Below are 144,179 nucleotides of genomic sequence, written 5' to 3'. Positions count from 1 at the left end.
CCCATATTATTGGCTAAATAATGGCGGTCTGCCTGATTTGTACTAGTCCGATTCTCAGAGCTGAATTTTTCACACTGATTTAGACACGTTTTAAGTTAAATTTTTTTAACTTTAGAGGTAAAGTGTTGAATTTAAAAAACAAATGATAGCTTTCATGTTCGTTCTTATCAAAAAAGTTACTGGCTTCAACCAGTTGCAGGTATATCAAATGGTAAAAGAAATATTGATTTCTGATTATTAAGTCTGGTCACGCATTATCTTTCACGATCAAAATAATGCGTTGCCTGATCTATCACGATCAAGCTTGATGAAAAATCAACAAAATTCAAGGTTTTCATAAACAAATGAACGATTTTAAGGGAAGAGCATACTTTTATTTTACTGTACTTTCGGACACAACAAAGATTAAATTTCAAATATATCATGATATATTGAAATATGACCATTATAGGTACAAAAAACGTGTTTTTTTAATTAATCCCATAGACATGCATTGTGCCTTTTGTGTTTTTTCATAAATTACTGCATATTTTCTTTATCTTATTGCACAGTAATGTTGAGGAAGTTGAATCATTTTGACAGACATATTTTTTGTACGGATTTGTTCCGCATTTTGAAAATTCAGCGATTTTTTCACACATTCTGAAGTAGAATTTACATTTAATTACATTCACGATCCGGTACCAGAGATTCCACTATCGTCTCGCAATACTTGACCACCGTAAAATATTCTTTCACTATCATTTCTCTCGATAAACCGAATGACACCCGTGGCTAAGAAACAGGAGAAAACCTCTTCGTTCTGTTTCTAAATCTTGAACCAAAACGTTTTATTCTTACAGGTAAATGTAATTACAGGTGACAAGATTGTCAAAGCTTTACCTGTTATAGTGCTAATATATAACAACTGCCCCCAATAAATGTTCACATAACAGGAAAAAAGTAATAAAAGTTTGTTTAAGACTGTTCAAAACAATATTTTAATTCATGCATGAAAAAGAAATTTTGAAAGATTTATATTCTTATGGTTTCTGTTCAATCTTTTTCTCAAATATTTTATTCTAATAATATCTTTTGACTCGAAAACTAGCATATATTTAAGGAAGGACTTATCTTTTTAGACAACCAGTTGGATTTTTGTCGAGCCTGCGACTTTTGTCGCAGAAAGCTCGACATAGGGGGCCGTTAGCTAACTTCTTAAAAGCTTTATATTTTAGAAGGTGGAAGACTTGGATGCTTCAAACTTTGTATATAGATGCCTCATGTTACGAAGTTTCCGTCTGTCACATGTCCATTGTCCTTTACCTCATTTTCATGGTTCAGTGACTACTTGAAAAAAAAGTTAAGATTTTTTGTAATGATAATTTCTCTCTTATTATGAGTAACATGATAACTATGTTTTGTATTTGCGTACCTTGCAAGGTCCTCATGTCCGTCAGACAGTTTTCACTTGACCTCGACCTCATTTCATGGATCAGTGAACAAGGTTAAGTTTTGGTGGTCAAGTCTATATCTCAGATACTATAAGCAATAGGTCAAGTATATTCGGTATATGGAAGGACTGTAAGGTGTACATGTCCAACTGGTAGGTGTCATGTGACCTTGACCTCATTTTCATGGTTCAGTGGTTATAGATAAGTTTTTGTGTTTTGGTCTTTTTCTTATACTGTATGCAAGATGTCTACTATATTTGGTGTATGGAATGATTGTAAGGTGTACATGTCTAGCTTGCAGGTGTCATCTAACCTTGGCCTCATTTTCATGGTTCAGTTGTCAAAATTAAGTTTCTGAGTTTTGGTCTTTTTTTTCTCATACTTTTTCTTTATTCTCAATAAACTATATACATGTACATAGGTATAGAGAAGACATTTATGTACAATATTTACAATAAGACAGAACAAACAGAACTATTGCTCAGACAATATATGAAGTACATTTTAGCCAGGAGCACATATACCTGTGTTGATAATCTTTATAAATTTACAAAGTTTAAATCAGTTCTGATTTGTGTTTTGAAGACATAATCTGCTTGTATTTAACAGTATTTGCATTTTTAAAATAATAATGTGACATACAATGTTTCCTGTTTTCTTCAAAGTATTTGCATTCTAATATGTAATGAAATTCATCACCAATGTTATTTGTATTACATAGAAGACACAATCTATTACTTCTAACTATATTATTCCATCTACCCTGTTCAATAGGGAGCTTGTGATTTGTGGTCCTAAATCTACAAAAATCAATAGACAGTTTGTTCCAAAGAATTTCAAAATAATCTTCTTTTCCAAAAAAATCTTTAAAAAGTTTATAATTAAGTGCTTTTGTCTTTGTTTTTCTCTCACCACGTTATATATCTCCACTCTGTATATCTATCACCACTCTGTATACCTATCACTACTCTGTATATCTATCACCCCTCTGTATATCTTCCACCACTCTGTATATCTACCACCACTCTGCATATCTATCACAACTTTATATATCTATCACCACTTTGTTTATCTATCACCACTCTGTATATCTACCACCACTCTGTATATCTATCACCACTCTGTATATCTATCACCACTCTATATATCTACCACTACTCTGCATATCTATCACCACTCTGTATATCTATCACTACTCTGTATATATATCACCACTGTATATCTTTCAACACTCTGTATATCTACCACCACTCTGCATATATATCACCAATTTATATATCTATCACCATTTTGTATATCTATCACCACTCTGTATATCTACCAACACTCTGTATATCTATCACCACTCTGTATATTTGTCACCACTCTGTATATCTATCACCACTCTGCATATCTATCTCCACTCTGTATATCTATCACCACTGTGTATATATATCACAACTCTGTGGATCTATCCCCATCCTGTATATCTACCACCACCCTGTATATATATATCACCACTCTGTATATCTATCACCTTTCTGTATATCTATTACCACTTCGTTTATATATCACCATTCTGTATATCTATCACCACTTTGTATAGATATCACCACTCTGTATATCTACCACCTTTCTGCATATCTATCTCCAATATGTATATCTATCACCACTATGTATATCTATCACCACTCTGTATATATACCACCACTCTTTATATCTATCAACACTCTGTATATCTACTACCACTCTGTATATCTATCACCGTTCTGTATATCTATCACCACTTCGTTTATATATCACCATTCTGTACATCTACCACCACTCTGCATATCTATCACCACTCTGTATGATCTATCAAAGTTTACTGACTTTGAACATGTTGAACTAGGTTATAAAATGCTAGTACTATCAGATCGTTCTTTTGTGTCCTATTTATTGGTATACTTTTTTTTGTCTGTATTGTGTTGATCTGGCAACCGTTTCACAAAGCCTTCTTAACTTACGATCACCGTATCATATTACGATCCGTTTACGTGTGGTTCTACGTTCCCGTTACGTGTGTTTCACAAAGGCATCGTAAAGGACTACTAAGTTGATCGCAAGTTACGCACTGTGTATCATCGTAAGTGTATCGTAAAACGGAACTCTAGCTGTAAACAGGAGGTGTGAATCGTAGTTTATTTACATCGGAATATGGCACACTCTTCTTTCACAGATGGATGAGTCGAGCATGCCGATGAGAGCGGACGTGAAAATGTTTGCAGAGAGAATCCTTCAACATCATTGAAATTGTTTTGCCAAATTGGTTTCATGGATAAATAGTGTTATCCTTACATCTTATATTTTATGTTTTGGATTATATTTTTTTGTTGAGGAAAGTTTCTGCAGATATTTTCAGGTTTGTTTGAGACATGTGGTCAGATGGAATCCATAAGAAGTTTCCATGTGGGAAACTATCAGACCAATCTATTTGATGTCTGAGGGTTTTAGCTGTTGTTCCCATAATGGATCGGTAGTTTCTTTCCGAGATGCTTTATTGTAGGATTTTCGGCTTTCCTCTACCAGGAATACAGCTGGGCATTTAGCGGTATCGGTTTGGAATCCAAGTATGTCCTTTCCGGTTTCTCGTTCGTTGCCTTGACATTTGTGCGGCATCCGGGGTGATCTTATCCTTTATTTTGTATATAATTGTTTCTTTATTTTAATTTTTTTATATTTGTGAGGACGAGCGAATCAGGTGAGTGGGTGTGTTCGTATGTTTTTCATTTGTAGACGAAACACAAGCCTTGTATCTTTGATGGGTTACTTCCTTTGATATTCAATAATACTTTTTTTCTTTGTATCGGAAATTTGAAATAATATATAGGAGAGTGACGAGACGTGTTTATGTCTGATCAAAGAATTAAACGAATTTTTTAACAATTATTTGATAATGTCTAAAGTTATTATAGTACTGCAATTTTAGAGGAGATATGATTGATTGATTGCTGTTTTCTGAACGTACAGTGGCAAATATTTCATGCAGATTTATGAGCAAGAGAAGGATTTTCAAACAAGAAATAAGAAGTTGCATGCGTTGTCGTTGAAAAGAATTAAAAGAAAGTCCAATAAAAATAAACAAAACCAGTGTATATAATGTGCGAATCCTGAAATACCATTTTCACTGTATCCGTTATGAATTTCTAATGTAGAATGATAAATAAACAGACGACAAATTCATGATTTTTGATACAATAAGAAATAAGATATAATGTGTACTGTTTTTATAAATTCATGATATAGGTATGAGATGCGGACGGGTTTTCATCGCGCCTACAGCCATCCAGGTGTAAAATTGATACACAAATATGTAAATATTAAGAATAGTTCACGAACAGAGCGTGCAAGAGATTTAAAAGCAGCAGTTAAGTTTCATTTGCAGACAAATGTACCTTTTAACATAATTATTAATGTTGTATAACTTAAAACAGGTTTAGTTATTCAGCTTGTTGATATTGAATTAAATTCCACTATGCTGTTTTCATTATGCGATTCATGTTTACTGTCGAATAATGATACTAGACTTTTATTTTCACTGTAGGGGCGATTCATTTCTATTGTACATGCGATGCATTTTCACGGAAGGAAATTAATTAATTTTCATCATATAACGTCTTAATTCAGCCGACTCTCTAACAAAATTTATGAAGTCAGAAGGATTGATTATATGTGACCCGCCACGACATGTCCAGGCTTATGGAGGTAGAACATCATTGTGAGAAACACGCTGTTAACTATATGTGACTAGCCACTTCCAGGCTTATGAGGGTACATTGTCTAAACTTTGCTTTTTGTATATTTATCTAGAACATTCTGAAGCAAAAAAAAACTCTGTCATGTTATTATGAACTATTTTTTGTAATAACAATGAAACGAGTCATTTCGAATACCGACATGATAATGAGACTGTTCGATGAAGTATTTCATTATCGAAGACACTAATTTATAAAATACAAAATTATTGTATTCTATTGGCGCTTAGTAATCTTCAACAGCGTATTTGAATAAAAATTTCAAACGAATTAAATTTACAACATTACAAACAGTTCTTGGCTCTATTTTAGAAAATGTAATTTAAACTTGTTAAAATGAAGTTAGTATAAAATTTGTCAAAGAAAGCTTTTAAAATTCCTTTTTTTCAATTTGTCTTTTAACTTAGATTTATGATGCATGTCTCTATACATAGTATGCGACGCGTAGCAGTTTATAAGTAGTTGTTCTCATATATGCATTTGATACAGTGCATTTATTATGGATATATTTTAGACTCCATTTATGAAAATCTATAGATCAGAGAATTTTGATTTTTTGTATCAATTTAAAATGTAGATTCAAATATTTATATGTCGTTATTACAGACAAAAAGATCTTATCATGTCAAAATCATGATACAACAAGAAATTTTCATATGCACGGTCTGAACACAAAAATTTACAGAATAAGCATATTTCTTACTGAATAGAGAAAAATGGCCAAAAGAATTACAGAATACAGAAATGTAAAACCCACCCACCCCCTTCCCCCCCCCCCCCCCTAATCCAGACCCTCATATATCATTGTGACGGATAGTTTTGTTTGTTCTATTTATCTGTTTTTATTTTCGAAAAGAATATTTGTACAAGGTGTTGTTAATAAATGTAACGGACAATATATACCATGCCCTCTCAGCCGACGTCGTAATTTCATTTTTAATGAAAGAAAGTATTTAAAAGCTTCTCTCCCTGTGCAATATGATTTATTAAACTCATTAGGCAGAGCATTTTTTATGACTACTTGCATAATTGTTTAATCGTATTAAATTCTGTATCAAATTTATATTAATAATAAAAGTTTCAGATCTTTAATATTGAAAACTGGTTAAAATTATTTACTTGCATTAATATTGATATAAAAACATCCAGTGCGTGTTTTGTGTGTTTTTTTGTAGATCTAAGAAAAAAGCAACTCTGTTACACTAAAACAATCGACTAATTAAAATTGTCACATGGTGTCTTCTTATGTCGTGATCTGTAATTTATATATTCGCCATCCGTAATTATTATCTAAAATGTTTATTTGGCATGCCATACTCGATAGAAGTGCGGACGTGAAAGAAAGCACTCTTCACAAAAACGTGAACGGAGATTATATTTCGATGATTTCGTCATTTATAGCCTCCCCCCCCCCCCCCCCCCCCCCCCCCATTTATAAAATATTATACGCGAATCTGAAGATCTGTATTAAAATTGAATGTTGACACCGATGTCGATCTGTTGGATGTAGAATTTATTTTCAAAAAAGGTGTTTGTTTAGGATATACCATTCCACGGAGATTACTAGTCCAAATAATTATGACGTCTTGAAAGGCTATTATATTTTTTTTCTTTGACGCCTTACATCGACGTAAGGCGTCAAAGAAAAAAAATATAATAGCCTTTCAAGACGTCATAATTATTTGGACTAGGAGATTACATGCTTAACAAATTTCTGCAGTTTTCAACTTTGTTTAGTTTTCAAGATTGATATGATTTGGAATAAATGACGATTTAACAAAATTATTTATGGTAACCTCAGTTATAAACAAAATTATTTATGGTAACCTTATAATCAAATTTAACTCATATCACACTCTAGTTGTGCTAAATATTTATTCTTGCTTGGTCTTCTATCCGTTAACGGGAATTACAGGTTTACGAAGAAAACATTATGACGGCCGGTACGATCACTATCGTTGTGCAATATGTAGATAATAAAGAAATATAAAAATCTCAGATATAATTATAACAAGCTACGGGTATATAACTCGAAGTCGTTAGTTTTGCTTTGTTACGGTGGGACAAATCAGCGTCATAAAATGGGCGCTTTACCGGAGAACCAGTGAGTAGCGCAAAGCTAACAAAACCTGCGTTTCAGGAGTAAGTACATGGGACCTATTTGTATCATGTTTTATATCTGGTTCTATATTGCCAATGTTATTTAATTGATACTGTGTCTATCCAGTCTGTATCTGGATATAATATCCATTTCATTTTCAAAATGATCAAACGAAGAAAGTGTGGTTCTAATATTGAAGATTCTTCTTCGTCTTCTAACATTTGCGGCATCTTGATCGAGAATAAAGCCATCTTAGATATGGTTCAATTCATATTCGCGGACAAACTACGATCGAGATATGACTGGGTATAGCTGTAGTAAGTTACGCCAGGATTTACGTATTATTTTCGCTCATCTTAACTTACGACGGCTTTGTGAAACGGCTGTAAAACCTACGATTTATTTACGATGAACGTACGATGACACGTAGACTTACGAAGGCTTTGTGAAACGGTACCCTGGACCTTTTTCAACACATTTTTACTTTAAGTTCTGACTTCGGTCTTATCCCATGTGTACAGTTTCAGTTTAAGGTATGGTTTGGCACTAGACCTTTTTTTAGCCCCTTCCAAATATGCATGTGCCTTCCTCCGTCATGACATATTGTGTCATTGAGTCTCTGTTCCTGTATTTCATTTTGTTTTTGTTGTAAATATAAATCAGGCTGTATGTTTGCATATTTGCTTTTTTTTTACACTCGTCGTTTTGGAACTTAAAAAGAAGATGTGGTATGATTGCCAATGAGACAACTCTCCACAAGAGACCATATGACACAGAAATTGACAACAATAGAAGAAGACGTTACTAAGTTGAAAAACTTGTGTCTAATCCATTTGTCATTTTTGAACAATAAAATATGTTTAAACTAACAACTATAGGTCACCGTACGGCCTTCGAAGCTAGAATACAGTGATGCTGTTTACTGAAGTTACTCTTAGACTAGTAGCTCTGTACTGTTTTCTTGATGTTGGAGGTCCATAATATTTTTTTGACGGTGTTGTCCATGTACCATTTTGTAGATCGTACTTCTTGGGCATATGTTTTATAGCGACACGCAACTAGAACTTTGGCTATTTTTCAGTTTAAGTTGTCGTCAGCTAGCAATTTATCTATTCTTTTTTCGGGCTGATTACAGATGTTGTTCAATAGTCAAAGTACTCGGATATGTAGTTGGGCTTCTACTGGTAGTATTCCGTTTAGGATGTTGATAGTAACATCTGCTACATAAGTTGGTAATGAGAGTATAAGCTTATTAGTAGCTTTTTCTGGAAGTTTTCGATTAATTCTGGTGAACTTGTTTTTGGTAGATTTAGCTCTTATCCATAGAGAAGTACTGGAGATACGTAACACGAATGACCGAATGACACTTGGAATGACCGTATGACACATGAAATTTTAATCTTAGTTTAAACAGTATTTATTAATGAAAAATTTTACAAGAATAAAGTATTCAAATATTACATGAAGTTTTAATCTAAGCACATATATGTGAATTTTAAACATTGATTTATAAATAATAGTACATTAAAAGTGTATGTTATAACTAAAACATGATTTATTTAAGCAGGCAAGTTCATAAAATGTTAATATAATTTCGTGGATACATCTGTTCCTGATTGCATATATACGATCGCTCAATGTGTTCAAGTTGGACTACCAAAGTGGGGCCCTCATTTGTAAAATATATTATAACTCACTGACACTCCATGAATTGAAATGTATTTCATTTAACAGTCAACAAAAATTATTTTAAGTTATAATTTTGCGGTACGTTTTAAAATCGCTCAGGGCCTCCTGAGTGCACTCAGGACATGTAATAAATATTTTAGTGGGCGTTGAGGGTATGCGTCCGATAAATTATTTATTTTTTTATCTTAATTTTTTTGTTTGAATAAAATTAATTGAATATTTCAGAAGTTATTGAAGTGTTTATTAACATGCGCCGTTATTTGGAATATGTCATGCATGACCGATGATCATATTCGATACCAATTATCATGCTGATTAGGTCTATGCAAGTACTTTTTTTTCAATTTCAATTCTTTATTACTTTAAGCACATTATGCTTATCAGTTCAATAGATACAAATACATTTCTATAACACAACATGACATAATACATCAGAGAAGCAAATAAATATCAAGTATTGACCAATAACAGTTTGGTCCTATGATTAAATGCATTAAACAAGAATTTACACAAATTACGCAAATCTTTTACATTTTCAGTGCTGAGAAGTTGCACTAATTTGAACGACGATGGACGTCTATAATAATAAGGTTTAATAAACTGTCTCCTTAAGTCTCTATAGCATTCACATTGTAAAACAAAATGGAATTCATCTTCAGTGATATTCAAAGTACAAAGAGTACACTTTCTATCTAACCTATTTACTCCATGATAACGGCCTACTTCAACAAACAAATTATGAGATGACAATCTAAGGCGAGTTAAATACACTCTAAAATTCATATGTTTGGTTAGATAATTCTGTAAACATACATTATTGACAATATATTTATATAAATAACACTTAGATGAAACGTTCAGTTGATCATTCAAAGTCTGTTTTGCTTGATCATATATCCTTGTTTTTACAAATAATAATAAATTTGTATCAATAATCAAATTGTCTTGGTTATACCAGATCTCATTTAAACCTAAGTTAAATAATAATTGTTGTAGTTGATAAATCCAACTGCTTCTAATATTACAGAAATTATACAGTTGTTCCCTGTAGCAGTTTTTAAGAATACAGTTGCTTGTGGATAACAATTTTAACCAGTATTTCACTATTTTGTACATTCTAAAATATATCAAAGGATATCTACCCAATTCAAAATAAACCATAACATTTGTTGTACATTGTTTGACACCTAATATGTTTTTGCAAAAATCAAGTTGTATTTTTTCAATATTTGGAGCTTTATGGAAGCCCCATATTTCACAACCATAACATAAAATACTGCTAATGTAAGTATCAAATAAATTCAAATATGTAAAAACATTCAAATACAATGACGAAACCCTCGACTTTAAACCAAAAACAGCTTTTCTACTTTGCTCAGCTAAATGTTTTTGAGCTTTAACAAATTTACCGTTAAAATTTAACAGTACACCAAGGTAACAAAATTCATCCACTATGTCAATAGTATTGCCATCATAATACCAAATTTCTTCGTCTTTTACAAAACCTCCGTTTCTAAATACCATAATTTTTGTTTTGGCAATATTTACAGTCAAACCCCATTTACAAGTATATAATAATAATGTGTCTAACATATCTTGCAAGCCAATAACTGAATCAGAAAATAAAATCATATCATCAGCATACATAAGTAAAAACAATGACAAGTCTTGCACTTCATATGGTATATTACTATTACGTAGAAATTCCATTTCAAAGTCATTTACATATAACGAAAATAGTATAGGAGAAAGAACTTCCCCTTGCATAAGACCAACTGAACTTGTAAACTGCTCAGAATAAAAACCATCAACTTTCACACATACTTTTACTGTAGAATACATTGATTTTAAAACAGACAGTAATTTGCCTGTTATACCAACTCTTGATAGTTTCAACCATAAGTTAAGTCTGGTTACGGAGTCAAATGCCTGTTTGTAGTCAACGAAACAGCAATACAAACGTTTTTTCTTGAAAAGTGCTTTCTGAACGAGTGTCAACAAAGAATAAATTGCATCAACAGTGCTGCTACCCGGGCGAAATCCAAATTGCGCATCTGTAATAATATCATTATTCTCAGACCATTTTATTAGTCTTGAATTTATAATAGATGTAAACAGTTTCGCTAAATTACTGACTAAACTGATTCCACGATAGTTCGCTGGATCGGACGAGTCGCCTTTTTTAAAAACAGGAATTAACACTGCGAGTGCCCAAGATTTCGGAAAATGTCCTGATGCTAATATCTTATTGAATATTTCCTCTAAGAATGGTAGCAGAATATCCTTAAATTCAATGAATAACTCGTTAAATGCACCATCAATACCATGACTTTTACCACGTTTAAGGTTAGAAATACACTTCAAAATTTCATCTTGTGTAATAGTTTGATCAAGTTCATCATATGTTGTGTCGGAAACGGTCTCTGGAGTATCGACTGTCGCATTAATACCATCATTTGTGACCAAATTTCTAAAATGTTCGAAGAATTCTGAAAGTGACACATCAGAAGTTTTGGCTCTCTTCTTTTGAAACAGTTTATAATATTTCTTTGGGTCGCTTTTACGCAATGTAGCTATCATATCACCCTCTTGACGCTTATATTTTCGTTTTAGTTTATTTTCTAAACGCTTGTATTGTCTTTTAGACATAATTAATATTTGATGATTTTCAACATTTTTGTCTCTATTAAATGTATACAAAGAACTAATATAGATAGATCGAAGTCTTTTGCACTCGTAGTTAAACCATGGTTTGTCATCTTTATATCGGGTCGTCTTACTACGAGTACGGTCACAAGTATTATTTGAATTATGTGAGTTACAAAAGAATTGTGAAATAATGCCCATCAAATTGGAAGTAAACGATTCAACATAATTGTCAATACCATTTTGGGATTTTTCAATATCAGAAAATACTATCTGGCTAAGTGAACCACTGTTTAAAGTTAAAGACTCATAACACTGATCTTTTAGCTCTTCCTTCCATCGGTAACTATTATATGAGTTGTTTGACGTATCACTATTACGCTCGGGCTCTTGTGAATCGTGCAATATGCACCGCAAGCGAACATGTAAAGGCGCGTGGTCACTAAAAGAAGTGAAGTTACAAACAATAAACTGGTCTATAATGTGTAAAAAGTCATATGGAGCCAATAAGTAGTCCACAACACTCATTCCTCGGGAACCACAAAATGTATAGTCATTAGCTAAGCCATCCTTATGCCGACCGTTCAAAATACGTAGACCAGTGCTTCTACACAGATTTAACAATTTTAACCCGAACTCATTAGTACTTTGATCTGGATTTCTTCTTACTGGTAGATTTGTGTCACTTAAATACCCAAAAATATGGTTGAAACTATCAAAAATTGGGCCACATACATTGTCATTTATTATAAAATCATTAACTATAGCAGTTCTTGCGTTCATATCACCTAGTAAAAATACTCTTGACGTTTCTGATAAATACTTTTCAACAGAATTTAACAAATCATAGAATAAATCACAATTATACATTTTATAATAATTTGAATAGGCAGGAGGCAAATATACACATCCAATGAAATAATCAAACCCACAAGTTGATATATCCTTTGACAACTTGAGCCATATAATTGTATCGTTCTGAATATCAACAACTTCAACATACTTTGCAAAACAGTTTTTTATTAACAAATATAGTCCACCGCCTTGTTTATATTTACTTTTTAGTAATGGGACTGGCTTACAAATATAACCATCTACAATATCATCAAATGACTTATCGATCCAACACTCAGACAAAATAGCAATATCATATGTTTTAATGTAAGATAAAAAATTTGGCTCATTAAGTTTATCATGTAAACCACCATTAATGTTCCAATACAAAAAGTTAATAAAGGAGATGCTTCTCGATGTGTCCTAGTCTGGACCTGTGTGCATATCTGCAAACACTTCAAAGCGGGATCCACAAGACGAGCCATCACTCACTGAAGATTTACTAGGTTTTATACCTGAAACGCTCGGTGTTTTTTCGGCCACTGAAAACCCTGGACCCGACGATGTATCCGACATTCTATCACCTGACTGATCACGACGTGTAATTTTGACTAGCTCGTTTGATTTAACCACAGTCTGCACACCATCAATAAAAAGTTTGTCTTTATTAAACGAAACTCGTTTACCTGCCTCCTTTGCTTTTTTATACACAGGAAATAATAGTTTACGTTTTTCATATATAGCTTTCGGAAAGTGTTCAGAAATTGAAATGGTTGACTCTTTTAATTTTCGAGAGTTTTGACGTACAGTGTCCCTTTGTTGACGTTTTATAAATTTGACAATTATGGGGCGCGGCTTACGCACATTCCGAGTAGACTTGCTCACGAATTTCTTTCCCATCCTAAAGGCAGATGCTATTTCGATTGGTTCTCGAATTTCCAGAGATAAAGCACATATGCTTCTAATGCTATCAATACAGTCTTCGCCCTCCTCCTCCTCGATACCAAAAAACATCAAATTGTCCCTCAAGTTTTCACATTGTAGTTGTTCAAGCTGATCAACCATACTCCTGTTAACAACACGCAATGAAGTTATATCATCGGCAATGACAGCCATGTCAGATTTATTTTGTTCGAACCCTGCAGATATAAACTGCTGGCTATTTTCAACGTCCTCAACTCGTTTCACAAAACCATCAACAATTGTTCCCATTTTTGTTAACTTAGAGTCAATGCTTATAACTGATGACTTTATTTCATCAACGGAATTCATTCTCAAATTAAGATTGTCAATTTTATTTATCAGGTCGGACATCCATGGGGGTGGACTGCTGAACGATGTAGGAGGAGGGGGGTACAAATTCATTCCGGTCATTCCGGTATGCGATGCATGCTGTGAAGGATAATGCTGAGACATAATACTAAATGGATTTGCATCCTGTGATGATGCAAAATTGACCGTTGGCATCACATTACCACCAGATGAGTTTGTTATTGTTTGTGACATATTAAAAATGGCGGAGGAATCAAACGCACCACAATCAGTTTTACTTTGAACACGTTTTCTTTTTGGTTGCGGCTTTGTTACCCTTCTTTTATGTTCCATTAGGTCTGTTAAATACGTTAACCATACACTGTTCATATTAGAGCAACCAACCACTCCTGAAGACATCTTAAATATCATTTTTTAAGAGATGCCAAACAGACATGTCCATACAGTCCAGGGGGACATAACTCAATACTTAATTAGGTCGTCTGATCTTTAGTAATTAGTGAAGGTAATCAACACATACTAGTTAACCAAGCAAGAAAGGTTTTCTTAGAACAAAAATAAAGATAAAAGTTGCAAAAAATGTTAAATAAACGTTTCGTTTTGTTTGTAATAATATTAAAGCCATTTGAGAATTTTAAGAAATCCATTCAGTTTATTTAATTTGAAAACGTTAACAAATATAGATCTAATTCATTGCAAAGTGTGGCGTCCTTCAGGGATCAAAACCCCGTTTTAACAGCGTTTGTTTAAAGGTTAATTATGCATTGGCCACGTGTCGTTAAAAAACAAAATGATTAACAATATAATAGAGTTGTAAGGTAATAAATATTTCAGGTATTGGGCATTTGTCATTGTCATGATTAGATTATCTAATAGACAACAAACACTTTATACAACTTACCAAGTAAGTACCAAAATGTAAAACTTTGCAATAAATGGATGATAAATTCCTGCACCATATTTTACTCTTTTAATAGGGAAAATTAAGGAAAGAAAAACGGCGCGTGATATTTTTTTTTTTTAAGATTATAACTTTCTAAAAGAAAACTCATTAGAACTTCGAAATGGTGTATTTCAACTTTGCTTAACTTATTTCAACATTTTAGTTATTTGTCCTAGTTAATTGTGCGGATGCCAGATTTATGTAACATATTTCACTATCTTCATAAAGACAAATACGGATATAACATTCAAATTCTCTTAAAAAAAAACCGCTCAAGACAAACTTCTAAATTCTAGATCCCTCTGATCTTCATTATTATCGATACACTTGTCATACATGTACATCCTGAATAAATCAATTGTTATTTTTATCAAATTTGGAAATTTAAAACTTCTAAAACGTTTCCCGTAAGAGCGTAATCTTTCATTCTTCTCTATCTCTATCTGTATAGATGCACCATTGTATATATATCTTATCCCTTATGACCATGAAATTTTCCTCCAATGTGTCGTGGCTTTCTATTGGCTACTTTTTTTCAGTTAATCGATTTTCTCAAAATTCTCAGATAATCCCGGATTATCTCAGAATTTTCAGATAATCCCGGATTTTCTCCAGTTAATTATTTATCTAATTTTGTGAGGAATATAATGAATTATCTCAAATATGCATTAAGCTGAGAAAATCCCGGTTTATCTTAAAATTCTGAGATAAACCGGGATTATCTGAAAAAAATCGAGATAATCCCGATTTATCTGAGCTTAATGTAAAATAGTGAGATAATGCTAGTTTATCTGAGATAATCCTAGTTTATCTGAGATAATCTAGGATTATCTATAAAAGTGGTTCAGGCGTGCCATACATATCCCACATGTCAACTTTGATACTTTGGCAGTTTTTACTGCGTTTTGTATAATCTTAGTTGTAACACTCGCTGCCTGATTTAGGCATGATTTTATCTCAATATGATTTGGAATGATAGATGATGCACGCAGCGCGCCTTTTCTGTCTGTTTTCTTTTGTTATATTATTCAGGTTATTTTTTTCTTCTGTTTAAATTGTTTTTGATAGCAGATCGTTGATAGTCTCCGTCACATGTAAACACAGCTTTATAGACGTTGGGACGATTTAGAGCTTGATATATTGAATAATAACCTTATGAAGAATATAAATTGATTTCTAAATGTCGTTTTTCTTGATTTTCTGTGTCGTTGGGTAGCTGTCAGATTGATTCTTTTGAATGATTTCTTTTATTAAAAAAAGTAATGGTTTTCCTAACTCGACGTACTGTTTTATTTTTTACTTATGCAACTTTGCGATTCCAATTGATTTCAATAAAATGTTTGCGACTGGATTTAGAATATTTGGCCATATATTGGTATCTTTCTTCGTGGTACATATAGATAGATTATTCTACATTAGAACTTTTTACGATAAAGACATAAACTTCCAAAGCCTTCCATACATAAGATGATTATTCAATTGTAGAAATGCTAATTGCGCTTAATACAAACTCTACTCCAACTACAACAACTACGACAACTACTTCAACTTCATCAGCTTCACCAACACCAGCAATTACATCGACTAAAACAACTTCATCGAGCACAACAAATTCACTGACTACAACAATTTCACCAACCACGACACCTAGACTGACTACAACAACTTCACCAACCACAACACCTACACCGACTACAACAACTTCACCAACCACAACACCTAAAACGACTACAACAACTTCACCAACCACCCAACTGCACCGACTACAACAACTTCACCAACCACAACACCTACAACGACTACAACAACTTCACCAACCACAACACCTACACCGACTACAACAACTTCACCAACCACACCGACTACAACCACTTCATCAACTACAACAACTACATCTATAACAATACCTTCGACTAAACAGTATATTACCAGTGTCACCTCTTCTTCAACTAAATTGACAAATATTCAAGGTATTGAAATATGAAAAAATTACATTATTAACAGAATGTATTCTTTTCGATATATTTCATAAATACTATAGGAAATTCTTTTTAACCTCATGTATCAAAACATGGAATGTATGGGAAGACAATTAACAGCATAATTATTAGAAAAAGTAAAACTATCTGGCACCTTGTATTAAACACATATATTGAATATGGTTAAAAAGTTTAAAAATCTTAAAGATTTTCACAAAAATAATGAACATCGCCATCTCTCATGAGATTGACAAATACTTAATACGATGTGCATATTATTTATTTCTAAAACAAAAAAAATATCAACTTGAATAACATGTTTCTTTAAGATTGAATTCATAACTTAAGTTGTTATGAGTTTTCTTATTTGACATACACCAGAAACTAAACATAGTACACAGTGTACTTTTTTCATATAAGTCTTCAGTGGTTTTTTTTTTGTATTTTAAGAAAAATCTACACAACCAATATGTATGGACTTTGATGTGAGATGTCAAACCAGTTTCTACCAACAAATTTTATGTGGATCAAAAGATCCGCCAAGTATATCACTTGCTACTTCTACGTGTCCGAAAACATGTAATCGGTGTGAGGAATTTTTTGGTAGGTATATATGAACACTTTTTGATAATTGAATGGTTCATTTTGTAGGTTTGGTTTTTGTTTGTTTTTTTTAAGGGGAAGGGGAGGAGCATTGACCAAAGCACTTCATTCTTAAAATGTGCTCTTGGTCTACGTTTTTAAAACCTTATAAAACAACAAGAGGAGGTATTAAACTCTCATGATTACATTTCAATGTTAGAAAACAAGAAATTTTGAGTTACATCAAGCTTCTTGGTATTTTTTCCCCAAATGTACCCTACGCATTGTGTTAACAATGTCACGGAGAGGGCACATGCAGTTATTGATGTAGCACATGGTTGTTGCCTGACAAAATTGTGTGATCCTTAGAAATATATATGAAATGTAATGATTTATGTCCATTCATAAACTCAACCCGACCGACTAATATTTACAATGGAATCGTCCGATACCAAAACAACGGAAAAGTCTAAAGCGGAACAGAATTAATTCTGACGAACATGATTCGTAAAACCTGGCCAATATTATCTTCAATGCGAAGTGCATAAACAGTCTATTAATGATATATCTTGAAAATTTTATTCTACGCTAGTACTATTCTGAACTTATTTCACAAATACTGAAAACCTCTTTTTCACCCGTAGTGATAAAAGGGTTGCGGTTTTTTTTTTCTTTGTCATATTTATTGACCAATTTATTATTTTGTATACTATATTATGTTGTTCTTGTTGCACACAATATGTGCCTGAGTATATTAGTAATAAACTTGTACTAAAACTTGTACAAATATTAAATGTATAAGTCAAGTATAATAACAAATATTAACATGAAGTAAGAGAAAATACAAAGAGGATAAGAAATTGTAAGATTGTCTACCTTTTCTCTAATTCTTAGCCGATTTATCCTTTTCCTGACCTGTTGATTATTTATATTTAACCAACGTGTGGATCTCAGTTATTCATTAGTCAAAATTCAAATGTGACGTTAAATTTTCTTGTTTTCCTCTGGAATTTCTATTGTGATGTCACGAAAAAGGCGACCATGCCTGATGACGTTGCATGAAAAGAACACATATTTTTGCAGATTATTGGAAAAGAAGGATTAAGTTTGTCTGCATATTGTCTAAAAGTCATTAGAGAAACTGATTCTACCACCTATACGCGTGCAATACGATAGTTCTCCACTCTCGACAGTGAAAATTAAAACATTTAAAAAGCTCGGCGAGCATCGCGTTTTAAATTATAAAATTTACCTGTCTCGAGTGGAAAAATATCGTATCACACTCGATGCAGTGGTAGAATATATATATATGTCACTGAATTATGTCTTTTACATTTACAGCAGTATTTTATATGTGTTTACGTTTTTAAAACCTTATAAAACAACAAAAGGAGGTATTAAAATCTTTCGATTACATTTTGAATGTAAAGAACAAGAAATTAGGATTTACATCAAGCTTCTTGGTGTTTTTTTTCACAAATATACGATTGTCGTAACATTGTCACGTAGAGAACACGTCATTAGATAGAGATATAAGTTTAGAATACCACATGGTTGAAGTTTGTCAAAATTGTGTAATCCGTAGAAATAGCTATGATTTAAAAATATTAAATGCACAAGTCAAGTATAATAACAATTATTAACATGAAGTAAGCGAAAATACAAAGGGAATAAGAAATTTTAAGATTGGACAACTTTATATGTCACTGAATTATGTCTTTTACCTTTAAAACATTATTTAATATGATGTGCAGTGCTTCCGTTCTGTCATGATTTCATTTGATTTCCTTTGATCTCATTTTATTATCATTTATCCTGATCAGTTTTTTGTATTGTACTCCATACCTCACCGAATTGAAATAATTAACAAATATCAAGTGTATTCTGTCCTTAAGGTTTCTTTTTGTTTTTGTTATATACATTTGTTTACTTTATTACCAATAAATTAGCAGGTTTTCGAAAATATGCATTTGAATATAAAACACTACATACATAATTAAATGTTTTTATTACTTTTTTTGCAGCGCAGCTAACTACTTTGGCTCCACAAACTGTCACCGTTATTACACCTAAAGGTAAAAATTAACATAACTTTATAATGAGTAAAATTATTTGCGACTTGTGTTCATCAGATTTAGAACCAGTATATATATATGTTTACAAAATTTGTAAACAACCAGTGCTGCTTATAGTAAAGTGTTAACATATTATGAATTCCAACTTTTATGTTAACCAAAAGAAAGAACTCTTTTCATAAACAAATGAAAATGTTTAGTAAATGTAAATCGATTCCTACTAGACTATTCAGTAAAATAACTAGAATCGAAAATTGTAGCACAAAATGCCCGGGTTTTTTGTCGAAGAATAATACTCAGCAACTATTCTGAAAATAAATTGATGATATTAGTAGCAGTAATCGCAATGGAGCTCGTGCGATTACATTAAATTCCTTATAATGTTTATTTGTTTGCGACTGGCTATGGGATATTTCACCTTACATATACTTTTTCATGGTATATACCAACAGATAATTTTACATGAAAAATATTCACGATAGAGATGAAAACATCAGAAACCTTTAGAAAATGAATAGATGGAAGTTGAATTTCAGAAATGTCAACTACGCTGACTAAACAATCTACTACGACTAAACCAACTACGCCAACGACGACATATAAAGCAACTGCGACAACTAAAACAACTACACCTACTTCAATAACTTCACCAACTACAACATCTACAGCAACTACAACAACTTTACCGACTACAACAACAACACCGATAACAACAGCTTTACCGACTAAAACAACTACAGTGACTACAATAGGTTCACAAACCATTGGTTGGATGTTGTTTTTTGGCAATCATTTTCCATCTACTTAATTCTATATAGATATATGATAGTAAAAAGCATAGTTTGTTTTCCCTTTTTTAGTAGCCACAGCACAGCTAACATGTATTGACCAAAGCACCAAATGTTATGATCATATCTTCACAAGTATTCTGTGTTCAAACTTAGAACCAATAAATTTAAACTATGCCATTGCTACATGTCCAAAGACCTGTAATCGTTGTGCTGAGTATTACGGTAAGTTCTTAGGTATGAAAATATTATTACCATTGACAAGCCTATGTAAAAATACATTTTTATTTGATTTTACTTAAATATCTTCAATATTAGAGGTGTCGAGTGATGTAGGGCTCTGGGAACAGAGGAAGCGGTGTTGACGCGATGTCACAGAAGCAAGGGTTCGAATCCCGCTGAGTTAAGAACAAATATTTTCTTACACAAAATTTGTACAAGAGAAGCGAAAGATACCAAAAGAAAACTTAAGACTGAGCAACACGAACCCCACCAAAAACTGGGGATGATCTCAGGTGCTCCGGAAGGGTAAGCAGATCCTGCTCTACATGTGGCACCCATCGTGTTGCTCATGTTAGTACAAACCCGGTAATAAGTCTAATTTGGTAGGTCACATAGATTTAAAATTGTTGGACGAATTATATATATGTCATGGTGTTAGGCCTGTATAACCACATCATGTTACCCGATTAAGATTGTCTGTCATAAAGTTGTCATATGTTTAGACGTATATGATAAAATTATTGATGTGGCGGCATGGTAAGTAACATTAGCATCCTTAACGACAGACAAAACATAGCTGATCTAAAAGGTACACCATAAACTTGGTACTATACAACATGTTCTGTGTTACAACCCTAGATAAAGCTGACCAGGAAAAGCATTACTCGACTAACGAAATCTATATTTGCATATAGCCTAGTTGGTCGAGTAGTCTTGGACGCTGGATAAAGTGCAGGCGGTTTTGCCACGATGTCACAGAAGCAAGGGTTCGAATCCCACTGAGGGAAGAAAAAAATTTGCTAACATTGTTGGGCTAAACTTGAGACGAATAGGATATAAATGTTTTATGTAGACAGTTTAAATCATATCACTCACACGTGAAATAAAATAGACAAACAAAAAGTTATTATACAAGAATAAAAGTCAAATTGTAATTTTGATTTTTATTTCCAGCTAGTTTACAAGCTTGATGTAAGTTTTATACATTTCTTTTTTATAGTTACACGTATATTGCTCCTGTGACTGCTTAGAGCGTAACATACAGTAATAAGGTGATATTTCACCCTTTGTTTTACAATTATAAATAACTAAGTAGTTAACAGCATTTATATATTTTTTTTATATTTATTAACCATAAGATAAATTGGACGGCGCTATTTTATTTTACTCTATTTATATTAAACTGATTTTATTCGTGGATGCAGGTCCTGCTGGTTAATTGGTAACGTAATAACTTGCGGTATTTTTGCATGCAACCTACATGACATACTGACAAAATATTTCCCCTTCTTTATTTGATTTAGTGGAAAAGAGTATGTTGATTCATTAAAATTGATATTTGTCCAGTGGTGTATGTTGACAGTGGTGATAGGCTAACTAACTAGAATAGGTTATGTTATAAACTCCAGATTTACTTTCATCAGCGCAATCACTAGGCAAATCTATAAAATTTATGTTGTTTTTACTAAATTAATATATATATTACGATGTTATACTTATAAACTATGTTGGAGACACAAGGGACCAGTTGAACATTTGTTTGAATAACCATCGATCATGGTACTAAACAGATAAAACCTGTTTCCTCACGTTCATTTGATAACGTAACCTTTTGAATTATAGAACGTGAAAGCTTAGTTGAGAAAACTTTGGAATAAATAACTACATATGAAAGAGCCACATGGTTTAAATGAAATAAACGAAAACGTTATGGAAAAGAGTCTGAGTCATCCTCAACATCAAGCTTGTAATATTGACTGCTGGACGCTGCAAATGAATCTTATTACCGGACGGTATCTCACTGCAGAAAATTCAAGGAACTGCAAAAACGAAGTGTTTGCTTTAATTAACGGCATCAGCAACATTTGAAATTTCATAGATCTATACGTATACGCCTGTACGCCTATTGAGTCATAGAAAAATTGGTTTGAATCAACCTCCAAACTATCCGTGATTCCGTAATGAGGAGTACCCAAATTGCATCCATACTTAAATTCACATCATTAAAAATCAAATAACAGATGTTTTGTTTTATTTTTCAAATATTTAGAACAATTTGACATTAGTACATGCTCACTATTCATTTTTTTAAAAAGGGATGCTTGTAACATATTTTTTTTTGTTCATTTTTAAAAGATGACTTTTTGTGAACGTCGCATGGCAGCGTTTTCATACATTTTTCTTTTCCAGTGAAAGCTTCATCTGTTGATATAAACTGTGAACGTTTAGTGTATATTTGAATATATTCACCTATTTTGTAAGACATGTATAATGTCAAATAACTAAAATGCAAATTGTTTAGTCTCAAAGAAAACTTTTAAGAATTTCTCAGCTGTTTATGTTGAATAGGTGCAATTTGGGTACTCGGTGCAATTTGGGTACCGTGACGTTAGGTGCTGAACATTTAACCTCAGTTGCAAATGGTACCTCTCTTAGCAATGTATAAATTATCAATTCTAAGTACTTTTCTATTCATTTATTGTATGGCACTTATTTCATTTGGACATTTTAATTCATGGAATACACTTGTGAGAAATAGAAACATTTGTTCATACATAAATGCGAAAAAAATAAGTTAGTCATTTTACAGGTAGAAATTACATGATCTGTTGGATAAAAGTCAACGAAACAGTAACATTCCAACACAATAAAGGAAACAGGACATTTAGATATACATTGTATACATCAAAGCCTACATGCAAAACTATGATATATCATAAAACCAAAACTATCCCAGTCAGCAAATTAAGAAATTATAAAAGTAAAACATGAAAATCTTCGTAATCACGTCCTTATTTTTTAAAAACTTTTGAACATATTTTTAGTTTTCTTGACTTTCTCATTTCTGCTACAACACCATGCAGTACCTGTAACAACGAGCACAGGCAATCATCCAATTATTGAACAAATTTTATTGCGTTACAAAAATTACAAAATAATGATATTGTCACAAAGACCCAATCTTGGAACTGCCGTCTATATATTTTTTTTTTCTGAACGAATACCAAAAGGGAAGTAATTGTATTATTACTATATTTAGTATATTAATGTTTGAAAGTATCATCAGTTTGTTTGTCATAAATGAAACAACAGCTACAACCGCTTTAGTAGACAATGTGAAAAGCTCTATATATCAGCACAAGCCCAAGCCGAAAGAAATTCACTGCTTTTTTCGTCAATGTATATATTTTTTCAAGATTTTTTCAGGGATGCGAATTCGGAATGGTGTATATTTTTTTTAAGGCAGGAAGAATTTATTTAAATCCGTAATGTTTTGGTATATTTCCAACAAATGTTTGGTATGTGCAAACGTATATTGCATGGCTAAATATTTGCTATAGGTTTCATTTTCATGTGAGTTAGTTCACAAAAGGATATCCCAAATTCGATTATTGTTTTCGTTATCATATATTTTCATGAAGCAAGAATCTTGAAATCTGATTGGTTAATTATCTGGATGCACCTCAGCCCTATTGAACTTTTTAAACCCGGGATTAAAAAAAAGTAATATTTAACTTCGCGCAGCTACATGACATAAATGTCCATGCTAGTAAACACTACTACGCGTATTATATTCATTTTTAAATTTAAAACTGTAAACAAAACGGAGGAAAGTATCTTTATTAATTTATGTCTGCAAAGATGGCGGCGACAAAAATTGCTCTCCATACAGAAGTTAAAATTCTGGAGAAAAGGGCTTCATAAGAAATAAATTCTTTGTCGTGGTGTATTCAAGGATGTAAGAAATTTAACTCTGGTGTTTGAAATTCTGTATCGCCCTGATTATTCAAAGATAACTAATATTATCTCCGCTTGAACATGTTGGTCCAGAATTGTAATATTGATCCTCTGTGCACATTCTCAAGTTTTGTTCTACAACTCAGTTAAATTTCATCATAATCCATTCAGCCTGTTTGAGCGAGTTTCGTTAACAAGGCGCATGTACACGACAGTCAAAACTTTGACTGCGGGGACTAGTAAAGTTAGGGACTTTATGATGTAATTATCATTCACATGACGTTGTTCATCATCTCAATGTCCGTATTATCTAGTATTAAATATGTTGATCTTCTATTTGCTACAAGTATACTTTAGAGTTTCTGTATCATGGGTTACACTGCATATCTATATATATGCATAGCTATTGTTAAGTAATGTTTTAAATATATTCATATGGTGATATCAAAGATGATATATAAAAAAAACAGTATTCAAGGAAAATTCAAAACGGAAATTCTTTATAAAATGGCAAAATCAAAAGCTCAAACACTTCAAACTAATGGAAAACAACTGTCATATTCCTGACTTTGTACAGGCATTTCCTAATATAGAAAATGGTGGATTAAACCTGCTTTTATAGCTAGCTAAACCTCTCACTTGTATGACAGTCGCGTAGAATTCTATTATATTGACACACCGCCTCGGTGGTCTCGTGGTAGCGTGTTCGCCTCGAGTGCGGGAGGTCGTGGGTTCGAACTACGGCCGGGTCAAACCAAAGACTTTACAATTGGTATTTGCTGCTTCTCTGCTAAGCACGCGGCATTATGGAGTAAGAGCAAAGACTGGTCGGCTCGGTGCCAGAATAATGTGTCCAGGTAAGGTGACATGTCTTCCTGCGGACTGTTACCTTGTGAACTAGGACGTTAAAAATTCGGCTCAGCGTATCGGTCTAGTACAAAGCAGGGTTAATATTCATATTACATTAACATGTTCTCGTTCTGAATATGCATATTAATTTGCCGCTGGACGTTAAGCAGCCATCCATCATCCTCATCATTATATTGACAACAATGTGTGAGCAACACAAACAGACATAATAGGTAAAAATTTCAAAAATTGGGGTAAAGCAGTCAACATTGTAATATAATCTTAATCACTATAAAAAAACAAATAACTATTCCAACAAAGAAAATCAAAATGGCATATTGACATTATATAGACAAAGTACATAAGCAAAAATGAAAGACAAGAATACAAAATTGACCATAGCACAATAACACAATGGCGGGATGTACAAGTACCGAGCCACGACAAAAGTATATTACCAAAAATAGCCTAGACTGTAAAGGTTAAAAATGTACAAGGACAAATAAAAAGAACACTATAATACGTAATTAAGATGATAAACAACGTCAGAACCTAGAATCTATACTTCAAGACCATCATGTATTATTTGTGAAGTTGATACGGAGTATTTATCAACAAGGTCTTGGTATCTTTCAATGATTTTTTTAGAAAAAGGACGAGACGTTCTTTGATATAACCTTGGCTCACCAACTTTCTGCTCAGACAATGGTGATGTTTTATAAAGTCTGAGTAGCAGCTGCAAGCTCGTGCATACCGAACGAGTTGGGAAATATATATCCCATATGCAGGTGAAGTTGGAATATTGCTGCTAATGTGGGGGGAATTTATAATTTCAAAATTAAAATCGTCTCGTTTGTCATAGATTATGGTACTGAGATGACCGCCTATGTCAAATTCGAGGTGTAAGTCTAAAAATGAGGCAGAGGAAGCTATGTCTGTTGTTTTTTTTTTTATATAATTTCTAGTTCTGGGGGATATATTAATGGATCCCAATCAGAAAAGCTTGAATTGTTATTGGAAAGAACATCATCAATATATCTGAATGTGAAATTAAATGATCTGGCTTCTTTGATCTTTTTGTTTTGACAAGTGTCTGAAGGAACTCCGACTCGTATGAATATAAGAAAAAGGTCGGCAATGAGAGGAGCACAGTTCGTTCCCATAGGAATGCCGACAATTTGTTGAAAAAGTCTACATCCAAATTCAACAAATATGTTGTCAATAAGAAACTCCAGCGTACTGGTCACTTGTTCCTCTGCGTAGCATGTTTTACCTTTTTGTTCACTATTAACAAAATATGCCGTATGGTATCGTCTTGTGTGTGAAAGGTTTGATTCATTTCAGGGCATAATTTGCCTTAGGTTGTCAATTTAAAAAAAATAAAAAATCATCAAAATGGCATTAAAACGTTTATGGTGGAAGGGGAAAACTATGGACATATTTTTTTTTTCGATGAAAGAAGATAATTTCTTGCTTATTTTTATTTTCCTTTTCAGGCATTAATCTAAACGGGAGAAATGATTGTATGCTTAGCGTCTGATGATTAAATGGTTTTGTGTCAGTTTTTTGTATAATTAATGACAATACATATGTAGTCGTTTCTATAGAAATTCCAACAATTATCAAACAGAAAGTGCACAATGGATTGCAATACTTAAAATTCTTTGATTAAAATCCATATTATAAAACCATAAAATAAGGTTAATGGATTATTACAGTCGCAAACTGGGGTGGAGTTCAACCAGTTTTATGTCCACCTCGATTGCTATCTAGAAAGTATGTCGCAATCAATACACAATGAAAAAAATCCCATCTGAACAGTCAAGCTAAAAAGAGAACGGAGAACGAACACAGACTTGAACGAGGAAATGAAATCGGCACATTATTTGGAATGCAAGCTGAAGAATGTTCTCGCTACTACAAGACGATATACGACAGCTGGTGAACAGGGATAATTGACCAATATACTAATTTTGTATATCAAATAACAGTCAAGTTGAGATGGAAAAACTAATTTTAACTGAGTTTCTGTAGTTCTGCTTTGATGTAAAAATGACATTTGTATCGCCTAACAATTTATTTAAAACAGAATTCTCTCTTAACCTCAATTGAGTTATCAACTTTTGCAGTTTTCACAACTTACCCTTATAATTCGTTATATACTGTCCAATGTAACATAAAATTAAGAAGATATCACGCTAAGAGTAAAACATATATTCGTCGTAGATGATATACGCACGTCATGGCAAATAGAACAATATATGAAAATGTAAAGAACATCCCGCATAATGAACCAAAGTTCAAATGAAGTGGATGTAAGCAATTATAGGCAACTGGATTGCCTTCAACAATGAGAAAACCCAAACCGTATAGTCGGCTATAAAAGGCCCCGACATGAAAAATATGAAACAAGTGAGAAAACTAACGGCCTAATTTATAACAAAAGAATTTAAGAAAAACAAATATGACAGAAATGAACCAACGACAACCACTAAACTACAGAACTGAACTATATGACTAAAATACACATGAAATGCTGATACATATCACTGAGTCCATGCATTGCTAATTGTTTATTTTAGACTTTTTGTAATTTCGATATATGTTTTGATATGTTATAAATCAAATATGAGAATTTGAGTCAAATCGGGGAACATGAACTTGACAGCTGTTGCCCCTTTAAGTTTTCAATATGAAATGTTAGAAATGTCAAATAGTTCAGTCGTTACAAAAAATATAACATGGGTATTTCAAAAGAGACAGCATATGTTCTTCTCGATGCTTTTACCCACGAATGATACAGTACCATACAAAAACGCGTAACGAAAGGTAGTTAACAATTTCATAAACTGATGACTATTTTAGAAAATCATAATGAACTAGGTATGCGCGATATCTTTTTAAGGACCAGGCCACCGTTTCACAAAAGGTCGTAGATCGTGAAATAGGTCGTACGACCATGTTGACGATATGCGACCGTTTCACAAATATTTACGATTTACGATTTACGATAAATATTGGTCGCAAATTCCCGACTGGGTATAAGCAGTCGTAAATCGGAAAGTTTGCCAAAAGTGGGGAAATATGTGTCATGTCATGTAACAATGGCTGCATTTTTACTTTTTACAGTAAATTGTTAATTGAATAAATTGATGAACGTACAGAGGGTTACGATAATGGAATTCGTAGACTTGCGAGAGGTTCAATTGTCAGTCTAACATTAAGAAGTCATGCAATTCCAGCCCTTCTGCGGTTGTTACATCCTTTTATTTTTGAATAATTTGAGCTCCTACCATTCTGTCCCAACAAACAATTTATCTCCCTTGAAAGACTTTAAGTGGTTGTCGTTTGTTTATGTGTTACATATTTGTTTTTCGTTAATTTTTTGTACATAAATTAGGCCGCTAGTTTTCTCGTTTGAATTGTTTTACATTGTCATTTCGGGGCCTTTTTAGCTGACTGTGCTGTATGTGCTTTGCTCATTGTTGAAGGCCGTACGGTGACCTATAGTTGTTACTAGTAATTTCTGTGTCATTTGGTCTCTTGTGGAGAGTTTTCTCATTAGCAATCATACGACATCTTCTTTTTTATATTCAAAAATAAGAAACAAAACGATAAACGGTCATGTATTATGAAACGTGTTATTCATCTCACGATTGAATATTTGTTGAAAGTCTTTACTCTTTAAATACATGGATTGTACTCCTTATAACAAATGCTCAGTAGTGCCGGAGAAAGGTCCAGACAATGAAATTTGAACATTGATATTTGAACAAATTAAGTTTAAAATGCACAGAGATAAGAATGTAGAGATGTGGGTGATACGTCAAAGATACAACAATCATCAAAACTAAAAAAAAAAAAAAATCTCCTGTATTTGTTTATCCCACGAGGTCAACATCTGAAAATCGTTAAATTGGAATATTTTGTATATACATTTTTCAACATTTTTCATATGTCTTGAAGACTTTAGAAACAAAATTGCGAAGAGGTAAGGACAACAATTTCCACTGAATTTATTTCACATCATGGCAATCTTGTTACAAAAAGTCTTCTTCGATCTTTTTTTTTTGGCTCATCCCGACAGTGCAGATTAAAGGATATACTCCACGGCTCCTGTGTAAGTTTTCTTGTTTAGTAAATAAAGGGGAAAATACGCTTAAAAAGTTTCGTTGTAAAAGGTTGTAGCTTTTAAAATGTTACTAGTGACTTTTTTTTTATATTTCAGGCTTTCTCTTAGATTGTTACATTATTTGGAGAATTGCATTTAATGCCGATCTTTAATTGTTTCTATTAAATTTATTCACAATTTTTATATAAATTCGTGACGATTTAGAACTTGTCTAATGTTGAATACTATATGTTGCCCTCTAAGTGTGCTTATGTGGTTTCTTCTTGTTTGATTGCTGTCTTATTGACGTTTAACCCCTATGGTATCGACTCCGTTCGGTCCCATAACACGTTGTCCCTAGGTTCGTTCGCATACAATTTTTATGTCGGTATTGCCCGGTCAGTGGCGGATTCAGGGGGGGGGGGGGGGGGGGGGGGGTGCAAACTAGGCAACGTTATGCGGGGCCATGTAAAAAGTCTATGAATTAACCATACGTGTAGCTTCATAATGGGGGCCCAGGCCCCTTGTCCCCTTGCAAATCTGCCTCTGCTTCAAATCATCACTTTTATAAGCATTGTAAAGTTTAAATCTCAACCAACTTTCGTTATCCAGTATGACGCAGACCTGAGCTTTTTTGTGGCGAAGTCCTTTATTGGAAGTTCAATGAAAAAGATGCAACTAACTAGGTAAGCCAGATAATATCATAACAGCACAATGCCACAGGTATTAGTTTAATCAGAGGCTCCAAGAATCTAGTAAAGTTTCATGTTGATAATTATGTAACAAGGCGCTCCTATGTGCATGTATTGCTCACCTGGCATTTTTGCAAATAAAACTTATACGTGGCAATGAGATTATTCAAACATTCCAACTGAAGATTTTGGTCTTGGTCATGATGACCTATAGTTGCTTAAATCTGTTTCATTTGGATTTTGTTGGATAGTTGTCTCATTGCATGGCAATCATGATCACATATCTTTATTTTACATTATTGCGTGAACCCCTGATAGAATTTGTAGTCTTTCGGAATACCGAAAATACATCAGTAGCTGGGTTCAAATTGGACCCTGATTTAGTGACCGTCAATGGATAGGGCGTTTTAAAACTGAGCCATTTTAGCGTTACAAATTAGAGGCTCTCAAGAGCCCGTGTCGCTCACCTGTATCTGCTATGGTTTTGGAAATCATGTAAAATAAGGTTAAAATCATAATAAATAGTATTAGATACCCCAATAATGATTGAGACCAAGTTTGGATTTGGCCAAGTAGTTAAATTAAAAACAGGTCATCCCATTGTAGTCTTACAATAGTTACTGACGACCCCTTATCATTATTTATTTAAATTAGTTTCAAGTTGTGACCATTTTAAATTGTTTTTTTACAATTTTCCCATAGACTTCTGTAGTAAACCCCTATGTTTTATTTTTAGCCATGGCAGCCATGTTGGTTGGAAGGCAGGGTCATCGCAGCGAGAAACTCCCGCACCCGGAGGCATCCTTCAGCTGACCCCTAAACAAATAAGTATACTAGTTCAGTGATAATGGACGTCATACTAAACTCCAAATTATACACAGGAAACTAAAATTAAAAATGATACAAGATTAACAAAGGCCAGAGGCTCCTGACTTGGGACAGGCGCAAAAATGCGGCAGGGTTAAACATGTTTTTTGAGATCTCAACCCTCCCCCTATACCTCTAGTCAATGTAGAAAAAAACAAACGCACAACAGTACGCACAGTAAAACTCAGTATAAGAGAAGTCCGAGTCCGATGTCAGAATAGGAAACACAAGAAAATAAACAAAATGACAATAATACATAATAACAACAGACTACTAGCAGTTACTGACATGCCAGCTCCAGACCTCAATTTAACTGATTGAAAGACTATGTCTTCATCATATGAATATCAGGCACAATCCCTCCTGTTAGGGGTTTAGTATTATACCGTCATAAAATATATGAGAAGAACATAACCCGTGTCATGCCAACAACTGGTTTTAGAATAAATGTGTTAATTCCGATGCAAAGACCCTATAAGTGAATCAATATTAAAGCCAAAATATGCAATCTTTAATGACCTGACAACAGTATCGTAACTATATCCCTATCTATTATAATATTCAAAATAATAACCAAAAACTGCAAACTTTCCTTAAAATTACCAATTAAGGGGCAGCATCCCAACAACGGGTTTTCTGATGCGTCTGAAAATTTCAAGGCAGATAAATCTTGACCTGATGAACATTTTTACCCCATGTCAGATTTGCTCTAAATGCTTTAGTTTCAGAGCTATAAGCCAAACTGCATTTTACCTCCCCCCGTTCTACTTTCAGCCACGGCGGCCATATTGGTTGATGGGCGGGGTCATCGGATACATTTTTAAACCAGATACCCTAAGGATGATTTATGCCAAGTTTGGTTTAATTTGGCCCAGTAGTTTCAGAGAAGATTTTTGTAAAAGATTACAAAAATTTGCAAAAAAAAATGTTAAAAATTGATTTTAAAGGACAATAGCTCATTATGGGGTCTATTGACAATTTTGGTCATGTTGACTTATTTTTAGATCTTACTTCGCTGAACAATTTTGCAAAGGGCCAAGTGAGCTTTTCTCATCACTTGGCGTCCGTCGTCCGTCGTGAACTTTTACAAAAATCTTCTCCTCTGAAACTACTGGGCCAAAGTTAATCAAACTTGGCCACAATCATCATTGGGATATCTAGTTTGAAAACTGTGTCCGATGACCCGGCCCGCCAACCAAGATGGCCACCATGGCTAAAAATAGAACATAGGGGGTAAAATGTAGATTTTGGCTTATATCTCTAAAATCAAAGCATTTAGAACAAATCTAAATGGAGTAAAATTGTTCATCAGGTCAAGATCTATCTGCCCTGAAATTTTCAGACAAATCAGACAACCTGTTGTTGGGTTGCTGCCCCTGAATCGGTAATTTTAAGAAAATTTTGCAGTTTTTGGTTATTATCTTCAATATTAATATAGATAGAGATAAACTGTAAACAGCAATAATGTACAACAAAGTAAGATCTACAAATAAGTCAACATTACCAAAATAGTCAATTGACCCCTTAAGGAGTTTTTGCCCTTTATAGTCAATTTTTAACAATTTTTCGTAAATTTTGTAATCTTTAACAAAAATCTTCTCCTCTGAAACTACGGAGATCAAACTTGGCCACAATCATCATGAGGGTATCTAGTTTTATAAATGTGTCCGCTGACCCCGCCTACCAACCAACATGGCCGACACAGCTAAAATATATCACAGGGGTAAAATGCAGATTTTGGCTTATATCTCTAAAATTAAAGCATTTAGAGCAAATCTGACAGGGAGTTAAAATGTTCAACAGGGTAAGATCTATTTGTCCTAAAATTTTCAGACAAATCATACAACCCGTAGTTGGGTTGCTGCCCCTGAATCGGTAATTTCAAGAAAATTTTGCAGTTTTTGTTTATTATCTTGAATATTATTATAGATAGAGATAAACTGTAAACAGCAATAATGTTCAGAAAAGTAAGATCTACAAATAAGTTAAATGACCAGAATGGTCAATTGACTCCTTAAGGAGTTATTGCCCTTTAAAGTCAATTTTTAACAATTTGTTTGCAAATTTTTGTAATCTTTAACAAAAATCTTCTCCTCTGAGACAAATTTAACCAAACTTGGCCACAAACATTATTCGGGTATCTAGTTTATAAAATGTGTCCGATGACCCCGCCTACCAACCAACATAGCCGACATAGCTAAAAATAGAATATAGGTGTAAAATGCAAGTTTTGTTTATTCTTTTTTGAACCGTTATAGAGAAAATCTTAAAGGAGCAAAAATGTTCAGAATAATGAGCTCTACCAATTGTCCATATACGTCAAAACTGTTAGACAAATTCTTATAGGAGTTATTGCCCATAAATGACATATTTTACCATTTATTTTTTTCATTTTTGCTTATTATCATGAAAACTATGACATTTAGAGAGAAACATTTTTTTCTTCCGTTATGCCTTATATGATTTAAATTATAATAGATAAATAGACACTTTTAATCACAAAAATGATCAGCAAGGCAAGATCTATTAAAAAGACAAATTTTGCCGATATAGTTAGTAGACTGTCACTCTTCATAGGAGTGATTGACCTTAAACAAGGATTTTGTTTACCCTCTTTTGTATTTTGAGCAAAAACTAAAGAAGATAGAAACTAAACTTGAGACTACTGTTATAGTAGTCTCAGACTAAACAGACTAAAAAATCAGTTATACAAGATCAACAAAATAGAGATTTTTGTCATGAAGTCTATTCTCGTCTACAATGTTGGAGAGTGTCCTTTGTTTGATTTGCACATAGACCAAGGTGAGCGACACAGGCTCTTTAGAGCCTCTAGTTTGAAATTATAGCAACTTTGAATGTCTGCCATGCTTCATGTGAAAAATATTTTTTTTAATCTTGAAATGTTTATATTTTCAAACTGGATACAAAAACAAATAATCATGATTCATTTCTTTAAACTTCTGAAAAAACGACTGTTTTCCCATTTAAATGTCGACTTTAGCCAGGAAGCTACCTCAAATTTCCCAAAAAAGCACCTCAGAATGGAACATACAGTGGTTGCCTTCTATCTAGCACGTTGTAATGTTGTCTATCGGAAGAGAGATAAATTATTTTTTGGAAGAAAACTATGCCTAACATTGAACAGCATTTTGCTTAGGTTCTTCTGTTACCTATTCTGACATCGGACTCGGACTTCTTTTAAACTGAGTTTAACTGTGCGTATTGCTGTGTGTTTGTTTATTCTACATTTGCTAGAGGTATAGGGGGAGGTTGAGATCTCACAAAACATGTTTAACCCCGCCGCACATTGCGCCTGTCCCAAGTCAGGAGCATCTGGTCTTTGTTAGTCTTGTATGTTTTTTTAAATTTTGGTTCATTTATATGTTTCGGAGTTTAGTGTGACGTCCATTTTTGCTGAACTGGTACACATTTTACGGGTGCGGGATTTTCTCGCTGTGTTGAAGACCCATTGGTGGCCTTGGGCTGTTTTTCTGCTCTTTGGTTGGGTTGAGGTCTCTTTGACACATTCCCCGTTTCCATTCTCAATTTTAGTCTTAAGATTTTGCCATCATTATTCAAATTGTACTTTTATCTTTTTATCAAGGTAGATTTTTTTATCGATTTAGATCAACAGATTAATATGGTGAAAACACATGCACTTGGCAGACACGATAAACAGTCATTTTGCAATACACCTTATCGCTATTTATTCAAATCCGGATAAGTTCTAAAATTACAACCTTTTAGCGATCTGGGGCCCTGTTTAAACAATATATTATGCATTAAACTTTTCAAAGAGAAATGTTTAAACAATCGTAAACATTACAAACAATGCATTTTTATTACTTTAATTTGTGTTTAAAAAAAGTGAATCATAATATAATTTATCAAAGTTTCAAAATGTTTGCTTTCTAAACTTTTTCCTCACTTAGCTCGTTACTGATGACCTTTGTTTTTGCAACACTTGACCCAAACAAGAAGTTGTCTAAGTGACTGTTTTTTTTTCGGATTGGTCTAAAGGTAGCGATAAGATGTATTGTCCCTCCGTTTGAGTCAACCTTATAAATCAAAGCGACAAATAGTTTTAATAATTAAATTATTTTTCTTTTCAAGTAAAAAATACTCAGAATATGTAAAAGTTCGGAACAAAATACCGGGCCGGTTGCAGAAGACTTTGAGAAAAAGACCATCGCCGAAAACAACTGAGCGTTTTGTTTAGACTTTTATAATGAGTAAACATGTAAAGTAAACAATTTTTGCAAGTTAGTTTGTCCCAGTCCCAGATTTCTTTTGGAAACAAATAAAAAAAGTGGAGAAATGTTACAAATCTATGAAATGCAGTAGATGTAAATACCTTTTTAACACCTTTCAGTAGGTTGTCGGAATCAGGACAACTGACCAAAGACAAATCGGACCAAGACATCTCGGACAATTTTAAGAAAACTCGGACCACTTTCAAAGACAACTCTGACCAGTTTGAAACACTGTTCAGACCAGTGTTTTGTCTAGATTTGACTGAAGTTGTTTTATACGTATACATATATAACATTGAAATTAAATCGAACATTTGAAAGTATAGACCCCTTGATAATTTTGTTTAAATATTCTTCAGATTCTTATGTTATCTTTTAAAGTACACGTATGTCTGTAAACCCAATATTAGATTTAATGCATGTCAAAACATTAAGCGATGAACATTTACATTTTTCTTTAGAAATAAAGTAGTTATATTTTATAGAAAAATATATTACATCATTCTCGATTTTAATCCTTTTTCAATTTAACATTTTGTACGCCAAACGAGTGTTTCGTTTACAAAGTAGTCATCAGTAACGCTCGAATGAACAAGGATATCAACTGGAATCGATACTACAGTTCTTCTCTACTTTTCATATTTAAACCATATTCTTTTCGGAGTCCTATATAAACGTTTCTAGGATTATTAGGTGAAAATGTTTCCAACGTTGTTAATACGCTTAACCGTTCTCTTTCAAATTTGTTACTTAACATTGCTTGTTCATAAAAATCAACCGTTTCCTTTGCAGCCTGTTCGAAAGACGTGGGCTTAAAACCAAGTTTATGCTTTGCTTTTTCACAGCATATTGGACCTCTTGTAACGGACGGAAATAAGTGAACAACATCTTCATTGTCAGACACTTGAATATCAATATCTTGCTTTTCCATATGTTTTTTCATCATTTCAAGAACTTCTGGCAGCGTTGGCGTCTCATCAAAAGCAAAGTTGTATGCTTCGTCTAAAAGGTCTTTGTCATAATTCAAACTTTGTGATACAATTTTTGCAACGTCTTCAACATAAACGAAGCTCATCGGAAAGTTAACAAGATTTTTCGGAATAGATATTTCTGTCTCTAAGTATGGTGATAATCGCAACCAAGCCTGGTATATCCACCAACGGTACGTGTTATCACGTGATCCAATAACATCCGGCAATCTGATGAAGAAGTATGGCATCCCACCTTGCTTTCTCTGTTCTACCAAAACCTCTTCCCCTGAAAATTTCCGATGTCCGTAATCATCTTTCTTGTTTAAAATCTCCTGCTCTGGAATATCACCCGGTCGTACAGAATCGGTCTCTACCGTTGGCCGAGTATGGTTTTTCGTGCAGACCTCGTATACAGAGTCAGAACTGATGTAGATATAACGCCCTACTCGTCCTGCAATTAAAAAAAATCATATTTGTGCACGCCAAAGACGCGTATTTAATAGCTATTTTTTTGTCAAATGCTTTGCATATGGCAACATTTTCTGCATTTAGTTGGTTTGCATGTATAAAAAGGGGGGTTCCTTTTTGTTTGACAACTAATGCTTTTGTATGGGGAATTAAGGTTGGACCCCCCTCCCCCCTACCTTTTAAAATGGCTGGATCCGCGCCTGAAGTTTGAAGGTTTATTGCAATTATCATAAATTTTGTTATCTATGTTTTTAATTGACTTTGATACGAGTCTTTATAACTAATATAGATATATAGATTAAAGGATAAATGTGCCATGTACATAACAAACTAAGATCTCGATGAAAGTTACCGGCGGAATGAGTCAGTGTTGCACCTCATCCTTTTATTATTTATTTTTTTATTTATTGAAATTCACTGGATATATTTATTACATTGGTTGCAATAAATTACCTTGCCTGATTTCTCAGTGAAATAAATACCGATAATTTCACATGTGAAATGATACATTATAAAAAAGATAAAATTGAGAACAGAAATGGGGAATGTGTTTATAATATGACCGAAAATAGTATTGAGGTTCTTTTCATCCGAACAGAACCTCCGTAAAAATATGAAGTCGACTTACCTTGCAGAAGTTTCAATGTATCCTTGATTATATACGGATCAAAACCACTGAAATCTACAATTGCATCATAAAAATCATACTGTTCTGCACTCCAGCAATCCATTAAACTTTTCATTCGATCACATTTCAAATGCTTTATCCGTGGCTTGATAGTATCGTCAGTGTCCCAGTACCAGTTTCCTCTGGTAACCAAAGTCAAATCGTGTCCATTTTCTAGCATTTTATTTACGCTGGCTGCACCAATAAGACCATTTCCACCAAACAGCAGCACCTTTTTAACACCACCCGCGTTAGTCCAAAGAACAAGAGAGAAGAGTATTATAAATGATATCAATAAGCCCATGATTTCTAACTGAACAATACTTTCGTGTCTCCACTTTTAAAAACAAGATAAATAAAGTAAATGGCCTTGATGTTCAGTAGTTGTTGTTTGTTGATGTGGTTCATAAATGTTTCCCGTTTCCCGTTTTTTATATAGATTTTCCTGTTTGAATGGTTTTACAGTTAGTAATTTTTGGGGCCATTTATTATAGCTTGCTGTGCGGTGTGAGCCAAGGCTCTGTGTTGAAGACCGTACTTTGACCTATAATGGTTTACTTTTATAAATTGTGACTTGGATGGGGAGTTGTCTTATTGGCACTCATACGTACCACATCTTCTTATATCTATTAAGAGATAGAATGTGTTGAGATTTTTCAATTTTAATATAAAACATGATCATATTACAGGTGTAAATGTTAACATTAATATTTGCATTGATCCCTGGTTTGCAGTAATACTAGATTACAAGGATCATCACCATCTTAAGGGACAACCAATTGATTTTCTTGGGTGGGAAAAAAGGGGGGGTAGGAGGATTTTGAAAGTGAATATCCCAGTCTGGAACGACCTGATAAAATATTGCCCAAAACCGGATAAAAATGAATTATCTGCAACACAAAAATGCAGGAATTTTTTTATGTGTACAAAACTTTTTGTATGTTGATTTGTACCAAAGTCAAGTCGAAAAAAAAACCAACTTGCATAGCATTAGATAAAACTGCAAAAAAATCATCCTGTCCACCACTGTCATATCCCATGCAGTATCTTTTCTGTGTCTTATATATATAATATTGGTAAGAGATTGGCAAATGATAGGGTTTCCATTTCATAAAAATGTTTAAAGTTTGAATGTTTTCTGTAACTTAATCAGTAAAACCAGTATCATGAGTATGTCTATTCCTTATCGAGACAAAAGACTGACCTTTCGTATGGGAGGGGTGGGCATGGAAATGAAGGAACGGGAAGCGGGAGAAGAAAAGGGGGGTAAAAATGGGATATGTTGGAAAAAATATTCTGTCCGATTTTCGTCTGGGAGCAAGGGAAGGGAAGAGGGACTTGGGTTATGGAGAAGTGGGAATAAAGGACCCCCTAAACCCCCCTCCTATGGCCTTTTCAGCTACCGGTTTAGTGTGTCGTCTGCTTGAAATCTACGAAAGTTACCCGGGATTGTTTTACCAGATGATTAAAGCAGCAATAAAAAGGAGACATAACACATATTTACCCGTGAGGCTATCATTTCAACCTTTTCTCGTACAACCAGCACGTCCTACTTTTATTAACTGTACAATCGAGAATCCAAAAATCTTTTATTTACGAACTGACAGGTGCGTGTTGACGCCATTTTCAGACCTTCACATAAAAGAGCTTTGGGACAGAGGTCGGTAATCGGATGTCGGTGCGGAGAGATTCCGAAACGTTTGTGAAACACTCGTTAACTTGGTCGGTAAATTATTCTACGACCAGTCGTAAATCGTACGATTTACGATCTTTTGTGAAACGATAACCAGGTCGTACTTTGACCTATAATGGTTTACTTTTACAAATTGTGACTTGGATGGAGAGTAGTCTCATTTCCAGAACTCAAACCACATCTTCTTATATCTATAGGCTCACTATTGCACATATAAAGTTATTCAATGTTTACACTTATTAAGCATTTAAAGGGAGTTTTTGTAACCAAGATTCGTAAACATTCATGCGTTTGTCATTCAGTAAGTACAGTTCGAGTTAAAATTGAAATTCTCAAGTTCATCTATATTGATGACTTGGCATGAATTCAACATGTACACTACGTTTTTGTATACAAATTGTGTACATACCTCAGCATATTTTTAATATTATATATCGGCTTCTCTCAGCTTGATGTTGGTTATCGCTTAAGGACGCACAAAGTCCGGAATCAACTGTACGGTGGTTAAACCCAGTGTATATTCAATTAAGCATGTACGATAAGTTTGGATTTTAAATTGTTAATATCATCAATATCAAAATTTTCAAATGAGTATTGTCAGTTTTTTGCATGGCCATTATCACATAAAACCACAATGAAAATAAATCGCACCTCCAAATATCACACATCAGAAATGATCGCACCTACAGTGATAATACATTACACTAATAGTTAAAATGAATCGCTTTCAATAATCGATGTTCTAGATTCTGTTGCTTTGATAATACATTTTTGGACTTTAATCCTGTTAGTGTACATTGAAGGTCCAAGTTGACATGGATCCATTGACACAGATGGACTACTTTAACATAGAATCTATGACAAACTTCCCAACTTCCCCATTTCTCAGCAGTAAAAAATAGGATGAAAAATTTTGTCCTGCTTTTTTTTTTAGTTGTAATCTCTGTCCTGCCTTTTTATTTTTCACTCTATTCGATCCTGCATTTTTTTATTAGTTTATTCTACCTTTTTTTACCTGAATTGTCATCCTGCCTTTTTTTCTGCCAAGTTGCTCATTCTGCCTTTTTTTCACTCCAAATTCCTGTCCTGCTTTTTTTTCAAATTTCATCCTACCCCCCTTTAACTTTAATCTAGTTCTTATAGTATTCTAAACATTACCCAAGAACTGGCAAAAATTAATTGTACACATGCTATACATGCAGCAGACATAATTTGGTATAAACCCATCATTCGATTCCACGGGCATGGTGAGCAAAAAATTGATCCGTGAGACAAGATTTTGCCCCACACAGATTCCATTCAATACTAGAACATAGATTCTTTTTGTATTATAATAATTCCATGCAATAAATTGCTTCCCCGAGCGCAGCTGGATACGACCGCAGAGGTCCAACCCTGAACAGTTGGGGCAAAAATGGACACAATATTCGCGCATAAACAGGTCTGAATTTGGATTGTAATTAAATATTTGACACATAATAGGTTTCTGACACAGAATAACTGTAGTCAAAGAACTTAGAATTGGTTATATGATTGAATTTATATTCAATTTTTTGCTTTTGTGCAATACGCTTTTCTGTTGCGAATTGACCACCTCCAACCACAAAAAAAAAAAAAAAAAAAATTACCCCCCCCCCCCCCTTTTTTTTTGCTTTTGTGCAATGCACTTTGCTGTTGCTTATTGACCCCCCCCTAAAAAAAATTTTTTTTCACCTCCCCGCCCCCCCCCCCCCCCCCCCCCTTTTTCCCAAAAAAATTCTTTCCCTCAAGATATGGTCATAATATCAATTCAAACTTTCAGTGGAGTTTGCGACCATAATTACCCATTTAAATACATCATAAAAGTCTTAAAATAGAAAATGACATACATAAATAATCATGGCTAAAATTAATATTCCTTAATAGTAACTTCTAAAAATAAATTGACAGCTAATCATCTCAAGACAATACAGCATTTCTTTATACAAAATTTATAAGCAGTGTAAGGGAGTTAATCAAAACGTTGTGTTAAATTGTCTTAAGTAATTGTCCATTAACCAGGAAAACCTTGTTTTCCCCCTTTTTTGCCCCTATTTCCTAAACGGTTTGAGCCATAACCCCCCAAAGCAAATCCTAACCATCACTTTGTGGTATAATTTCAGAGAGATCCATACACCATTCCACAAGTTATTATCTGGAAACTAGAAAAATGCTTATTTGGGCCCCTTTTTGGCCCCTAATTCCTAAACTGTTAGGACCATAACCCCCAAAATCAATCCCAACCTTCCTTTTGTGGTTATAAACCTTGTGTTTAAATTTCATAGATTTCTATTTAATTTTACTAAAGTTATTGTCCGGAAACCAACTGTCTTTGGAAGACGCAGACGATGACACGACATGATACCAATATACGACCGCAAAATTTTTTTGCGGTCGTATAAAAATGCCAGGTGATCTATACAAGGGTCCTACGAGCCTCCAGTTTGTAAATTTTCTTAAAATGATCAGTATAACCATACTTAATGTTCCTTCCATTTTTATAGGATTTGAAAATTAAACATCATGTTAAAGCTTTTCTATACTGTTACTTATATTAGCAAAGTGATTATAATAAGTTCAGCAAATATCGGTTTTTTAACCATTTCCTTTAGCAATTTAGGGGACTGCTTATGTTACCAATGAAAATAATAAATTCAAATAAATTGAAATACAGTTTAAAATTTATTGCACAAAGTATGAGTCATAAAAAAATACAAATATTATTCATTACTGACATATGTATATGAGTATCACAACTGTTCCCCTTGTTTTTTAAGGGCTGATGTCTTCTTTGAAATTGATCCGTCATTAGATTATGCTAGAAGAATTCAATTTTCCCTCTCAATGCTCATCTGAATCTAAAGTATTTCTTTACTAAATTCCATAGTATAAATAAGATAAAGCTGTAATATAGATTTGGTTGCTCGCAGTTACTTGTTCTTTTCCCTTGCAAACAATGTTTAATAACATAATAATCTAATATAATTTAATTACAATATTCATATTGACATTTTCATGCAACAAATTGTCCAACACATTACTATATCTAAATGAACATAAACTCTATATGATCCATGTTCATAAATATGACAATAAACATCAAACTGTTCGCTGTAGTTACTGATTGCACTTTCGATGAACTGACAGCTCAACCATTCCTTTAAATAATATAATGGAACCCCACCCATTAAACCACCAAAGGATTTGACATGCATATATATTACCCATATATCTAAATCTATAACAACAAGAACCCGTTTTACAACTGCTCTAACCAGTTTTGAACATATATAAATAATATAACTATATTAAACAGAGAAATCCCTAAATTCAAACGAAAAAGAAAAATATTTGTTTGTTGCTAAAATACCCCATAATGCATGAATGCAAGATAAATTTTAAATTCTGGCAAGTGATTACAATTTTGTCACAAGTTCATTAATTCTATGAAGTACATCAACAGATATTAAATTTAGGATGGCATGATTTCTTATCATAAACTTTGACCTTGAGCATTCTTGATTTTTAGTTTTTATTGATTGTTATTCTATTTATGTTTTGTAAATCTACTGATTGAGTTTAAAAAGAGGTTGCTGTCTTGATGTCTTTTGGCTATTTTTTTGTTGTTGAGTTTCTGTTTCTTTGATGTCTAACCAAAATATCCTTTTTATTGAAATAAATTGCTGTCTCAGAGAAAAACAATTTCATTAAGTTGAAATAACACAAAAGTAGTTTTGTTGACATAAGTAAGCTAAAACACTATACATCATATTACAGATCTGTCAAATGTCCAAGCATTGTGTGTAAAGATGTATACAACCTACCATTTATCATTGGCAATTTTGCTGTTAAACGGTATATATATATATATTGATTAAATAGCTTTCTACTGCTAGTACATGCTTAGTTCCCCAATAACAGTGTCTTTTTCATGCTTGTGAACTTCCACTGCTCCATGTATAAACACTTCAGATTGAAGGTTAGAATTGTAAAACTCAGGCTTAAATATGGTTACAAGCTGGCTTTATTACTACAGGAAAATAAACAAAAAAGGTTTACCCCATGCATGCTTTATCCCAGTTGCACAGTTGTTCAAAAAATTAAACCTGATAAATATAACTAATGCAGACAATGTATATCTCTGTAACTTTAAAATTTGAGTACTTTTAAATATTTAGGAAATATTTTGAGTACTAAATATTTAGAGTAACAGAAAACAATTTTACTACATTCATACTTTTTCCATATTGTTTATATATAGCACATGTATAAATCAAATAATCATAAGAAACTATGTTTACATCTGTAATATGTATATAAACATATTGTCTACTCTATGGTCGGGTTGTTGTCTCTTTGACACATTCCCTATTTCCATTCTCAATTTTATATTACATTTTCAACAATTTTATACATAGTGTGAACATATTCAAACATATTTTAAAACTTCTATATACATTTCCAACAAATCATTTATTACAAGGTTAGGACATGAGTATTTTAATATGTGTCAATACAATTGAGATAGTACATTGGCTATGACTATAAAATGATTTACATTTTAAAATATCATCACAAGAAGAAAAATCTCATAACGGATTGTCAACATAGTAGTGAACAGTCAAAATGTCAATGTAAATATCACTTGTTTTAATTAGATGTGTCTATATCAATGGTCTTAAACTGGTAAATGTAAACAGCAAACTATATCATTGTATATACCATAACCACAACATTACAGATCAAATGTAAACCATGCAGTTTTACATTATGAAAAAAATAGTAGGAAAATCCATATTGAGGGTTCCCTTCTCCATGGAAAGTCAAGCTAGGTAGTTAACTGAAGGTAAAGGTTGCTATGCAGTTGTGTCGGGGAGAATTGTGTAAGCACCTGAAAAAAAAAAAAAACATTATATGAGTTTCTATTTAAATGGATGAAATAAAGTTTACAGTATTAATACTGTTTTTAAAACAATATAGATCCAAGAATTTTATCTTAATGTAAAACAATTAAACAATTCAAAAACAACATGAATTGTTAACTTGATTGATCATAACAACTGATGGCTTAAAAGTAGAGCAATCTAAAATACACATCTGGTCCTAAATTATAGGGAATGTTCTAAATGTATAAAAAATATTTAGAAAATAGAGAAAAATATTGGAGTTTACAGAAAGATTGCACTTTATGAATAGTAGTTGTCACATACTGTCAGCATAAACTTTGTAATAATTTTTGTGTTTGCAAATATTTGTATTTAATGGCCATAGCTTTCAAGATTTATGGTCATCCAGAAACTAATTGCAAATAAACAGTAGTCAATATAAAATATGCATTTTGTTATATTCTATTTGAAAAAAAAAACAAGTAAACAAACTAATCATAGATATAAGGCTTAAAATTGTGTATGCCAGACGTGCGTTGCGTCTACAAAAGATTTTTCAGCGACGCTCGAATCAAAGATGTTGTATTAAAATAAATTGATTGAAATTCACAGGATGAACACAAATTAACTTATTTAGATTTCAAAGAAAACTGCAGTAAATGATGACAATATCATCATACTTTTGAGAGATAGCAACGAGACTGTATATATTTATGTAAGTATAGTTTACTCTAGACTGCCAACGACATACATTCATAGGCTAGCTTAGTTCTATTTTTACAAAGATGTCTCCTTATTTTTTATTTGAATACACTGCATGCAATCAATTTCTATCCAATGATCCTTATACATACAAATATAGCTGTAACTTACATATTTTTCAAATAATTACCGTCTAAACTTGTGTCCTTAGGGTTCTTTAAGACAAAGAGTATCTGTTAAGCTACTTGTCAGAATATTTAATATTTGCACAATGAAAAAATTCCGAAATCATGTAAGAGTGACTTAAGTAGCAGGGCCTCATGTTTACTATCAATGAAATCAAATTGGATGCTAATCCAATGACATATCAGATATCGCTGGTTTATTATAATCTACAATTGACCCGATTTATTCTTAAAATATAACATTTGACATTGTTGTTGTTAATGTTCAAGGTGAGGCGAAAGTCTCATCTACTAAGAAATTCAACAAAGACAAGAAAACTGGTGAGGTCTCCTTATAACCCTTTATTATTCCGTTCACTTTTAGTGATTCATTTGAAGATACAAATAACAACCAAAAGAAAAAAATATTAGTATATATTTAATCTGATTAATATTTCATTACTAAAATTATCCCTGAGGAAATTAAGGATGTATAATTGTCAACAAAAAATGTATGCATCTTCATTGATGATAAATGGCTGGTAAAGAATGTAAATGAAAGTGTAAATTGCAAGTCACAATCCATGCACAAATAGTTTGTTCATAACAGTTAGTAGTATTAGTATCTGAAGTAGTATTAGTATCTGAAGTAGTATTAGTAGCTGAAGTAGTATTAGTATCTGAAGTAGTATTAGTAGCTGAAGTAGTATTAGTAGTTGTAGTAGTAAAAATGGATGGTAGTGGTGGTATATAATGGTGAAAATAAAGGTGGTCATAGTGACGGCTGATGGTGGTGGTAGTGGTGGTGGCTGATGGCAAAGCTAGATTGATCCAGTGGCAAATATGTCATGCAGGAAGATGTAGAACTCATGCTGTTTGAGATGGTAGAGGTGACTGGTGAGATTGTTGTTAGTGATGGTAGTTAGTTATGTAAGTAGTAGTGGTGGTTGGTTATAGGATAAGTAGTGTTGCTGGTTTTTGGTTAGTTCTCATGGCAGTTGGTGATGGTGGTACAGTACTAGTCCACCCATGCCCCACGGCACCAAATAAATATATTGATGATCTATTCTGTAAAACAAAAAACATGGCAACTCACACTCCAAAACTGTTTAAGACCTAATATCCACTTATGCAACAAATACGCAATGCAAATGTTTCAAATAAACCTAACTTACAAGTTGTCAATAGTGTTCCATTGACATACATACATTAAGCCAGTACTGACCACAACAAGAAGTTAAATGACTGATTTAGACCTGCATACCACTGTAAACCAATTTTACAAAAATTCTCAAGACAGTCATTTTCAAAGTTATTTAATCAATCTTCATGAATATTTTGGCTAGAAAAAAAAAATAATTGGAGTATCAAAATCTCTTTAATAGAGTTTTGGCATTTTTGGTTTTATTTTCAGTTGATTTTTCCTGAAAACAATTAGGTAGGGAAACACTAATGTGCATTAGAATACAGCATCTATTTTCTTGAAAACAGTTTGGAAATAAGTGTCAAATGATGATTTGTATCAATAGCACAACTTTATATTAAGAATTTCCTATTTCTGTTGTTGAAAAAAATATCTTAAAATTGAAACAAAACATTTTGCATCAAAAACCTCTGAATTTCATGTGCTTGCACATGGTTTAAGACAACATTATGGATACACACAACACTGAATGTTCACCTCTTACTCAATGATTGATTTAAAATAGATTATGACGTGGTAGCACTACGCTCAAAATAACATAATGTTCAATTTGTAAATCAATGACTTGCTCGACAAAATCCTTTATGACATTGAATCCACAATATCTATGACACCAATCTACAAGTTTGTTCACAACTATTGTATTCAAATATTACACACCATAGGAAGAAGAAGAAAAACACTCTTCCGAACTGCTGCCTTCAAAAAATATAAAGAATGAATTTTTTCTTGTATTTTGCTGAACACATCAATTCTTGGATTACCCAGATACTCATTAAATCCACAAAAAATTATTATTCCACAAAAAATTAAAAAATCCACAGTATTAAGAAAGGAGACATGATTCTTACAGAGAATTTCAATGAGGAAATAATCTAACAGTTCTTAAATAAATTAAATATGTGAATGGAATAATTTACATAGCTTATACATGTAAACATATATCTAATTTTGTACAGAATCTTTCATTGGTACATAATTACTTTGTTCAGCTTTTCTTTGATCTCTTTTCATCAATAGCATCACAAATACAAATATAAATGCTGCATACAGATATGGCCCTGGGTACAGTATGTATAAAGCAGCTGCAAAAAACAAAATTATTTTCAAACCAACTTCATTGCTTCTAACATCTCTACAGCCATCTAATTACTAGGTATATATTTCATAATTTTAAAAGACAATAGTTTTCTTTTTCAGTTTTATCTTTTTTTTTGTCATAATTTCATTTTTGTTTATATAGTTTTTTATGTTTCTTTCTTTTCACTTGTTTATTTGATTGTTTTTTTTTCATTTCTATGAGGGGAGTATTTTTATTTTTAAGTGAAGAAAAGAAAATATTATCAATGTGAAAAAATTACAATTCAAACCAGCAGTGAAAAATGAAAATTATAAGCAAAATGTTTCTTGAATGCCGAGTGGTCAAGATAAATGATAAATTATAAAGAAACTAAGGTCCCAACTCCTTCAGGCAAAGCTGACCATTAAATTAATCTAGCTATTCTGTTTTGGCCCTTATTGATTATAAAGGTCCTAAAATTTTGACGTATCTATACATCTCTACAATGTTTAGGTTTGAGCGTTCCTGATGAACGTAAATCCAGAAAAGTGCTTCAGATACATGAAATTATTCTAGTGTTATTTTCATTCACAATTCTAAAAACAGAAAGTGCTTCAGGAGCTTAAAATGCATTTTATCAATTACTATGCCATATAAAAAAAAAACAAATGTAACAGTAATGGGATGAATATCAGAGAACACTCAGGTTGACGCTATGAGGTTGTTATGTCCTTTAGTCGTGTAGTACGGTGTGTGTTCTTTAGCTCATCCCTTAAGACCAACAACGTCAACATGACAAATTGCAATTAAAGCAATGTAACTGGTATTTATATATTTCCTAGTAATTCATGGCTTTGCTGCTCATGTACATACAATGGCTCAAGTAGGATATAGGGACAAATAGTTCCGGTTAAAAATATATTCATACGCTCAAAAAATAGAAAATCATACGTGCAAAGATATTTTGCAATCTTACTAAATTCAAATAACGTTGAAGTTGTTTCTAATAGTGAGGTCGGCAGTTAGCAGTCGGCACTTAAATGTATACTTAATAATAAGGTAGGCAGTCAGCAGTCTGCACTTATTAGTTAGTAAATGTTCCCTAAAAAGTAAGGTCGGCAGGTCTGCAATTATTAGTGAGTATATGTTTACTAAAAATTAAGGTCGGCAGTCAGCACTTATTAGTAAATGTTTACTAAAATACTAAGGTCAGCAGGCCAGAACTTATTGGTAAATGTTTTCTATAAAATAGTAAGGTCGGCAGGTCGGCAGTCGGCACTTATTTATCTATGTATGCTTAAAAGTAAGGTCGGCAGGTCGGCATTCAGCACTTATTCGTCTACGTATGCTTAAAAGTAAGGTTGGCAGGTCGGCAGTCGGCACTTATTCATCTATGTTTTCTTAAAAGTAAGGTTGGCAGTAGGAACTTATTAATCTATGTTTGCTAACAAGAAAGGTTGGCAGGTTGACAGTCGTCACTTATTCATCTATGTATGCTTAAAAGTAAGGTCGGTTGGTCGGCAGTTGGCACTTATTCATCTATGTATATGTATAATGTAGTACACTACTATTTTATAAATGCCGACTTCATTAGTAGACAATACATATCTTCTAAATTTTTAATAAGTGCCGACCTGCCGACCACTAAATATAAAGGTATTACTACGTCATAAAAACATATTTTCCAAATTTTTAATAAGTGCCGACCTGCCGACCATTAAATATAAATACTAATAAAATTGAGAATGGAAATGGGGAATGTGTCAAAGAGACAACAACCCGACCATAGAACAGGCAACAGCAGAAGGTCACCAACAGGTTTTCAATGCAGCGAGAAATTCCCGCACCCGGAGGCGTCCTTCAGCTGGCCCCTAAACAAATATATATACTAGTTCAGTGATAATGAACGCCATACTAAACTCCAAATTGTACACAAGAAACTAAAATTAAAAAAAGATTAACAAAGGCCAGAGGCTCCTGACTTGGGACAGGCGCAAAAATGCGGCAGGGTTAAACATGTTTTTTGAGATCTCAACCCTCCCCCTATACCTCTAGTCAATGTAGAAAAAAACAAACGCACAACAGTACGCACAGTAAAACTCAGTATAAGAGAAGTCCGAGTCCGATGTCAGAATAGGAAACACAAGAAAATAAACAAAATGACAATAATACATAATAACAACAGACTACTAGCAGTTACTGACATGCCAGCTCCAGACCTCAATTTAACTGATTGAAAGATTATGTCTTCATCATATGAATATCAGGCACAATCCCTCCTGTTAGGGGTTTAGTATCATACCATCATAACATATATGAGAAGAACATCACCCGTGTCATGCCAACAACTGGTTTTTAAATAATTGTGTTTAGTGCCAATGCAAAGACCATATAAGTGAATCAATATTAACGCCAAAATATGCAATCTTTAATGACCTGACAACAGTATCGTAACTATATCCCTTCTTAATAAGTCTATTTAAAGGTTTTGTTAGCTTCAGAGGTGAATACTGACATTTTTGTGCTTTATAAAGAATATTTCCATAAAAAATTGGATGTGAAATACCTGAACGTATAAGAAGTCTGCATGTTGAGCTATATTTACGAATGATGTCCTTATACCGATGATAAAATTTAGTAAATGTTTTGACTAGTTTGTGATATCGAAAACCCTGGTGTAATAATTTTTCAGTAATACATAAATTTCTCTCGTTAAAATCTAAAACATTGTTACATACACGAGCGAATCGTACAAGTTGAGATATATAAACACCGTAAGATGGTGACAAGGGAACGTCACCATCTAAAAATGGATAATTAACGATAGGAAATGAAAAATCATCTCTTTTATCATATATTTTAGTATTAAGCTTTCCATTAATTACTGTATACTAATATTTAATAAGTGCTGACCTGCCGACCAATATATATAACACTAAGTTTTACAGTCATAAAAAAGATCCAACATGTCCAATTTTAATGAACTATTTAATCATAATTCATACCGATTTACTCAGTAATACCGATTTACTCATTAAATATTCCTTCTGCTGGAACTATGTACCCTTATACACTACTTAAACCCATACAATACTTTAAATTCAGAAATTTATGCAAAGTTTTTATTATTGCATAAATAGAGAAAAATAGGTTTCACAAAAAAACCTTTCATTTAAAATGTTGATAGAATTATTGTGTGCAACATTTCCTAAATCTTGCATTCTTGGCCATTGTTTAATAATGGCAATAATAAAAGTTTGCAAAAATTTCTAAATTTTCAGTATTCCTACTGAGGCCCCTCATGGGGGTGTCCAAGTATTAATCACATAATCACAAATTTTTTGCCAATATAATCACATAATCACTAATTATTTTTTTAAACAAGATAATCAAATAATCAATAATACAGTCCTAGATTATCAAATAATCAAATAATCATGAAATATTTGGTCTGGTAATTAAATAATCACTATAAAAACGGCCAAGTAATCACATAATCAAAAACCCCATGAGGAGGCTCCCTACTAAATCGCAATAATTAATCTCTTTTTCTTGTCCATTGTTGAACCATCCCAATAATAAATGCATGCAAAAATATCAGAATTTACAATATTTCTACTTAAAAAAACTGATGATAAAACTTACTTCTTAGTGCATTTACATCTGGATATTTTGGAATGTCATGCTTATGCATTTCTTTTATATGGTTCTTAATAACTGGTACAAGTAGCTGTATATTTCCACCAATGTTTGTAATTATAAATAAATAAACTGCTATTCCTGTCGTTCTGATATCAGACGGTACCAATTCCACTAACACTGCTATGGTGATGCCTATCCACATCTCACCTGTAAATATATAAATAAATATACTCAACTATATATGTCTATAATTCTCTCAGTGCTATCCATTTTTATAAGGATCAAGATATAAAAGGGTATTGTTGAACACCTTCCTGAATAACCCTTGCCCCATGTAAAAGTGTATATCACTAATCAGTTATGTTATCAGTGATTGTTGTTCCTTGCACTTTTGTTTGGCTTCTAGAAAAAAAAATATCTTCATATTATTGTGATATGGGGTAGCTGTTATTTAGATATACCATGTATGAGGGGCGGAAGGACCTTTTTTAGACATCAGGATTGGGACTTTATTTTTGCAGAAATTGGGGATTTACACTTTTTAGGACTCAGGAATTAATGATTAATTTTTTCTTGATCTGGGAAAAAATGCTTTTTCAGGAATTCAGGATTCATTGTTTTTCAATTTTGAGATTTAAGAATCAAAGAAATAAATAAAACTGATCAATATCATCAGGAACATATATACTGTTCCCAGATATTATGTTGAACTCAAAACAAACTTCACATCAGAGAAAAGTTCTACCACATCTGTCTAATCTACAGGTGTCTGACTATACTTACCAAATAGATATGTTGGTATTTGGCATAAGTAAGCACCAGGTGGCATAAAAAATAAAGTTCCAGCAGCAAATGGTGCAGCTAATACCTGGAAAATATGTACAATAAAATCAGGTTTTATATCTATATACAAATAAAAAGATGATGTATGATTGTTAATTAGACAACTATCATATTTCTTATCAATGGCCACCTTGTCCAAAGGTGTATAATTCCACAGATTAGCAACTAGACAATATTTAAGTACAAATGAAAATCTCAAAAATCACAAAACTCAACAAATCTATATCATGAATCAACTTTTAATTGCATCAAAACTTTACTATCATCATTTTAATTGAATCATTAAAGTACTATCAAAAACAAAAATATGCTTCATGTTGCCTTATTTTGTAAAGATCTTGCCTTTTAAAGGATTTTTTGAAATATTTGTTTTACTGCATTTCATGTCAAATTGTACAAGGTTAGTTACAATCACATCCATTTTTGAGGGATTCATGTCAAATTGTACAAGGTTAGTTACAATGACATCCATTTTTGAGGGGTGTTCATAAGATCAAGAACCACAATTATTCCATACGTAATGATTACATATGTAAGAATTACACAAAGTTTGGTAATGATTGATTTTATCTAAAGGTCAGGATTGTCAGAACTTTTTTAACTGTTTTTTTCTTGTCAAATCTTACATTCAAATAAATAGTGGCAGTCATCCTTGATAGAGATCAACCTTCATTCTCTTTTTGTCTTAGTAGTATTAACATTCTAGACATTTATAAACCAGCTTATTTTAATGTAAAGTTCTATCTAACTGACTTTGTGAAAATTAATTTTCACAATTTTCTAATTTTATTGATGTATCCTAATAAGAGAAGATCTAAGTTTGACATAGTTGTGTCAATTTATATTTTTCTACATGCATATACAGTCAAACAGGTATTTAGCATTGTTTTAGTGTTTTCAATCGGTAGAGTTATCGTACTTGCGAGCAATGAAATAAAAAATGGCGGATCTCTGCGCTGTAAGAGCGAAGAAAATGTTGATATATGATAATATTTGTGGGGAAATAAGTCACTGATACTGTTTTCAATGGAAACTGAAAAGAGTGGAACAAGGTGAGTTCAAAATTCACCTTCTATTGCGTGATCTCGGTTGCAAACGGTTTAGATTTTCATTTTGACTTCAACATTGACAACATATATTTTTCGTCATGAAGATTTTTGGTAGTTAAAAACATTAAAATGACGATTTCGTTCAAAAATAAAATGCTTCGCTGGGCGCAGCTTGATACGACCGCAGAGGTCGAACCCTGAACAGTTGGGGCAAGTATGGACACAACATTCAAGCTTGATACAGCTCTGAATTTTGATTGTGATTAAATATTTGACACAGCATAGGTTTCTGACACAGAAAGAATGTGGTCTAAGAACTTCAATTTTTTTAATTTACCTATTATGGTCCAATGTCCAAAATCAAAATACATGGTTAGATTCAGCATATCAAGGAACCCCATATATTCAATTTTTGTTGAAATCAAACAAAGTTTAATTTTGGACCCCAACTTGGACAAACTTGAAAACTGTTCCCATAATCAAAAATCTAAACACATGTTTAGATTCAGCATATCAAAGTACCCCAAGAATTCAATTTTTGTTAAAATCAAACTAAGTTTAATTTTGGACCCTTTGGACCTTAATGTAGACCAATTTAAAAAACGGGACCCAAAATTAAAAATCTAAAAACATGGTTAGATTTGGCATATCAAAGAACCCCAATAATTCAATTTTTGATGAAATCAAACAAAGTTTAATTTTGGACCCTTTTAACCTCAATATGAACCAATTTGATAGCAAATAAAAAATCTAAATACATGGTAAGATTCAGCATATCAAAGAACCCCATATATTCAATTTTTGTTGAAATCAAACAAAGTTTAATTTTGGACCCCAATTTGAACCAACTTGAAAACTGGGCCAAAAATCAAAAATATAAACACATGTTTAGATTCAGCATATCAAAGAACCCCATATATTCAATTTTTGTTGAAATCAAACAAAGTTTAATTTTGGACCCCAACTTGGACCAACTTGAAAACTGGGCCCATAATCAAAAATCTAAACACATGTTTAGATTCAGCATATCAAAGAACCCCAAGTATTCAATTTTTGTTAAAATCAAACTAAGTTTAATTTTGGACCCTTTGGACCTTAATGTAGACCAATTTAAAAACGGGACCCAAAATTAAAAATCTAAATACACGGTTAGATTTGGCATATCAAAGAACCCCAATAATTCAATTTTTGATGAAATCAAACAAAGTTTAATTTTGGACCCTTTTGACCTCAATATGAACCAATTTGATAGCGGGGTCCACAAATAAAAAATCTAAATACATGGTTAGATTCAGCATATCAAAGAACCCCATATATTCAATTTTTGTTGAAATCAAACAAAGTTTAATTTTGGACCCCAATTTGGACCAACTTGAAAACTGGGCCAAAAATCAAAAATCTAAATACATGTTTAGATTCAGCATATCAAAGAACCCCATATATTCAATTTTTGTTGAAATCAAACAAAGTTTAATTTTGGACCCTTTGGACCTTAATGTAGACCAATTTGAAAACTGGACCCAAAATTAAAAATCTAAATACACGGTTAGATTCGTCATAACAAATAAATAAATGTGGTCAAAGATTTTACAAATCTAATGCGCCATACTGGTCTTCCTTTATAAATATGCATTTCTTTAAACATAATTTAAAAGCAGTGTAAGGGAAGTAACCAAAACGTTGTATTTGGATTACCTCCCTTACACTGTTTTAAATTATCTTAATTGTTCATTAACCATTACTTTATACATAATTTAAAAGCAGTGTAAGGGAGATAATTTCAATGATGTATTTGATTTATCTCCCTTACACAGCTTTAAATTATGTTTTGTACTAAAGTGTTTGTCCATTAATGAGGACAACCTTGTTTTTCCCCCTTTTTTGCCCCTAATTCTTAAACGGTTTGAGCAATAACCCCCCAAAGCAAATCCTAACCATCCCTTTGTGGTATGGAAACTTGTAGTATAATTTCAGAGAGATCCATACACCGTTCCACAGTTATTGTCTGGAAACTAGAAAATGCTTATTTTTTGCCCCTTTTTGGCCCCTAATTCCTTAACTGTTGGTACCATAACCCCCAAAATCAATCCCCACCTTCCTTTTGTGGTATTGAACCTTATGGTAAAATTTCATAGAGATCCATTCACTTCAACTAAAGTTAGAGTGCAAAAACTAATGCGTCTTCGGACGACGACGCCGGACTACGCCGACAACGACGACGCCAACGTCATACCAATATACGACCACAAAAAATTTTTTGCGGTCGTATAATAAGGTGACTGCTGAGCACGTTAGACAGATGACCGCTGAAATGAGTTAAATTATATAGAAAAAAGTTTGGGAGGGTCTGAAAGTGACCGTTAGAGGCTAGTGACTGCTGAAACGAGATGACCCTTAAGGCAGGTTTGACTGTACATGTTAATAAGTCACTTGCAAAAACAACTTTGCTACAGGTATAACTGCTATATTAATACCCCAAAATACTTCTGAATACTTACCAAACTAACAAATATAACAATAACTCGAGAATATAGTCCTAATCGTTTGACAATAACATCGGACAGAAGACCGCCAACAGTAACACTGAGTATACCTCCTACAATAGGTATCCATGACATGTAGTCACCTATCTGTTCTTTTGTTTGGTGTAAGTCTGTAAAGTACTGTTGTGTGTTGTAGGATATTACATAGCCAGCTGAAATACAAAAGATTAATGTTAATATATGACAGTAATTGGGTACTGTAAGTTCAGAAGAAATATAAGAGTAAATTTTCGAAGGAGAAGGAATGATAAGGCACCTTTTTTGGTCCTTTTAGCTCAAATTTGAAAAAAAACAACAAAAACATATAATATATCTATCAAATACTATTCTTCAGATGTACATAAAGCATTAGTCAGTCAGTTATCAGTATTTTTATTTTTAAACTGAGTCTTGCATATTTGCTTAAGAGCTTCAAACTTCTTGCTTTTAATGCAAAACTGTGAAAACTGCTTAAAAACTCCATTTTGAGATCTTATCATTATTGTTTGGATATGAGCCAAAGGCCTAACCCAGAAGACCATTTTGAAAGATGTCTTTTAAGAAGATATCAAAATATTTTTTTTAGTACAGCCTAAATTCATATATATTTTTTTCTAAAATATATTTCTGGCATTTCAGGTCAAAAATTTATTTGTGTGGCCTCAAATGTACACAATAAAGCAGAGATTCAAATTTACATAACAATTTACTTCATCATATTTAATTTTTAAGGTAAAACATTATGCATGCATTATTTTCTGAATATTGGAGAACATTTCCATACAGTGGATTCATTAATATTTGTGGGGTACCAATTTTGTGGATTTTGTGGGTAAACCTATAAAGTTTAAAAAAGTATAAATTTTCTATTGGGTTGTATGCAGACTTAGGTAAATCCACAAAATCAAAGATCCACAATTTTTCCTCAATCCATGAAACTGATATTAAACCACGAAAAATAAATGAATCCACATTATATGAATAAACTGCAAAAATTATGCTTTCTATGTGGTTTGTATCATGAAACACAACAAATTTGCTGAATTTTTTATCTTCTTTTAAGAAGAGTTAATATATAACATACAAAAGTCACATGTCACTGAACATTAAACAGTCATCCATCAACATCATCAAAAGTCACATGTTGAATACTAATGTCAACCCAAGGTCTGATTTCAGATTATTTATTAAACTGAATGTTTAGAACAAACCTGCATTCCTGATTGATGAGGCTAGCAATAACAACATCACAGATGGGTTAAAAAATCTGGTAAAAACTCTCTTAGCTTTGTATCCAACACTCATTGTGTTCTGTTCTTTGTCTGCATCCTTATCTGGTTCGCTTTGTTGTCTAGGTGGATCTTTAACTGTTAGGAACAACAAGACTGCAACAACTATACCTGGAATGGCTGCTAAAAAATAACTCCATCTCCATCCCTAAAACAACAAATATTATATATACATGGCCTAAGATACCATGAATAACCCTAAATACAATGAATATTACGCAATGTATATAAATGTCCTAGTCTACCATAAACATATTAAATCTTTAGATAGTTATGTTTTAGGAAACTATTTTTCACAGTATATTTGTGATTTGTGATTTTTTATTTTGTTTATATGAAACCTGTACATGTATTCTATTATGTTTATTATGTATACAGTTTCTAAGATTTCTTCAAAAGCTGCAAATTCATGAATGAGGAGAAATCATATTTTCATGAATATTTGATTTTGTGGTTTTGCCAAAGACTGCATTCAGACCAATAGAAAATGTGTACATTGTTGAACATTTATATTCGTGGTTTACCTATCAAAATAATATATAACTGACTTGTACACATGAATCAAGTAATTAGTGAATACATGCATATATAACTGACTTGTACACATGAGTCAAGTAATTTAGTGTATACATGAATATATAACTGACTTGTATACACGAAATCTTGTAATAACTGTATACATGATTATATAACTGACTTGTACACATGAATCTAGTAATTAGTGTATACATGAATATATGACTGACTTGTACACATGAATCTAGTAATTAGTGTATACTTGAATCTATAACTGACTTGTACACATGAATCTAGTAATTAGTGTATACATGAATATATAGCAATACTCAAGAATAATATTCATGTATCCACAGTATCTTAATAAACCTAGACAAAACAACCATTTTCTTGTAAGAGTCAGAACATAAATGGGTGAAAAACGAAATCTGAAACAGGACAGAATTAACAGCTATTCTCTACAGAACTTTGGACAAAATTATATATCTGAATAAAATGCTCCGCTGGGCGCAGCTTGATACGACCGCAGAGGTCGAACCCTGAACAGTTGGGGCAAGTATGGACACAACATTCAAGCTTGATACAGCACTGAATTTGGATTGTGATTAAATATTTGACACAGCATAGGTTTCTGACACAGAATGAATGTGGTCTAAGAACTTAAAAAATTTTAATTTACCTATTCAAACCATATCATTATTATTTGCTTTTATATATAAATCAGAAATAACCAATTTAAAATGGAATATTTTAAAGAAAAAAAAAGGAAAAAAAGAGAAAAAAAATCCCTCCCCCAAATTTTTTGAACCCCCTTATGATTCATCACCCCAAAACTCAATCCCAGCCTTCTCTTTGTGGTATGGTACCTTGCAATACAATTTCAGAGAGATCCATACACTTGAACACAAGTTATTGTCTGGAAACTAGAAAAATGCTTGTTTTTAGGCCCCTTTTTGGCCCCAAATTCCTAAACATTTAGGGCAATTACCCCCAAACTCAAACCCAGCTTTCCCTTTGTGATATGGAACCTTGTAGTACAATTTCATAAAGATCCATATACTTACACACAAGATATTGTCCTGAAACTAGAATCGTCATATAAAAATGCTTGTTTTTTGCCCCATTTTGGCCCCTTATTCTTTAAATTTTAAGGCAATTACCCCCAAAATCCATCCCAGCCTTCCCTTTGAGGTATGGTACCTTGCAGTACAATTTCAGAGAGATCCATACACTTGAACACAAGTTATTGTCTGGAAACTAGAAAAATGCTTATTTTTGGCCCCTTTTTGGCCCCTTATTCCTAACTGTTATACGCAACTACCCCCAAACTCAATTCCAGCTTTCCCTTTGTGATATGGAACCTTGTAGTACAATTTCAGAAAGATTCATACACTGACATACAAGTTATTGTAATGAAACTAGAAAAATGCCCCTTTTTTGCCCATAATTCCTAAAATTTTGAGGCAATTAACCCCAAAATCAATCCCAGCATTCCCTTTGTGATATGGAACCTTGTGGTACAATGTCAGAGAGATCCATACACTAACACACAAGTTATGTCAGGAAGTTACAAAAATGCTTATTTTTGGCCCCTAACTCCTTAACTGTTGGTACCATAACCCCCAAAATCAATCCCAACCTTCCTTTTGTGGTATTGAACCTTATGGTAAAATTTCATAGAGATCCATTCACTTAAACTAAAGTTAAAGTGTGAAAACCAATGTGTCTTCGGACGACGACGACGCCAACGTCATACCGATATACGACCGCAAAATTTTTTTGCGGTTGTATAAAATTTGATTAAAATTGAATGTGTAACCTTTGACCTTGAATGATTTAGGTAATAAAGGAACTGAATCACTAAACATAATTTTGAAAGGACACCTAACAAAAATGTTACAGATGAAACAAACTCCAAGCAACAGTGGTGAAACCATGTTATTCAAATAATTATAACCACTTTCATCTATTCAATTGTTACTTACTTGATTGTTTATATTTGCCTTGCTGATAAAATTCCCAAAAGCATATGACATACTGTAGCCAATGTAGATACCCCAATTATATACACCTAATGCTAATCCACGACTCTGCTTAGGGAAGTAATCTGCTATCATGGAAGCTGCAAAGGGTGTACATCCAGCCTCCCTGAAATAAAACAGAATCAAGATTCATACAAAGTTATTCAAACTGACCTTTGATCTAATATGAAGTCAACTAATTACTTGTTTCTTCTGTCATTCAGTTAGATTGAAATATTTGTAAAATCTATCTTTAACTATTATGACAATTCAAAGTAAAATTTGATTGATTGACTGTAATTTGCTCATGATTAATAGGCAAAAATTTTATGTAAACAGACAAGATAAAATTAAACAATAAATCAGCAAGGCTATGAATAAAAAGTTTACCAGGAATGATGGTGTTAAATTTAGATTGTCACTGAAAGGTAAGTTTAGGAAAATGCCTGTACCAAGTCAGGAATATGACGGTTGTTTTTTCATTCGTTCCTTTGGTTGACAACGTTTGAAATTGTGATTTTTATGGACTTCCCCTTTTTTTGAATTTACCTTGAAGTTTGTTAATTTTATTATACTTTTTAAGGCAACCAATATTTTGCCATACAACAGGTCTAGGTCACTTACTGATTTGTTTCATTAATATTTATTTAATATCAGGGAATTTAACCCATCCTTCTCCCAACAAAAAAAAACATTGAATGACATCTACAATTAACTGTCCATATACTGTAAACCAACTAATTTTCGCGATCGATTTATTTTCGTGACTTTTGCAAGAAGGAAAATAACACTAATATATATATCGTAGCAAAAATTTAAAACAAGGATCTTACCTTGTCTAACTACATCAAGTAAATTTGAAAATCGCGAAATTAAATCACCGCGAATTGGGGTAGAAAAGGCTACAAGCGAAATAAAGTATCCACAAAAATAAGTTGGTTTACAGTATGTCAATACCTTATACATGTACCTAGTCAAAATCTCATACTACTATCTACCAATACATTTCAATAGCTGTTCACAAATTAATTACCCTATACCTAGTCAAAATCTCATACTACTATCTACCAATACATTTCAATAGCTGTTCACAAATTACTTACCCTATACCTAGTCCAAATCTCATACTACTATCTACCAATACATTTCAATAGCTGTTCACAAATTACTTACCCTATACCTAGTCCAAATCTCAGGATGACTATCTGCCAATAACTGTTCACAAATCCTGTCAATAATGTCATGGTTGACCAGATAACCAAACAAGAGGCTAACATAACCTTACGATTATATTTGTCAGCAGCAAAACTGATGAAGATTCCAGAAAATGTGTAAATGACTATAAAAACGGGACCAGCTACCAACTGGTACTCTAATCCCTGACCATTATAGTCCCATTTACATACATAGCTGCCATTGTCATTTACTAAACTAGAACATCTAAAATATAACATTATCAAATTTTTATTGATGTCTGTGTTTTGTGTGTACTATTTCAGACTATCAATTGTGGCAACTCTAACAAATCAAAAGACTTAAAACAATCATATCTTTAGAATGATTGACATTAACTGTAGCTTCAAAACTTTTTTTAACTTCATCATTACATAAACTTTTTTGCATAAATTAATTCATGTTTATAAAAGAATAATACAGTTACTTTTTCTGTTTTATAGGTACATTCTTTATTTATGCTAAATGATAAAACTTTTGAAAAAAAAGTATTATTCTTTCAATTATTCTTTCAAGATTCCATGTTATTGACGAGAGTACATGTATTATTTATTTTAATTATTATATTTTACACTAGACTTACATATTTTCAGTACTAGCTTCACATTTAATCTTGGTGTTGTTTAAGCCTTTCAGATCATTGTCTGTGAAATAAGTACTGTTGATCATACAAGCCTGGTCCCCAAAGTGAACCTCCTGGGCCATTGACTTTGCAGTGATGCCAAACAGGAACCGGTCTAACTGATTCAACAGATATGTCAACAGGAACAAAAACAAAGCCCAAACATTTGTCTTATTAAATGTTTGAAAAAAGCCCAACTCTGCAAAGACAATAGACAGTTGTCGTTGGTTCATGTCTGTCATATTTGTTTTTCGTAAATTGTTTTGTTATAAATTAGACTGTTAGTTTTTTCAATTGATTTGTTTCATATTTTTCAAGTCGAGGCCTTTTATAGCCCATTATAGGGTATGGGGCTTTTCTCATTGTTGAAGGCTGTACTGTTGCCTATAAATTGCTTACATCCACTTCATTTGAACTTTGGTGGATAGTTGTCTCATTGGCAGTCTTACCACATCTAATTTTTATATAAAACATTGAAAAAAATGCATTCTTTAAATAATGTAAATTTAAGGTTACGTTGAACATCTACTCTTATCCTCTGCATGTATACCTTGTAAATGTATTAAACATTTTCAATAAAAATCTGTCTTATCTTTGTAACCCAATTAACATGTTAAATGCTGTGAAAAATGCAAAAAAAGTAACCATTGGTTCTGTCCAAGGACTGTCAAATAATAAAGTGATTCAATTTGGGTCCTGATGTGGTGGTTGATGGGTCAAATTATGATAAAAATCAATATCTGACCTATCGACTGTTATTGAAATATACTAAAAAATATGTCTGACTAAAATATCAGAATTGGTGTTTTTAATATTAAATAAATCTAAAGTATTTTCTATGGAAAAGCACATTATACATAAAGGTGGTCTATCTAAAATAAATGGGTCCTTAAGTGTTTGGAATAGTAAATAAATGAAACATACCAACAGTTTCCTGTTTCTCCATTTTTCTTTGATCTGTTTTTTCTGGAGAATCTGTAATGAATTGTAGCACGTGAAAATGTGAGAGACATATAAAAAACTTATACTTTTTATATAATGTACAAACTCAATAACGTACTACATATGTTCTTGATGCCTATGTTGAATTACCTTACTCCAAAGCAAAATAAACCCCCAAAAAACGTATGATTTTATTGTTTTGTCAAGCAATTTATTTACATCACTTTTGCAAGTAGGAAAATAAGGCTAATGTAAATTGAATATGTCTTACTTGGATGATCTTGTCCTATATGAATAAGGCTAATGTAAATTGAATATGTCTTACTTGGAAGAGCTTGTCCTATATGAATTCATCAACGAAGTTAGAATATATATATGACAAAAATAAATAGCTACCAATTTGCCAATAGCATAAAAACACACAAAAAAGTATTGAGGAAAATAAGTTGGTTTACAGAATTATATGACAGCAAAATCATAAAAATAAAGTATTAACTATAAAATGGCTGCATGCATTACAGGTTATTTTCAGTCTTCCAGTCCATCAACAATTCAAATCAGACAATTTTAAATTCTCAAAAAAATTATCTGAAAAAACACTGCAGAACTAAGCTTGGACTTTTGATGTTATTTTAGTCCACAGTTAACAGTTATGACAGTGATAGTACTTTAAATCTGTCTTGTACCTCTACTACTAAATATAGGTTAGTAAGAGTTAAGAAAATAGTGACTTATCTCCCCTTCTGTGTGGTTAAACCTAACACTGCAATTTATATTTCAAATTTAACCATATCTTGGCTTTTTCATTCATACCTTAAAATTTAGACTGTCAGAAAATACAAAATCTATTGTAACCATATGAAATCACAAACACTGATGAAAACAGGCTGACAGATGCACGAACAACATACAAAGGAACATACCAACAAATAAATGTACATACAAATATTCAACACTGAAATATGAAACTTGAAATAATATAAAATCCCCAAAAAACTTGGAATGATATCTGATTCTATATAAGGGCTAACCTATAGTGAATCACAGTGACAAGTCAAATAGATAATTGAAAATGTCTTTAAAATGATTTACACCTTACTATCAAATTACCAAAAGCTAGAGATGTTTCAAAACTGAATGCATCAGATTTTACATGACACTTCTTCTCCTAACCCACAATGCATATATCTAATATCATTTTGAAAATAATTTTAAACTTCACTACAAATCTACAGGATTATAGCTACTAACTTCACTACAAATCTACAGGATTATAGCTACTAACTTCACTACAAATCTACAGGATTATAGCTACTAACTTCACTACAAATCTACAGGATTATAGCTACTAACTTCACTACAAATCTACAGGATTATAGCTACTAACTTCACTACAAATCTACAGGATTATAGCTACTAACTTCACTACAAATCTACAGGATTATAGCTACTAACTTCACTATAAATCTACAGGATTATAGCTACTAACTTCACTATAAATCTACAGGATTATAGCTACTAACTTCACTACAAATCTACAGGATCATAGCTACTAACTTCACTACAAATCTACAGGATCATAGCTACTAACTTCACAATAAGAACAAAAAATTGCACAAAAACATTGTCTTATTCCTTTAATATAACATATCTATTAAAATTTCTGATCATTAATTCTCAGTTTTGCAACTGCTAAAGTCACTTGCCTCTTATATATATATATATAATCTTATAATAATGGCAATACATATAACACAATAAAAGTTTCAAAATCAATTGCCATGACTGAGGGCCGGGGATGGACCAAATAATCATGGTGGAAAATTATCTGAAGCTGTTGGGTGAACCCGGATCCTAAACCTCCAATCTTAGCCTTTTCTAAAGAATGTGTTAAACCAGCACACAAAACCCCTGGTACAGACTATTTCAAATGAAAGTTGTGGGTTGAACCCAGACCCCAAAACCTCAGATCCAGGCCCTTTCTAATGAAAGTTGTGGGTTACTTTAGGCAAACACACCAATCCTCTGTTACAGACCCTTTCTAATGAAAGTTGTGGGTTGAACCAGGACACTAAAGGTATAGAACAGGTCCTTTCTACTGAATGTTGTGGTTTGAACTAGGACACTAAATTTCTGGTACAAGCCCTTTTTAATGAACGTTTTGGGCCCAAACCTCTGATCCAGGCCCTTTCTAATGAAAGTTGTGGGTTACTTCGGGCAAACACATCAATCCTCTGTCACAGGCCCTTTCTAATGAAAGTTGGGGGTTATTTCAGGCAAACACACCAATCCTCTGTTACAGGCCATTTCTAATGAAAGTTGTGGGTTGAACCAGGACACTAAACCTATGGAATAGGTCCTTTCTACTGAATGTTGTGGTTTGAACTAGGACACTAAATTTCTGGTACAAGCCCTTTTTAATGAATGTTTTGGGCCCCAAACCTCTGATTCAGGCCCTTTCTAATGAAAGTTGTGGGTTACTTCGGGCAAACACATCAATCCTCTGTCACAGGCCATTTCTTATGAAGTTATGGGTTGAACCAGGACACTAAACCTATGGAACAGGTCCTTTCTACTGAATATGTTGTGGTTTAAACTAGGACACTTAATTTCTGGTACAAGCCCTTTTTAATTAACGTTTTGGGCTGAATGAATTTTTTGGATTAAATCAGGAAGAACCTCGGATCCAGGCCTTACAATGAATGTTTTTGGTTGAACAAGGCACTAAACTTCTGGCGCAGATCATTTCTACTGAATGTTGTGAGTTGAATCAGGAAGAGGAACCTTGGATCGAGGCCTTTTCTAATGAATGTTGTGGATTGAACTAGGACATCAAATCTCCACTTTTTATAATGACAGTTATAATGTCATTTATATATAAATATTTATTACTGCAAATTCAGAAATTATTGCGATGTTTTTATTATTTCGAAAAATGCGACAGGGTTATAATCACAATATTTTGGACTCGCATTTTGATTATTTTTATATGAATGAAGCAGAAATTTTCTCAATATCGCAAAAATTAAAATCGCATTTTAGTCCAAAATGACAAAATCGCAATAATAAATGCACGCAATAATTTCTGAATTTACAGTATATCAGTCAGTATACAACTAAAATAAAATTCAGCAATAAGAAATAAACACGCAAATCAGAAAACCAAGCAACAAACTGTTAGTAAACACAAGCATAAAATAGAAATGAAATAAGAGGTTGAATTAGTAAAATTCACAACACCTGGTGTTAACCAACCTTCATTCCTGATAGATTCATATCCCCTGTGTCTTACAGCTTCTTTAATAGATGCCATTCTGTGTCAGAAAATATACAGTCAACTTACAACTCATTTATTTTTTCTTTTCTCCGAATTAAAACAGACTGTGCATGAGTGAATATTATTCTTCTAAAATTTAAAGGGCCTGAATTCTTTAAATTCAAATTTTCTATACAAATTGTCACAAGACAGTCAAGTTGTTTTTAAAGCAAAATAATTTGTTCGTTGAACCTTTTCTTAGAATATATCATACATAATATATTAAAACCCGAACTTTATTATTTCGTAATTAATTGGTCTACTGTAACATTAAATATTTGTATTTTAAAATGCAATAGACATGCTTTTCTTACAAGATACATTATACAGCTGATTTATAAAGAATTTTAAAAATTTTGAATTTCATCTTTCTACCTTTTATTTGGTCACCTCTTTCATTTTGCACTGATCAAAATTATAAATATGTCAAAGTAATATGGCATTATTAAAGAGTCCCAACCATTGAAAATCTGTTAGCAAGCATATTATCAAAAATTAATCAAAAAGCACAATTAGTCCAGTTTAATAAAGCATTGACTGATGAAGAATTAGAGAAAAATACATTACGTCATCAACAATTATCTAAGGCTTCACTCCAAGAAATCCTTACCACACAATTTTCCGAGATGAACATGCATTACCTTAAATTATTGAGATGAAATTCTTCAGAATATCAGGATTATCTAACTGTTGTTTTCTAAATGTTCCAGTATGATCTCTGAAACATACATCACTGTACATGTACATTATAATACATACTTTAATATTATTTTCATCAAATTACTCAAATACAATTATATATCACCTTACATAATAATCTGCAGCCCAAAAAGAATGGTTACTGCTTCTCAAAAATGTATTCACATGATTCATGACATTTTGATACATGTACATGTATAGTCAATCTTAGTTATGGAGACATATATATTAGATTTGCTCTGGTCAAAGTTGGCAAAGTTATCCACATTTGGCTTTAGTTCCACAATTTTAGACTTCAGTGAACCTGTTAGTCTAAAACCTATAGCTAGCAATTAAAATATCAGTGTAACACCTCATGCAAGGACTCCTAGATTTACAGACATTTGGAAGTTAGGGGGTCTGTTGTTGTGGTTTCATTAAAAATAAAAGACATGTTCTGTGAAATTTGTATAAAGTTCACAAGCTATTAAATCATTCACTAGTAGGCATAATGTTAGAAAGAAAGAGTGTAACATAACATGAATCAAGAATGGGTAAGTTGGAGTTATTTTTTTCCTCATTATGTGTTCTTTGTTGAATTCATGTCTCTAGATAAAAATTGTTTTTATTCAAGGCAAGGAATATCTATTCTGATTGCTTGATTGTTTTTGAAGCCACTTACAGCACCATTGGCTACATTGTGGTGGTCAGTTTTTATTGGTGGAGAAAGCCAGAGAACCACCAACATTCAGCAGGAAAATCCTAGTCAATAAAGATTGGAGTTAAATGCTGTCACATGCAAGGTTCTAACTCACAACCTCGTGTTGACAAGCAAGTGATACAGTAGATGAACTACTTAAACTACTTGGCGATCATGGCCATTGAGGCCCCAAATATCTATTCTAAATAATGATGCAGAAAATTTTGATACTTTGAAACTTAATATGGTAAGAGAGTAGTTTTCAAAGGTAAAAATTAAAGAAATCACACTTTGTGCTGTAATGATTAAAAAAAAAAATTTAAGAAGTGACTGGTGTACATGGTGTCAAAGATATTTAAAAAAAATGGCAGTTAAAACATTGATATATATTTCAGTGTTCACATTTACAAACAGAATTGCACAAAATCATATTGAACAGTTCAGACAGAACTTGCTGTTTTATGATTTTGCTGTAGTGTCTTACATGTAATTTCAACAACTATGAGCTTTAATTAATCCATTTTTACATATTTCATGTGTGTATCTTCTCCTCTTTTCCTGAATTTTATTTTAACCATCCTGATATTGTTCCATTTTTTAAATACTTTTTAGGCTTACACCCTAATTTTTCATACATACCGATTTAAGTGTTGTTTACTTTCTAGACATATTTTTATCATATTCATTGTGTGTTTTTAATTGGATCATTTGTTCCACAGATTGAATAGTTATCATGGCTACAGTGTTGTTATTTGATTGATGTACAAACATGTATCCCCAACATATCCTTTTCATTGATCTAAGGGTCAGCATAAGGTTATTTATGAAAGTGAAGTGTCAATACCATATGCCAAGCTCTAAATCCCCTTGTGTATAGACAATTTGTGAATGATTCAAAGAGAAATTAATAAAGATGTGCAATAATTACAATCTGATGCCCTCATGGGTGTATCTAATTCTTATAAAAAAAAACGTGTGCATAATACAGTACCTTTAAATATATGGATATACTACATCTATCATGCTTTTTAATAAATAACAAGCATTCTTTGAGTATTGCATGGCAATACATAGTCCCCTACCGGTTAAAAATTGATTAAATTGTAATGGAATGAAATTCTAACTTGATCATCTACAACTTGTCAAGGTGTAAACTACATAAAATAACAAACAAACCTACCACTAAATTCTTCAAACAATTTACTAAAAAAAAAGGGAAAAAAATCCAAAATGTCATTTATCTTAATATTATGTCTTTTACAATTCTTTTAAAAAATGAGTCATTTCCTTTTGAACAGAAATCTTGTAATTAATAAGTATTTCATAATAAAATTAATTCTAGGGAAAGTTAAAAAAACGAGTTATTTCCCTTTGAACAGAAATCAAGTAATAAATAAGTATTTCATCAAAAATTTAATTCTAGGGAAAGGGCTTAAACTGAACAAGGAGAAAAGCTTAAATCGTGAAAATCGAACTTGACCTGTAACTTGTCATGATAAAACAATACACCAAATATCAAATCAATATCTTGAAGCATGAAGAAAAAGTCTGGATAACTGATTTGACCGACTGAGGGATGGACAGACGGACGGACAGACAGACGGATAGAGTGCAAACTTAAGTCCCCTTTGACTTCGTCGGTATGGGACTAAAAATACAACCAAAATGCTGAAAGCAACTTGGGAAAGACCCATTCCTTAATCAGTGAAAGCTATCATTTTCCATTAACCATAATATCATGATGTACAAAATGTCGACTAAATCATGTAAATATACCCCATGGGGCTAACACCCACAGCCATGTCAGTGGTATATATGTAATACAATGCACATGTACATACAATTTTCAATTGTCTTCTTTGATGTTTAGCTCATCATGCTAAAATTGACATTCTAAATGATATCTGTACATATTCAAAAGTACATACATGTACGTTTGCAGCACAGGCACTTGTCTCAGAAAATAATTTCCTATATACCTTAATATAACATACAACATGTTAGGATTTTTTTTAATCTTTATCAATATATATGTTCCTGTATCAATATATATGTTCCTGATGGACGTCAACTCCACCTTTCGATAAGTTTCAATAATTTTTTTTTATTATTTCAAAGAGAAGGACACATCTCTCTCAGTCTTTCGACTTCTAAGTCCATCCATCCAATCTGTTGCTGCTGACCAAAATATAAGATGCTGCTAAACTCTTCGTGCAAATTTAATAGCTTTAGTTAAGTTTTTGTTTACACGTCTACAATTAAAAGTGCGAACTTTGTATAAGTACAATATATTATAAATTTGACACTTACCAACTCATCGGATATACGTTCGTACTAGCTTGTGATTAAGAACACCGAGTTGAGGGTTCATGGCAAACAATTTAGTAAATGTCGCACTGTACTGAATAGGACATCGATAGATAGTCCACCGTTCCTTAACAACGTTTGCCACTTTGTTGTGACAGGATAAAAATTAGAACTTGGTTAACGTTATCTCTGGTTTATATGTATAATGACATGGTTAAATACTTTTAACTCTGTGGTACCTTTACCTTTCTTAAAACTAAAAATTAAGTGAGTTATGAAAATCTCAAAAAAACTAAGATACATCAACACCGCTAAATACTTTTTTCAGATTGAGAAAACAAATTCGCTTCTATTACTAAGGAACCCTAATCTGTAAAGAAGCTGTTCCACAAAAGATGGCAAAACACCCCTTTAAAAACACAAATTAAAATCGATGGCTTAAACACGAGTTGATAACTTTATTTGCTTAATCTGCTTACATTAACAAGGTGCCAACATAAATATTGTTTTCATGTTGTTTTTTTTTTTATCAAATATTCAGTCTAATTAAAATATAGAACTCAAATCAGAGTTCTATATTTTAATTAGACTGTCAAATATTTCTAATACCTCCGATTTTAATATTGAAAACAAGGCTCCTAGTTTTTGAAATTTAAAATTTAATGTTAAGACAGCTTAGGATACTTGTGGTCAAGTGTTACTGGAAACCTTAATATTATCCGTAAACCCTTTTTGTTAATTTCATTTGAAAGTGTCCTTGATATCATTCACTCTCTGAAATTAACTGGAAAGAATGGTAAGTCATTGACAACGCATTCCTACTGCAATATTGCCACAAAAGAGAAATTCGAAACAAATTTATAAAGTCTCTCTTTAGAAAAAGATACAGAGGGAATCTGACTGTGATTCATTGGAACCAACTGGAAGAAGACATAGTGTGCGCCAAGTCAGTTGAGAGCTTCAAAACAGTTCTCCGACGCCGTCAATATGTGCTCTCTCTCCCGTCGAGTTAAAGCCAGAATTGGTACCTTCGACGTGACGATACAGATACAGATTCAGAATTGCTTCAATCAATTTGAAGTTAACTTTATATAAATCATTCCAGTAAACAAATATATCTCCTTCATAACAAGCCAAATACTCTCGAATGTGATCTAAGTTTATACCTACTGACAATAAAGAACCATCATAGCTGTAGCCTGGGGTTCTATTTTAAAATAAAGAGATGTGGTATGATTGCCAATGAGACAATTACCCAGAATGGTTCAAATGAAGTGGATATAAACAATTATATGCAACCGTACGGCCTTCAACAATGAGAAAAGCCCAAACCGTATGGTCGGCTATAAAAGGCTCCGACATGAAAAATATGAAACGATTCAACTGAGAAAACTAACGGCCTAATTTATAACAAAACAATTTACGAAAAACAAATATGACAGACATGAACCAACGACAACCACTGAACTACATGCTCCTGACTTGGGACAGGCACATAAAGAATGTGGCGGGTATAAACATGTTTGCGAGCGCTTAATCCTTCCCCTAACCTGGGACAGTGGCGTAACAGTACAACATAAGAACAAACTTTAAAAATCAGTTGAAAAAGGTTTAACTCATCAGATGGATACAAATAAAAATACATCTAACAAAAACACATACTGGACGTGGACGGGTACTTATACACCCCACAACAAAAAGACACTAAGTACATATCTGAGAGTACTCGCAGTTACTGACAGCTAGTTCAAAGCCAATAACAACAAATAAAAAAAATCATGTATCTAAGACTAAAATATCAATCAGTACACTAGTTCACTGCTCGACAATAGACGCTAACATCAACATCCATGGATGGATGGCTTATTAACGTCCAGTGGCAAATTAAACGCATACTAGTATTCAGTTCGAGAACATGTTAGTGCGATATGTCTGAATGATAATCATGCTTTGTACTAGACCGACACCCTAATCGAGCCGGATTTAAATGTGCTAGTTCATCAGGTAACAGGCCGCAAGAAGACATGTAACCGTACTCGGTCTTTGCTCTTACTCCTTAATGCACAGTGCTTAGTGGAGAAGCAGCCAATACCAATTTTACAGTTTTTGGTTTGACCCGACCTGGGTTCGAACCCACGACCTCCCGCACTTGAGGCAATCACGCTACCATGAGACAACCGAAGCGATTCTAACATTAACAACCTGTTTAGAAATTCGTATATCATAGTAAAAACTTACGATAAAATGAATAATGAATTCTGCCAATCTACCCTCGCTGAAATTTTATCGCATGTTTTTAGTATGTATATATACGAGTTTCCTAGTAGGTGTAAAAACCGAGTCAGGTTTCAGTTTTCTCAGCTAGTCAAAGCTAGTTGTTCTGTATAGTCCCTTATGATTTTGATGCTCCAGCTTTTTGTTTATGTTTTTAGTGCTCCAAACTTTTCGTCTTGAATATCTGACTTTAAAGCTGATATTTGCGGTTTCTTTGCCACACACACGGCATATATCAGTAAGATCAAAGAGTGGTTCGCTCGGAGTCAGACTTATGAAAGTTTCTGAGTAAGGTGATATGTCTTCCTGCTTTACTTTTATATTATGTTTATAAATTATATTGTAATTATTCATTTTGGGAGCCGTGATTGGCAAATAAAATATTTGTTTATTTGTTTGCTTACTGTTACTTTGAAGTCTTATTCGGCGTATCGGTCTAGTCCAAAGTATACTCAAATAGCATATCTTTGCCAATAAATTGGCGATTCGCAGCAATCCACCAATAAATCAACCAATCGCTAGCACAACTAATTACAAACGTATACTGTCTTTTACAGCAGAATGCATTGAGTGTGTAGGTAAAAGTAATATCTTTGGTTAGCTTGCTTGTTAGCTGAACCGTGAAGTCATTGTTAGGTTAGGTAAACTACCCTCCTTTAAGAGTAGACTAGTCCGAATGATAACCAATCTATCTGTCTGTAGGACTATACTACTCCAAAAGGAGGGTAGTATACCTAACCTAATAATGACTTCACGGTTCAGCTAACAAGCAAGCTAACCAAAGATTCTACCTTTACCTACACACTCAATGCATTCTGCTGTAACTGTTGTGACTGACCTCATGGACCTGGATCTCCCAACAACAGTGTTTAGCATTGAATAAAATTTAGATGAAAATGTATATACAGGTACGAAAATCATAATTATACAAAAATCTTTCACGTATTACTAGTAAGTATCTTTCATATCCAAATTGGAAACAAGGACAAATGATAGACAAGTTTGTCGAAAAATAAAATATCAGTCACAAAATATAACAACGAAAACCGAAGCGATCTAAAACCCGGTTAAAAGTTATGAGTGAACTTAGGTTCTCCGGAAGGGCGAACAATTCTTGCTACACTAGTGGCACTCAGCATATTGGTCACGACTCCATCACGAGTAAAAATCCGCATGCATTGACAGCTCATAAAAGAGGAAAGGAGAACAGAAATGTGATCAAGAAAAATATACTGGGCCCATTGCCATCTGTGACAAGATAACCCGTAGGTCAATAAGACAATCAAAACAGATGACTCCAACTTTACTATCATTTATTTACTGGCTTTCTTGTAAGGACAAATCTCTATCCAACTAAAGCCTGATGGAAAACGCATGCTGTGGAATAACTTATCAAGTTGGAGACACATACTCATTTATGCAAGATATACTCAGTGTTGCTGCATTAAAATGAAAGATTGAAGTCGCCTCTTTTTGTCCTGAAGTTCTGATTTTACCCTCATTATCAGTTTCTAAATTATACAGGTCAATATATGCAGTAGATCTAGTTGTTGCTGTGGTATCCTTTATTTCATATGCAATCAATATATGCAGTAGATCTAGTTGTAGCTGTTTTATCATTTATTTCGTATTCAATGTGATCGATGAGATCAACATAGCCACAAAACTTTCAAATTAATTTAGTTGAAATGAAATGCTCCGCTGGGCGCAGCTTGATACGACCGCAGAAGACGAACCCTGAACAGTTGGGGCAAGTATGGACACAACATTCAAGCTTGATACACACTGAATTTGGATTGTGATTAAGTATTTGACACAGCATAGGTTTCTGACACAGAATGAATGTGGTCTAAGAACTTAAAATTTTTTAATTTACCTATTCAAACCATATCATTATTTTTTGCTTTTATATATAAATCAGAAATATCCAATGTAAAATGGAAAATTTTAATGAAAAAAAAAGGGAAAAAAAAATCCCTCCCCCCAAATATTTTGAACCCCCTTATGATTCATCACCCCCAAACTCAATCCCAGCCTTCCCTTTGTGGTATGGTACCTTGCAGTACAATTTCAGAGAGATCCATACACTTGAACACAAGTTATTGTCAGGAAACTAGAAATATGCTTGTTTTTTTGCCCCTTTTTGACCCCTAATTTCTAATATTTTGAGGCAATTACCCCCAAAATCAATCCCAGCCTTCCCTTTGTGCTATGTTACCTTGCAGTACAATTTCAGAGAGATCCATACACTTGAACACAAGTTATTGTCAGGAAACTAGAAAAATGCTTATTTTTGGCCCCTTTTTGGCCCCTTATTCCTAAACCTTTTGGGCAATTACCCCCAAACTCAATTCCAGCTTTCCCTTCGTGATATGGAACCATGTAGTACAATTTCAGAAAGATCCATACACTTACACACAAGTTATTGTCATGAAACTAGAAAAATGCTTGTTTTTGGCCCCTTTTTTGGCCCCTAATTCCGAAAATTTTGAGGCAATTACCCCCAAAATCAATCCCAGCATTCCCTTTGTGATAGGGAACATTGTGGTACAATGTCAGAGAGATCCATACACTAACACACAAGTTATGTCTGGAAGTTACAAAAATGCTTATTTTTGGCCCCTTTTTGGCCCCCAATTCCTTAACTGTTGGTAACATAACCCCCAAAATCAATCCCAATCTTCCTTTTGTGGTATTGAACCTTATGGTAAAATTTCATAGAGTTCCATTCACTAAAACTAAAGTTAGAGTGCGAAAACCAATGTGTCTTCGGACAACGACGCCAACGTCATACCAATATACGACCGCAAATTTTTTTTGCAGTCGTATGAAAACACATCATCTACATTTTAATGAGTAATGTCAGCTTCTTTTCATCATTCTCAGAATTACTTATAGACAGTCTGACACAAATGAATAAAGGAACAATCCAGGGATAATTGTAGTTGGTTCTCATAGGATTCTTATCCTCAAATGGATCACCAAGACCAGTCATATAAGTGTTTTCTGCATTTTATCACTGGCAATAACGGTGATAAGGCAATGTTCAAGGTTGTACTGGAAACAGTGTGCATCACAATTTGTTACACATCAATAACATACATATTGTGTTGCTAATGCTTCCCAAAGGCCAGTGTACTGCTCTAGTAGATATTACCAAATAGCATTCAATGCTTTTATAAATTTTGACTTGGATGGAGAGTTGTCTCATTGGCACTCATACCACATCTTCTTATATCTATTTACTCATACAAAATATGCCACAGTTTACCATAGCAATTACACAGGATATTTTTTAATGTGTCTTGTACAATATATACTGATATTGACCTCACTCCTTGTTCCCATTAACACATGATTAGTTATTAATGACTATGCTGTTATATTGAATCCCAGAATCATGTTGCTTGGTAAACATGATTCCTCACATTCTAACCATTTTGGTGATCCTGGTTTACTTTAGTTAGGGAGGCATTACTTACAAGTTAAGGGTATAGGAACCATAGATGGAGAGTGAATGGTGAAAAGGAAGCACAGTGGTAGTGAATATGGGAGATACAAAAGTGCGAGAAAGAGTGAAGGAATGTCACTCAGAGTGGTGAAAACGAGGGAGTGAAATTTGAATCTTGGCACTTCTTGTTATAAAGGTTGTGTTCAGAAAATAAGGTTTTCTTATACTTCAGGATGCCTAAGTATGAAAAAGAGGTATTGTCAGCAAATTCACCACATTCCCTTTTCCCAGTCATATACTGAACATGATTCATTGTCAGATGGTCTTACCCAAAATTTTCATGAGATATAATACTACCATTGTATTAAGTTTCATTTAAATCCTTATCCTATGTAAGAGTACTTTTCTTTATAAGGTACCTCAACCCAATCACTACATTTTAAGGACATTAAAATTGTGTAGACCAGAAACATTTTCCATCATTCACATCTTCATATTATATATAACTATTGTGCAAAGTTTTATCATAACTACTCATGCAATAATAATGAAGTTGCACAATTTCTGGTAGAATGGGACAAGACGATTCCTAGATACTTTAATTTGCCATTGGGTAATCCCCCAAAAAATAGTATTTTGCCAAGTGGTAATAATAAAAATAAACTGAAGTGAATAAGCACGATTTATTTGAAATATATACAATATAAAGATAGATTATCTTAACAAAAAATGAGTTTGTTATGTATAAATTATAAGAAAAATTGAAAATTAATTAAAAGACAATCACAGAATACAAACAAAAAATGTATTTTTTGGTACTTCTTGAGAAAAATATATATTTAATGGAATCAAAGCTGTTAACAATGTAAATACAGTAAAAATTTGGAAAACTATAAGCATTTCCATATAATATTTCTCCCTATTTAACTCTCATTCAATAAAGGAAAATTTTTGAAACAAAATAGAAAATATAACTATACTTCTAGCAGTTAAACCTTAAAACAGATTAACATAGTACATAGTTATAAACCTTTTAATAATAAACTTTTTCACATTATTTGCATTCCAGCATTTCTAGGCAGCAATAAATATACCATCCTGGTAAAAGATGTTCAACAATAAAGACTTGTAATTATGATTTAACAAATTTAGCAAAGATGTGCATAATTCCGTCATCAAAATTGCAGGAATGCAGATGATTTTAAAAAGAGTTTAAAACAAGTTACATTGTATATATTAACCTTGTACAACAAATCTTATATCGGGTAAAAATGACTGAAAATGAACATAATTTTACAATTTATTTACCTTGAATAATATCAAGATCAAGGCATCATGGAATGAATATAAGCTGACTTTAAACGCAAGTGTAAGCTGTAAAAATACTCACAATATATCATTGTCTACTGAACTGGCCAAAACAACTTCAATTAAAAACATTATAATGTCAACCCATATATAAAAATAGATAAGTTTTACTACATATATATTTGGAATGCAATGCAAATAATTTCATCATCATGGTTCTTTAAAATATGCTTGAAAGAGAAGAAATGCTGAAATCTTTCTTTTTATTCAGTCTTTTACCAATGGCCAAACAGCAGTGTGAAAGGCATGACTACATTGTTGAATTTAACTAATAACCTACAAAAATGTATATCTATTTTCATATTAATTTACCGATAGGTTTTTCATTCATATCGGCAACAAACCTAGCTGTCGCATTGAGAACATTTTTTTAAAGTGAGTTCTATCTTTTCACCACAACAATGATCTCTCAACTGCACCTTTTGGAATGAGAGATAAACCTGTCCGAATTGAAAAACCATCTACATTTGAACAATGAAAGAAATAGAATATGATCAAATTATATATACTCCATAATACAAGTCTACTATTCTCCAGAAAATAGAATAAATTACTGTAAGTTAACAATTCCTAACATAAATCAGTCTTCTTTTGAGACAGTTGGTTATCTAAGAGGATTTCTATATTCTTTTTAATACTTAAAAATCAATACCTACAAATGCATTGTTTCTCTCCATGAATCACATCTTGATTTTTCATATTTTACAATATTGTCATTTGAGAATCTTAATATAGTAAATTCTAAGAAATGTTTCTCAATTGTACATCAAATTCTGATTTAATAATATATTAAAGTTATTCTGGTCAATAATGTGTCATAGTAAACAATAATGAACATAATTTATTTAACAAAATTTTTGCACTAAATTAATAGTAACTACTACAGGTATTCAGTGTCAGTCTTGCAGGCAATTTGATAACCTTATCAAGATTTGGCAAAATATTAAACAATAAAACTTGTACTGAGTGTAGACAAAGGTTAATGACTAATGAGTACCAGTGTTCTAATGAAGTATTTTAATAAATTTAAATAAATTTATCATTTTGGGGAATGGAAAATGAAAATCACAATTATGTAAAGTTAAGTTACAAAATGTTTACACTTGGTATGTCAAAGGCATAAAACAATATGGTGCTACTGAATTAATCACTTATATACACTGTAATTAACTGATAAAGAATGTACTACACACATATTTTCAATGTCCTGCAATTACAATGATAGAAATGTTATAAACTGTTACACATGTATTACAACAATACACATTGTAATACACTTATAAACAATGTAATAAATTGAGGCACAATGTAATACACTAATACACAGTGTAGCACACTGATACACAATTGAATGTTATATTACACTAGATTTCCATTATTGCATACTAGTAATTAAGTATTGATTGCATATATACCCTGTGTTAAATCAAATTAAATTTTCAATCATTAGTGTTTTATACTACAAATTTATTCAAATAACATGATGGAAAAAAGTAAAAAATCTTGTGACAATTTTAACATTTATGCAGGAAGACTAGACTAATACAAATTAGTACAACTTTAGTACTGATTTCACAGCTATACAACATAATTTTAAATATTGTTTTAAAAATAATGTTTTAATTTTTAAATTTGGAACTTTGACTCAAAATGTTCACACAAATTGTGATTCATTAGAAACCTAAATAATGATGATCCTATTAAAGTTTAATTCCTGCTGGATTGCAATCTTTATTTTGGTTAAATATTGCTGAATCAGAAAATTTTAACCATTAAATCCTAAATCTAATTCCTGAGAGATTATATGGCCCCCTTAACATATGATTTCTAATTTACTAACAACTTCATCCAGGCATGATCATCCGATCAGAAACCCTATTCCAGCATTATATAATACATCTGGAATACCTTACATCAAAACATTACAGATCTTTATTAATTCTCTTAGATCAGACATCTAGTTCATATGGAATTATTCTGCTTGATAGTTCAGAAAACATTTGACAAATGGATAAGACACAATAGGCATATATCTTCAAGGAGTGTATGGCTCTTTTTACACAAATTCTTATGACTAAAATTGCTAGTAAATTATACTAAACCGCAAATGACTTATAATTATTTTTTTCACATAACCTGAACCCAATAGCTTCCGGTAATAATAGCTAAGGCTATCTGAAACTTATTGGAATCTGTGTCTGAAGTTAGTCTGACATTACTGTTGTACTTAATCCTGTTCCATGTAGAAGTCAATTACGATACAGAGGTCTTATTTAGAGCAAGTGGGTCTTGTACATATTCATTTTATGGCTTTTTTATGTTTAGAGCTCAAAATCAATGCATATGCTACCAGTTATGCACTCAACAAGTACAATTTAAATGAGACCAAAAGTAAAATCATAATACTATGATAAATGTATAAGTCTCCCTGCATACCTTCAAAATCAAACAAGCAATTCTGAAATTGAATGATATTATACATATGAATGAAAAAAAATTATGCTAATTAAAATATGAATGTTTTAAACTTTTACAAGTTGAATGAAAAAAACTTGTACAGTATTTTTCATCAACCAACTAAATGTGTTCATTCTAAATTTTTCTCACTCTATGTCTCAAATCTAAATTGATAATTTCCTGATATTACATTAATAGTTTGAAATTAAAGTCCAGCATGCAAGCTTTTAACCATATTTATGTGAAAAAAAGAATATAATATTGGGATATGAATTTGAAACTGCTTTGCACCTGACCTACATGCAAAGCCAAAATATAAGCATGATAATATCTTCTATTCATATCAAAGTAAATCAGCAAAAATTTCCTTTTGATCCATGAAAGTTATAATGATGTGTAATTTACTTGTTGTATAATGTTCAAATTTTTTGAGACAGTTCAAAATAGATAAGATAAACATAGTTTTGATATAAATAACATAGTAATTATAGATAAAATTCTAACACTCTTTTTATGAAAATTAACAAACTAACGCCTCCGGGTGCGGGAGTTTCTCGCTGCATTGAAGACCCATTGGTGGCCTTCAGCTGTTGTCTGCTCTATGGTCGGGTTGTTGTCTCTTTGACACATTCCCCATTTCCATTCTCAATTTTATAATAAGTGTAAAAAGTTATTATAAGATGTTAACAGGAATCAAAATCATATATGCAGTCATTATTTTCAAAATAAACCAAAAACAATGGAATACATTATAATATAAAATGAGCACAGATGGTATTTAATAAATAGGTATACAAAGTAATAGTTTTTGCCATTTTACATCTTCCATGGAATGAAAAAAAGTAGTTTCCAAAGCATACATTTTTACAATATTAATAAATCTTATTACCTTACAATTCACATTAAGCTTACATTCTGAATGTAAAAACATTAATGTAACATTTCTAGAGTCATGGATTTTTAACAATGGAATGTAAAAGTTACAAATTATTTAGAGTTATTTCCCTTTGATAACTAACTTGGAGGCCAGCTCCAAACAAACTAGTTAATTCTAAGATTGGACAAAATTCAATAGCAACAACATAAATATTACTAAAATGAGCTTTGAATCAAGATTCTTGTTTTAGGTAATACTAAGTTTTGCTTTTAAAACAATTAAAGAAAATGCTGATGAGTTTGAATTAAGGAACACTACAATTTTATTTACAGGAAATACAACATTAAAGAATTTGTGGTGTTCATGGAATTTTAGTTGTATTATAATTAAATAAAATTCTAACAGTATTATGACATGATTATACACATAAATGTGCCTTTGGTTGTCTTTGATTTTCTCTCTGTCAAATAGTAAACAAGTAAAGCTTAGAAACAGTTCATCTAAATGAACACATGTGACCTTTCAAAAATATAATAATTCTGTTAAAAATGAGAATATCTGGAATATTATTCAGAGAGATCAATAAAGGCCATTTTAAGATTTTTGCCAGATCCTTTGGTAAGATCAAATGAGTCATATTCAAATAACAGTCGCTATCAAATAAGATGTCAATTTCCTGTATGTCAGTTTCTGTACATCACCCTCTTTCACTACACTCCACCCCACTCTAAGAAAGAGAAAGTTGTTTCGATAAACCAGATTTTTCAGACTGACTATCCAAATAAAACCCCCATTAATTTCCTGCTTACCTTTTTTGATGATTTCACTATCCTATACTTTGGATATTTCTTATTGAGACATTATAAATCAAACTTAACTTTGCTAACCACTGCAGATTATAATTCTATATATACTTATATTCTCTTAAAATAGTGATACCGTAACAATGCTTTTTTTTATCAAAATAAAACAATATATTAGATTTACAAACATTTATAAACACAACAAATCTACATCTATAAAAAATATAACAAATACCATTACAACAAGCAGCCATTTTAACAATTACCATGACAACCATCTATCATGACAACTGATACCATGACAGCAAGGAGTCATATTAAAAATTATGCTTCAAAACTATCATTCATCAGAAAAAGGGATCTTGAACAAAATAAAAATTAAAATATTAGCATTTCCATGTTATTTGGAAACATTTTTATTGATCCAGAATTCTTAGTTCATGTTCTTAGTGGAGAAGTGTGATTTTGTTTGAGAAAGACTTATAACTCATACAATATACTTAATACTTTCAACACTATCAACTTTAGTAAGTTTTTAAAAGGGCCTCAAAAATATATTTGTGTCATTTTAATATTCATATAATGAGGTAATTGTAAAAGTTGAAAATTTTCCTATACATTATCAAGCTCACCGTAGCACTTTTTCTGAGCAAACAAAAAAATAAAATATATTCAAATCAATCATTGACAACAGGTTCTGAACAGTATTATTAAATGCAATATCAATATACTAAAGGAGTTTTCTGGTTGGTTTACACATAAATATCAAGAAAATCATAAGAAGGTCCTGATGTGGGGTGAGCATCTTCATTTCTGTATTCTTTAATTTGCTAGACCATTTTTCTCTATTCTTTTTTCCTATTATTCTCCATTCCTTATATTTTAGCACCCCATCATTCTCTAGTCTTAATTTTTGGCCTATTTTCTCTATTCTTTATTATTATTGATCTTTATTCTCATTTTTTTGCCCATAATACTCTGTTCTGTAAACCCCATCCAGACCCTCATATAAGATTTTAAAGTCATCAAATCACTAATGTCACTGTTTCATACAAATTTTTAGTCATTGCGATGAATACATTTTTAAGGACCAAATTTTCATGTGAACTTGACAAAATTCAACAAAAATGGCTGCATCAATTTACGCTCATACAATATAAAAAAAAAAAAGGTGTAAAACAAAAGAAAAGTTAATCAAACAACAGCAGAATGAACTGATTATCTGTTTTATACTTCACACATCACACAGAGACATTTCAGAAAGACGTTTAGCAATGACAATGGTAAGACCGCATGAGCTGATGAAAACAATGTTGAAGTAAATAAATAAATAAATAACAAAATGTTAAAATAACATGTCTGATATACTAGAATCTGTATAGTTAATTGTACTGTCCTCATCCGCTGGTTGTAAATCCATGTTCTCGTATTCCTCAAGATCAAGGTCTTCTTTCTTTGGTTCAGGCTCAGGTTCACTGAATGACATTCCGAACTGGAAATCTTCTGTTTGGTATTTAGATCTGTAATTTGTCAGTTCGCCTGCAAATTACAATGATAAAAAAGTTAAGGATGTATTCACACAGTCAGTAAAATAACTTTAGTTTGACCATTACCTGTCTTCACAGAATATAATTAATTGCTACAAAATCAATGATAATGAAGAAAATGCCATTCAAACCCTTAAGCCTGTTCATAAGTCAGGGTTATGTTTCTTTGCTAGCAAAATACCCTGCAAAACATAATTTAAAAGCATACTTTGGACTATTATTTTTGTGGGTACCAAATTTTGTAGATTGAGGAAACATTGTACTTTGGTAGACATTTGATTTAGTGATTTTGCCTAAGTCTGCATACAAGCATTTAGAAAATTTTTGGTTCAACTATACCCATGAAATCAACAAAAAATGGTATCCCACAAGTTATAATGAATCCACAGTACTTGTATTGATAAGATAAGATAAGATAAGATATTTTATTGGTTAAAAAAAAATTAAAGGATTGTTACAAAGACATATACATAAACATACAAACATATATCTGACCACATTTATAAACATTGTATATATATATTTGTATATCCCCTCCATTGTTAAAAAAAAATATTGTTAAAATAATAAATGTATATAATCTCTGCTGAGGAGGTGGTACCACAAATTTATTTAGTACTCAATAAAGCATTTCTAGAATTGTACATGTCGCTTATGAATTTTACAATAATTCTAATTATATCAGTCTCACCGCACGTATACAAAAATTTAAATCTTGCTTCATTAGTCATATCTAAAAAAGAGGGAACTATTTCACTAATTTTGGAAAATATTTGTTCTCTAATTGTATTTAGTTTTGTACATTTTATAGTGAAATGAAATTCATCTTCTACTTCTAAAAGACACAAGGGAAAAATTCTTTCTTCTACAGGAGTTTTAATGTGTCGACCTTGTTCAATTTTAAGAACACTATTACATATTGATGAGACTTCATAGTATTTATTTACATTACTGCTACTTTTTCCATTAATACATAACGACTTTCCCTCTTTCATCGCTAGAATTTAACATGTTTTTCTTTCATATAAAAGGTGTGTCAAAGGATTGCTGTCCACTGACGTATACCAAAACTCCTTCTTGTCATGCTAATTTGAAAAATCAGAAACTTTGTATCTTAAAAATATGTTTTTAATTAAGTTTGTTATTTGATAAACCATAGTCATATTGATTGATTTATAATTGTTGTATTCAATCAAACAGTTCATAAATGTCATTAAATTAAATAATTACTTTATAAAACAGAACTTTAAGATGAATGTTTGCGATCCTATTATATAATCAGAAATGCTTATGAGCATGCAATAAAAATAGATTTCAAGTCATTTCATAAACTTAAATACATGTATTTCTAGGAAAAGAGTGATATAAATAGTTATTGCACTGTAGATCAATATTGGTATGGCACAAATATTAGTAGATCTAAATCGATCAAGATAACAAGTCTGGAAAAAAGAAATGAGAAATTTAAGGAATGAAGAGGGAATGATAAGTCACACATTAATGTATAAATAAGTTTAAAAATTTATTGGTCCTGAATATTCTAGTCAATATGGAATAAGATCCCAGTTGACAGAATTCCTGTCCTGAATATCCCCCCCCCCAAATGAAAATTATGTAAAGGTGCTTAAATTTGTAGTATATTCATGGTTATTCATCAAACTTTAAACTTCTCAGAAATTTTGTATGACTCTGAAATATATAGGTAGATGATTGCCTAGATGGTCCAAATTTGATTTTTGATTTTTACCAGGAAGTGATTAAAACTAGCCTATTAATACTCAAACAGTATTCCTCTTTTAAATGCCAGTCACGAACCTTCAAAAAGTCTCCCATAAACCATGTAGGGGGCTACAAGTATGAGCATGTAACTGAAATATGGCATTCAAATATAGGGAATACAAATAATGATAAAAATACATCGAACTAATGGGGGAAATAACTGGGTCTCGTTCCATATCATTAAAATGATATGTCAATGAGACAGCAACCCAATAAGACAAATTATCAAAAGACAAAAGGTCAACACGCATTCTTCAACAAAATAAAAATGTCATACCAATAAGTCAAGTCCTTTGAATCGACTACACTTCAGTCTACAAAATTAGGAATATATTGAACAGAGACAATAAAAGACCTGCCGTCAGCACCAATGTTTTGACCTTAGACCAAAATAGCCTTACACAAATTTTAATTTAGTATTCACATGCAGATATAAAATTCTGAAAGGTATAAGCTGTGGACTTTTGCTATGAAAGACCAAACAAGGAGAAATAAGAAGAGCTGTAAACTAGAGGCTCTAAAGAGCCTGTGTCGCTCACCTTGGTCTATGTGAATATTAAACAAAGGACGCAGATGGATTCATGACAAAATTGTGTTTTGGTGATGGTGATGTGTTTGTACATCTTAATTTACTGAACATTTTTCCTGCTTACAATTATCTCTATCTATAATTAACTTGGCCCAGTAGTTTCAGAGGAGAAGATATTTGTAAAAGATTACTAAGATTTACGAAAAAATGGTTAAAAATTGACTATAAAGGGCAATAACTCCTAAAGGGGTCAACTGACAATTTCAGTCTATTGACTTATTTGTAGATCTTACTTTGCCGACATTTATTGTTTTTTACAGTTTATCTCTATCTATAATAATATTCAAGATAATAACCAAAAACAGCAAAATCACCTTAAAATTACCAATTCAGGGGCAGCAACCCAACAATGGGTTGTCCGATTCATCTGAAAATTTCAGGGCAGATAGATTTTGACCTGATAAACAATTTTACTTCACTTCAGATTTGCTTTAAATGATTTGGTTTTTGAGTTAAAAGCCAAAAACTGAATTTTACCCCTATGTTCTATTTTTAGCCGTGGCGGCCATCTTGGTTGGTTGACCAGGTCACGCCACACATTTTCAAAACTAGATAACCAAATGATGATTGTGGCCAAGTTTGGTTTAATTTGGCCCAGTTGTTTCAGAGGAGAAGATTTTTGTAAAAGATTACTAAGATTTACGAAAAATGGTTAAAAATTGACTATAAAGGGCAATTACTCCTAAAGGGGTCAACTGACCATTTCGGTTATATTGACTTATTTGTAAATCTTACTTTGCTGAACATTATTACTGTTTACAGTTTATCTCTATCTATAATAATATGCAAGATAACCAAAAACAGCAAAATTTCCTTAAAATTACCAATTCAGGGGCAGCAACCCAATAACAGGTTGTCCGATTCATCTGAAAATTTCAGGGCAGATAGATCTTGACCTGATAAACAATTTTACTTCATGTCAGATTTGCTTTAAATGCTTTGGTTTTTGAGTTAAAAGCCAAAAACTGAATTTTACCCCTATGTTCTATTTTAGCCGTGGCGGCCATCTTGGTTGGTTGACCAGGTCACGCCACACATTTTTAAAACTAGATAACCAAATGATGATTGTGGCCAAGTTTGGTTTAATTTGGCCACGGAGTTTCAGAGGAGAAGATTTTTGTAAAAGATTACTAAGATTTACGAAAAATTGTTAAAAATTGACTATAAAGGGCAATAACTCCTAAAGGGGTCAACTGACCATTTCAGTCATGTTGACTTATTTGTTAATCTTACTTTGCTGAACATTATTGCTGTTTACAGTTTATCTCTATCTATAATAATATTCAAGATAATAACCAAAAACAGCAAAATTTCCTTAAAATTACCAATTCAGGGGCAGCAACCCAACAACAGGTTGTTCAATTCATCTGAAAATTTCAGGGCAGATAGATCTTGACCTGATAAACAATTTTACTTCATGTCAGATTTGCTCTAAATGCTTTGGTTTTTGAGTTATAAGCCAAAAACTGCATTTTACCCCTATGTTTTATTTTTAGCTGTGGCGGCCATCTTGGTTGGTTGGCCGGGTCACGCCACACATTTTTTAAACAAGATACCCCAATGATGATTGTGGCCAAGTTTGGTTTAATTTTGCCCAGTTGTTTCAGAGGAGAAGATTTTTGTAAAAGATTACTAAGATTTACGGAAAATGGTTAAAAATTGACTATAAAGGGCAATTACTCCTAAAGGGGTCAACTGACCATTTCGGTTATATTGACTTATTTGTAAATCTTACTTTGCTGAACATTATTGCTGTTTACAGTTTATCTCTATCTATAATAATATTCAAGATAATAACCAAAAACAGCAAAATTTCCTTAAAATTACCAATTCAGGGGCAGCAACCCAATAACGGGTTGTCCGATTCATCTGAAAATTTCAGGGCAGATAGATCTTGACCTGATGAACAATTTTACCCCATGTCAGATTTGCTCTTAATGCTTTGGTTTTTGAGTTATAAGCTAAAAACTGCATTTTACCCCTATGTTCTATTTTTAGCCGTGGCGGCCATCTTGGTTGGTTGGTTGACCGGGTCACGCCACACATTTTTAAAACTAGATACCCCAATGATGATTGTGGCCAAGTTTGGTTAAATTTGGCCCAGTAGTTTCAGAGGAGAAGATTTTTGTAAAAGTTTACGGACGACGGACGACGGACGCAAAGTGATGAGAAAAGCTCACTTGACCTTTCAGGTCAGGTGAGCTAAAAAGAACTAAATATTTATCATCATTCTAGTATAATCTGACAGATGAATAGCAAATGTAATATGCATTTACAATATGAAATGTATCAGTCATCAACATGCATATTCAATAGCCTTGTAACTTTGACATAGTCCTATATATGTATTTTCAATACCTAAAAAGTCGGGTATGATAAAGGTGAGCTACATACATGTATTAGAGTAAGTTTTTTTACATGATAAAGAATATAAAATTAATTTACCATCTTCATCCTTCTTGATCCCTCAACTTGCAAGACAAAATTCAAATACTTGATTATTCTTTTGGTAGACAAAAAATCAATATACGTTGAAACCAGTCAAGACAAAATCCTAAGTAAACCAGGCGACCATTCAAACTGAACCATGAATTTACTAGGAAACCTGTTTCAACTGAACTCTATAATCCAGGAGACGTGTCTACTTAAATCCTGAATAAACCTGAGGCAACCTGTCTAAATTGAACACTGAATAAACCAGGAAACGTGTCTTTACTGAACACTGAATAAACCAAGTGACCTGTCTACTTGAACCCTGAATTATCAAGGCAAACTGTCCAAGCTGAACCCTTGTATAATCCAGGAGACCTGTCTAAAACGAACCCTAACTAAACCAAAAGACATGTCTAAACTGAACCCTAAATAAACTAAAAGACATGTCTAAACTGAACCCTGAATAAACCAGGAAATCTGTCAAAACTGAACCCTCAATCAGGAGACCTTTTAAACTGAACCTCAAATAAACCAGGAGACCTATCTACTTGAATTCTGAATAAACCAGGAGATCTGTCTAAACTGAACCCTGAATAAACCAAGAGACCTGTCTAAGCTAAACCCTGAATAAACCAAGAGACCTGTCTAAGCTAAACCCTGAATAAACTGAACACTGAATAAACCAGGAGACCTGTCTAAACTGAACCCTGAATACACCATGAGACCTGCCTAAGCTAAATCCAGAATAAACCAAGAGATCTGTCTAAGCTAAACCCTGAATAAGCTGGAAACTGAATAAACCAGGAGACCTGTCTAAACTGAACCCTGAATAAACCAGGAGTTCTGTCTAAACTGAACCCTGAATACACCATGAGACCTGCCTAAGCTAAATCCTGAATAAACCAAGAGATCTGTCTAAGCTAAACCCTGAATAAGCTGAAAACTGAATAAACCAGGAGACCTGTCTAAACTGAACCCTGAATAAACCAGGAGTTCTGTCTAAACTGAACCCTGAATACACCATGAGACCTGTCTAAGCTAAACCCTGAATACACCACTAACCTGTCTAAACTGAACCCTAAATATACCAGGAGACCTGTCTAAACAGAACCCTAAATAAAACAGGAGATATAACTAAACTGAAATCTAAATAAACCAGGAGACTTGTCTAAACTGAACCCTAAATAAACCAAGAGACCTGTCTAAGCTAAACCCTGAATAAACTGAACACTGAATAAACCAGGAGATCTGTCTAAACTGAACCCTGAAAAACCAAGAGACCTGTCTAAACTGAACCATGAATAAACCAGGAAACCTGTCTAAACTGAACCCTGAACAAACCAGGGGACCTGTCTAAACTGAACCCTGAATACACCAGGAAACCTGTCTACACTGAACCCGAAATACACCAGGCGACCTGTCTAAACTGAACCCTAAATAAACCAGGAGATACGTCTAAACTGAACCCTAAATAAACCAAGAGACCTGTCTAAACTGAACCCTAAATAGACCAGGAGACCTGTCTAAACAGAACCCTGAATAAACTAAGAGACCTGTCTGAACTGAACTCTTGTATAAGGAAATAAAATAATAATCTTAAGTTAATCATAGATGTATAAACCCATATATATATAGATGGGTTTATACATCTATGAGTTAATTATCTGTATAAACATAGATGTATAAACCCATACATCTATGGTATAAATGAGCACTGGTGTCTAATTTGGAAAAAACTTCAGTCCCAAAGGGATTTAAATCTAAACTGTTCCCAGACGCAGATCCAAGATTTGGAAAATGGTAGGGCCTCCAAACTCTGCATAGTTCAAAGGTTAATACAGATGAATTATATTTAGTAATAAAAGCTGGAGCATTAAAATCTGCTGTCACTGAGGTGTAGATAATTGGTATTTATAGTATTGAGTATAGGTTCATAAACTAGCTAATTAAGGATGTTCTTGCTCCAGGCTAAAACCTATTAAATAAAACATAATTATGATCACCTAAAGATGACAAGTACATGTAACCAGACATTGTAAACAATTAATTTCTCATCTATGAATTAATAATTAATGGTGGTAATTCATCTTCATTAAAACCCTGATTTTGTTGGATAATACAATTTTTTTAATTACACATCAACATGTGTGACGTTGTCCTGATGTAAGATGATATCACCACAATTTCCGAAAGGCTATCAATTTTGGTAACTTTACTTACAACATTCCTCCCATTCATTTAAACAAAATAAATTATGTGAATTACTAATGTTTAGTTGAAATGTACTGAAACACCATTGTTTAAAGGATTATTTTTGAGGAAACAGACAATCCTTCATAAGGCAAGCTACAAAACTTCACAATGAGTCTCCATAAATATAGAACCCCTTTGAAGAAATTCTCTTGAAGGAATCTTTTTTTTAGAAATTGGAAATAGACAGTCATACAGTACAGGCACTTTTCAATGAATAAAATTGGTTGAACCAGGTTTTTCAGCACAGATGCGTCCAACTATCTAGAACAATAAGCCATCAACTGGTGATTAAGGTCAATAATGATTCAAACTACATGATTTATTTCATTGAGTCATGACTAATAAGTTTGTCCCATCTCATTTTAAACAATCTTATCAATGATCATTGTTAAAATTAACTGTCAAGTTTCAACATACTTCAATCAAAACATTCAACTTCTTTAGACATGTTGTGTTAAATTTCAATGGAAAAATAAGAGAGTAAAAAATTAGACATCACATAAAATGCATATATTTATGATAATCATGGTTCAAAAACTACTAAAAAAAACATATATTTAGACTTTTCATGACAACATATCATTTAGTGCATGCCAAAAAATCTCTAACTTTATAAATAAGAAGATGGTCAATTGAGTTTAAAGTATTTAAGTTTCATCATAACACCATAATAGTATGTTGTCATTAGAAATGTTCTTGACTTTAAGCCGGTAACAGATGCTGTGTACATCAGAAATCACCTGTTTTATAATCATTAAAACTTATTTTCTTACACTGTTCACATACTGTATTCTTTTTAGGTTGAATTTTGATCATTTTTGAAACTATGTCCAATTTTCTTACTCTGTTCACATACTGTATTCTTTTTAGGTTGAATTTTGATCATTTTTGAAACTATGTCTATATTTGTAAAATTATCTATAAATTTTATAATTCTTTTAGTTTCAAGTGATTGGTCATTCTTACTCATACTGGTAATTTTTTTATATGTTATTAGTATTATCAAATACATCAAATATTACATGCATTTTACTTTTTGAAAACTTACTTTTTCATGAAGTACTAATGGTAGTATCACTTGCAATTAACAATTGACTATGCTACAGGATTTTAAATATTTATATATATATATGGAGTTTCTATATACATGTTCAAACTGTTTGTACTTAGTATTCTATTGTTATTGTCTAAAATAATGTATTTACATTGTACTATGCCCTTTGTGAGTTCATGATGTAAATGGAACATAAATATCTTTTTCTTCTTCATAGTACAAAGGTAAGGATTTAATCCAACAACTTCTTAGAATAAAGTATTTCAATTTATATGAGTAGCAGGAATTTGACAAGACAGCAGTAAAGCATATTTATCAAGGACCAAACTAATAAACATTTTTAGAATACCAAAAGAGTTTCTTATCGATGTACAATGTACATGTCTTAATCTGATCAATTACCTTACTTATTTGTAATACATGTATCACTAACTTATGTTTACCCAGAAAGATTTAAAACATCACAACATAAAGTGTTTCCTAAATTTTGTTTTGCTTAATCATACTGTGGAATATTTCATGTAACACCTTTACATTCCATGAACATAAAAAAACATTGTATACATCAAATGAAAGGCCCCATAATGAGTATATTCCTGTGTATTAGATTTAAAACCAAATGAGTTCTTTAGAGACATATACATTGTTGTTAATTAGATGAGCATGCTAGAAGTTGATCAGACTTAATCCAGAATTAGAACTAACCAGACTAAAGTGCTAGCTGTGTATCAGATTTTTTTACCGTAGATACCATTTTTTGAGGATTTTGTGGGGATAGGTGAACCATGAATTTAAATGTTCAACAAATAACAAATTGGCTAGAGGTATAGGGGGAGGGTTGAGATCTCATAAACATGTTTAACCCAAGTCAGGAGCCTCTAGCCTTTGTCAGTCTTGTATTATTTTTAATTTTAGTTTCTTGTGTACAATTTGGAGTTTAGTATTGCATTCATTATCACTGAACTAGTATATATGTTTGTTTAGGGGCCAGTTGAAGGACGCCTTCGGGTGCGGGAATTTCTCGCTGCATTGAAGACCTGTTGGTGACCTTCTGCTGTTGTCTGTTCTGTGGTCTGGTTGTTGTCTCTTTGACACATTCCCCATTTCCATTCTCAATTTTATTCTATTGGGTTGTATGCAGACTTTGGAAAAACCACAAAATCAAATGTCCACGAAACTGCAAGAATTCCTCAATCCACGAAAATAAATTAAATTCACAGTAACAAGTTTAAATAAGAGGGGAGGGTTTTGTACCAGCAAATATGTTTAATTCCGCACATTTTATATGTACCTGTCCCAAGTCAGAAGCCTGTTATTCAGACTATCATTTGTTGCTGTATATCATATTTGTTTTTTTGTTTATTTTTTTGTACATGAATCAGGGCCGTTAGTTTTCTCATTTGAATTGTTTAACATTGGTCATTTTGTGGCCTTTTATAGCTGACTATGAGGTATGGGTTTTGCTTATTGTTGAAGGCCATACGGTGACCTCTAGTTGTTAACTTCTATTTCATTTGGTCTCTGGTGGATAGTTGTCATATTGGAAATCATGCCACATCTTCTTATTATTATATATAGCTAAGCCCTATTCAACTGATTTTTATAGTTTGTTCTTATGTTGTGCTGTTACACTACTGTCTCAGGTTAGGGGGAGGGCTGAATTGGGTGCCTGCAAACATGTTTAAACCCCCCACAATCTGTTTGTGCCTGTCAAGTCTTATTTTTTTTATATCAGTTTTAATTCTGAATTAATATGTACACTAGTTATGTAAAAATGTGCTGCACTTAGTGTAACAAATTTAGGTTTAGAATTAATACTAACCAGCTGAGAGTCCTAAGGGTGTATTAGATTTAATAGTACCATCCTCTCTTGGAGTAGTAGGTTCATCCACATCATCAGAGGACTCATCCCCTAATGAGCCTCCGAGGGACATGACAGTTGTTTCCTCCTGTTGTTTATGGACTTCCACCTCCTCATGGGGATTCTGTTGAAGGTAATCGTGCAGGGCAGCACCCTCGGACTGATATTCATGCATTTTAGGATCTTCATGGAATTTTATCTTTCCCTACAAAACAAATCAGATATTGTATATGAAATATCGGTAGATGACAATAACCTTACTTACAACATGATGTCATTAAATGTAATTGGATATCCTGCATTTATTAAGCTTTATTCTACAATAAGGGCAAATTCCTGCAAGAACCATGGAAAGCTATTATTTAGTATTAACCATAATATCCAATGTAAATTGGATATACCCCTTCAGGATTATACGCCCTAATCTATTCCTTATAATTTTAGGTTTCTCTAATATTATTTACAAAACACTGTTTTGAACACATTAAATCATTTTGCTCATTACACATACATTGTGTGAATCACAGCATGTTCATATTTTACAATTTATATAATGTAGGATTGCAATTCAAGTACTCTTATTTTTGTTCTTTTTCAAATATTTGTGTAACTAATTTACTTGTAGTCCTGTCAGTTTAACCAATACTTCCACTTTTCTATTGTTATTTATAAGCCTAAACAGGGCACCCCCACATGACTTATGATCAATTTTTCTCTCTCAGTTCTCTTAACCACCATTTAATATTTTTCTGGATCTATACTTTAAACATGCACTTCCATGAATGCAATGCAGCAAACATAAATGCAATCTTGTGTATACATCTATAAAGTGATATGCAAGTACAATATATAGCTTATATAAAACAATTTTGTGACCTTGAGTTGTAAATATAAGCCTGTATGGGATATACAATATCTGAACTATTCAGTGAATAAATAAACTAAGTATTAAAAAGAAATCAAATATTCACAAGTGAGAATTTACAATCCTTCAATATCCAAGGGCAAACATTTTAAACATATTTATGGCTTGGACCTTAGTTTCCCTATCACCATCCATGTAAAAATTACTTCGCTTATCTTGATGTTTGCTGTTTCCTGTGTTTATATATCAATTTGCCCATAGCATAAAAAATATTTAAATTTGTACACAAGTTCATGTGAATGAGTAACTTTAATTATAGTTTTTATAATTTCAAACTTCCCATTTATATTCTATGAAATCCTTTGATGACATGCCATATTACATAATTCTCTCACTTCCTATATATTGAATTTCAAAGTTTTTTCTCTCAAATATTTTCCCTATACATTTGTTTGGTGAACAAAAACTAAACTTAGAGAACGGAAACTAAATATTCAGCAACTTTTCCATTTGTAATGGGGTATAACTCTAGAACGGTAAAAGTGACGCCACCAAAATTCACACTTGATCTGTGTTTTGTGGTAATTAGCATTGTGTATAAGTTTCATATCATTTGGTTGAGGAAAACTAAAGTTAGAGAACGGAAACTTCAGCAATATTTCTATTTGTAAAAGGGCATAACTCTAGAACAGTATAAGTGACGCCACCAAAATTCAAACTTGATCTGTGTTTTGTGGTAATAAGCATTGTGTATAAGTTTCATAACATTTGGTTGAGGCAAACTAAAGTTAGAGAACAGAAACCAATTTTGGGATGTACAGACGGATAAAAAAGGATAAAACTAAATGCCCCCTCCGCTACAGTTGGGGCATAAAAATATAGTGTATTAAGCATTGAACACAATCACATATCTTCATATTATACCAAACTTTGATATGACACTATCATTAGTTCTTCTATAAATCTTCTAATTTCAAACTTTGGCAATTTATGTCTATGAAAACAGATTTATCCTTTTTTTTTTTATAATTTTCAATTGTGAGCAAACATTATGCATACCCATACAACCAGAAATGGCCATTGTAACATCATGTGTTGCAGTAAGCAAATTCAAAATGATGACAGTCACCATGTAAGACTGAGGCATCCCCATTTCCCCCTCCTCCTCCCTCTCCCCAAATCCACCAAGAAAAAGACAGACTAGAAGAACATAATTTGATTTAAAGACACATGCCTGTGTAGATAACAAATACATAAAAAGCTTGGGTACACAATGAATCAAATAAATTGGAGTCCAAACTTTTGTCAACTATTCTAATTGTTTTATAAAATGCCTATTGATTATGGACATGTGGACTTTCAGACTTGTGGTTTTACAGTCCAATGATTTCCAGTTTTTACAACATTTAAAGTGATCAGTTTACACTGAAAGACCATCACACTGAATTACATATAAGGTAAACATATGTCCACCTTTTTTAAATGTTTTTCCTTGATTTATAATCCTTAAAACTATCTTCCCACATTATTTGCTGTGTCACCATTTTAGTCCGAAAATAGCTTTAGATTTGGTCTTTTAAAGGTACAGTTTCTGAACTTTCACCCTTTTAATCCATACTTCAAATGTTCATTCACTATTTTAAGTAGTAGCATCTTCCTTACAGCAACCCAAAATTAAGTATAAAACAAGATATGGCTTCAAAAACATTACCATAATTATTCAAAACACAGCTTAGAGCTAAATAATTTTGATTCAACATTTTTAAGATTTCCAGATCATTTGATACTATATAATTTGTAAAACCAATCGTGTATCCTTGTATATTCCGCATATATTTCTATAATTTGGTGTTGGCAAAACTTTCTACACTTTCCTTTATATTGATATCTCAAGTTTATCTACATTGGTTATTTTATAAAACATACTTTGCAAAGAGAAACTAGAAAATATTACTAGTAATAATCCACCAATAGATTGAACAGATATATCCCACATATATCAAACATAGTTGTAATTTGAATCTTATAACTTGGCCACTGATCTCATTGTATACATCCTACACAAATATAACAATTCCTTACACGAAACTGATTATTTGCTAACAGTCCATTGTCAAATATTTCATGTATGTTCATGGTAACATAAAGCTGAACATGCTGAGGCAGTCTTTGAATTGTGATTCCAGGAAACCCTCATTATTATTTATAAAAAAAAAGTATAATACATGAGCTTGAATAAAAGATTGGAAAATATTTGTTTGTTTGATTGGAATATTTGCTACTTTTAATAACTTCTAACCTCACAATTATCAGTCATCACACTTGGAAAAAGTGGTACGGTTTTTCAGGATTATGAATGCTGAATTTTCCATAATTTCAATAAGGGGAGTCTAAAAAGTGGTAGTCAGCAGCAACAGAACCAGGTGTTCCAGGTGCTAAGCCAATGTAATATAGCCTAGCTTTAAATGCTATGGTGGTGTTGAGAAGCCACCAACCAATCAAATTGAACACCTAACATAGTGATGATTGATTAAACAGTTCAGTGGTATGTGCAGCTAGACAAATCTCTAATCAGATTACTAGAACATTTAATCAAGATTATCTACATATTTCCCTTTTGTCTCCCCATATAACAATACCACCCCATCTGTTACCCCTCTTATAACACTCTTATAAACAATCACATGCAACACACTAAAATCATAAAAAATATATACCCCACTCTTCAGACTATATGTATATAGAGACGGAGGTATTCTGATCAAGTATGAGGAAGAATTTTATTATGCAATTCTGTTGTCATATACACATTAGATCTCTGATATTGATTTAACCATCAAACTTAGCCACAAAAAATATCTATCGTTCAATCACTTAACAATAATGCACAACAAAAAACCTAGTTCAACGTTTATTTATGAAAAATACCTTGTGATTCATGTCAAAGGCAAGATTATGCAGACCTTGTAACAAAATCAATACTATATACAACTGTAATAAAACTATAACTAGTGCAATACATCCCAGGAAGGCAAATATCGTGACTAAGTCAAAGTAATATAAAAAAAAAGTTTCCTTAAATGACCTTAGATTCAATTGCCAAATTTTGCAAGTTCTTCCCTTCTGCGATAACATTTAACTAAACTTCTTTGATCATTGTGAGAATCACATGAATCCATACATATATATAAAGCCTACACCCTACCAAGGAAATAACATGTTCAACTCAACTGAAAGTCTGCCATTCAGGATGTGGTTAAAAAAAACCAGTTTTAAGTTACAATCATAGCTTCATAAACAATTTGATTGGTCTTTAGAGTAATTTCTACAGAAAAAATAATATTTTGTCCTCAAAATTATTGAACCACTGTTTAATACATTTCGTTACCAAACCCCCATTACCCCTCCTTCATGTATGTTTAAGCTTATTCCATCAATAGAGGGGGGTTCAAAAGGAAGTCTTGCCGAAAGGGTTAGTATGTCCTGGTAGATAGAAATGTTAGTTAAAATACCATGCATAGGTATACATGGTATCAATTCATCAACACAAATCTGAAGTTTGTGCAATTTTGTCCAATTCATATTCAAAACATATAGTTTTACTAATTTAAGTGACGATATATAATCATGAATAAACGTACACATGAATATCAATCTGTCACTATGCCCATTATTCAGCCAGAGAGTTTATTTACCTTCTTTTTCACAGCACATGTGTAATGTTCATAGAATGAAATCCTTTTTGTGATAGTCTTTTGTGTAAATTCAACAAAATAAGTCCTATTTTCAACGGGTCCCATAGATTCAGACTTCCAAATTAAGTGACATTTTGGCTTCCAATACTCCATACCATCCGACTGAACACCCATACCAAACGGACGTTAAAACTCCCAAGATACTTCCGACAGGTGACAAAGAAAACTTTTAAAATTGGAGCTATCAACAGTAAGGTAGCACTTATCTCTTCAGAAAACTGATAATTTGCAGTTTCACCTGTCTGTCCCCAAACTATTTGTCACATGAATGCTAAAAACTCTTACCACTAGTTTACATAATCAATCGTTTTATCTTGTTTCTACAAATTTTGTTTGGCTGGAAGGGGAAGTGATGGGCTGACTTTGTCTCGTACTCAAAAGTAAGATATTAGATAATTTTTCTTATGTCCAGCAGACATAGACAGTCCAGTAATGGTCAGTTAATTCGGTTAATAGGTAATCTCAACTATTTTAATGTATGTAATTTGAATACTAATCATGCATGCTATGTTTAAAACTTCATAATATAAATGTTTTACCAATTTTCTAGAAAGTGGTCATTTCTATTTAAAATATATACAAAGCTTTTTTTAGACAAAACATTGATTACCTGAGAAATATTGATATCATTAACAAACATCAGTAATTATTGTTTAAATAGTGCTAATATTAATTGAAATGGTCATTTGCAGACAAAAAATGATGAACACATCTATAGTTTTAGCTGTCACTTGTAATAGATATATATATATATATATGCAAGAATCTGACAATTTCTTCTAAAAAAAATTAACCATGCATATATAAATATTCCCATTAGGACAATGAAACTTGAATTAAATGGAGATATTTGCCAAAAATGAGATTACATTTTATTCTATAGAGTTTTCTTCAAGGACCACCAGGGAATAAAATATTTTTGAGAACTGTGCCAGAAATTCTGTAATTCTTTACATTTTTTCCCCTGTCATGCCTGTAGAATGGAAGTACAGTGCATGAGTTATCTGTCTTGATTAAACTGTTTTAACTGAGTGCATTAAATAAAAAATCTGTATAAGAGCAGACTTGTAAAACATAAACTGTTAACACAGAGATATGTCTTGCCTATTTGTTATTTTGATAATGCAAATGTTGAAATTAAAATAGCAATACTTTAACATGTAAGTTATGCAAATATTCAAAGTCAATGAACCATGACTGAAGGTACAGGGCTAAACAATCTCCATGGAAATGAGATGTGCCAATGCTAGTACAAATGCAAACCAAATACCATTGACTTTTTCATAAGTCGTTCCCTTTAAACAAACCTAAACACAAACATTAACTTGTAAACTATGTAAAAGTTTCAAAGTCAATGAACCATAATTAGGGGGTGGGGTTATATAATCTCCATGGAAATGAAACTTGCAAATGCCAATACCTTTGTATAACGAATAGCATTGACTTAACAATTTAGTGGTTCATCTTAAACTGAACTAATCGCAAACTAATACATGTAAACTAAGCAAAAGTTTCAAAGTCAATAGACCATGACTGAGGGGTAGGGACCAAATATTCTCCATGGAAATGAGATGTGCTAATGCTTTTACAACTGCATACCAATTATCATTGACCTACCACTAACGGTTCACCTTAAACTGACCTAATCACAAACTAATACATGAAAACTAAGCAAAAGTTTCAAAGTCAATAGACCATGAATGAGGAGGCGGGCCAAATAATCTCCATGGAAATGGGTATGCCAATGCTTATACAACTGCATACCAAATATCATTGACCTACCACTAGTGGTTCCCCATAAACTGACCTAATCCCAAACTAATACATTGTTGACGCTGCCACCGCCGTCGTCACCGACACCGGAAACAGCATACCTATGTCTCTCTTTTTTACTCTGTCAAGCCGAGACAAAAAATGGTAATTGTATCTTGTTATTTAGCATCTCCATATCATTTTACACTTTTTTTTAACCAGTATATCATGTATATGGATGATTCATCCTCATGACTGGCTACCCTATAGATAGAAATACAATATCTACCTTACTTATAATTTGTCTGGTTTTTAATAATTATGGACACAATTAAAAACATATCAATATTTTCATAATTAACATGATTATGGACAGAAACTTTGACTCTTCTTTGAAAATGTATAAAACTGAATTCAATAATGCTGATCTTTCAGATAGAGAAAAACAAATTATTCCTGAAACCAACTAGCTCTTACTCATATCCCCTGTCAAGGTAACCAATCAAATTGCAGGATTATTCAGGATATTTCACTCCAGTTATACATGTAATTACACCACATCTTTTCTTAACAATGATCCATTCCTTACATGTACAAGTATTTGCAAAATGAAAGAACTTGTATAACCTTAACATTTTTCATTGAATTCAAAGAAAAGAAAACTTTTAACCTCAAAGTAAAAATAATTATTATGAAGTGAATATTTAAGAGGCATTTTGTTTATAAGCTTAATAATCAAAAATTGTGTTTCATTCAATTCCTGACACTGATATTTTTTTATTAAAACATTGAATAAGGCGTATATTATGTTAATAAAATATGCATCATGCCTAATGGAGAACTTTTTCTGGAAACAGTTTAAAAACTATGTTTTGACAAAAAAAAACATTTACATATGCCTTTAAAAGATACTGTAAGTTTCACCTAAACCCAGATTCTACAGATAATTTGCTTATGCCAAGGTTACAAACTGGAACTACCTAGTTTCCAGACATAGAATTTCCATAAATAGTAAGAAAATGTCTAAAATTATTACCACTGTCCAGAAATTTTTATTTCCCCAAGATGTCACCTCTTCTAATTTATGTACATATAATAACAGTCTAATAGGGCTCATTAAAATAACAATATATACACCTATAGGTATACATATATAACATGGATCAACACACCTGTTCTCACCTGTCAGGTACAGGACATTTCAATCAATAGACAAGACCATCAAACTTGTAGAACATAGATATCAGATGTGTACCATACTGATATCATACAGAATGCACTGTGTAAACTATGGATGGTCATGTCTTACAATCTAGATGCATTAGACAACAGTACTAAGTTCTTTTGACATGGAACATTTTGTTACTAATAAGACTTATATGGAAGGACTCATCAAGATAAACATATATCTATAAGCTGTAAAACTATACTTGTAGCAACAATCATGATTTGAAAAGTACATCAGACATGTGACCACATAAAAGATCAAATATAAAATTAATTTGTACAATTGTTAACCTTTATCTTTTTAGTAGCTAACCTGTGCAGGTTTTTTGTGGCAAGTTTTACTTTTATGGCAAATGGTCTGATTAGGTACATAAGGCAAGCAGGTTTTTAAGCAGGTACAACTAGTTTAACCCACCACATTGTACCATTAGTCAGGCTATCTGGAAGATATGTTGTTTCTTGTTTATGTCTTTCTTTGAACATCTATTTTCTTGTAGTTGGTGTGGTCTGTTGTGCTGTCTCACCCACACTGTCTTATATTTTGATAACTCCTGCTATATTTTTATGTACTGTTACTACTTGCAGTTTATCAAATGCTACATTATATTTCTATGTTAAGCATTTCAAATTAGGCTAGTTTCTTCTTTAAATTCAATATCTAGTCCACCAGATCCTCCCTTTCACCAACTAGCTCTTCAGTTTAAGTAGCTATAATATCCTTTAGAAAGATAGAGCACAGTTATTGCTGAGACCAGTGTGGCCCATTCCTATAGTAACTTAGATACAGGTCTATAGAAAACTGTCCACATTGCTGAGACCAGTGTGGCCCGTTCCTAGAGTAACTTAGATATAGGTCTATAGAAAACTGTTCACATTGCTGAGACCAGTGTGGACTGTTCCTCGAGTAACTTAGATACAGGTCTACAGAAAATTGTCTACATTGCTGAGACCAGTGTGGCCCGTTCCTAGAGTAACTTCGATACAGGTCTATAGAAAACTGTTCACATTAATGAGACCAGTGTGGCCTGTTCCTAGAGTAACTAAGATACAGGTCTATAGAAAACTGTCCACATTGCTGAGACCAGTGTGGCCCGTTCCTAGAGTAACTTAGATATAGGTCTATAGAAAACTGTTCACATTGCTGAGACCAGTGTGGCCCGTTCCTAGAGTAACTTAGATACAGGTCTACAGAAAACTGTCCACATTGCTGAGACCAGTGTGGCCTGTTCCTAGAGTAACTTAGATACAGGTCTACAGAAAACTGTCCACATTGCTGAGACCAGTGTGGCCCGTTCCTAGAGTAACTTAGATACAGGTCTACAGAAAATTGTCTACATTGCTGAGACCAGTGTGGCCCGTTCCTAGAGTAACTTAGATACAGGTCTATAGAAAACTGTTCACATTAATGAGACCAGTGTGGCCTGTTTCTAGAGTAACTAAGATACAGGTCTATAGAAAACTGTCCACATGGCTGAGACAGTGAGTGTGGCCTGTTCCCACAGTAACTTAATTACAGGTCTTTGGCAAACTGTTGACATTGTTGAGACCAGTGTGTCCCGTTTCCAGAATAACTTTTTTACAGGTCTTTGGCAAACTGTTGACATTGCTGAGACCAGTGTGGCCCGTTCCTAGACTAACTTATTTACAGGTCTATAGCAAACTGTTGACATTGCTGAGACCAGTGTGGCCCGTTCCTAGAGTAACACTGATGCAAGTCTATAGCAAACTTTTAGACAGTTATTTTGAACCCTGTGTACCATGATGTTTAATATCTTATCTGTGACCATGACCTTCATCCAAACGTCTTTCATGGATTATTCAAATTTTCCACAATGACATTAGAAATCCCTCAAGTTTGACAATTACTATTCACTAACTTCTTTGGAAAACTCATAAAATGTATAAAGATGTAAATTTCACTTTAATATAAATTCATTTAAATTCAATCACTGGACTGAGTCAACTATGATTTGACTTTTGATAGTTGACAACAAATGTATGCAACTGCAATAAATTTTGCTCATTGTTGGAAGCTGTTTACATCCTTGTCCTGTGGTCTCTGATAGATTATGCTGTCTTAATGACAATCATATTATACCTCTTTATAATCATATTATGAGTAATATTATACAGATATACTTTTATAATTGGAATAAATCGTACATGTGTATATATAAAATGTCTTGATACAAATTTCTTACAGGGCGCTTGATCATTATGAAAAATTATGCTGCACAAACAGAAAAAAAAGAATAGGCGTATATATATAAATACATATATGTTCTGACATATTGGAAGTGTAACAGTACAATTAGAAAGTGACATTGTAAAACAGTCAAGTAATTAAAGTTTGGTCTCAGATCATGTGTACTCAATATTATCATTAAACCACTAGCGATGACTTCTGATGACCAAATTTCCTTCAGAGCCTTTATCCTGTCAAACTAATTAATATGATTTAGCCTTTACCATACCCCAATACATTTGTATTTAAAATTATGTCTCAATTATGTTTATCCAAGGATTTGTATAGTTATACAAATTCTTGGTTTTTTTTGATGAATTTTCTTATTGTTCCCCAATAATTACTAATTTTTATAAGTCTTTATTTTGTCCGAACAAATCAATTTTTTTTTAAGAATCTTTATTATATGCCAATAAAATGAATAATTTTTTCAGCATAGCCTCAATAATTGATATATATATATATATATATTGATCTTATAGTGATCCAATGATTAATCTTTTTTCTTGAAAGTCTGTATAAAGTCAAAATAACGAATATTTTTGTTGAAACATGTTTCTTAATCATATTATCCCAATATTTTTTATGAATTTTTTATGATACTAACCCTTAAATATTACATTTAAAAACTAAATCTTTATATTGTTCTCACTAAATGCTAATGTCTGACAAAAGATGCAGAAGAATTATTCATATTATCAATAATTGGGAAAAAATAAGACAGGGAGTGAGGTTGGAATAAATAAGGGGAAATAACCATGTAACAAGAAACCACATTTTATTTCAGTGCTCAGTTTTACAAAAAACAAATGACTGATCTCCTATGTGTTGCAATCATCTAGTATAAAGGTAAATGGTCTCTTTGAATCACATAAAAGTCACATCTCATGATCCATTCATATTGATAGTGGTAAGGAAAACTAAAAGTTGTCCAAATATTGAAATTTCAGTTATTATTAAATGACTTAAATGACAAGTATTATTTCAAATCATTGATTTTAATACCATGAACAAATATACAAGTCATAAATTGGGATAAAAATATTTAAAATCCAGACATGCTTTGTGAGTCACTTGCAAGAAAAATGTTGCAATTGTGTTAAAAATAACAATCCTATAAGAATAGGTGTAAGAATGCGTGTATAGGTCTGAATATCCTAAGGGGTGTCTTATACAAGGGTAGGAATGTCCAGTCGAATACACAATGTGATCATTTAAAGTCAATTTAAGACCTTTAAACACACATGTTTATGTGTACTGGGTAGTTACTAACTTATGTGCAATAGAAAAGACAAACATACAAATTATAAAGTGATAGTTTCTTTCACTTAAGTAAAGATCAGTCACAAGACCTCTGTCAAAATAAAATTATTTTGGGCTGTTTAATGAAAACATACTCAGATTTGTACTAGGAAGAACACTGACTCCGGATAGGAAGAACAAACTCTTTAACGTAATTAATTATGTAAATAAAATAAATTCAATTAAAAGTTGATACACAAATACAACCTAATACCATCAACAAAACTTTTAAGAAAAAAATCGGTAAAAAATACATACTAACCAATAAATAAAAAACTTCATTCAAAAATTTTTAAACCTGAATTTAAATTCATAATGTATATTTCTGTGTTTTTTATTTCATAAATCAATTCCTTTATCTTGCCCACTGATGTTTATCATAGAACAACATATGGTCATGTAAACTTGACAAAACATAAATTATATATAATTGTTGCTAATATTTACTGATTTTAAATGAACATTGTATTGACTGACATGACTGAATACAAAAAATCAATTACTTATTTATGTAAATCAGTTTCTACTGTGTATTTTAACAGCATGGATTACATATTTAACTTCAATCTTAATTAATTTTTTTTAAAATCATATTAATTTTTAGAAGGAAATAGTGTTTTAAAAATACCTCTTCAAAATTGAATAATATCAATATAGTGATTAAAAGGACTAACAAACAGTGCAGGAATAATTACAAACAAACAGTTCCGTAAAACAAATATAAAGTAAATAAAATGCTCTGCTGGGGCGCAGCTTGATATGACCGCAGAGGTCGAACCCTGAACAGTTGGGGCAAGTATGGACACAACATTCAAGCTTGATACAGCACTGAATTTGGATTGTGATTAAATATTTGACACAGCATAGGTTTCTGACACAGAATGAATGTGGTCTAAGAACTTAAAATTTTTTAATTTACCTATTCAAACCATATCATTATAATTTGCTTTTATATATAAATCAGAAATAACCACTTTAAAATGGAAAATTTTAAAGAAAAAAAAATCCCTTCACTAAATTTTTTGAACCCCCTTATAATTCATCACCCCCAAACTCAATCCCAGCCTTCCCTTTGTGGTATGGTACCTTGCAGTACAATTTCAGAGAGATCCATACACTTGAACACAAGTTATTATGTCTGGAAACTAGAAAAATGCTTGTTTTTAGGCCCCTTTTTGGCCCAAAATTCCTAAACGTTTAGGGCAATTACCCCCAAACTCAAACCCAGCTTTCCTTTTGTGATATGGAACCTTGTAGTACAATTTCATAAAGATCCATACACTTACACACAAGTTATTGTCCTGAAACTAGAAAAATGCTTGTTTTTTGCCCCTTTTTGGCCCCTAATTCCTAAAATTTTGAGGCAATTACCCCCAAAATCAATCCCAGCCTTCCCTTTGTGGTATGGTACCTTGCAGTACAATTTCAGAGAGATCCATACACTTGAACACAAGTTATTGTCTGGAAACTAGAAAAATGCTATTTTTGGTCCCTTTTTGGCCCCTTATTCCTAAACGTTTTGAGCAATTACCCCCAAACTCAATTCCAGCTTTCCCTTTGTGATATGGAACCTTGTAGTTCAATTTCAGAAAAATCCATATACTTACACACAAGTTATTATCATGAAACTAGAAAAATGCTTGTTTTTTGCCCCTTTTTTGGCCCCTAATTCCTAAAAGTTTGCGGCAATTACCCCCAAAATCAATCCCAGCATTCCCTTTGTGATATGGAACCTTGTGGTACAATGTCAGAGAGATCCATACACTAACACACAAGTTATGTCTGGAAGTTATAAAAATGCTTATTTTTGGCCCCTTTTTGGCCCCTTTTTCCTTAACTGTTGGTACCATAACCCCCAAAATCAATCCCAACCTTCCTTTTGTGGTATTGAACCTTATGGTAAAATTTCATGGAGATCAATTCACTTAAACTAAAGTTAGAGTGCAAAAACCAATGTGTCTTCGGCCGACGTCATACCAATATAGACCAAAAATTTTTTAATTTTTGCGGTCGTATAAAAATATCAACTTTTCAATAAAAAATTTTTTGACAATCCTATTTCAGTAACTGTTTGTTAATAAATCAGACAATTAAAAAAAATATGTTATAAATTTAAACGATTGAAAAAGAAAACATATATTGATAAAGAATAAAACTACCAATTTTTCATTACAAGTCATGTTGCCTAATTTAAAAATTTGCACATTTTAATGATAATCATTGAGTTATTTCCCTTCTTCAATTTCAGATTTATCTACATAACTTATGTACATACACATTTTTTTGTATTCCTGAACATAACATTAAATCTACTATCTCTCTTCATTCGAGTGATTCTACAGAAAGGAAACGCAAATATATGTCCTGAATTTGTTTTACTCACAGTGCCAAAAAAAAAAGATTATTTCTTAGTAGTAGAACTTAAAATTGAGAATGGAAATGGAGAATATGTCAAAGAGACAACAACCTGACCAAAGAGCAGATAACAGCCGAAGGCCACTAATGGGTCTTCTACGCAGCGAGAAAATACTGCACCTGGAGGTACATTTTAGAGGCTGGATAACATACTTTTAGAATTAATTTGTTTCTGAAAGACAACATATTGACACCTATCCTATCTTAATTTACAATATATACATAATCTTAATTTACAACAAATAGAAATTTGATCAGTTAAAAATATTGGGATAGTCCTTCTCATTCATGTTTATTTTTAACAAGTACTCCAAAGAAGTAGGGCCACCAATGCCTTAATTTGGCCTTAAAAACTGAACTTTGTGTAATATCATATACAATAAAATGCTCCGCTGGGCGCAGCTTGATACGACCGCAGAGGTCAAACCCTGAACAGTTGGGGCAAGTATGGACACAACATTGAAGCTTGATACAGCTCTGAATTTGGATTGTGATTAAATATTTGACACAGCATAGGTTTCTGACACAGAATGAATGTAGTTTACCGTCTAAGAACTTAAAATTTTTTAATTTACCTATTGATTTGCTTTGATTTGATTTTTGGTGTTTTAACGCCACTTTTAAGCACCGCTTTTGGGCTATTTCGTGGCGGCCAGTTTTTACTGGTGGAGGAAGCCGGTGTGCCCGGAGAAAACCACCAACCTTCGATAGGAAAACTGACAATCCTAGTCAATTAAGATTGGAGTCGAGTGCACCTGCACGAGCGGGGTTCGAACTCACAACCTCAGTGTTGACTGGCTAGTGATTACAGTAGTAACTACTTAGACCACTCGGCCACCAAGGCCCCCAATTTACCTATTGAAACCATATCATTATTATTTGCTTTTATATATAAATCAGAAATAACCAATTTAAAATGGAAAATTTTAAAGAAAAAAAGGAAACCCCCCCCCCCCCCCCCAGTTTTTTGAACCCCCTTATGATTCATCACCCCCAAACTCAATCCCAGCCTTCCCTTTGTGGTATGGTATCTTGCAGTACAATTTCAGAGAGATCCATACACTTGAACACAAGTTATTGTCTGGAAACTAGAAAAATGCTTGTTTTTTTGGCCCCTTTTTGGCCCCAAATTCCTACAATTTTGAGGCAATTACCCCCTTAATCAATCTTAGCATTCCCTTTGTGATATGGAACCTTGTGGTACAATGTCAGAGAGATCCATACACTAACACACAAGTTCTGTCTGGAAGTTACAAAAATGCTTATTTTTGGCCCCCAATTCCTTTACTGTTGGTACCATAACCTCCAAAATCAATCCCCACCTTCCTTTTGTGGTATTGAACCTTATGGTAAAATTTCATAGAGATCCATTCACTCAAACTAAAGTTAAAGTGCGAAAACCAATGTGTCTTCGGACGACGACGCCAACATTGTACCAATATACGACTGTATAAAAACCTATCATTATGATCTTAAATATATATGCAAGTTTAGTAAAGACCATTTTTCTGTCTGCTGTTCCTTTTAACAATTTTGGCAGCTTCAACAGTATGATATTTTACAGGATTTTAGACAGTTTTTATGCTCTTGTAAGGTCTATTTCCTTCTGAAAAACATTAGCTACACCCTTTGACCAATATAAATTTGATATACAAAGATGTATATGGACAAGATACACATTCCAACAAAAATGATGATGGTCCATGCAATGTGGCCAATGTCATTTCAAGCAAAAACTGTTCAAATTTAGCCTAAAAATTAGAAAATAAGTATGATTTTCTTCATAATAGTGCACAATTATGATGACATAATGTCATCATAAGTGTTCTAATGCTGAGCTCAGAACTTGTTGGTTATGTATATGTCAGATATCTTTACAGATTCTGTCATTAGATGTTTACTATTACCACTTAATAAAAATTTCACAAAATGAAAGGGCCTATATTGATCCTTTGTGAACCTACTCCTGTGCTGATTTCTTTCAAAAATACAGTGCAGAGCAATATTATAATTTTGGTATTTATACAAATTGTTTAAGAAGGCTACATGTTTACAAATACAGCTACATGTTATTGCTATTTCAAAGTATGCAATAATAAAGAGCTGCTCCATGAGCGCATGATAAGCCTGTCACTTTTTCAACGAATAAAGTTTCATAACTCCTTAATGTCATATCAGAAATTTATGAAAATGCAAAGGGAGCTTACGTCAATATATATAAACAATTCACAAAAGTTTCATGCAAATTGGTTTAAGAGTTTTTGAGTTATTGTCCAACATGTTGACGACAGACAGACAGACAACCATATACCAAAATACATCCTGTAAACGGGCGTATAATAAACAGGCGTATGATAAAAACTGCAAATTCTAGTAAAAATTACTAGTAAGAACTTTTTGAAAATGGCTGTTGCCTGAAAAAAATTAATGATCAAATTGGTGCTAACACTCTTTATTTAGTTTGATATCAGCAACATCTGTGTTTTAAAGATTTGGAGGACAATGAAAATGTCAAATGGCAACCAACTAGGTTTTTTTCCTACCTTTTATAAATTATGGCCCTAGCCCATTGAAATGAGAATTTTATACACGAAGATGACCAAATAGGGAAATGTTTATCAGACTGATTAATTTTAATAAAAGCTTAAAATTTGAACATCAAAATTTCTTTCAGATCAGATCATAGTAAATTACTTGGTATTCAGTCATACCTATTGGCCCCCTTAACTTTTTTGAGTAACAGTGTTCAAAGCAGTGCATGGGTCATTCATTAGACAAATTCCTCTCTTAGGCATCTCAAAGGATCAACTCAAAAGATCAACAAATAAATAAATTTTAATTTTAGGACAAAAAGGTATTACACCTCATTTATAATTATGCCCACCTTCCCTTTTTTTCTTTCTTTTAATTTCTTAATTTTATATATATTTTCTTGGGAAGACATCTCGATCTTACAAGCTATCCTACATGTACACAGTATCCCTTACTGTCACCCTCATTTAACTTTGTGTAAGTTATATATTTAAAATATATCTGTGTATATAACTGGTAAATTTTTGACATATGAAATTATTGAATTTCATAGCAATCAATGTATGGCCTTAAAAATTTGCCAACTACAGTTACAAATCAAAGGGGTTTTATCAATATTAAGTAAATATGGTAATCATGTGTATATTGAGTTAATAACTAACAGTAAAATAGGTATTATCATGGTAAGATACCCCTGTACAAAGTGGACTACTTGTAAAGTCCTTCCTGTTAATTCATACATGTACATGTATATTGAGGGTGTAACCTTACTTTGATAATGTATCGGATATAACATGACCTCTATTACTTAACTTTAAAAAAAACATTACTGTTTTGTTTTTACAATGAAACCTGTAATTTTTTACTGAACAATAACTTTTAAATTTCTGAACAAACATTACAACTTCCAAACCTAATTTTTAGAAAACAAATACACTAATAAAGATTAATTTGGGTACAGCGATAACATTATGTCATATCACAATGTTTTGGCAAAATTCAAATTACATCTATGTAAGCACATGAATATAAAAGGAGATATGGGCACTGGGGTATTTATCTAACCTTTAACAAGTTCCAGTTTCAATATAAATATATTCCTTCATTACAATGTTCTCATTAGATTATTTCTATTTACTTTTTTATAATTCAGATTTGGGGAAGTTCACAACTTATTTTTATCATGTTTATCATCAATCATGTTTATAATGTTTATATGAAATGACTGTCTTCAATATATTCAATATTTTTAATAATTGAAATTTAAGCTCAACCTACTGATACATCTATGTGAAACATAAGACATGTTGTTCAACATGTTTCCATGTGTTTGAAAAGGTCATACAGATAGGGCATTCTTGATTCAAAGTCTGCACCCTTACAATTTAGAGAAATAGATGCAAATCATGTGAACACAAAATATAGGTCATGGTGACCCTATTGTTTAAAATTCCTTAACTTTGTTGTGAGGTGTACAAATGTAATGGGTTGTACATCCTCATTCTTTGATCTCTGGTTATGACACAAGTTCAATTCTTATTTGCACATGGACATCTTTATAGTATTACATGTACATGATGTACATGATGTAGTACCCTCTTATTGGGCTAATCCAGGAATAAGATGATTTTCTAAAAATACAATTTATATTTATCACATTGATGTTTCAAAGTCTTAACTGACAATCTCAGTAATTATCAGATAAGTGGACTTTTATCAAGGTCAACAAACCTTATATTTACCTAAGAAAAGCATATGAAACTAAACATGCTAAAGATGACCTTATTTTTGTACATATTATATAATTTATACCAGACTACTTTGTAAGACACAGTGTATATTCCAGATCACATCCTTTCTAAATGGGCACCATATTTATATAGGGTGTACAACCATTGATATTGGCAAAATTGATTAATATTGCAATTTGTTCAGCGCATTATGTTCCATGATTAAATATTTAGTAAATCAGTTATTATTGAATACCATCATAAATCTTATAAAAATACCACTATTTACTTAGCCCTGCTAGATATGATTACAAATTACATGTGTACCTTAGTACAGGAAGTAAGTGGAGAACTGCATATTACGGGATGTATTTTTTTATACAAATTCCCAAACGTCCAAATGGCTATCAGCTCTGTCCTCCCTTTCAAACCTTTCTTATCTTATAAAAACTACACAAGAATGTTTGCCACTGGACATTAGTGGGAAAACTGCTTGCAATGAAGGTGTATTTTGACAATCTTACCCAAACTCATATGCAATAGAGATTTTGATTAGTTGGTTTATTTAGAGAAGCAATAAATTACCATCCAAATTGGGACTGTAACTGATTCTAAATAATGTTGAAAAATAAAACATAAACCTGACTGAAATATTAATTACTAAACTACATGTACATGATAATGACATACATTGAAACCACGGTCAATCGTCTCTCCCTAACAAACACAACCATCATAATCATATATATCAAATCTTGGTTTTTTCTCTCATTTCTACAGATGATCAATAATTTCACAAATACATATGACTCATTTCTCTTTCCCTTCTTTTTTTTTTATACTTCTTTAAAATTTGAAATCTACATAATGCACATCTGTACATTATTTGGAAATATGATTACCTTAGTACATGTGGAAAAATGTTTTTATGCAAACAATACATTGTACTACATGTACATGTAACTATAGTACATGTATATAAATTGTACACATGTACTCCTAGCCATTGAATGTATTGTAATTTGTGTAAATGATTTCTGTATACATAATAAAATAATAAGCCTTTTACAACACAAAAGGAGACACTTTATAGAATCTAGACATGAATAATTAAAAGCCCACTAACAAGAGGGATTAAATTACTTTGTGATGTCAATATACTATTGATGGTCAAAGCATGTTGATAAATACTACAGTCTCATGATAAAGTATGTAATATACACAATCGAGTACAGTTCATAATTAAATAATGGCTAAGGACATTAAAAAAGAAATAGGAATGTTACACCTTTGTAAATGAAGACCTTTATTCAATATTGCCTATTTTGGCATTTTAAGCAAATTTAGTCCCATCATGATGAAAAGTATTGGTCCTATTGGTTTCAAAACATTTTTTCTTCTAATAGTAATATTATAAAGAAGTTGGACGAGTACTGGAATCAGAATTGAGAACCTTGGATTATTCAGTGTTTGTGATTTGCTGTTGTATGTTATATAAATTTGTTTTTCGTTTTTTAATATTATTTTAGCATAAATAAGGACTTTTTATTTTAAATTGTTTCACATTTTGTCATCATGGTCATGCTGGGGTCTCTTATTGCTGTATAGCTTACTATACATAATACCATGCACATACAGCATGTGTTTGCTCATTATTGAAGGCAGTATGTTATACTGTGATCTATACCTGTTTACAATATACATCCTAATCTTTTAATCTCTGGTTGATAGTTGTCTTAATTGGCAATCATAACACATCTCCCAGAGTTTTCACTAAATTTTTTTGAAGGCTAGTTCAGGAACTCATCATTTGAGGCCGTGGCAAGTCCAAAAGAGAGGAGAAGTACTGTTATTGCTAAAACATTCACCACTTTAATATACCACTTTATACAGCTAATAATATTGGTCACAACTATTCATTCACCTTTACATAGCTCATATTTAGTCATGTAGCTTCTAACCATTCTACGTAACTATCACACTCCTGGCTTACAAATGTTTGGGTTTTAGTGTTATAATACGTACATGTACTGATCTAAGAGTCTATTTTGTTGGTTAAGGTCTCAAATTAAGACAATTGCGTTTACTTTTCTACATTGGCTAGAGGTATAGGGGGAGGGTTGAGATCTCATAAACATGTTTAACCCCACCGCATTTTTGCGCCTGTCCCATGTCAGGAGCCTCTAGCCTTTGTTAGTCTTGTATTATTTTTAATTTTAGTTTCTTGTGTACAATTTGGAGTTTAGTATGGCGTTCATTATCACTGAACTAGTATATACATTTGTTTAGGGGCCAGCTGAAGGACGCCTCCGGGTGCGGGAATTTCTCGCTGCATTGAAGACCTGTTGGTGGCCTTCTGCTGTTGTCTGTTCTGTGGTCGGGTTGTTGTCTCTTTGACACATTCCCCATTTCCATTCTCAATTTTAATTGTCACTTATCTAATAATCTTTTACCTGTATTAACATTAACAATCTATATCACTCACCTTATCCTTTCTTCTTTTCATCAATGGAGTGGTCTTTAACTTAACACCAGCTCCCTCAAACACATAATTACAAGGTGCAATCTTAGTTGCAATGTATCCCTCTTGATATGGGTGACCTAATGGTTTATCATTGACTAAATCTGACAGATTTAATGGAGGAACACCATTGGTGGCCGGTGATACTGCTATATTGCTAGAGTCGAACACAGCTGCTGGCTTTTTATTCTTTCTTCCACCTATTAAATCATCTATGTTTGTTCGTGGCACTTGATTGTTTTTAGATGATTTAAGAACATTTTTAAAATTCAAAGTTTCTGAGCTGTTTTCTTCATTGTTTTTATTTGGCACATTAGGTGAAGATGATTTTGTTGAACGCAGATGACTTGGTTTTACAAGTCTTGGTTCCTCTTCTTCTTCAGAACTTTCGTCTTTAGCACTAGAAAGTGGAATAATTCCTTTTCCTAAATTAACATTGTTGTCTGTTTTGTTAAGTCTCTTTGCTATTACTGATGGCAATCCCCTTGTTGGAGTATCATTATTTTTGTTGTCTTCATCTTTTGGTATATTTGAAATCTGTCTGTTATTTTCAACTCTGACTGAATTCTGTGAAATTTTCTGCAAATGTTTTTCAGCTTCCAGCTGTTTTTGTTTATTTCGTTCATTAATTTCTTCAACAGACATGACATTTCTTGGTGTGAAAGGCTTTTCTTGTTCATTTCTGTCTTTCAGCTTTATACTGTCTGTATTTGTTTGTGATTGTGATGAAATTGTTTTAATTTTTTCGGCATCCTCTATACTGGGTGCTTGTTTCTTTGGTTTCTGACTTTTGACTCTTGGTGGTGCTACAGGTGTATAGACAGTTTCTGTGATGAAAGATGAATCAAATATTTGTTTTCTTTTGGGGAATAACGTTGTAGAATCTTCAGGTTTTTTGTCATCAGCAGTCAGGTTTACCTCCTTAATTGATTTCTTGACATTCACTTCTTCTAATGAAGTCTGAGATGATACAAAAGGCTTATTAATTTGATATGACTTCTCTTCCACAGATGATTGGGGTGATATTTTTGGCCTATTTACTCTCTCTGGTTTCTTTCTTTGATGAGCAGGCTTATCAATGGTACCCAATCTTGGAGATAAATCTTTCTTATCTTCTTTTGATATTATTATATCATCTTGTTTGACTTCATTTCTAACTGGAGTAATAATACTTGAATCAAATATTGCTTTCTTTTCTGGAGACCTTCTTTTTGTTTTAGGAGACTCAAATGGGCGATCTGGCTTTTGTTTAAACAACTGAGATAAGTCTTTCACAGTTTGTGCAGGAGTTGGCTCAATCATGTCTGAAGATTTTTTGGTAGAAATATCTTTTTCTCTTTCACTTTCTATTTTTTCATTAGGAATGGATTCATTTTCTTCTTTTGATGCTGTTTCAATTGCTGATTGAGAGATCCTTCGTGGAGGGACAGCTGGTTTAGGTGGCAGTTTTCCTTTTGGTAAATTAAATTTTGATGCATAAAAATCTGGCAGTTTTGGAGTATTCAACACTCTTTTCTCAAACAGAGACCTGAATGTAATCACAGTATTAGGTTTGGGCAAGTCAGTTTTTGCTTTCCCGTCTTTGAGGGAATGTACACTACCAGCTTCCGGAATCTCTTTACTTTTTTTTACCGTTGTAGGTTTATCTTGCACTTCATGCTCAATAATAACAATATCATCCCTTCCTTTCATAAAATCTGATGACACATGTTGATCATTTTTTGAACTTGCAACATCATTTGTTGATGACCCTGTACTTGATACCCGTGGCCGATTCACTGGAGGTTGAGGAGCACTCCTCAGTTTAGTTTTAATATTATAGTCGGTTGTTTTTTGAACTCTTTCATACTGCCTTTGATTTTTATCACCAGTTTTATCAAATGCTGATTTTACATCATGTTTCGATTTTCCAACATCAACCAAACTCTCTAAACTGGCAAACCGTCGCGATGATTTGAAACCCTTCTCAGACTTCTCTCTTAATTTGGAAAATTTTAAACGCAATTTATCAACAAAACCTGAATTTGGAGCATATTCTTCATTCATATCATTGTCATCACCTGTAATTCCATTTGTCATGTCACTTTGAAAACTGTCATTATATATATGGCCATGAGGATGATCAACTCCGAGTCTCTCAAAAAATGGATTACTATGAACGTGTTTCAGATGTGATATTTCAATACTATTTCTTATTGGTTCATCCTTATAATCCTTTTCCTCATAAGATTTAGTGTTTGTGCTCATTTTAGAGTTGGAGGAAATCACACTACTAGTACTTGTATCCGATTTTACAGGATAGACATTATTAACCTTTTCCTCAGGCTTTGAAGGTTCGTATGGGGATTTAATACCATTACTATTTGTGTCAATAAGCGGCGAGATGGAAGAAGAATCAAAAACACAAGTTTTCTTACTTTCGTGTATCACATTTTTAGTTTTCTTTGACATCAATTCTCGTTTCCAGGTTGGAATGTCAAGCATTTCGTTCATGTGAGTGTTGCTGTCGGAATGGTTTTTATCTATTTCATTAAACTCCTCAAAATCTCCATTTAAATTTGATAGACCGAGCTTCCATGGCGGAACGGAAGCCATTTCGACGAGGCCTGTCATTAATATTTTTCATCTGGGGACATAATTTAGTCATGAAGCTCTAGTGGATCACCTTTTCCGGGTACCTCCTTTGATGAACAAGTGCCCCTACGTCACTTTCACTGCGGAACTTTTATTTAGGAATCCAAGGTGAAGGTCATTTTCAAAAACGTTCAAACATTTGTTTTATTATTTTCTTCTGTTCAACTGGTGACAAATTTCCAGATTGTAAATAAAAAAGCAAGAAGTTACCGAAATAGACATTGAGGAAAAAATATACATTTATTTTTTCTTAGCTTTCAGTTACCCTCTACTGTTCCCCTTTTGGTATAAATAAGAAAACTTTGATTATTTCTTGTCTATGTTTCTGAAAGACCTTAAAATTATTGTATGATGTATTTATCAAATTTAAGTCTAATATATGAGTTTTATAATCTAATTTTAACGAATCAAAAGCAAAATGGTTTATCCGGAAGTTACGGACAACCGGAAGTTGCCTTGAAGTTTGTTTCCAAGAGCAACCTTTCAAAGTGGACGACGCCATAGGATTTACAACTTCACACTTTCAATCTTTTGCACTGCCTGTGGCAATATTTTGTCGTCCATAAAGTTAGCGTATGCAACAGTCACAGATTTAACTACATAAAAATGTTAGGAACAAAAGCTGCCACAACAATTGGACCAGAATCCTGGAGAAATTCCACATTGAAAGGAATAAAACTTTCTAACACTATTGTCAACAAAAGTGATAAATCATGTGATGTTGGAAGGTCCCTTGACCCTTTGCCTCATCTGCGAGACACAGTTTCTCAGTTGAGTAACGATGAAATTCACAGGTACACTCGTGAGGTTAGAGCCGTTGTTGCTAAGCTCAGGGAAAGTCTTCTAGAGACAAATGAGGAAATCAAGTCACTAACAAGGGGGAAAGAGGCTATCGAAAAAGCGCTTGAACATACCAGAAAAGATATCAGACTTAATAAAGACAGTCAGGAGGTCAGGATGTCAAGACCTCCAAGAGAAAAGGTAACACAAACCAGAACAGGAAAGTAATTGCCCTTCTTTTATATTACTTTATTAGGGGTCATGGTACTTTAATGTAGCTAGAGTTTATTCTACAAATGTAGCTTAGGGTAAGTGATAGGGATAGTTAAGTCAAGTTAGTTTAGCTCTTGAACTTTAAACTTGTTTACAAGACATGCTTCCAAGGTCAGTTTTGATATCTTTGCAGATATCTACATCGTACGACGATTCATCAACACATTGATGACTATATATACGTTGGCGCACCACAGACAGACACTTATTAAAGTACAACAATTTTATGAGTGCTATTATCAAAAATAATTGTGTGCAAAAATAAACACATTTACATGTACATATTTACAAACAGGGTATACATAGATATCTAAATGTACTGATTTTGGATCACTATTTTAAACTGATCCAAAGAGTTGATGCTGATGCTGTTTTGTGGAAGTGAATTCCACAGTACAACTGTGAATGGAAAAAAGCTGTACTTGAAGTAATCTGTTATGGTGCTGAATGATTGGCATTGTAGTGAATTGGTGAATCTGGTGTTTTTGACTGGCTGTGGTGAAAGGTAAAGGTTTGGAGCAACTGCTATAAGTTTGTGTGTGATTTTGTACATCATTGTTCCTCGATTGATGTTTATGCCAGTTTCAAGTGACTTCTATTTAAGATGGTCAATCATGGAAGGGACACTACTGGTGTTATGGTACCTGTTGGTTATGTAGCGTGCTGCCCTTCTTTGTACTTTTTCAATGTTGTTTTTTTGTTTTTGGGTGTGAGGAGACCAAACTGAAGAACAGTATTCTAGGTTTGATCGTACCATATAGATTTGTAAGCCAAACTTTTTGTTTCTTTCTGATAATTATTTTTAAGTTTCTTTTTAAAAAGCCAGAGATCTTATTTGCCTTAGCAGTGATGTTGTTATTATGGGTATCCAATGACATGTTGTTAGATAAGGTGATACCAAGATATTTTATATCTATTCAACATAGTTCCTGTATTTTTTTAAGATAAGATATTACAGAGATCCTCATGGATGAAAACTTAACCATGTACATGTAATTGATCGAGGAACTTTCACCCAGACATTTATATACCAAGTGTTTCGTGATCAAGATTATTTCATTCATCAATTTCATTGTAAGGGATTTTGAATAGACTGATATAGTGCTTAACTAACACGAGAGGATTGTACTTGATTTTCATATGATGAAGACATAATCTTTCAATCAGTTTAATTGAGGTCTGGAGCTGGCATGTCAGTAACTGCTAGTAGTCCTTTGTTCATTTATGTATCATTGTCATTTTGCTTAGTTTCTTTTGTTACCTTTTCTGACATCGGACTCAGACTTCTTTTAAACTGAGTTTTGCTGTGCGTATTGCTATGTGTTTCTTTATTCTATATTGGCTAGAGGTATAGGGGAGGGTTAAGATCTCACAAAACATGTTTAACCCCGCCACATTTTTGCGCCTGTCCCAAGTAAGGAGCCTCTGGCCTTTGTTAGTCTAGTATGTTTTTTAATTTGAGTTCATTTATATGTTTTGGAGTTTAGTGTGACGTCCATTTTCACTGAACTAGTTCACAATTTTATTTAGGGGCCAGCTGTGGACAACCTCGGGGTGAGGGATTTTCTCGCTGCATTGAAGACCCATTGGTGGCCTCGGCTGTTGTCTGCTCTTTGGTCGGGTTGTTGTCTCTTTGACATATTCCCCATTTCCATTCTCAATTTTATTTATTACATGATTTTAACCATAGCTGCTCTAAGTGTCCTTTTTATATGAATGTGCCCCTCTTTGGCATGAAATTATTCTCCGTTTTATCATTAAGGGTTAAATTTTGTACTTGTTATAAAAATGGGATGCAGATTACGTAGGTCAATTCAACCATGTGTTCTGACTTGTTAAACCTTTTTATTGTAATAATTTTTTAATCTAATTTCATTAGCATTTGCTGAAAATTAATTAAATAAAGCAGTTATTAAATCATCTAAACTTGATCAAACTTTTCTCCTGTCAGGTATGTCTACCTGTACAAGTGATAAATAACAACCATTAGCCTGCAGATATCCCTCAGGGCTTGAAAACAATAAAGTTTATAAGGAGGATCCCTTTTGGTTATAATACAATAATTAAGGTTAATATACATGTACAGATAGTAAAACAATTTGTAAGGGGTTCTGCCAAACCCTGTGTCTTGCCTACGATTGCTGCTGTCAGTGTAAAAGTGTAATGTTGATTTAAAAAGTGAGTCCATTTATCAGTAAAATACAATATGTTAAAAAAGATTCAAACTTTCTCTTTAGATGCTATTTCTTGGTCTTGAAGATTAGCTTCTGTCCAAGTTTCATAACAATCCATGAAGGTTTACAAACTTATCATGTAAAAAAAATTAAATCCCAGACTGTCAGTAAATGTTAACTGTAAAAAAGTTAATCTTTCAGAAAAATACTGAAAATGAAAATATACTTTCAAAAGTGTGCTTCAGACATTCTCTCTTTATCATAAAAAAGTTTCTTAAAATTCTATGACGGTTTGACAAAGTATTTGATGTGTAACAAACTTTAACCCCAGACTAGTATCTATTTGTTAAATGTAAAAAAAACTAAGTCCATGTATCAGTAAAATACAGAAAAATCAAAATAAATATTTTCAAAATTTTGCTCTGGATACTGTATTTTGGTCATAAACAAGCTTCTGTCCATATTTCATCAAATTCCATGTAGGTTTGACAAAGTTATTGATGTCCAAAAAACTTTAACCACAGACTGAACCTAAATGATGACACCACCACCGCTGCCAATGGAATCTAGGATCGCTTTGTCTTGCTTTCGCGATATTAATTTCGCAGGTTCGACAATTAGATATTAGATTGTACAGGAGAATAACTATACAACATTCACATACGTTTTGAAAACAATTTGACAAGATCAAAGCAATTTATGTATTTTGAAGATTTAAAGCTAGAATTTCCCTACTGTTAATATCTTTACTAATAAGTTATTGTTTTAATACAATATTATATGTAGAAGTAAGATTGAATAAACCTTGTAATATTTTAATACGACCGCAAAAAAATTTTGGGGTCGTATATTGCTATCATGAATCCCGCACATGGCAGATGCATTCAACTCCAGTCCTTATTGACTAGGATTGTCTGTTTTACCATCGAAGATTGATGATTCTCTCCAGGCACATCCATCTTCCTCCACCAATAAAAACTGACAGCCACGGAATAGCACAGTTGTGCTGAAAACGACATTTAACACCAATCGATCAATCAAATGGTGTGAATGTCAGCAATTTTAGGTCACTGCACAACTTTTAACAATAGAAACAACATATACTCATACTGTATTGTCAGCTATTAAAGCACAGACATGAAAAGCGTGAAACAATTCAAACATAAATACTAATGGCCTCATTTATAACAATTCAATTTACAAAAAAACAAATATAACAGACATGAAAAATTGAACTCTTTTTTTCAACACTTTTTATATTTTTTATTTGCTTTATCTTTTATTAAGAAAAAAAGGAATCTTATAAATTGATCAATACCTTACTACTTCATTAATTATTGAATTATACAATTATGGAATCCTTAGCTTTCTAGTTAGGACATATGTTGTCTTATTGACTGTCTACTTGATGCATGAAATTAACCATTCTAGATAATGGTTATGATTCCCTTGTTAGTATATATGTAGGACTCAAATCTATGGTGGGTTCCAGATCTATGGCAGATTCCTTATCTATGGTAAATATGACGTCATGCCATTCCCAATCTATGGCTGTTTTTTTAGAACCCTAATCTATGGCAGTGTTTTTTTATTTTCCTAACCTAAGGCAACTTTTTTTCAGTATCCTAATCTATTGCGGATTTCTAGATTTCAAATCAATGACAGATTTTCTGCAAAGGTCGGACCAGTCAGTATATATCTGACCAATGATCAATGATTTCGAGGTCGAAATGTCCAAAGGTAGCGAAAGAGCTGCTTTTAAGTAAAAACCAGTACATTGTAAAAGAAAAATAAAATATGACTATTACTAGGAAGCATATCCATAACCGTTTGTAAAATGAACACAGACTTTAGGGTTGAAATCATGTGCCCCGGAAGGATAAGTATTTTCTACTCTGTGCATGGTACCTGCATGCTTGACCCATTATTTAACCAACACAAAATGTAGTTTGAATTTTTAACAAATATCTATTTGACTTTGAGCGTTAGATAATTTAAATTGTGTTTGACTGATGACGATGTAAGTCCTGTCATGAACATTGACTCGCCTCCAACCCCTGACATTATAAAATAAAATCCTTATTTCTCCAACAGTACAGTTATTCGCATATTTATAGCGGGGAAAACATTAATATTATTAATATCTATAAGAAATCTATGACATATTTTTTTCTCTCCACTGAATCTCAAGAAAGATTATTTGCTATAACAGTCCAGGTAGTCACTGTTATATAGATGTCAAAATAATTTACGTTTTGTTACTTCTAATAGAAAATTTAAGAGATCATAGGGATACAAAACATTACATAAAACAGCAAAAAGCAAACCAAAATGCACAATAAAAGCTCGTACAATTAAGGGTGAGGGCAACACCAGCAACACGAGAAGAAGGCATCAAGGATAGAAACAACAACAATTCTGAATTAAGGTTGATTTAGATCCTTGCAAACTTACTTTTTGATCTTTTCCTTTTCCTTTTGTATAACAAAACCGTCGCTGTCAGCGGCAGCTTCAACGTTACATGACGTTATTTAATTGTGACGGAAAATTACGTACTATCCAAATCTGCCATAGATTTGGAGAAAACAAAAACCTGCCATAGATTTGTGATTTATTTGGCGTTTGTGACATCATTTTTACCATAGATTAGGAATTTGCCATAGATCTGGAACCCACCATAGATTTGAGTCCTACATATATACGCTTTATGAAAGTGTTTTTATATTTTTTATGTCTTATCTTGTAATATTAAGGTAAAGGGCAATACCTGATTATACCAGGGTAAAATTTATAATTTAAGATTTTTTCTGAATGAAAACTCAATCAAATAAACAAGTTTGAAGACCACATTTCAGGTTATGAATTGTTACTGGGAGATACGGTATGCCATAACCAGGGGTAATAACATATACATTGGTCACCTGGCCATGGTCTTCTGTCTTGTAGTACAACTATTGCTAAGGGAGTTATTTTTTGGCTGTTTGGAATGTATAAATATACCGACATTCCAGTTGGATTCAGAACATTTAATCCAATGCCATGTGTTTGAAGGGTGCAGATTTCTTTGCACAAGAAAGAACACTTGCTGCAACTTTTTGATGGGTCTTTGAGTTGATTGTCAAAAATTCTTGACCCCTTTTAACATATCCTCTTTTTCCTCAGTCAGTGCAAAATAACAGCCCGCCATCCTGGTTGAGTGATTTTACAGAACTTACTTGTTAAAAGTTTTGTTCTTCTAGACATACATGACATAAAGCAATTACAATCAATCAAACAATTTATACCCCTGTTTGTAAGAAAGAAAGTTGATAAAATTGGATGTGCATTAAATATTTAAATGGAAGAGTTCTAGTAAAGTTATTTCTCATTAAATTTGAATAACATTCACATTTTCCAGGGGTAATAGTTTGAAAAGCGTACACCTGTCCAAAATGGTGTGATTGTTTAAAAACATTTTAATAATGGACATGATGGAAATTCAATGATCTGTTTTTATTTTCATTTTCCATTACAAACGGTAATTACCGGCAGTCAAATTTCTCCTTTTGATTTCTAAACAATGAATTATGACATATATGTACATGTATGTTTCAGTTCAATGATGATTCCTGTATATTTTGGTCAAGCTAAACGCTTGATTACTTATGAATTAGAAAATGATCTTAATTATTAACAAGAGTTCTACCAATTTTATCCTAATTTGGATTTACTCAATGGAGATTAAAAATTAAACATGATCATGAACAATTATGCCCCTTGTCAGAGATGTCTCATCCCAGGACCATAGTTAAACAATTTTGAATGTAAAAAAGTCAATATTTGTGGTACAGGGAAAAGATAACACAATTTTCTTTATAATTCGTGAATCTGAAGAAAACCTTTAAATTTTATGGAAATTATTATAAATTCTGAGTTTCTATAAATTTAATTTTGAAATGTCTATCAGTTGGTATTTTGATCTCAAGAAAAAAAAATCCAATTATATAGATAACAATTTGTATAATGTTAGATTTTGAAAATCTCCAATTTAAAGAAATCATTGAACTTCTGTATTACTCTAAGCCTTATTAAATTAATACACGAGCAATATTATTGACAGAAATCATTTCAATATGGGCAAAAGTATTCAGTTCCATTAATTGATTTGGAAAATATAAAAGTAAATATTGGTAACATTAGAAATTGAATTTAGGTTAGAAAAAAGAGGATCTATTTAAGATTATTAATCTGTCAAATATTGTAGGATTCACAATTATGACCTCCATAATGTATGCTTATGTAAAATTATTTTTTTGGATGCAGTTAAAAATTAAGTTAAAGTTTAAATCTTTTTGATGTGTCTGAGCAGCATTGTTATATAATTTTTTTCCAAAGTTTCTAATCATTTCTTAAAAATAAAAAAAAGGTGTCTGCTTTTTTCTGACTGCCTGCATATATATTTTACTGAATTTTTGCTATGTTATTGCGAATAATGAATGACACACTTTTGAAAATTTTATGAATAAGTTAGTCAACCAGCATATATATCCTACATGGTACTTCAGGACACTCAAACTTAGGGACAACAGAATGTATCTGTGCTCCAGGTATTTGAATAATATCAAATTGGTCATTAGATTTTTATATGTTTTTTATTAGCTACATGTAACAATGTGTGTTCAGTAATTTGATATGAAAAAGTTAAAGGAGTTGTGTATTGAATACGGGTGTGACTATTTAAAAATTGACAAATTAAAATTTTTAATAGGAAGATGTGTTACATACAATGTAGCTCTGTTTCAGCCTGTGAATGACCAACACAGATATTTTTTATCAGATAACAGTTTGTTTCAACTAGCTACTGTGTGATAGAGATTTAATAGGCTTTAAATGGAACATATATATTTTGACTGGGTTCCAAAAAGTTAAAGTTGAGAAGGGTTCTTGTTGCTATTATTTTTGTTATTCTTTTTATGTGTTTATTGATAGTAGTTGGGTAATATTAAATATCTTATGTCATTTTTGTATGTAAGGGGAGATGTCAGAGTATTTTATTGCATTCATATGAGTTGTTGAACTTAGCAGGGGAATACTTATATGTTTGTAAACATTGAATCAAAACACTTGTTGAATAATTTTATTAAATTAGCAGTTTTATTTATTTGAACAAACTGTTTAAGTTGAGAAGAAAAATTCTTGACATAGGTTGTCATTGGAGTTAAGTCTTCCTGTATTTTTAGTATTTCTTGATTATTTATATATTATTATGTGAGTTTTGTAACCATATAATGTAAGTCAGAAATTATGTAAATGTTGTGCATTATCCCATCTCTAGACGTGTAGGCTTTGCCATATACAGTGTAACCTGCCTAATCCGACTCCTGAGTATTCAAACATCCTGCATTAACCCACACATTTATCTGGTCCCAAAATATGCATATTCTCGCAGAAAAACCTGAGTATTCCGACACCCTGCTTAATCCAACATTTTTTTCTGGTCCCCCAGTGTGTCGGATAACACAGGTTACACTGTATATAACAAATAGAGAGAAGTTTTGAGAAATGTGTGAAATATTCTATTCCAACAGTTTTAGCATATATACTGAAGGGTTAATTTTTATATTTTTATAATTTATTATTATACTAAAGTTTCTACAGACTATACATTGCAAACCTGGGTTGGGAGGGGGAATTAGTTCACATTTAATTTGGTTTTTTTTGCACTTTATTAGAAATTAAAAACCCAATGTTCACGGCACCCTTAAAGCTGAATATTTCATGTCAGTTGTTTTGTGGAAAAGCTGCAGTGGAAGATTAAAATAATACAATATTAGTAAGAAGTAGAATAAATGGACACAATAGCATAGCTTATTGCTATATATTACATGAAGAATATGGATTTTCAGTAACACTTGCACCCAATTATAAAACCAATACCGGTATATTATTTTATTGAACTTGTCTTTAAATCATTTCACAAGTATAACTGGTATTATGTAGAATGTTATATAGGACTTTTCTCCATTAATTAAAGAAATATTGAATTTTGACACCAAATATTTACTACCATTTTACCCCTAATTTAAATGGCTATACAACAAAGGTTTGGTTTCCTATTGATGAATGTACAAAGTTATTTTTATACATTACACTCTTTGCCTATTAAAGAGAAATTTTAAGTTACTTTAATTCAATACACATTCCATTCAAGTTCATCTGTAACTTTATACAAATGTACATTTAATATGATTCTGACATATATATTTTATAGTTGTATGTCAATTCAGATGTTTATTGCATTATAATACTGTGAACTTCTGATATATTTGCTGTCTCTAGGTGTAATACTGATGATATTTTAAACTTTACAAAAAACATAGAGGTTTTGTAAACTATCACTTAGTCAATTCTGAACCTTTTAGTTCTGTGCTTGCCAGAAAATTGTCTCGTCATCACACTGCAAATGCAATAGTCTGGTCACTGAGTTGTTATGTCCTGTCTTACAGCTGAAATGAAGTAGCTTGACAATGATTATTTTAACAGCTTTAAATGAACATCTTTAACCTGAAAATGAGGTTTAATTTTGAAGCATCATTTATTATTGACACATATCTATAACCACATCATTTCTGGTTTTTTTTCAGGGACATGATGGTGCAGATGATTTATTAAATGCAGAAAAAGCACATTTGATCAACTGTAAAAAGGCATTAGAAGCTCAGCTCAGATCTGTTCAGCAACAATTATTAGTAAGTAAACAAATACAGTCAAAGTAAACCTTATAAAGGTCACCTCTATAAAGCATTCACCTGTGGTGTCAGGTCAATCTCTTGTCTCCCTGTAATACCTATGCATTTTGAACCTAAATTCAAAGGTCACCTTTTCTTACAAGGTCAGCTTTACTTGGCCTTTATGTACAGGTTTTAATTTACCTAAATTTTTAGGTAAATTATTTCTCCAGTTGAAAAAAAGTTACAAACTTTGTTTTCAATTTTTTGGAAAGGAAAACTACTGCTACTAAGGACAAACAGCTGTCCCTGTCTAAAAAAAGAAAGTGGCATGAACATGGTATCTTAAATGTATGCAAATGACAGTTGTGCAGGATCTGAAAATAATTTTGACTTCTTAAATTTTTTGTCGCACATTCATGGTAAAAAGGGAATTGCAAAATATGCCATTATGGAATGAAAATTCTTAACAGACTCATTTAAAGTACATTAGAACATGCTTCTTCCATAATGTTTGCACAGACAGGGATACAGTCTGCCTTACTTAAGAGTTGTTCCCTTTTGGCAAAAAATTGGAAAGTTGAAAATAAAAAAATGGAGTATTGTTGCAAAGTTTTATATACCATATTGATTCTAATAAAATAAATAAGCTATACAAAACTTCCTACTCATGGCTTATCTTTATCATACCTTTTTGTTGTCTCTTGACAATCTTACCAAAATAGTTATTCTAATGAGCTATACTTCGTCTTACAGATTACTAATTTAATGGCATTCAGTTTTCACACAATTGGCTAAATCATAGTTTTAATACAAATTGCATAGCAAAATGTAGTGAAATGAGAGAATAACTTGATGTCCAACATGTTCTTTCATGTAACAATGACCATCTTAATGTGAAGTTTCTGTAAGCTGTTTGGAAGTTAAACATGACAGTCTGTAGGATCAACGAAGATAACAGTAACAATACTCTTATCTTTATGCCATACCTCTCTAGAAATAAGGTGACTAGATTTGATCAGATGTAAAGCACTTATTAATGTAACTCTCATCATGATACCTCTTTTTGGATTTAATAGTAAGCTATACAGATCTTCTTAATTACTCTCATCATATAAGACCTCTCTTTAAAACTTTCATGAGCTGTTTGTGGATTTAATACACAGTAAGCTATACAGATCTTCTTAATTACTCTCATTGTATAAGACCTCTTTTTAAACCTTTTATGAGCTATTTGTGGATTTTTAAAATACACAGTAAGCTTTACAGATCTTCTTAATTACACTCATCGTATAAGACCTTTCTTTTGACCTTTCATGAGCTGTTTGTGGATTTGATAAGCTATACAGATTTTCTTATTTACTCTCCTCATTTAATACCTGTCTCTTGACCTTTCATTAGGTTTCAATTAGAGGATTTGATTTTTGTGTGGCCTGCGACGAAAGTCGCAGAATGCGAGACATAGGTACATGTATTACTATACGGTGGCAGCTTAAACTATTTGTATAAAGCTTTATATTTCAGAAGGTCGAACACTTGGATGCTTCATATCTTGTATGCAGATACCTTATGTTATGAAGTTTCTGTCTGTCATATGTCCAATGTCCTTGACCTCATTTTCATGGTTCAGTGACTGCTTAAAAAAATAGTTTTTTTGTCATGTGAATTTCTCACTTATTATGAGTAATTGGATAACTATATTTGATAAATGGGTTCCTTGCAATGTCTACATGTCCGTCAGACAGGGTTCACCTGACCTCGACCTCATTTCATGGATCAGTGATCAAGATTAAAGTTACATGATAAGGTCCATTTCTCAAATACTAAAAGCAGTAGGTCAACTATATGTGATGTATGGAATGACTGTAATGGGTACATGTCAGCCTGACAGGTTTCATCTGACCTTGACCTCATTTTCATGGTTCATTGGTCAGTGTTAAGTTTTTCTTGGGTTTTGGTCTGTTTTTCAAGTACTATAAGCAATAGGTCAACTATAATTTGGTGTATGGAATGATTGTAAGGTGTATATGTCTATCTGGCAGGTATCATCTGACCTTGACCTCATTTTCATGGTTCATTGGTCAATGTTCAGTTTATTTTGTGTATAAAAAATTGTAAGGTGTATATTTCTGTCTGACAGCATTTATCTGACCTGAGTTTCTGTGATGCTTTTATCTTTAAGACTTTAACATAAAATCAATGGTCAGTAAAGCAGGTGAGACATTTCAGCATGTGCACTCTTGTTAAAAACATACAAAACTTCTTATTTACTCTCATCACATAATACCTTTCTTTTGACATGTAACTAATAGATTATTACAGGAAATGTTTATCTAAGGTAAGTCACTATTTCATGGTAGAAAAGAGTTACAAAACGAAACAAGGAAAGTGAGAGTTATCTCCCATCCCTATATCATAATGCTATCTTAGTGTCAATAAAGGATATTGTTGATATGATTATTCTGTCAATACTATAAGTTTAGTAAACATGATCTATTCAGTAGAAAATAAGTGTATCTCTGGACCAGTGATTTCATTATACAGTAAAATGTCAAAGTATATGGAACCAAAATAAATGGTACACTCAGAAATAATCACCTTCAATGTCTCTTAGATTTAATTTTTTTTTAAAGATGATAACGCCATATGACATCCATATTAGGATTATTTCACATTTCTAAGGAAGTAATAAAATTAAATATTTTGTGTGGGAAGAAAAATAAGAAAGAAATAAGATTGTGTATTAAACTTTGTGTACCTGTATCTGCTTGTTGTTCAATCATTATTAAAATTTCAATTTTATTTTTTAGGTATTAGATGCTGCCAGAAAACGTTTATTTGCTGTCTTACAAGAAAGATCCCGTGTTCTTGACCTCCTTAACCACTCATTGTCCTCCATCACAAATGTCAACAGTGCGATGTCCAACATGTCCAGCTCAGGTATGCGTCGTAGTAAGAGTGTCCAAGATGGCAGATATTCACGCATGAATTATTCAAATTTACCTGATCCTTTGGGTCCATTCACTCCTGAAGCAGATCAGGCATTGGCTGATGCTGACGATGCAAGGGCTAGATCTGCATACCTTAGACGGGAACTGAGGGAAGCCATTGATAGAACTGATAAATTACAGAAAGCTGCACACAAGTCTGTAAACGATGGATTGACACAGAAGTTATCAGAGACTGTTACACTCAAGGTACATCACTATTAAACATGCTAAACTATTAGGTAATTTTGTCAAATGAAGTGATAGGTTAACAATTAACATATCATATTTTGCAGCATATATTATGACATACATGCTTTCTGAAGATTGTATGTTGCCCTCTTCATGTTTTTTATGTCAGAGCTTATTTGTTTGGTTGCTGTTACATTGATGAATTGTATTCCTTTTATTCATATTTGATATTGTATCAAAGTTGGCAACGGTAAAAAGGATCACATGAGTTAATTGGCTGGTTTTGATAGGAAGAGTTTTTCGTAGCCAAGTAATTGTTTCATAGTAAAAAACCCTCATGACTGCAATTGTTCTCATAAATGTACATGTAGTAATTTTGTAGTGAATTATATTCATTATAAATCCTTCAACAAAGTACTTTAAAAACTTGATTATCCAAAATAAATAACCACCAGCCGAATATTACATCATAACTTTGATAACCATTATAAGTGTTATTTATGATAAGGTGCTTTTCCATCACAAATAATAACTGCACAATATTATATAACTGCAATTGAGACATAATTATGACACATAAAATTAATGAGATGTGTAATGATTTCCAATGAAACAACTCTCCATAAAGACCAAAGGACAAAGTTGTGAACAATAAAAGGTCAACAGTACAGCCTTCAACATTAGTAAAACCAATACCTTACAGTAAGCTATAAAAGGCCCTGGTATGATAAAATGTGAAATAATTCAAAGGAGAATATATCCATTTTGTTAATTTTATATATTAAATGGTTGTTTATATACAAAACATGCATTTTCATCGCGTTGATCAGTCATTAAATCATTAAAAAAAAATTTAAAAGGCTATGGCTGAGTGAAAAAGATTTAGTTTTTCATTTGAAATTACTCGTAATTATCAGTAAATTTAATTTTGGATAAAGATATAAAATACTGCAATTATGTTTATATATGCCTTGAATAATGGTTTTTAACAAGTCTGTATGTTCTCATTTTAATTTCACCATGGCAGCTCCTTCCTTTTTTGTTTGATCTTCTTATTTATGGATAAGTTTGATAGTCAAAAAAATTAAAATGGGATAACTTTTTTTTGCAAGAGGACTTGTTGAAATAGCTTGTGTAATTTCTTGTCCCCATGTTAGCACCTACATTTTATGTCAGATCCACTTCAAATTTATATAGAAAGGTTCAAACTCATTTAAACCACACAAGATTTCAGTAATAAGAAAAATCATAAATGGGGAACCTTTTTTGGTGAGGGGAACTTACAAAAGTAACCCCATTTTATTATCTGTGTGATCTGTTTATCGTTTGATTTAAAAGTTTTGCTGTACAATTAAAAAGTTATTGCATGAATTTAAATACACATATATAATTTTTCACTTGCATTTTTATGCAAAATGATATACTACTCAGGACATTATTGTCCAGTATTCTTTACAATCATATAAGATAAATATTGGTAATGAATAATTAGAAGTCTTGAAGTTTTATGACAGAAATCAGAGATTTAAATTTAAATCAAATTTATTGAATAAATTGTAAAATTTTAAATATCTGTTTCCTATTAATGCTATATTAATATTGCAGCAACATCTTGGTGTGAGCTTTGGAGAGAACCGTCATGGTATGCACAGAGCACAGAGATGGTATGATGCCACAGATAAGGCCAGGAGTTATACACTGGTAGGTGTTATAATAAACTTCAGTCATATTTTTTGTACCAAACCAACTGTTTTTGGAAAATTGAAATTTCCTTAAAAAGGAAAATAGCATTATATAAAATTGGTGTATTAGAAGCACTTTTCTGGATTAACCTTCATCACTTGGAACATTCAAATCCAAAAATGTGAAAGCTGAGGATGATTAAATACTTGAAAGTTTAAGGATCTATACATGCTATATGACCAAAAGGGGTCTAATAAGAATAGTCAAATCCACCTTAGTTCAACTGTGATTGTTTCTTATCTCAATAGTTTCAAATTTTTTTTTATTGAGAATTTTTTAAAGAAAGGCATTTTATTTCATGTCAGTACCTAGGCATTTTGCAATTGACCCTATGGACAAAAAAGTATAAAGATTTGAAGAAAACATCACGAGGAAAGACATGTCTGCTTGATTGTAGGTTTACTGACCTTTTCAACTTGTCTACTTTTTGTTAATTTAATTCAAAATGAAAAATGATTCATAATGAGGTGATTGATACTTTGGAATCTAAATTCATTATTGTTGGGCATGGACTGTTTGAAAACCTGCAGTCCTAAACATTATTCTCATTTTTTGAAAGCTGTAATAAAAATTAAACAGCAAATATATTTCCCAATATTTTACATATATTTTGAGTTTCAAACTAAGGCTTTGATCATAAAAATATAATTTTGAAACAATTGCACTTAATACAATATTCTTTAATTTGCTGAATCTATATGTAACAAGGAATGTTTTTTTTTTAATCAACAGGAAAATAAACTCTTGATGAATATAATAAAGGTTCTTACATTATAACTATATTCTAATTTGTTAATTGTTCTGTTTTATTTATATGTTGTTAATGTTTGTAAGAATCAGGTGGTATTTGCTATAATGTTGAAAGAATGATAAAGTTTATTGAATTGAATTAAATAATGTTTTGTTTTGTATTTTATTTAAGTAGTATTTAAACAATATATAAAACAATATTTACTACTTTTGAATGTGATTTTTTTTTTGTTTAAAGTTTTGTCCACTATGTTTCAGTAACTTCCTGATTCTTACAAATATATTTCATGCTGTTTATGTTACATCATTTTTTTTTTCATTTGTAATATTAGCTGTTATAACATCATTAATATACTGTTTCGAAAATATGAACATTCATAGGTTGTCAAATTTTTTGAGCATTGTCTGTCTGATCAATTTTCCATTGATTTGATCAGTTCTTACTTTGATAGCAGAATCTCAAAACATATTATTATACGCCCGTCAATTTTTGACGGGACGTATTATGGTATACAAATGTCCGGTGTCCCTCTGTCTGTCCAGCGTAAACATGTCGCACCGTAACTTGAGAATGACTTATCCAAATTTCATGAAACTTAACATAGTTGTTTCTTATGATGGTCAAACGATCTGTATACTTTTTGGTGAAAATAAGATTAAAACTTTTTGAGTTACGGGACTTAGTAACTAAAACAGGTGTGTGTTTTTTTTCACATGTCGCGCCGTATCTCAAAAAAAATTTATGATTATTGCTTAAAACTTTACACACTTCTTAGTTATATTAATCTTAAAATCTGTATACTTTTTGGTGATGATTCAAAATTTTATTTTAGAGATATTGAGTATTTTGTTAAAAAAGGGGGAGGAGTTTTTCACATGTCGCGCCGTATCTCAAAAACAGTTTATGATTATTGCTTAAAACTTTACACACTTCTTAGTTATATTAACCTTAAGATCTGTATACTTTTTGGTGATTATTCAAAATTTTATTTTTGAGATATTGATTTTTTTTTGTAAAAGGGGGGTTTTCACATGTCGCGCCGTATCTCAAAAACGATTTATGATTATTGCTTAAAATTTTACACACTTCTTAGTTATATTAATCTAAAGATCTGTATACTTTTTGGTTTTGATTCAAAATTTAATTTTGAGATATTGAGTTTTTTGTAAAAAAAAAGAGGGTTTTCGTATGTCAGAAACTATTTATGCTTATTGCATAAAAATTCACACACAAGAAGACGGGCGTATCATGCGCTCATGGCACAGCTGTTTATTTACATCTGGAAAATTTGCAGCTGTGGAAAAAAATAATTCATCAATAACTATGTTAATGTTATACTGTTATAAAACTTTTTCTAGTAAGTATGCAATGTCTGATTGATAAATGATCATGTTTAAGGCCTACATTGTAGTGGTTTACATTAACAATATCTGACCACCAGGTATTATCATAGATTTTTGTGAAACAGACAAAACATTTTCCCGCAGATGTTTTATGTTTCCATCTAGTTGCTGTTATCATTATCATTTTGTTGTGCTTACTATATCATGAGACTGTTTAAAAAGTTTTCACAATTATATCATTCTATTATATAGGGTCCAGTTGCTAGTTCAGACTTATCAACAAGAGAGAGATTAGACCGTCCAATGGTCAGAGTATTCCAGAGACATCCTGGCACACAGCTACCAGAAGCACAGGAAATAATAAGGGTAAGCGTGCATGTGTAAATTTATCATCCTGGTACACAGCTACCGATTGGTATAAGTAGTTCATATACAGTGATGATACTAGACTGTCAACACTCAGGTTGTGAGTTTGAACCCTGCTTGTGGCAAGGTGCGTTTTGACTCAAATCTTGAATGCCTATGATTGCCAGTTTTCCTGTTGAATGTTGTGGTTCTGCTAGGGTACTCTGGCTTCCTATACCAATAAAAATTGGTGACCATGATATAGCCAAGCGTACTGAAAGTGGCAAATAAACACCAACAATCAATTCCTACAGGTACAGTTACTTTTGTTCAAAATGCTGGTTCTTTGTTATAAGACTTGCATCTCCTTTATTAGCTTGTCATAGTTATTTACAGCTACTATTGTGCCAGTTCTATGATTTAGTCAGTAATTTTTACACAGATTGCATTTACTTATTTACTTATTATATGCCATGAACAAGTATGTCAGTACTTTTGTTTATGTTTTCAGGGAGGTGATGGATTGCTACAGTCACTCACAGCTACCAGTAGAAATATTGGTCTCCTTAGACTAACACAGCTGAAATTGCGTAACGATATAAAGAGTAAGAGTGCAGCTGCTGGAATTGACGGAAGTATTATTAGAATGCGACGAAGCAAAAGTAACCATAGATGGACACTTGGAGAGGCATTCTAGTGCAACAACTGTTACATTTTGTTATAGAATTTTTTTAAATGCTAAATATTTGCTTCAAATATTATAAACACTATTTTTTATGCATGATGCGTTTGTTGTTATGAAATCAAAATTTTAGTAATTGTTATTTTTTAAATGATTCCGTCCAAGTCCTATTTATGATATACTGTAAGTTTATTATTATTCGGAGTCTATTAAATTTCATGGATAATATTGGTATGGTTAAACCATGAATCTAATTGTTCAACAAAATACAAAAACCTTATAAGGCTTTTATGTTGAGTGTATATTTCAAAGCCACCTAATGTAATATCCATGAAAATACAATTTTTTCACCATTCACTAAAATTGGTACCCAGAAAATAAAATGAATTCACAGTATAGGGACAGGTATTTTAGTTTATAAATGTGTATTTGAAGACATTTAATATTTAAAGAGTTTTGTTAAATGTTTGTTAATAAGAGCACAGTTTGAATTTTTTACCACAATATTTCATTAAAACTTACAATGTTCATTTTTTTTTTTAATCTCTTAAAGTATGTGTAATGAAAATGCTAAATACACACAATATGATAACTGTTTGTTTGTTTCAAAAAGGGTGAAGATTATGTTGACATGAATTTTAACACAGGGATCAGGGACTTTAGTATGAAGTATTATTTTTCTATCATTTGAAGCATGATAACATATAGCACTTCATCACATCAATATTTTTCATCTTATAAAACCATTTTGCTCAAAAGTTCACGCTGTTAGTCTTAAAGTAAAGTTTTTGTCACATGTTGGAATTTTTTTGCTTATATTAGATTTTATTATCTGTATTATGTATTTTGTATGATAAAGTTGTATTATAATGAACATTATAAATTATTGATAAGTGTTTGCAGTATACCATTCCAGTCTTTAGAGAAGAAATTGTGGTAAATTTTACAGTTTTAGTGTAAAATGTTGGATTAATGAAAAATGTGAGACAATAATACAAATACATGTATGGTTAATCCAATATTCCAAAATGTGACAGAAAAAATATAGTTTGTTGTTTATTGTTGCTGTGATAATATGTATATTTGTTACAGTATTTTATTTGTTTTGTTATTTGTTAGTATTTTACATGTTTTACGTAGATAAACTGCTGATTATTTTTTGTAATTAGCTCACTTAAGAACAGTATTCCTGCAAGAAAATAAAACCATCTGAGTGTCAGCTGTGGTCTGTTTTACATTCTTTATTGTAATATTTTTTGGCTGTCTGTGATATTTTTTCTTTTTTAAATCTGTTGTGCAGTCATTTTGTGTCATGGTTTATATCAGCACACCTTAGAACAGTATTTTTTTACTGTTGAGCAGTCATAGTGTGTCATGGTTTAAACAACACACTAGAACAGTATCGATATTCTGTTAAGCAGTCAGATTGTGTCATGGTTTATATTAGCCACCTTAGAACAGTATTTATCTTTTGTTTTCAATTGTATTGTGTCATGGTTTTTATCAGCACACCTTAAAACAGTATTTATCTTTTGTTTTCAATTGTATTGGGTCATGGTTTATATCAGCACACCTTAGAACAGAAATTATCTTCTTTTGAGCAATCATGTTGTGTCATGGTTTAAAACAACACACCTTAGAACAGTATTATTCAAATGACTCTACCGGTACATTAAAAATTCCACTTCAGCATTAGTTATAGATTTCCAATTTTTTCTACAAACCTAACAAATTATTAAAGCTTTTTTAAATATTTACAGGCATTATATATATATGTTCATATTGAAACAAACATTGCTTTAGTACATATGATCAGCTTTATACACGCTTTGAATACATAATATTATAAATATGCACCTTTTACATTTAATTGTTATTTATTTATAACAAAACAAACTATTTTGAATTACAAGATTCATATTGTTTTGACACCTTATTATCAGTAAAAATTAAAACCATGAAAAATCAAATATGTCCCCAAAATTAAATATTGTTCAAACCACAAATTTTAAAATAATCTGAAATTTAACCTATTAATATCTCATATTACTTTTTTATATCAAAGTTTTTTACTTGTTTATTTTTTTTCGAATAAAGGAGAGAGATAATAACAGCTTAAGTTTTATAAGTAACTGGAGTAGATTAAGAGGGAATTTTGGGACAGTTGTTAGTAACTGGTGTAGATTTAAAGGGGATTTGAGAGACAGTTGTAAGGTACTGAGGAAGATTTATAGGGGATTTGAGGGATATACCCTCAAAATGAGTTTGAATTAAAACATTGTTTTCAATAAAATATGCAAATTCTGAATTGGTTCCCATAAATTGATGTGCTGTATACATCTTTCAAATGCATCAATGAACTTTGATATTGACCGTTTGTTATAAGATAACAGATTTGTGATCTGCTCAAATCCTCTTATTGAACAAAATGTTGGTTATGAATGTTATAACATCGAGGATCAGTTTTGGGAAGTTATAAGGACTTTATATCTCTCCTCATTGATAAGCAAAAGTTAAATTGTAACATGAAGATTTAAACAGGGTAGATTAATTAATAACTGCAGCCTTTCGTCTTGCCTAATTGGAATGCTTGATTTTAACAAATGGTTCCATAATGATCAATATTAATCTAGTTACCTATAAAGTATATCAGATATTTATATACCAATCACATTGATTTTAATATTGGAAAAAAATTATTGAGAAGTTTGAAAATATATATTTTATTATTCTTGTATTTCCCCCAGTGAACCCACTTAGAATCTCAGAAATAATCAAAAGAAATACATATTTACATGTAGATTAAAGAAACAGTATTTTTGTCAGTATATGAAAAGTTATACTGGGCATTGTTTATTTAGTAGCGAAGACATGTACAGTTTTTAAGGCTCAGTATATAATGTTCAACTGTAGGTTCTGAAACAAGTCTGTTTTTATGTTTCATTTTATATTACATATCCAGTCTATAGAAATATGTCTTCATACAAAGATTGGTGGTGAAGGAAAAGATTCAAATTGTAAAAAATGCAAAAAACAACTGAAATTGCAAAACAAACATATTGTTGACAAGTAAGATAATTTTATGCATAGATGTTGGCAAACTCATAAAAGTGTCTGGATTTGAAGAATTAGCATCAAGTTTCAATTTATTTCAATCTTATGCAGAATACTTTGAATTAGTAATTAGGTGACATGTATAAAACAGAAGAAGTCAACTATTAGTTCTTTACCAAATTAGACCTGAACTGTTGAGTATTTTGATAGCCTAATCCTGAACATTATACCATTGTTTCAGAACCTACAGTCCATTGCTAGATGTTGATCAGTATTAGTTTGTCTTTCATTGTCTTGTATGTTCACCAGATCTGTTGTTTGAGATAGATATTTTATGCACACAAATATTGTTATCATGAGTGCTAATAAAAAATAAAGCATCAACCACTGTTTTAATAGTGTTATAGTTTTTTTATACCCCACGCAACGAGTTGCGGAGGGTATAATGTTTTTGACCCGTCCGTTTGTCCGTCCGTCTGTCCGTCCATCTGTCTGTCCGTCTGTCTGTCTGTCCGTCCGTCAGTCCGTCAGTCCTGTTTCTTGTCATCGCAACTCCTCTCAAACCACACAACAGAATTTCACGAAACCTTTTTAGATAATAAGGACATACTATGTAGTTGTGCATATCGACAGGAAATTACGATTCAATTTTTTTTCCAAGAGTTACTCCCCTTTGAACTTATTTGCCCAATATACTACTGCAACCTTTTGTCATCGAAACTCCTTTCAAAGCACACAATAGAATTTCATGAAACCTTTTCAGATAATAAGGACATACTACGTAGATGTGCATATCGACAGGAAATTACGATTCAATTTTTTTTCTAGGAGTTACGCCCCTTTGAACTTATTTGCTTCAATATACCTCTGCAACAGTTTGTCATCGCAACTCCTCTCAAAGCACACAATAGAATTTCATGAAACTTTGTAGATAATAAGGACATACAAGGTAGATGTGCATATCGACAGGAAATTATGATTCAATTTTTTTTCTAGGAGTTACGCCCCTTTGAACTTATTTACTTTAATGTACTACTGCAACAGTTTGTCATCTCAACTCCTCTGAAACCACACAACAAAATTTCATGAAACTTTGTAGATAATAAGGACATACTACGTAGATGTACATATCGACAGGAAATTACGATTCAATTTTTTTTTCAGGAGTTACGCCCCTTTGAACTTATTTGCCCAATATAGTACTGCAACCTTTTGTCATCCCAACTCCTCTCAAAGCACACAATAGAATTTCATGAAACCTTTTCAGATAATAAGGACATACTACGTAGATGTGCATATCGACAGGAATTTACGATTCAATTTTTTTTTCTAAGAGTTACGCCCCTTTGAACTTATTTGCTTCAATATACCTCTGCAACAGTTTGTCATCGCAACTCCTCTGAAACCACACAACAGAATTTCATGAAACTTTGTAGATAATAAGGACATACTAGGTAGATGTGCATATCGACAGGAAATTATGATTCAATTTTTTTTCTAAGAGTTACGCCCCTTTGAACTTATTTGCTTCAATATAACTCTGCAACAGTTTGTCATCTCAACTCCTCTGAAACCACACAACAGAATTTCATGAAACTTTGTAGATAATAAGGACATACTATGTAGATGTGCATATGGACAGGAAATTATGATTCAATTTTTTTTTCTTACAGTTATTTTATTTCTCCAGTGACAATGTGGGGACGTGGGGTATGTGAGCGCGCTCACTAAGGTTCTTTAATTTTGCCTGTTTTCACACAGCCGATAGATATTTTGCTCTTGGCTTCAATATTGTACATCTGCAGGCACTTTTGAAAAATGCTTTATTTTCATTGCAACTAAATCTGCAGAACCTTAATTTTATTTTTGTAGCACTTTCAGATCTTGTTTATTAATCTTATGAAATTTCATCAAAATGTTCTTTGGTACTAAGGTTTAAAACACAGAATTTCTAGTCCATTTTGTTTGTGATAAAAGAAAAACCCAAAATATCATTACATTTATTTTGTCTCGCCTATAACGAAAGTTGCAGAATGAGAGACAGGGATTTCAATCCAGCGGCAACGGTGTAAACTGTTTGTTTAAAGCTTTATATTTTCAGAAGGTAGAAGACCTGGATGCTTCATACCTTGTATGCAGATGCCTTATGCTATTGAGTTTCATTCGGTCATATGCCCATTATCCTTGACATTATTTTCATGGTTCAGTGACTTTTTGAAAAATGATTAAAGACTAAAATTATGTTTTTTTGTCATGTGAATTTCTCACTTATTATGAGTAATGTGATATCTATATCTGGTATATGGGTTCCTTTCAAGGTCTACATGTCCATCAGACAGGGTTGACCTGACCTTGACCCAAATTCATGGATCAGTGATCAAGGTGGTCAAGTATGTATCTCAAATACTATACGCAATAGATCAACTATATTTGGTGTATAGACTGAGTGTAACTTGTATATGTCAGTCTCGCAGAATTCATCTGATCTTGACCTCATTTTTCATGGTTCATTAGTTAATGTAAAGTTTTCATGGTTATGTTTGTTTTTCAGAAACAAGCAAAAGGTCAACTATATTTGGTGTATGGAATGATTGCATGGTATACATGTCAGGCATGGTTCATCTGACCTTGACCTCATTTTATGGATACCATGAGTAAAAGGCTAACTAAATTTGGTGTATGGTATGGTTGTAAAATGTACATGTCTTATCTGACCATGACCTCATTTAAAACTTATAGATAAATCTTTATATTACACACTTTCAACATAAATTCAATAATGATATATAAAGGCAGGTACTACATTTTAGCGTGTGCAGTTTTGTCATAATTATATTTATTTTCCGCCGTAGTATGACAAGTTTATTAAGTCTCCCAAACGAAGTTTGGGAAGACTTATTGTTTTTGCTCAGTTCTTATTATTATTATTATTCTTCTTCCTCTTCCTCTTCCTCTTCCTCTTCCGCCGCTTTTAAATTTGAACTTGTCCGCACCCGTTCTCCAAAACCGCTTTTCAGATTAACTTGGGGTTTCACAATATGTTAGACTAACATGTCTAGTGGTGCAATCAGGGTTTTGTTTGTGCAATGGGGTTTATAAAGGGGTACTTTGAGGGGCAAAAAGAAAAGAGGGTTTTACTATAGAACCCTATGGGATTTTATTTTTTTTAATTTTCAAATGATTATAAATTGAAAACCGTTTGTAATAGACACAATCTTTTTAATTGAAAATGTTCTAAATGATAAAACCCATTAAATGAAATACAGGGTTAGTCCCCAGGGGTCATCCCCACTCCCTGCCATTTAAGAAAGTTCTAATACCTTGTAAGTGGTAAAGATCCCCACCCCTAAACCATATATATTCTGGTTTGTCATGCTAAGATGGTTTGAATGACTTACAGGGTTAGTCCCCAGGGGTCATCCCGACCCCCTGCCATTTGAGAAAGTTCTAATATCTTGTAAATGGTCGAGATCCCCACCCCTAAACCATATATATTCTGGTTTGTCATGCTAAGATGGTTTGAATGATATACAGGGTTAGTCCCCAGGGGTCATCCCGACCCCCTGCCATTTGAGAAAGTTCTAATATCTTGTAAATGGTCGAGATCCCCACCCCTAAACCATATATATTCTGGTTTGTCATGCTAAGATGGTTTGAATGATATACAGGGTTAGTCCCCAGGGGTCATCCCGACCCCCTGCCATTTGAGAAAGTTCTAATATCTTGTAAGTGGTCAAGATCCCCACCCCTAAACCATATATATTCTGGTTTGTCATGCTAAGATGGTTTGGATAATATACAGGGTTAGTCCCCAGGGGTCATCCCGACCCTCTGCCATTTGAGAAAGTTCTCATATCTTGTAAATGGTCGAGATCCCAACCCCTCAACCATATATATTCTGGTTTGTCATGACAAAGCACATGAAATGAAATACAGGGTTAGTCCCCAGGGGTCACCCCCACCCCATGCCATTTAAGAAAGTTCTAATATCCTGTAAGTGGTCAAGATCCCCACCCCTAAACCATATATATTCTGGTTTGTCATGCTAAGATGATTTGAATGATATACAGGGTTAGTCCCCAGGGGTCATCCTGACCCCCTGCCATTTGAGAAAGTTCTAATATCTTGTAAATGGTCGAGATCCCCACCCCTAAACCATATATATTTTGGTTTGTCATGATAAAGCAAATCAAATGAAATACAGGGTTAGTCCCCAGGGGTCATCCCCACCCTATGCCATTTAAGAAAGTTCTAATATCTTGTAAGTGGTCAAGATCCCCACCCCTAAACCATATATATTTTGGTTTGTCATGCTAAGATGGTTTGAATGATATACAGGGTTAGTCCCCAGGGGTCATCCTGACCCCCTGCCATTTGAAAAAGTTCTAATATCTTGTAAATGGTCGAGATCCCCACCCCTAAACCATATATATTCTGGTTTGTCATGCCAAGATGATTTGAATGATATACAGGGTTAGTCCCCAGGCATCACTAATGCATATAACTTTACTGGACCAAACTAATTTTCACTGGACTATGCCCAATGTCAGGCGACCCTGGGAATTACGAATTATGGGAGCTTCGTTTGGGAGACTTCGTAACAGCATCCTGTTACAATCATTTCTTGTTACAACCTGTAATTCTTGTTGATTCTGTGTTATTCCTGTTTCTTATAAACTTGATCATATGAAATATTACAACTATAAAGTGTTATGAAACTCACTTGTAGAAACAGTCGACCACATTTTTTTTTATCGAACACAGTTATATAAATACAAATCTCCTTTATATTCAAGGACTTCATTTTTCAGGATTATATTATTAATCCATAATAGATGGCTGTAAATAATCCTTTAATCTCGGTTAAATTCAAAGTTATATGCTGTTTTAAATTAGTTTAAGTAAAGTCAGATTTGATAGTCAATAAAGAAGATGACTTGATTTACACAAAGCAGTAAATGTCTTGCAAATCTGGAACTAATTAAACTTTTATGTACAAAATAGAGCTAAAAACATTGTGCGAAGTACTGATTTATGAATTCTGACATTTGACCATGTACTGTAAATTTGCAAATTCAGGAATTATTCAGAAATTGTTTTGGATTTGGTATGTTTCTTAGTAAACTAACTAACAACTTTTTCAATTTCACAGAGAAGAATTACTTTTTCTTTTTTTTTTTTTTTTGACTCACTGGTTATTCGACGTTTCCCTATGCTGACTGGTAAAAATATAAATAAAATTGAGAATGGAAATGGGGAATGTGTCAAAGAGACAACAAAACATGTTTGTAAAGAACTATCGAACCAACTGAAAACAAATTTGGAAGTTATGTCCAATATTGAAATATACAAAATGTTACTTTGGTATGAATGATACATCAATATCAATGGGGAATTATATATGAACATAAAAACAGATTAGTTTGTGGAAATTCGACAATGTGTTGATTTTGCTGCCAGTCAGACAACCAACTTAGCCTTAGGCAGTCAACTTACGATCTTTGAAATATAAAATTTCCTCACTGAAATGACTGAATGTAGTTGACATATTTACTAGATGAGTCTACAAGTTTTCATTCCTAAAAAACTAAAAACAGGGTTGGCAACCTTGTAAATTTAAAAATACATAGATACATGTAATTTCAACCTTCAGGTATCTTTCTCCTCTTCATTATACACTAAATTATAGTATGTCAAGTGAACTGTTTGGACTTTATGAGCAGTGGTTAACTGTCTTGGCAGTCCTAAATACTATAAACTGTGATACAAATCATTATTTTGGAAGAAATATAATGCTTCTTATAACCTTTTGTTCAAGGTTGTATGTTGCCCTCAGAGATTTTTCATCGGATTGTTGTCTCATTGAAGTTTCCTTTGCCTGAACGTACCCAACATCTCCTTTTATTCACTTATATATACATACTAAACAACTACTAATGCAATAATGACTTCCATGGAATCTATATAACCTTGCTGCAATGATATATGGAAATCATTCAAATCATAGACATCTATATTGATTGAAATCACCTAAACTCACAAAGACCTCTCCTTCCAAGTTTTTCAATTACCCCATACCTTGATTGAACACACTCATTTACTGATGATCTATATCTGAAATAAGGGACTTATGAAACACATTGGTGTGCAACAGAGGTATGGTATGCTGAACATTAGTATTCAAAATATGTAGCCTTTCCTCGACATATAATATTATGGATTTGGATTGTGATTAAATATTTGACAAAGCATACTTTCTGACACAGAATGGATGTGGTCTAAGAACTTAAAAATTTGAAATTGGAATTTTACCTATTATGGTCCAATATCCAAAATCTAAATACATGGTTAGAATCAGCATATCAAAGAACCCCAAGAATTCAATTTTTTGATGAAATCAAACAAAGTTTAATTTAGGACCCTTTGGACCTCAATGTGGACCTATTCAAAAACAGTGTCCAAAATTTAAAATTTAAATACAAGATTAGATTCAGCCTATTAAAGAATTCAAGACTTTAAATTACACTAAGAAAAGTATTTTTTTTGGCCCCTTATTCCTCAACAGTTAGTGCCATAACCCCCAAAATCAATCCCAACCTTCCTTTTGAGGTATGGAACCTTGTGGTGCAATATCATAGAGATCCATACTCAATTTATTGTCTGGAAAGCAATCGTCTTGGGACAACGCTGAAAACTTCATAACATTATACAACAACAAATTTGCACTCATATTAAAATTGAAGTGCACAATGCAATAAGGTACTGTATATTTTCCCAATGTAATAGAAGAACAGAGTTCCATACACTCATACACAAGTTATTGTCCTGAAACAAGAAAAATGCTTGTCTTTAGCGCTTAATCCTAAACAGTTAAGACAATAACCCCCAAACTCAACCACAACCTTCCTTTTGTGGTATGGAACCTTGTGGTACAATTTCATAGAGATCCATACTCAATTTATTGTCTGGAAAGCAATCGTCTTGGGACGACGCTGAAAACTTCATAACATTATACAACAACAAATTTGCACTCATATTAAAATTGAAGTGCACAATGCAATAAGGTACTGTATATTTTCCCAATGTAATAGAAGAACAGAGTTCCAATGTCTCCCACGTTGCACATATTTTATCTATCCAAGGTACAAGGGCAATAGCTAAAAAATACACTTTTTTTTTTAAATTGTTCATAAATATCTTGGAGAAATGAATGCTTCAGAGCAAATTCAATGTGATTTTCGATATAATATTTCCAAGGGGCATAACTCATTTAAAAATAAAATGCTTCGCTGGGGCGCAGCTTGATACGACCGCAGAGGTCGAACCCTGAACAGTTGGGGCAAGTATGGACACAACATTCAAGCTTGATACAGCTCTGAATTTGGATTGTTATTAAATATTTGACACAGCATAGGTTTCTGACACAGAAAGAATGTGGTCTAAGAACTTGAATTTTTTTAATTTACCTATTATGGTCCAATGTCCAAAATCAAAATACATGGTTAGATTCAGCATATCAAAGAACCCCATATATTCAATTTTTGTTAAAATCAAACAAAGTTTAATTTTGGACCCCAACTTGGACAAACTTGAAAACTTGGCCCATAATCAAAAATCTAAACACATGTTTAGATTCAGCATATCAAAGAACCCCAAGAATTCAATTTTTGCTAAAATCAAACTAAGTTTAATTTTGGACCCTTTGGACCTTAATGTAGACCAATTTAAAAAACGGGACTTAATTATTAAAAATCTAAATACACGGTTAGATTTGGAATATCAAAAAACCCCAATAATTCAATTTTTGATGAAATCAAACAAAGTTTAATTTTGGACCCTTTTGACCTCAATATGAACCAATTTGATAGCGGGGCCCACAAATAAAAAATCTAAATTCATGGTTAGATTCAGCATATCAAAGAACCCCATATATTCAATTTTTGTTGAAATCAAAAAAAGTTTAATTTTGGACCCCAACTTGAACCAACTTGAAAACTGGGCCCATAATCAAAAATCTAAACACATGTTTAGATTCAGCATATCAAAGAACCCCAAGAATTCAATTTTTGTTAAAATCAAACTAAGTTTAATTTTGGACCCTTTGGACCTCAATGAAGACGAATTTCAAAAAAACGGGACCCAAATTAAAAATCTAAAAACACGGTTAGATTTGGCATATCAAAGAACCCCAATAATTCAATTTTTGATGAAATCAAACAAAGTTTAATTTTGGACCCCAATTTGGACCAACTTGAAAACTGGGCCCATAATCAAAAATCTAACTACATGTTTAGATTCAGCATATCAAAGAACCCCATATATTCAATTTTTGTTGAAATCAAACAAAGTTTAAATACTGGACCCTATCTTGGACCAACTTGAAAACTGGGCCCATAATCAAAAATCTAAACACATGTTTAGATTCAGCATATCAAAGAACCCCAAGAATTCAATTTTTGATGAAATCAAACAAAGTTTAATTTTGGACCCTTTGGACCTTAATGTAGACCAATTTAAAAAACAGGACCCAAAATTAAAAATCTAAATACACGGTTAGATTTGGAATATCAAAGAACCCTAATAATTCAATTTTAGATGAAATCAAACAAAGTTTAATTTTGGACCCTTTTGACCTCAATATGAACCAATTTGATAACGGGGTCCACAATTAAAAAATCTAAATACATGGTTAGATTCAGCATATCAAAGAACCCCATATATTCAATTTTTGTTGAAATCAAACAAAGTTTAATTTTGGACCCCAATTTGGACCAACTTGAAAACTGGGCCAAAAATCAAAAATCTAAATACATGTTTAGATTCAGCATATCAAAGAACCTCATATATTCAATTTTTGCTAAAATCAAACAAAGTTTAATTTTGGACCCTTTGGACCTTAATGTAGACCAATTTGAAAACTGGACCCAAAATTAAAAATCTAAATACACTGTTAGATTCGGCATAACAAATAAATAAATGTGATCAAAGATTTTACAAATCTAATGCGCCATACTGTGCAATTAAAGATTACTTCTTGAAATTTTTCAATATTTGAAATTTGAAA

General features: G+C 32.4%; 5 protein-coding genes and 1 long non-coding RNA gene across 9 annotated transcripts; 3 read left to right on the top strand and 3 right to left on the bottom strand.

Annotated features, from left to right (window-relative positions):
- Nucleotides 1-16,178: 16,178 nt before the first annotated feature.
- Nucleotides 16,179-16,592, top strand: LOC127728881 (integumentary mucin C.1-like). Its single transcript, XM_052236469.1, has one exon. The coding sequence runs from the start codon at nucleotides 16,179-16,181 to the stop codon at nucleotides 16,590-16,592; it is 414 nt and encodes a 137-aa protein (XP_052092429.1).
- An 18,084-nt stretch (nucleotides 16,593-34,676) lies between these two features.
- On the bottom strand, nucleotides 34,677-37,898 carry LOC127729236 (uncharacterized). Its single transcript, XM_052236978.1, has 2 exons — nucleotides 36,915-37,898; nucleotides 34,677-36,269 (listed from the first exon to the last, which is right to left on the bottom strand). The coding sequence occupies exons 1-2, from the start codon at nucleotides 37,255-37,257 to the stop codon at nucleotides 35,464-35,466; spliced, it is 1,149 nt and encodes a 382-aa protein (XP_052092938.1). The 5' UTR covers nucleotides 37,258-37,898; the 3' UTR covers nucleotides 34,677-35,463.
- A 3,435-nt stretch (nucleotides 37,899-41,333) lies between these two features.
- Nucleotides 41,334-65,465, bottom strand: LOC127729229 (MFS-type efflux pump MSMEG_3705-like). Of its 3 annotated transcripts, XM_052236960.1 has the most exons (12): nucleotides 65,317-65,465; nucleotides 64,615-64,673; nucleotides 61,342-61,392; nucleotides 60,379-60,616; nucleotides 59,736-60,002; nucleotides 58,527-58,689; nucleotides 55,948-56,173; nucleotides 54,713-54,909; nucleotides 51,106-51,190; nucleotides 50,326-50,529; nucleotides 46,604-46,705; nucleotides 41,334-43,555 (listed from the first exon to the last, which is right to left on the bottom strand). In XM_052236960.1, exons 2-12 carry the CDS (start codon nucleotides 64,670-64,672, stop codon nucleotides 43,521-43,523), a joined length of 1,626 nt encoding a protein of 541 aa, XP_052092920.1. In that variant the 5' UTR covers nucleotide 64,673; nucleotides 65,317-65,465; the 3' UTR covers nucleotides 41,334-43,520. The 3 variants fall into 3 exon arrangements, with proteins under 3 accessions (XP_052092920.1, XP_052092922.1, XP_052092921.1); XM_052236962.1 differs by lacking the exon at nucleotides 64,615-64,673 and having other exon boundaries at nucleotides 65,317-65,409; XM_052236961.1 differs by lacking the exons at nucleotides 41,334-43,555; nucleotides 65,317-65,465 and adding an exon at nucleotides 44,765-45,484 and having other exon boundaries at nucleotides 64,615-64,753.
- A 9,284-nt stretch (nucleotides 65,466-74,749) lies between these two features.
- On the bottom strand, nucleotides 74,750-114,179 carry LOC127729224 (uncharacterized). 2 transcript variants are annotated; one of them, XM_052236951.1, is made up of 4 exons: nucleotides 111,415-114,179; nucleotides 91,068-91,311; nucleotides 85,951-85,976; nucleotides 80,982-81,129 (listed from the first exon to the last, which is right to left on the bottom strand). In XM_052236951.1, the coding sequence occupies exons 1-4, from the start codon at nucleotides 114,061-114,063 to the stop codon at nucleotides 81,121-81,123; spliced, it is 2,928 nt and encodes a 975-aa protein (XP_052092911.1). In that variant the 5' UTR covers nucleotides 114,064-114,179; the 3' UTR covers nucleotides 80,982-81,120. The 2 variants fall into 2 exon arrangements, with proteins under 2 accessions (XP_052092910.1, XP_052092911.1); XM_052236950.1 differs by lacking the exon at nucleotides 85,951-85,976 and having other exon boundaries at nucleotides 74,750-81,129; nucleotides 111,415-114,177.
- On the top strand, nucleotides 83,909-85,722 carry LOC127729249 (uncharacterized). The gene is made up of 2 exons (XR_007994561.1): nucleotides 83,909-84,031; nucleotides 84,530-85,722. It is a non-coding gene; the product is annotated as an uncharacterized LOC127729249 (long non-coding RNA).
- Nucleotides 114,180-114,532: 353 nt separating the features above from the next.
- Nucleotides 114,533-135,507, top strand: LOC127729235 (coiled-coil domain-containing protein 105-like). Its single transcript, XM_052236977.1, has 6 exons — nucleotides 114,533-115,065; nucleotides 123,935-124,039; nucleotides 126,829-127,215; nucleotides 128,803-128,898; nucleotides 131,287-131,400; nucleotides 131,891-135,507. The coding sequence occupies exons 1-6, from the start codon at nucleotides 114,691-114,693 to the stop codon at nucleotides 132,074-132,076; spliced, it is 1,263 nt and encodes a 420-aa protein (XP_052092937.1). The 5' UTR covers nucleotides 114,533-114,690; the 3' UTR covers nucleotides 132,077-135,507.
- Nucleotides 135,508-144,179: the final 8,672 nt, after the last annotated feature.

Source organism: Mytilus californianus, unplaced genomic scaffold (genome assembly GCF_021869535.1).
Source record: "Mytilus californianus isolate M0D057914Y unplaced genomic scaffold, xbMytCali1.0.p SCAF_2, whole genome shotgun sequence".
Taxonomy (NCBI): Eukaryota; Metazoa; Mollusca; class Bivalvia; order Mytilida; family Mytilidae; genus Mytilus; species Mytilus californianus.
The sequence above is the reverse complement of the archived record's forward strand: the minus strand, read 5'-3'. Positions and strand labels throughout refer to the sequence as shown.

Coding starts and splice junctions, on each gene's coding strand:
- LOC127728881 (XM_052236469.1), top strand. CDS start 16,179: ATGCTAATTGCGCTTAATACAAACTCTACTCCAACTACAACAACTACG.
- LOC127729236 (XM_052236978.1), bottom strand. CDS start 37,257: ATGGGCTTATTGATATCATTTATAATACTCTTCTCTCTTGTTCTTTGG. Junction 36,270..36,914: donor TACATTGAAACTTCTGCAAG/GTAAGTCGACTT, acceptor TTTTAATTGCAG/GACGAGTAGGGCGTTATATC.
- LOC127729229 (XM_052236960.1), bottom strand. CDS start 64,672: ATGGCATCTATTAAAGAAGCTGTAAGACACAGGGGATATGAATCTATC. Junction 60,617..61,341: donor GGAGAAACAGGAAACTGTTG/GTATGTTTCATT, acceptor TTGTCTTTGCAG/AGTTGGGCTTTTTTCAAACA. Junction 54,910..55,947: donor CTCATCAATCAGGAATGCAG/GTTTGTTCTAAA, acceptor TTTGTATTTCAG/CTGGCTATGTAATATCCTAC.
- LOC127729224 (XM_052236950.1), bottom strand. CDS start 114,063: ATGACAGGCCTCGTCGAAATGGCTTCCGTTCCGCCATGGAAGCTCGGT. Junction 91,312..111,414: donor TGAAAAGAAGAAAGGATAAG/GTGAGTGATATA, acceptor TTTGTTTTGTAG/GGAAAGATAAAATTCCATGA. Junction 81,130..91,067: donor ACCCTTAGGACTCTCAGCTG/GTTAGTATTAAT, acceptor TGTAATTTGCAG/GCGAACTGACAAATTACAGA.
- LOC127729235 (XM_052236977.1), top strand. CDS start 114,691: ATGTTAGGAACAAAAGCTGCCACAACAATTGGACCAGAATCCTGGAGA. Junction 115,066..123,934: donor CAAGACCTCCAAGAGAAAAG/GTAACACAAACC, acceptor GTTTTTTTTCAG/GGACATGATGGTGCAGATGA. Junction 124,040..126,828: donor CTGTTCAGCAACAATTATTA/GTAAGTAAACAA, acceptor TTTATTTTTTAG/GTATTAGATGCTGCCAGAAA.